Below are 119,465 nucleotides of genomic sequence, written 5' to 3' on the forward strand. Positions count from 1 at the left end.
TAGCCCGCAAAAAGCCACACATTTCGGAAGTGAATAGGGGAAAACGCATGGATTTCGCAAATGAGCATGTGTCTAAGACCCCAAAATTTTGGAACAAGGTTATTTTTTCCGATGAAAGCAAGTTTTGCATTTTCGGCATAAAAGGAAAAAAGCTAGTATGGAGAAAGCGGGGCACAGCATATGAAAAAGAAAATTTGATACCAACTGTAAAACATGGTGGGAGCGGAGTAATGGTTTGGTGATCAATGGCAGCTAACGGTGTTGGGAAACTTACATTTATTGACTCAATAATGGATCAAATGGGCTATATACAGATTTTAAAAGATAATTTACTACAAAGTGCGCAACAATTAGGGCTAAGGGAGGAGTTTTGGTTCCAGCAAGACAACGACCCAAAACATACCGCGCAAAATGTGAAGCTATGGTTGTTGTACAATGTAAGGAATCAGTTGCGAACACCTCCGCAATCACCGGACCATAACCCAATTGAACATTTGTGGGACTTACTCGAGCGCAGGATCCGGAAACATACCATAACCTCAAAAAGTATGCTAAAGGACATAATATCGGAGGAATGGACAAAAATTACAGGAGAAGATACAAAAAAACTCGTCGAGTCGATGCCAAAACGTCTTAGAGAGGTGCTAATGAGAAACGGTTACCCTACTAGTTACTAGGATATCAGCGGGCATCAACATCGTTGTAAAATACAGTTTGTACGCAGACTTTTGCGGATGTCTTTTTATATATGGTTTTAAAAAAAAATGAATTAAAATTATAATTTGTACTAAAAATATCTATAAATATAATAGTAGTTAAGATAAATATACTTTTAAGGAAATAAACAAAGTTCATTTCGATACGTATTTTATTAGATGAGAAATGTGTGATTTAAGTCGTACTTTCCAATTTTTTTGCACTGTACGCAGAAATATGCAGGCAAGTGTATATAAATTTGAAATTTTGGATTTTAGATTTTAAAAAACTTTTATTAAAATTTCAGAATATTTCATAATTTAAATATTGTGAGAAATTCGGTCTTTAAAAAACTGGCCCAACTCGACATAAATTGTTTTGACAAATGCCGACAGATATCTGTGTATACAGATTTCAATAGGTAGGTATAAGATATTTCGCAAATTGGTGCGAATTCAAATAAAGGGCAGTGCGCATATGTATTTGTATAAGTAGTTGACGTGGAACTTTTCTCATAGAACTTCGTTTTTTCTGCTGTCTTGTATATAAAGGAATCTTTATCAGGTAACACGAAAACTGTATGTGGTGTTTTTTTCTTTTGCTTTTCAACATCATAATTATTAATTTTTTTTTTCAAATATTTTTCATGCGATTTCTTCATGCTTAAATAAGCGACAATCGAAAAAGGCATATTGTAAATAAATTTTACAATTATATAACTTTCATTCTACAATGCGCAAATATTTTAAGTATTTTAAATTTAATTTATTCTTATTTGATTTAAATAATTTTAGACTTTATTGTTTCTTCAAAAGTATTGAAAGGCTTTCAATTTCAATTCGCATAAAATTAATGCATCGAAAAATTTATTTAAACTTTTGCTTACGTACGTACATGCATATTTTTAATAAATACATGCGTATTTATTTCATTTATGTTGGTTTACTATTTTAAACAACGAGTCACTACAATTAGCTGAACGATTTGTAACATTTATTTATCGCTTTCATTAAAGTAAATATGTATGTATGTATGTCTTTTAAACGATTAAGTTATTCGTGCTAGCATACCAAAGGATACAATATATCGTGTTTGTATGTATGTATACATTTAATATCTTTTCAGTCACAATTTTCGCCCTATGGTTTATCATATTTTTTATACGTTTCTTCGCTATGATATTGCTAAGTATTTATTTGCAACTACCCGTTTTATTGTAATACATTTTTTTTTTACATAAAGTCGATTTTTTCTTAACGGCAATATATAACTTTCGTACGAAAGCAATAATTAATAATAATGCGTGATGACGCGTGGTTTCGCAACTGCGTTAACACATATTTTTTTATGTGTGTATAAATGTGCAATTGCACTAAAAACTTGTTTTTTTTTGTCATTTTCTCAATCGCAGTTCAACTTAAATTCAAATCATTTTTGACTGCAAAATTTATTACTTTCCCAAGAAGTCCCAGTATGAACATACAGTCAGTCAATAAAGTTTAGGTACAGCGAATATTTTACAATAAAGCCAACTATTTTTTTAATTTTTTTTATTTCCGCTCATTTTCGTATAAAAATATGATTAATTCTGCAACAAAAATAAGAGTTCCAAATCTTTTGCAAAATTAAAAAAAAAATTAGAAAAAAGTTGAGTATGCAGTTTTTTAGCCCATTCAATTATAGTACAATAAAGTGGAAGTATGAGGAAGCTAGGACTTATTATTGATTTTTGGGAAATTTTTTTTGTTGAAAATGTTTTATAGTTTTTTATATGGACAACATGAGAGACACCTTCAACAAAAAAATTGTTAAAAATCAATGGTAAGTCCTAGCTACCTCAAACTTGTACTTTGTTATATTAAAATTTAATGCGCTAAAAAACTGCGTACTCAACTTTTTCTAAACAGTGTGTATAAAAAGTGCAAGGTTCGTTAAAAAGAGGTTTCACTGTATATGTTAATACTATCTTTGCGCTAAATTTCATTGAACGTCGAGCTGTTTATGCGTGGAAGAGTAACAAACATATTTCCACACCCACTCACGAACTTACACACACACAGGACATGGAATATGCTTTGGTAGGATGCTATAGAAATTTGAATTGTCGCAATGATTTTGATCGAACTGTGACTGAGAAACCGACCGGCCGCATTAGTTAAATTTTTATATTATTTTTATGTTGTTTCTTTTCGCATTTCTACTAGCGTCGCAGCTTGAATTTGATTTGCCTAAATATTGGTATAGAAATGGACGGGTTAACCTATGTACATACAAACATATATTTTCAAATAGCTAAGTAAACATTTTAAGTAATAATTTGTAATTTTTTATTAAATCTTACATTTTGCTTAAAACTAATTTCACACAGTGAGAGAGCAAACGGTTGTTTTTTTTATATGTAGTTAAAAGAGGTAGAGTTTTTAAATCAAATTGTTATTTCTAAAAACACATAAAATAAATAAAGTACACAAACTTTAAGTAATTATAGCACATTGATACATATTCCTTAATATTCGATGATGTTTCTAAGGCCTTGCCATTTAAACACCATTTGATTTTCAAATAAAATAAATTTTAAATATAATTAGCTTAAACAAAACAAAATAAAATTATATAAAATAAAATAAAAACTAACTATATTCTTAGAGCTCAGTGTGTAAATATCCCAGCTTACAATTATTGATATTTGAAATGGAACATATAAATTTTAGATTTTTCGTTATGAATAAAATACACTGGAGGAAATTTAAGTATTTTTTCATTTTTCCAGGCGTCAAGATCTTTATGTGGTCGATTTTTACTTTTAGATCATTGCAAAATTGTTGCTTCATCTTTCCATCCTATTTGATCGTTATTTTTGTTAATTTGTTTATCTTAATAATGGATGTTACATTTTTTCAATCATACTTACTTGCCTCATTAAAGTGCGAGGCTCATGAATTAAGTAGACAACTCACCCTCGAGGGTATAACTTCTGACAGGGAGGGTATAGAAGCTCCTGTGACAACTTACTGTCTTTTCCCGGATTTAATTCCCGATTTTAATCGGATCAACGATGCAAAGTTGTAAGGTCCTTTTGGTCGGCCCTTCTGCTGCACCGTAGGCGATAGAAGGAGCTTACTTAGCTGACCAAGCCTAAATTCTAGCTGCTGATAGGAGTCCTGACAGGTCACTGTCCACTAGGAAACTCATTACGGTAGCTGTTTGGAGGTTGACTAAAGAGGTGAATCAAACACTTTCTCCTTAGCAGTCCTGCTTTCGGTAGGCTAAGGTTTAAGCACCTCGGGTCATATTTCATTCTGTCACCCGAGTGTGAACTCTATTATTTCGTTATATAGTTTCACCTTTTGCAAATTTCATGACTAAGTTTTTAGCGCTTATTACTATTCGGAAAGGTGATGTGCATATTAATGCATACATATGTCCAGCAATTATCACCTTTTTCGGTAATCACAGAAGTTTGTCTAATAAGGGAAATATATTTAAATTTAAAATACATAGGTACATATGTATGTGCATGCACATTATTAGACCGTATCATAAAAAATACATATTTGTTCCGCTGCTGTGAGCGTATTTCAAGAGTTAAAATTTTCTTACCGCACCGAGTAAAAACAGTTAAATCATTTTTCCTATAACCTTATTATTTGATATCCGATGTCTATAAGTGGTATACCTTTGTGAAGGTATTAAAAAAGGCAACATACTTCTTCCAATGCTTTACAACAATGTAACTTGGAACACAAGGAACTTTATTTTGTGATACGGTCTAATGAAGATACCTACGTAAATTAATTAGATGTGCAATATTTCAACGTTAGCGGGTTAGATGAAAAAATAAGAATATATCTATCTAGAAAAGGCAAAAAACTTTGTAAATAAATAGTCAGAGATACTGTTTGCAACTTGTGTTTATTATTTAGTTTCAGTAATTGTCATATAAAATATAATTCAATCCATAATAGAAAGCACGTAGATAAACGTTCAAAGAGCTTTTGGAAAATTTTCGAGCATGCAGTTTTGCAGCCTCTACAATTTTATTCCAATAAAGTGCCAGTTTCAAGTCTGTCAAAAAATTTTAGAATTTTGTTGTCGAGGATGTTGAGCATTTTCAAGCGCAAGACCATTGACAAAAAAAAATCTAGCAAATCAAAGGTAATGTCAAGCCATTTGAAACTTGCACTTTTTAGACTAAAATTCAATTTTCTACAAAACTGCGTACCCGAAATTTTGATTAAAAAGTTTGAAAGTTTTTAAAGTTTGATTAATATTTGTGAAATTAAAAATCAATAAATACACAAACGTTGCAAACAATATCATTTTGAAATTTCGTGCCATTATTTTGACCGCAGCTGTCATAGATAATTATTTTTATTGAATTTACTATTATTTTCGATAAGGGTGGTGCAAATAATGCACCTACCTGATGCGTGAAATATATTTATGATTTAACTGCATGCAAATAAATGCCGTAGTTACCTTTAGGATAAAACATATTGGCACATATAATTATTTTACTTCGGAACATACGTATGTACGTAGCATCACTTTTAAGTGGAGAAGGGAATATGTTTTTTGAAGATATAAATTTATATCTTATATTTAATTTAAAATTTAAATTGTTTGTTCTGTAGGCAGTGCAATTATTTGAGGGTTTATTTGATTAGTGGATCTAAATAAACTGAAAATTTTTAAATTTTAGTGGGGACCGCATCTCATGTTCTAAGTAAGTATGTACGAAATCTAAGCAAGACACTCTTGTACTTTTTTAACGATATTCGTGTAAATTTCTCGCAATTAAAATTGCTTAACGTTTAAACTTAAGGTAATGAATGTCACCAAAATTGACAAAAGCAGATTAGTTTTTTTATATATACATACATAGGTAAAAACAGGCTTTTAAATCTGTTTTTCGGATGTTTGTTGTTGATACAATTTTGCATTTTGCATTAACGCCTGAATACCCCTAGTGTTGCTTTAGCAGCATTGCAATACTTTGAAATTGTTGCTAGTACGTGGCAAACCGCCTACTATTCACACAAATATCATAAAGAGNGAAAAACAGGCTTTTAAATCTGTTTTTCGTATGTTTGTTGTTGATACAATTTTGCATTTTGCATTAACGCCTGAATACCCCTAGTGTTGTTATAGCAGCATTGCAATACTTTGAAATTTTTGCTAGTACGTGGCAAACCGCCTACTATTCACACAAATATCATAAAGAGCAATTATAATATAAAAATAAATAAGAAATATGTACTGGAATGATTGCTGTTGTTTTAAAAACACATTTGATCAACAAAAAAAAAAAACAACGTTAATCCATAACGCCAGTAAAACTAATGACTTCGATTAGTTTTATCTACAAACAACTGGTCACATAAATATTACAAATATAATATNGCAATTATAATATAAAAATAAATAAGAAATATGTACTGGAATGATTGCTGTTGTTTTAAAAACACATTTGATCAACAAAAAAAAAAAACAACGTTAATCCATAACGCCAGTAAAACTAATGACTTCGATTAGTTTTATCTACAAACAACTGGTCACATAAATATTACAAATATAATATGTAAGTATGTAAATGCGAAAATAAATAAAAAACCGTAATTATAAATATCACTTTTTTTCGTTTATACCAACGATTATAATAAATTAACTTAATTCATTAAGATGAACTTGCGACTGATTGTAATAATTCAACCACTACTGTAACTACTATGTATTATAGCATACGTATGTATCTACATACATACATATATGTATGTATACTACGCATTTCTATTCTATACCAAACGTATTCGTTTCCTCTACAGCCNCGTAAGTATGTAAATGCGAAAATAAATAAATAACCGTAATTATAAATATCACTTTTTTTCGTTTATACCAACGATTATAATAAATTAACTTAATTCATTAAGATGAACTTGCGACTGATTCTAATAATTCAACCGCTACTGTAACTACTATTATAGCATACGTATGTATGTATCTACATACATACATATATGATACTACGCATTTCTATTCTATACCAAACGTATTCGTTTCCTCTACAGCCAACAGCAGCTTCTCGTAGAGCAACTCGGGCGTTGGATAAGGCGGTAAATCGAGGCGATTGAAACAGGTGTGCGCACGTGGCAACGCATTCGGTTTACCCCACTTTTCGATACAAAAGCGCCGGGGGCCCGTCGAACCGCGCAGTGCCGAGAAACCTTCATATGGTATGCTGGAAGTGCCAGTGACGAATTGCAACATCCGCAAGCGCTGTTCATTTGTGAATTTTTCGATGACTTGCCAAAACCAAATTATCACCTGATGGTTATCGTGGTAGCCGGAACGATATTCGGTGTTCAAACGCCAATCGTTAATATCGATTTCTGCTGTACCCGCAATCACCAACTCCAACTCGCGTGCATCGAAAACGGAAACGAGACGCGCATCGACCACTTCGTAAAATCCACGCACCAACGATTCCGTCTGTTCTTGTACGCCACGTTCCAAACGCCATTTAATCATGCGCTCTAAATATTCTTTTTTGTTCTTCTCATTAACGATAATATTCTTACCACCCGGTTTCAATTCACGCTCCACCACACGTCCCAACAACTCTTCGGTAACACAAAACGTTAAACCCAAATCGATGCCTGTGCCAATGTCATTGTCGCGTATCCACTGCAACGATTGATGAAATTCATTATCGAGCGATTCCAGATCACTGAGTGCAACAGGCAAACGCAGCAATGCCTTGTAAAATGGGCGTGTAAAGAATGCATCCAAAAGGTATTGGTGTACGAGCGCCAAGCCCAATACTCGACCGCCGAACCGGAACCAATCGTGGCAATTGTCCACAAAGGCCGATAACGGTGAAACTTGCACAGTGTATGTGTCGTTTGCTGAATATTCGAATAGACCATAGTAGGGATTGAACAGCTCACGTGAGAGCAAGAAGAAGAACTCTCTGTACGAACAAGAAATCATCAGTATAAATATGAAGTAATATTGAAAGTATATATTTTGTTTGTATAAAATACTTACCTTGAGGGGCCGCCATAATCCAAGCCTTCCTCCGTGTCCCATAAAACAGCGAGACGTCCACGCTGCAAATCTTTCTTATTGGCAGACATTATACGTCGAAAAGCATCCTCCAGCAGATGAGTGCGCCGAATATGTAATCTAAAAGCGAACATATTTAGTATAAATAAGTATAAGCATGAACCTACGTAATTGAAATACGAATAAAGTTATTATTTTGTTACGTCTTCTTACTTCAGTTTGTGTGGACCTTGTCCGTAGCCTTTCGACTCCAGTTTGCGATAGAAGCCTCGCAATTTTGCCTCGAAATCACGCCGAAATGGTGGCGGTGCCCGCTGTGGCATGCGTGAGTTGAGCACTGGCGAACCCTGTGGACTGCGTTCTTCTATAGGAACATAGCTCATAATCTCCTGTTCGAAAAGACTGTAAAGAAAAAAATTTTAAAAAATAAGTTTAAAATCGGCGTAAAACACTTGGGTCACAGTTATGGTTAGAATTAAACTGAATCTTAAAAAATATTTCACAAATTTTCGAAAGCATTCCCCCTTTGTGCATTAATGTGAGACCTAGTGAAAGTGGGCTGGATGATTGTGGAGACAGCGATCAGAAACCGTGGATTCGCATAGTAAATCCTACAAATTCGCTGGTCAAAAGCTATTGAGCTGAGTTACTTACATACGTCAATACATTATTAAAGGGTTTTAGAGGATATTCAAGGATGCCTTTGTTTAAATGATATTTTAAATTTTTTAACGGATATATTTTCTGTGATTTAAACAGGATTATTGTAAACAAAAAATACATATTTTTATTTTTTTTTTATATTCTGTGAACACCTCTGGGACTAATTCAAGCGGCGACTCCACCCCAATCTAATGTTAGCTTACGCAGCTCTGAGCGAAAATCCCTGCCCAACCTCTTTTGCTTTCCACTTTCAGGGCCAGATGTAGCCGTTCTAAGGTCCTTCATATAGCCCCTTTGTAAACGGAATGATTGGAGCACCGCACGAACACCGGAGCTACTAGATAGGTCGCGGTACAGCAGATTCCTTTCCGGGATTCCCTGGATTCGCCTTCTCCGCCACTCTACCTCCATACCTCTAAAAAAAAAAAGGTCCATAGGAACTACAACAACAGCCTCAACTAGAGGTACGGCACCACCGAGCTGTCCTACGAAAGCAAAACGCCCGCAAGAAAGATACCCAGGAGGTACAACCACGTTCACCAACATTAGTGGCAAGTACTCCCTGGTCAAACCTCACCAAGGTGTACCGAGCCGATAAGTTTGCTGTGTTCTCCAGTTATAAGCTCCCCACCGACAGCGAACAGCGTCTGTTGAGCTGGGTGTGGAATAGCTCAGGGCCAGCTTGTCCATACGCGGTAAGGCCAAAATCTTCACCAGAGCACAATCCGTTCGTCGTTTGGTCAACGCCCCGATCATAAAGGCTAAGATCTAAAAGTAGGAAGGTCCTAAAGGCCTTTTTCAAATTTCGTCAACAAATCGTACGAAAAGGTGGAATAATAATATTTTGGCGCCTACACTTTTGCTAAGTGTTTGGCGAAGCTTCTCCAATTTGTGGTGTGCGTCTTGATTTTGTTACACAAACGGAGGTACCTACAGTTTTACGCCGCCAACTGCAACTGGCAACTGGATTTTAAGCTTTTTTTGGCAGAAATTTGCCATTGCCTGCCGAGGGGCGACCACTCTTAGAAACGAAGTCTACCTGGGCATTCGTCTGAAAAATATTGAATCTCGAGGAACCTAACCGAGCAAAATGGTCAAACGGATCGAGCAACAGTGCAGGTATTCTTGCTTCTCAACGGGTTCTTGATGGCGAACCGCCATGGAAAACTGATACGGCATTGGTAGAAGTGGATCAAAAAATACCGATCCGCCATACCTTAGAGGCTGAGGATATTTTGTAGCTTTGGGTTTTATTGAAAATAGGTTCTTTAAATACTGACTAAGACCGGCGCCACACATTTAAAGTAGAAGCACTGTGCCTCATACATAAAAAGTGGGTTTAAGCTCCGACTCGATCAGTCAAAAGTCTTGACCTGGTGCTCACTTGATCAGTACCAAAATTGAGTCACTTTTAATGCATGGGAGCCAATATTTCAAATATTTTCAACCAAAACAGCATAAATAAACTAAAAAATATCACTTAAGAATTTACATTGAAGAATAAAACAATATGCAACTGAGTTGAAATTAAGCTGCAATTAGTTAAAATTTGTTAATGTCCTTCGGGGAAATAAATGTACGTAAATAAGTCTATAGTCTAGTGTAAGTAGTCACCATCGATGACTAATATTAATGCTCAAACCATTTGTTGAGATTAAATCGTAAATTGACAATTTAAAAATGTTATTCAAATGGTAGCAATGAAATCATAAGCTTTATCAGCTACACACCGAGCTTTGGTTGCATAGTTCTTTTATTTCGTGATGCATATTTTTATGGTGTTCATCGCTTTGGAAGTTAATTCGAATAAAAGTAAATATAATCATTACAGATGTGCGATTAATTGATTAAATATTTTTTTTTTAATTCTGTTAATTAGATTCTGAGTAAATACAATTTACCCATAAAAAGCTAATTGAAATCGAAGTAAATTTGTTCATTTCGTACGAGTTTGCTTTCAAAGCAAGTGGTGGAGTAATAAACATTCTGTTGAATACATAATTTTATAATTCACCTCCCTGATCTGTATCAGCACTGATTCGAGCCTGTCACTATGAATTTGATAACGGTCTTACTAGAGAGGTAAAGAGAACTTTAAGTTAAAACTTACAACAATCTCTTAATCAGAAATAAACGCGGCACCACCCTCAGTGTACATCGGTAAGCGTAGTTTACAGAAAGATGTAAAAAAGATATTTAACACGTGCACCGGGTATACTATATATAAAAATACCGGTTTCGCCCAACTTATACCTCTGTACATCTTTTATTTTTAAAAAGCGACTAGTCCACGTTTGCACCATATTACGAGAACCAATGACCATTGCAAACAATTACGAGAACACTGTTAAAAACATGTGTCGACAAAAAGCTCGATCGATATGTTTCAGCAATCCTATTTATGCGAAAAAGTACCGAGAGAATACTCAATTTTTAAAACGAACCATGCGACCCAACTATCGAGCGCTCTTTACACTTGCCTTTATTTTCCGAAGCTTAGTTTTCAGGTACTTAAATTTAATTACGTATACAACTTTGTTGACTGACTGATTCCACCTGCATATTTTTACAGCGTTTTTTAATAGAAAAAATCCCGCATAAAAAACTTGTTTGTTTAAAATTAACCTACGAAGATATTTTTTTTTTAGCACCGACCTGATACCCGGACAAGTGAGTATAAAAAAAAAATTATTTGCATTAATTTCCCTTGAACTAGTATGTACAACACATAATTGAGCAAAGCTGATAGACCAAATTTGGCAACCAACCAATTACTTAAATTTGCAAAAAAAAATTTGTGTACACATTTTAATTTATGCAAATAACAAATTTACATGAAATTATATAGATTACCAACATATGTCTATATGTAGTGTGTACATACATATGTACATATATGCCAAAATAAAAGGAAAACAAATGAAAAGCTTAAATTTCTAACGTGAATGTTTTCATTTCAAATTACACCACCGCATGGTAAGACTGGAAATGCAAACCAACTGTGCCGGTAAACCGTCATCCATTGGTCACGATAAATACTCAGCCATCAAACACGTGCGTGCGTGCATGAGCCATAGGCACCTCAGAATATACAAATGTTTGCATATATTTATACAAAAAAACATCATGTACATACATACATACATATTTATAAACAATATTTACTATATTTTTATATTCACTGTTTATTTACTAGTTGCTTGTTGTGAGGGGGGCCGGGAAGAAGAGTGATGTTCCTAAATATTATGTACTTAGTGTCATCTACGCCCCCCCAAGCGCACACATGGCTCACCACTCCACACTCATGCACGCACATTCACGTCATGGGGAATCGCATCACCCAACCGAAATTATTTATATTAGGGCTATTCGCGATTCGGTGCATAAGAGCTGACAAATTAATGCAATTGCAGAAATATGCCATGGATTGCGAGCGAACTTTATTAAACTGGCATGGTAAAACTTTTTTAATCAGCTGAGAGAAATGTCAACCAGAGTTGCATTGCATAGCATTTTTATGCTATGGATTTTCGGTATTGCAAATTTGTCAAGCCATGACAAGTGCAAATGCGTGTATTTTGTTTGTGTATTGCAAATTATTTGCAAATTTGCAATGCAATGATGCTAGGCCATTTGCACCGGATCGCGAATAGCCCTATTGTATTACTCCATTCATCAATGCAAAAAAGCTCAAATAGCATTGTTTTTGTTATAGTGTTCTGTTAAGTGTCATCATGCACATGACTGTCCATTCGGTCAGTTAATTGTGATCAAAATAAGTCTTAATGAAATAATTGCATTTTAAACTCGGCAACTCTCCGTTGGTGTTGGCGCCCACAATGCGGTGAGGAACTGTCGATGTTTTAACTTCCATTTATTTAAATTTTTTTTTGTTTTTGTTTTGTTATTCGATTCTCAGTTTGGTTTTGCTATGCTACTAGTCATTTTCACATTCATTTTGAGTCAATTAATTGAAAGCAGAAAATACGTGCATATGTATGTATATATGTACATACATGTGTACTTAATTTTTCTTGATAAATTAAGGAAAAAACTGGCGATCTAATATGGACACGCCAAGCAAACGACGGGATGATGATTAGTTTGGTGCAAATACTCATAGAATAGATTTGCCGAAGAGTTATAAATTTGGCACAACTACATGCATACACACAGTCATGTGAAAAATAATAAGAACACTAGACCGTTCGTTTAAAAAAAATTGTTTTTCCGGGCGGAAAAAGATGTCTCTTGGTCTCAAAATAAGCTGTGCAAAATTTTATTATTTATTTTATTATTTTTATTACTTGCGCGTTGCATTTGAAAATTTAGAAAACCATATGCATTCAGGGAAAACAGTTTTTAACAAATTAGTTGAAAATCGTGAATTTTATAGTCATTTGCTATGTAAAATAACTCACAGAATCTGAATATGAGGTCAAAAATAAAAAAGTAGAAAAGGTTTTAGGAATTTGCGAAATTATCGTTTTTTTTCAAATTGAGGAAACAGCATTTTCAATTTTTTTCCAAAAATATCCGGCTCGGATTATCACACCGCACAAAACTCTCCTTCATAGTAAAGGTCTTCGAAATCCCTATGAACTTTCTACACAATGTTTTGCAATCAAATTATCAGTTTAAGAGTTATCTGCAAATTTATCAAATTTATGGGTGAAATATAAATTCATATTAATCGGAAATCGATTCAACATGCAATATTAAGCTCCAAAGACTGTCATTTGTTTAAGTTTTTTCGGAATAAGTGCAGCATTTTTTTTTTTAAATTTTTCTCTAAGTTCCAAATAACGCTGGTTTACAGATAATTATCTTGAAAACGAAGTAGAAACTCATGAAAAGGGGAGAGTTATTATGGAGGACATCCTGTGCTCAAAACGAATTTTTTTATTTTTTTCTAAAGTAGATAACAAAATATGTAAAGTTTTCAAATTTTTAATATTTTCAAACCCTGGTAGCGACCCGTTAAAATTTTGAAACTTTCGTGAGTGTGTTTATTTTGTACGTAGAACGAAATATAGGAGTGACCCATACAAAGATGCTAGCAAGTTTAATGAGCACCCTAATGTACATATGGGCGTTTCCATGAAAATGTAAGCCGAAAANGTTCAAATTTTTAATATTTTCAAACCCTGGTAGCGACCCGTTAAAATTATTTTAAAATTTTGAAACTGTCGTGAGTGTGTTTATTTTGTACGTAGAACGAAATAAAGGAGTGGCCCATACAAAGATGCTAGCAAGTTTAAGGAGCACCCTAATGTACATATGGGCGTTTCCATGAAAATGTAAGCCGAAAATGCAAGTAAATGAGTTCAAACGACTCTATAATTATAAATACCGTATTCAGATGGCGAAAAAAGGTTATGAAAACGCGAAACGGTGGTGAGAACAACTGAAAAAAAATTAAATTAAAATATATGTATTATGATTTATTTAATCCTAAGGTCTTACGAATGTCACGTCCGACATCATGGAAACACCCATATACATACATATACACATTTATTTAATCACAATTGTAGCAAAAAATTCACTAGCACCAGCTTCGTCGATTCACTTGCCACCAACAGAACGAGTAATTGATGCCGCCGCTGACTATTAAGTAGCCATTTAGTGCCAACTTAATTGACTTATGAAACATTTTTGGCAAGCAAAAGTAATAAGCAAATTATTTTGTGTTAAAAGTGGTTCGCCCCTTTGGTGGCTAATTAGAACTGAATCGAAAGTATTTATTATAATTATTTCCGTTTTTTAACTTAAAAGTTTACATTGCTTTTATATATGTTTACATACATACATATATACTTAAGTAAATACATACATATATGTTTATATGTGTAACTACTGTTTTTTGTTCTTTTGCTATACATATGTGGCTAATCGAATGTTCTAAAAATCAAGGTCAAGTAAAAGTTAGTTATTTTTTTAATTTTCAAAATAAACAATTTAGATTAATATAAGCAAGTGCATTTAGGCACGTAGGTAGGTATGTATGTAGTATATACAAGTAAATTTAAAATTATCTACCTGATGCGCAACTCTTCAGGACAGCTATTATTACATTAGAGCGTAGCCTATTGTAGTCCTATTAGATGCAAACTTCACACCAACAATCAATATCCTGTCATCTGAACAAAAATTTTGAGAAAAAAAACGGTTTGAAAGTTAAGTATTGTAAGGGATAACCATTTTCAATTTGGCTCAAAATTTACAAACTTTTGGGGACGAGATGTACCAATCTGATGTTATTTTGGCAGTAAAAATATGCAATTTTTGGTCGGACTCCATAAATAGAGAACACGAAAGAACGTCACAACTCAAAAATTAAATGAATAAAGTTGTTGTTTTTTATAAAAACTGGATTTGAAAATTTTCTGCAGAAAAATCACGAAACCTACGGGAATTTTCATTAGGGTGGTCCAAATAAAAGTAATGTCGGAATTTTAATGCTCTGACCCCCAAGGATTGTTCTATGCCGGAAAAATTTTACCCGTTTTTTTTTTAGTTTCTTTAATCAAGCGTTCAAGGTTTTGCATGTATTTTATATGGGAAAAAAGAATTTTTAATATAATTGGTATAAATATAATACAATTTCTTAACTAACGCAATTGCAATGTTTTTCTGGTATAATTTTTAGATAAAATAAGCTGGGATAATTACATAAAATTTCATATCAGCACTTACACTGCCCACACAATGTATGCGGCTTTCGAGAGGAATCCCATTTTGTGATTGTTGTTTTGTGCTCTATGCAGAATCAGTAAGAGATGGAGATGTAGAAATAAAGATGGCCGCTCCAACGGAAACACCAGATAAGTACCAATATCACTTCAGCAAATTATGGTATGAATCCGAGGCAAAAACACTTGCCATGTACACCGGACATGTTGCCAGAATGCGGTTGATCAATGTAAATACGCGCACGTTAAGAACACACCAACAATCGACGAAGTACACCAGCTTATCGCTACTGGGCGCGCGACTACTACACCCAGCATGTGCGGTTAATATGTATCGCGCCAGACGGTACTTTTGCTTTTGCACATATGATTAACACACTTTTTGTTTTTTGTTTTCATTTGGGTCTTTTTTATCTATGTGGTTCTTTTGTTGCGTAGAAGTGTCTAACTCACTTGTGCCCATTGCTTTTTTTACTTCACCGATAGAGATAAAGTAAAGTTTTTATTTATTAAGTTTTTTTTATAATTGCTTTCTATTAAATTAAAACATGCTTAAGTATATAGTAGGAATGGCAAATAATCCCGGAATTTTCGGGATTTGTAATTTGCACTGCTGGCAATAATATATTGGATATATTTCTTTTTTTATTTAATAATTAATATTTTTTTATAAATGTCTAGCTCATTATACATATAACACCGCGCGATAGTAAAATTGCGTTTTTTAGTTTTTCACTCTGACGTCAGTAATTCAAAAATTATTTAAAAAAAAATCAGAGAAATGTGCTTAGAGAAGAAGTATGGTTATCAAATTAAAGAGGAAATCCTGTAGAATTTAAACAGATTTAAGTTTTTGGTGCAGAAGGACTGGTAAGTATTGAAAATGTCATTTTAGAATCTTATCCTTGAAATTTCGCAATATTTTTTTTTTTTTTATTATATGTTAAGGACTTATATAAACTAGTTAACATCCTCGAATTTCATCCTTGTAACTCTATCAGCTTAAAATATTATCTATTTGTCCTTGTGAATCTAAAAAATTTTAATTTTTTTAAATTCTAAAGAAATTTCCTCTTGAATTTGGTACCCATATTTTTGGAATTAATCATATCTTTAAATTTACAAAGCCCTTTAAAATAAATCCTGACGTCAGAGAGAAACAATAAAAAAATAAAAAAGTAGGTTTCAAACCCATTTATTTATTATTTATTTTATGGTAGGAGAGTTTCCCTAAAGCAATATAGAAGCAAATTTTTCGATTTAAGTTGTTGAAAAGTAATGAATATCTAAATCCCGGGATCCCGGGGTTGTGATAATAACGTCCCGAAAATCCCGGGATCGGGAAAGGCTGAAAAATTAGCATCCCTAGTACATACACACATAAATGGTGAATAATTGTGATTGTAATCATTTATTGTATAAAAAGCATATGCTTACGCATTACGATAGGATTTTTGCCCCGATTTAAATATTTTATTCATTTATTCAAAATATATTCCTATATATATGTAAGTAAGTATATGCGCCAATTATCTATTTAAATACGCAAGGGCAGCGGAGTATAAGGGAAGCGTACGAAATGAATATACGACAAAAGAATAACGTCAAATAAAAAAGATTAAATAAACTAAATTAAATAAAATTAAGCTAAAATAAATAAAATAAAGAGATATAATATGATAAAACAAAATGAAATAAAATAAAAAAATAAAATAAAATTTAACAAAATAAATTAAATAAAAAGGATAAACTTAAATAAAATAAAATAAATTAAATTAAAATAAATAAAAAATTAATAAAATTTAAATAAAAAAATTAAGTAAAAACTAACAAATTAAATATAAAGAAATTAAATTTAAAAAAATATTAAATAAAAAGATAAAGTAAAATAAATTAAAGTAAAATATGCATTATAAAATAAAATAAAGCACATCAAAATAAACCTGAATAAAAACAAGACAAACACACGTTGACTCAAACAAGTGTTAACGTGTTCGATTTTTTTTAATATTCTCAATGTTATTCAAGTTAAGATGTTTTTTGTTATTTTTTTATAAAAATATGTATGTTCATGCTTACAGCTTCCAAGAAAAATCTGAAGACATTTTTTTCATGATTTCTGTTGCTTTAAAAAGTACTTTGCATTTGCTTAAAGTTTCTCGATGAAATAATAAAAACATATACGAGCATTTTTGCCTTGAGAATAGTAAACTGATTCAATAAATTTTTTCGTCATATATTCGGCGTTTACAACCGGTTCTAAAAGTATGATATATCGATATTCTTGTCTCTAGGAAACTTTTTTATTCCAAAATTCAATGATACTTGAGGTCCTTTTTAGTAATTACACACCAGATCTCAGTTATTTTCACCCTAATATCAGTAAATTAGAACTCGAAAAAAATCATTACATTTTTGCTAGGGAAGTATTTCGAATCGAAGGCAACATCAAAGTATTTTTTTTGTCGAACGAAGGGGTCGCCTTTTAAAATTTTTTGTCATATCTTCAGCATTTATAGTCGGATTTCAGAGCATAATACATTGAAGCTTTTGTTTCGAGGGCACAATTTTGAAAAAAAAAACATTTTTTTTTGCGAACGTGTAGTAATCGCCTTTTTACATTTTTCGTCATATCTTCGGCATTTGCAGTCGGATCTTAAAGTGTGATATATCGAAGTTCGTTGACCTCAAGTAGCCACGTATTTTTTTTTTTTTGTGTGCTTGTAGGATTGTACGGTCTAATGAGCATACATACATACATATGTATAAACATCCTTCTTTCACAATTCGTTCTGATGTAAAGCTTTCACAAATTTATGACTGCGCTCCAAAATTACCGATTTTGGATTCACTTATTACATACATATATGTACACTGAGGACGCGAATACGAACTAGATAAGACGCTGGTCGCACTGAAATTGTCAATGATTACTATAATTATAAGTTTCAAAAGCAGCAACATGGGCATAAAATATAAATAGTATGTACGAAAGTATACATATACTTTATCATGCATATATGCTTTATATTCATAAAAATACATACGTATTTATGTACTATATTAGCTAACTGCGTTATTACATGCCTTGGATGACTGATATCACAAGTTCATTTAACTTTTTAGCCTTCAGCTTTGCACAACTTAACCAATCGGAAAGAAAAGCCTTACACATATCTGCCATGTACTTCACAATAACTGATAAGCTATATAAAAAACCGTATCCCGTCCATAACGTATGTGTTGTAATAGTGCAAAACCAACACTAAATATGTACTTACAATCATACGAATTTGTGTACTTATGTATGTCCATATCTACATATAATTATTCGAACTACATATTTGATTATGGGTAAACCGGATATGCGGAACACAAATCATTGGAGCGGTTATACAAATTAATACAAGAATACGGGAGAAAAAACGGTCCGTCATTGAATGCCGGTTTCATAAAAAATTCAAATAAAAAATCCTTTTCCACTTACATGTCTATTCTGCCCTGGTAATAAAAATTTTGTAATTGGTAAATAAAGTTCCTGTTCCTGTTTTTAAACCCTTTTCGCATAAGCTGGTAACAAAGTAGTGCCCCGTGAAATATGCAATGCCAGAATTTTTACAATTCTTCATAGCTGAATTGCTGAATATTTTAACTGCATTACCAACGTACCTAGGATCGCGGTGTGTGGAACTGGTCACATTTTTTGGTAACAACATTTTCCGGTTACAAAATCTTTGGTAACGTACCGAATAGACCTGAACGTCCTACTTCAGAATTCGGTTGAAAAATGCCTTATCTCAGAATTTGGCCGAAGANTACATACATATGTATAAACATCCTTCTTTCACAATTTGTTCTGACGTAAAGCTTTCACAAATTTATGACTGCGCTCCAAAATTACCGATTTTGGATTCACTTATTACATACATATATGTACACTGAGGACGCGAATACGAACTAGATAAGACGCTGGTCGCACTGAAACTGTCAATGATTACTATAATTATAAGTTTCAAAAGCAGCAACATGGGCGTAAATTATAAATAGTATGTACGAAAGTATACATATACTTTATCATGCATATATGCTTTATATTCATAAAAATACATACGTATTTATGTACTATATTAGCTAACTGCGTTATTACATGCCTTGGATGACTGATATCACAAGTTCATTTAACTTTTTAGCCTTCAGCTTTGCACAACTTAACCAATCGGAAAGAAAAGCCTTACACATATCTGCCATGTACTTCACAATAACTGATAAGCTATATAAAAAACCGTATCCCGTCCATAACGTATGTGTTGTAATAGTGCAAAACCAACACTAAATATGTACTTACAATCATACGAATTTGTGTACTTATGTATGTCCATATCTACATATAATTATTCGAACTACATATTTGATTATGGGTAAACCGGATATGCGGAACACAAATCATTGGAGCGGTTATACAAATTAATACAAGAATACGGGAGAAAAAACGGTCCGTCATTGAATGCCGGTTTCATAAAAAATTCAAATAAAAAATCCTTTTCCACTTACATGTCTATTCTGCCCTGGTAATAAAAATTTTGTAATTGGTAAATAAAGTTCCTGTTCCTGTTTTTAAACCCTTTTCGCATAAGCTGGTAACAAAGTAGTGCCCCGTGAAATATGCAATGCCAGAATTTTTACAATTCTTCATAGCTGAATTGCTGAATATTTTAACTGCATTACCAACGTACCTAGGATCGCGGTGTGTGGAACTGGTCACATTTTTTGGTAACAACATTTTCCGGTTACAAAATCTTTGGTAACGTACCGAATAGACCTGAACGTCCTACTTCAGAATTCGGTTGAAAAATGCCTTATCTCAGAATTTGGCCGAAGAACGCCCTATCTCAACTGAAGGTATCTTAAAAATATGTTGAGATAGGGCGTTTTGGAACCGAATTCTGGAATAGGGCGTTCTTCAATCAAATTCTGAAATATGGCGCTCTTTAACCAAATTCTGAAACGGGGCGTTTTTGAAAAATTGTCTGAGATAGACCGTTACCGAACAGGCTGCCGAGATAGGTCGATCTTCCATTCAGCCGTCGATACACTCTAAATGATAATATGCATCCGCAGAGATTGCGAGACAGTGCTCCGAAAACACAGTTGCTGGTGTATAGCTTATNCAATTTTTAAACCCTTTTCGCATAAGCTGGTAACAAAGTAGTGCCCCGTGAAATATGCAATGCCAGAATTTTTACAATTCTTCATAGCTGAATTGCTGAATATTTTAACTGCATTACCAACGTACCTAGGATCGCGGTGTGTGGAACTGGTCACATTTTTTGGTAACAACATTTTCCGGTTACAAAATCTTTGGTAACGTACCGAATAGACCTGAACGTCCTACTTCAGAATTCGGTTGAAAAATGCCTTATCTCAGAATTTGGCCGAAGAACGCCCTATCTCAACTGAAGGTATCTTAAAAATATGTTGAGATAGGGCGTTTTGGAACCGAATTCTGGAATAGGGCGTTCTTCAATCAAATTCTGAAATATGGCGCTCTTTAACCAAATTCTGAAACGGGGCGTTTTTGAAAAATTGTCTGAGATAGACCGTTACCGAACAGGCTGCCGAGATAGGTCGATCTTCCATTCAGCCGTCGATACACTCTAAATGATAATATGCATCCGCAGAGATTGCGAGACAGTGCTCCGAAAACACAGTTGCTGGTGTATAGCTTATTATTAAGGAGGACCCAAATGAATAAATTCGCCTTTGCACGCAGCAAATGGAAAATTTTACGTAAAGATATCAGGCTTTAGAAGCAACTACATCTCTACAATAATTAACAACGTGTAAAAATAATTCCATAACCGAGTGGATGAAGACTACAATCCTTTTTATCAAAGAAAGGGCAATTTAATTCTCCATGCTCCTCACATATAGTTCATTTCTGAATACTATCGGTTTTCAAACAGGAAAAATAGTCTTAATTCCGAATTCAAATGAAAAAATTATGCCATTTAAAAAATGCTATACGGAAACAGGAATTTTTTAATGCCTACACTGAATATAAAATTTCGTAAAAGTGCTACGAAAAACTTTCGTAGTCTTGGATTTTGTACATTGTACGAAACTTTCGTCCAAAACGAAACAAATTTTACGAACCATTCGTAAATACAACGAAAGGACTTTCGTAAGGCATTTTATCAGTACAATTTACGAAATCTTACGGTTTATTTTACGAAACACATTCGTAAATGACTGAACAAACCTCTGTACGAATAATTTTGTGCATTGTACGAAGGCATTCGTAATATTCACGTATGGTTTTATAATTTAAGAAATCTACAATTCCGTATTCGTACAATTTACTTAATACTTTCGTACATAGTACTAGGGCAGAAACATGTTTTTTAATTCGTATGTTATAACATTGTCATCGAAAGTTTTATCATTTAATTCCTAGTGGAAATTCAGCATATGGCTTAGACGGCAAACAAAAGTTTTAAAAATGATAGTCTATTTCTATTAAATTAATTTAAATTAAATTAAATATAATCAATTAATTATATAATATTATAATAAAATAAAATAAAATAAAATAAAATAAAATAAAATAAAATAAAATAAAATAAAATAAAATAAAATAAAATAAAATAAAATAAAATAAAATAAAATAAAACAAAATAAAATAAAATAAAATGAAGTAAAGTGAACCGTTTTTTCCATATTTTTGGCCTATGTGCGCTTTTATTCGAAACCTAAATGTTTCGGTATCGAGTATCGAGAGTATTGGATACTTAAAAATATTTACTCAGCACATCACTACTGCTGTCATCTCGACTGTGTCGTTAGCAAAACAGCTTATTCTGTCAAATTCACTGAGAGCCAATTAGCGGTATTGCCATCGGCGTCACCTTCTGCATTTTCTCCACCGTGGTCCGGCAGAGTGGGTAGTACGCACCTCTAACCCCTCAGCCACAACGGCGGCCGACTAATATGTATGATCGAAAGCTACAGAAGTTAAATTTTAACGGTTAAATTATGATTTTTATCAAGCATCCTTCAAATAATATTTAAAAATAAAAAATAAAAAATTATAAAGAACAACCGAAGGGCGTTATTTAACTTTTTTAATCGTGGTAACAAGTGAGAAGTAAAAGCCCAACGTCAAGTGAGATGAATCAATCACGTTTATTCACTATTTCCGTAATATTTAATTTAAAATAATTTTTTTTTTTGTTTTTAATATTTTTTATTCCATTAATTTTTTACACTTTGTTCAACACTTCTATGTGTCACTCACTTAATGCTTTCAGGCGTCCTTGAAAGATAGTCTCTGCGCGGTAACGCGAATTTTCATTTTTTCCCTTCGCTTGTAAGCAAACATAGCAACACTTTCGATTTTCACAGCATATCGCTAACGCTACGAAATAAAACCTACCGCCTGCGAGACCCCAAGAACTCTAAACGCACTACAGCGACGCGCAGCCAACGTTATCGGGCGAACAGTTGGTTGGGAGTGTGCGCGCGCGAATCCAATTCAAATTTAAAATCACCCGGCAGTAGAACTCTGGCGATCGATATACAATTATACTGTGTATACATATGCATGTATTATCTATGTTTACACAAATGTATATAATATTTATTTATCCATACATACATATGTACAAATGTGTTATTATTATTGCTATGTGTTGCGGTATGGCGTGTGGCATTCGCTGCTGCATACTGGCCCATGCCCGCATTGGATGACTCTACTACGGTTGCCGCCGTTGTAGAATAGCGTACGCGCCCCCCAAAATTTATAAGCCTATAAATACATATATACACACATAGTACACCAGCTAAGCTATACAAATTAACTTAAGTGAATTGGCGCTACTGTTGTACGCTTCTCATTGGTGATAAACGCCAGTTAGAAAGGCTTATTATTTAATTGCTTTAGTGCGGCAAGTAGCCTTTGCTTTCATAGCCGAAATGAGTAAATAAATAAAGTGAAGCGAGAAGCCGTGAATATTCATGTTAATGTTTATACATACATATATATACAAGCCATAAGGCAAACACTTTGCATCTTGGGATAGTCGCATACCGCAATCGATCGTCTAATTGTGCACCTCCCCGTCCGATCTGCAAATCAATTACAATACTGGGTTTCTATTCAGACTTATCAAGTTTGCGAAAGTGTATGAGCAATCCCAAAGGCACTGTTTAGTACACCAAAAATTCTGAGTCACTCCTGCAGTGTTTGGTTTTATACAAATGTACATACATATGTAGATATTTTTTATACATGTATATTAGGGTGGTCCTCAAATGTAGGAAGCAAATTTTTACATCAGATTTTCGAAGCCTCGACTCCTACGTCCATGCTACTACAGTCGAAGATATCGCATATAAATTTTGGTCCCGATAGGAGACGGTTAAGGCGTGTCGCACAGGGGTCAAAGTTCATATTACTCTATGAAGACGTCTTAACCGACTCCAATCGGTACCAAAATTTATATGTCACGTCTTCGATTATGGTAGTATCGATTTAGGGTATTAATTGAAAAACAAATTAATTTTAATTTTTTGAGTCTCTATAGAGGAATCTGTACTTTGCCCCCCTGTGCGACACGCCTTAACCGTCTCTAATTGGGACCAAAATTTATATGTGATATCTGTGACCGTGGTATTACTGAATGAGGGGTGAGACTGAAAAAATCGTTCATTTGATTTTTTTATGAACCACCCTAATGTATGTACATGTGTATGTGCGTATGTTCATATCTAAATAGATATAACATACAAGCATATGCACATAAATTGTTATTGGAGCTTTTGCAGTAGTCATTGATGCAGCAAAACGAATTTAATAGCTATCAGACAGTAATTAGTTGTATTAGATGTTCATATGCATTTACATATGTATGTATGTACATACTTATATACATAACTACATATTTAATTTCAGAGGAATATACTCAAAAAATTAATCATATTCTACCAATAATTTTTTTTAAGTAAATTTTTTTTTTTTTGCAATTATAAAAACAATTAGATGATCCATAATTACATGACATCACTTGGCAATGTAAAAAGTACTGCTATGATTACGGTGACCATACGTCCTGTATTATACGGGACAGTCCGCTTTTTTGACCCATTGTCCTGGTATTTTATTTATTTTATTTATTTTATACGGGACGCCAAATTTTCAGTATATGTATTTCTTTTAATGTCCTGCATTTGTCCCGCATTCGGTGTTCCGACGGGGTAACAGCTCATAAAAATGGCATGGCTATGAACAAATTTCAAGTGATGTTGGTATATAATCGTAATTTTCCTTATAAACAGTAATTTTTTTTAATCTGAATGCCTGTGATTCGAATCGTGGAATACATACAGTAGCCAAAATAGAAATTACGACTCGACATTTTAGTAAGTTTTGGCTATTTTTTTCTTAGCTTATTTAATGTTTATTATTTATTTTATGAAAGTAAAGCTCTTTTCCTAACAAAAACCATAAATACCAAATTTCTAACTTTGTGCAAAAAACTATAAAAATTAATTCTGCAATGTTTCTCCAAAATTTCAAACATTTTAATTAGAATCTTTAGAAAAAAATTTGGTTTGCAGTTTTGTAACTCATTCAAATTGAGTATAATAAAGTGCGAGTGGACTGTGCTCTTTCAAAAAAAAATGGTCGAACATACATACTTTGTATGAAAAAAATGCGTAACACCGTCAACAAAAAAAAAAAAAATGCCAAAAATTAGTGGTAAGCCTTACCGACTTAAAATTGCACTTTATTATACTAAAATTTAACGAATTTTTTTAACAAATTTTACGGGGTAAAAATCTCGAGAAAATTATCCTACAAATTTGTGATGTTACTATAAGGATACTGTTTCAGGGAAAACAGTGTGGAAAAAATTTGCAAAATTTTTTTTTGTCCCGTATTCGGCTCTCATAAATATGGTCACCGTAGCTATGATGGGAGTTCAAAGGGCTAGCTGAATAAAGATAAAAGTGTGTACAAACTTATTTAGCCCGATGCACATCATAGCCCTCTCGCAATGAATGAAAAGTACGCCAGTTGGAAATGCCAAGTGAAGCCAAGTCTTTATCCACCTGGACTTTCCAACGCAGAAGAGGCATTCCTCTTCCTCCTTATGTCCATTCGATAACCTAGCCAGTGGAGCCGCTGAATTTTAATTTGTCGCACTATGTCCATTATCGTTGTAAAGCTCATACAGCTCATCGTTAAATCGTATGCGGTATTCGCCATCGCCAACGCGCAAAGGTCCGTGAATCTTTCTCTCAAAAACTCCAAGAGCCGCTTCATCTAATGTTTTCATTGTCCATGCCTCCGCGCCATACACCAGCACAGGCATGATGAGTGACTTATAACTGAATGGCTCGGAGGGGTCCTTGCCAATTCTAACGGAGCTGGTGGTGTTGCTCAACGTCATTTTACACAGACGTATCAGTTTCGCAGGGGTATCAAATTTAAACATCGCGGCATAAAGAGCACTTCTTTTCGTGCTGTCGAATGCGGCTTTGAAATCGACAAATTGATGGTGTGTGTCGATCCTATTTTCGAGGGTCTTTTCCAAGATTTGGCGTATTGTGAATACCTGGTCTATGGTGGATTTGCCAGGTCTAATAACTGATAAGGCCCAATCAGTTCGTTGACGTTGGGCTTCAGTCTTTCACACAATACACTCGATGAGAGCTTGTAACCTATGCTTAGAAGGCTGATCCCGCGATATTTTAGTTGGCGCTATTGGCGGGGTCGCCTTTCTTGTGGATTGGGCATACTTAAATTTCAGTCGTCGGGAATGCATTCATCTCACCATATTCTGCATAAGAGCTGATGCATGCATCTCATCAGCCGTACTTGAATAGCTCGGCTGTCAGGCTATCAGCTCCAGCGGCTTTGTTGTTTTTCAGCCGCGTAATCGCTATTCATATCTCGTAATAGTCAGGTGGTGGGACATCGACTCCAGCATCGTCGACTGGGGGCTCGGGTTCGTGTTCTCCACTACTTTCAGTGCAGTTGCCATTCAATAGGCTGGAAAAGTCTTCCCTCCATAATTTAAGTACGTTCTGCACATCGCTCACTAGGTCACCATGGTTGTTCTTACAGGAGTTCGCAATGGTCTAGAAAACTTTCGTAAGTCGCCTAACTCTCTGATAAAATTTTCGTGCGTTTTTCCTGTCGGCCAGCATCTCAAGCACTTCGCACTCACGTATTTCGGCCTCTCTCTTCGTATTGCGGCAAATACGTCTCGCTTCCTTCTTCAGTTCCGCAGCGTGGCCAGAGGCGACGTCTTGTAGTACTAGATTCCAGCATAAAAAGATCCATCATGCTATGTGGCTGTCTCCAGATCCTAAAACGTGATACCAAATCCATCATGTTGTGATAGACAAAAGACACACAGTGTTTAAATGTGCGCCCGAAAATGCAAGAAAAGCTCAACGTCGAAAAACCACAGTCACAACAGATGGCCAACATATTCGCTACAAGACTCTCACGCCAACTCAGAGAGAACACTCTTCAACAAACCGACGTATGGGTGTTTCCATGATGTCGGACGTGACATTTGTTGTTTGTTTTCGTCGCGCATTGATGCCAATTATATTTGTGTGGGCCTTAACTGCTGTTAATGCCTATTGGAAATAGGAGTTTAAAACTAGGGAGTAATTACATTAATTACTAGCAAACGAAAGAGAAAAGGCAAAGATTACCGATCACCCCCTGTTAAAGTTCTTGAAACTTGATGTAATGTGGAAACGCCAACAACGAAAATGAGAATTCTTGGAACTTGTTTGAGCTCTTAACTGCAGTTCAGCTTTTGGTGGAAATGGTCTATTATCGATCTGAATATGAGTTAGTTAATCAGACTTAAACGCGAACTGCATTAAAAATGCCTTTAAAAATCACTTTGTTAGAATATGTCGATGCAGCTCTTCAAAACCAATGTAATGTAATTTTTTTTTGCATCCAGGCGACTTTTTGGCGAAAAGAAATTTTTAACAATAGATTTTTTAATGTAAAATTCACGTTTTTTCAAATGGTTAATTGCACTTCAGCTTTTGAATGACTTTAGAAAAGAGGGAATTCGTTCCTCCAAAGTAATTTCTGAATCCGTCTCTATTAATTCTACACCGAGAATTTTGTTGAATTCTTCATAAAATGGATTAGAGCCTTGCTAAGAAATTACCAATGATACCTCATAAGTCTAAATTGGTAAGATTTTGGCTGAGTTATTCAAGTTTTTCTTAAACCAGTCTTCGAAAAAAATTCAAAAACAGCATCAAAAATCTCATTATTATGATTCCGTAGAAAAATTTTTTAAAATATTTGTATGCAAATTTTTTAAGCTTAAACTGTTTAGTCATCTATGGGAATTTTTTCAAAAAGTATTTAAAAAAATTGTTTTTATTAATAAATAAATCTTAATATTTTTTCGAGATATTTTGGTGGAAGTCTTAAAATATAATAGATTTTATAATTCCAGTTGAAAAACAGGACCGTTTTTTTTTGTATGGGAAGTGATGCAGTCTAATATACATACAGTCAGTCAATAAAGTTTAGGTACAGCGAATTTTTTACAATACGGGCAACTATTTTTTAAATATTTTATTTTTGGATAATTTTTTATAAAAATATGATATGATAATTTTTTTATATGGAAAAAATGTGCGACACCTTCAACAAAAAAATTTCCCAAAAATCAATGGTAAGTCCTAGCTTCCTCATACTTGCACTTTATTACACTAAAATTGAATGCTAACTGCATACTCAAATTTTTTCTAGAGAGCGTAAATAAAAAGTGCAATATTTGAATGAAATTTTGCAGAATTTTCTTTAATTTTGCACAAGGTTTGGATCTTTTCTTTTTGGAGTTTTTGTTGTAGAATTAACCATATTTTTATAAAAAATTAGCGAAAAATAAAATATTTAAAAAATAGTTGCCCGTATTGTAAAAAATTCGCTGTACCTAAACTTTCTTGATTGACTGTATGTATGCATGTTAGTAAAATAGTATTTATTGTGTACCTACATGTTCCCGCACTACCTAAAGTATTTACATAAGTACATATGTAAATATTTATATTATACAAAAATTTGCGTAAACACACTTGTGTACGCAATGTTGACACTAAATAATTGCCCAAAAAATTGGCGGATACTTTATCATGAATAGGTAATTATTTAATTTGCCAACTTGTCGAAGAAGTGTGATATGAGATGCAACAAAAAAAAGCAAACAGGCGAAATATAGTGCCCGACATAATGATAAGGTAAACTATGATCATTTTTTTCAATTAATTTTAATTATTATTTTATAAAAATGTTGTTCATCCTATAACAAAAACCAAGCTTCAAACTTTGTACAAAAATTTANAGCAAACAGGCGAAATATATAGTTTTTCAATTAATTTTAATTATTATTTTATAAAAATGTTGTTCATCCTATAACAAAAACCAAGCTTCAAACTTTGTACAAAAATTTAAACAAACAACAAAATTCCATACATTTTGTTCAGAATGTTTTCTTTTTTTTGGCTATGCAGTTTTATAGCCCATTTAATTTTTCTTATCATTATATCCAAGATGTGTTTATTCGGTAAATGAAGGCAAATGCTACAAAAAAAAAAAACCTGAAAAATCAAAGATCATTTTTCGCCATTTGAATCTTGCACTTTATTATACTAGAAATAAATGGGCTACAAGACTGCAGACTCAAAATCTTTCTATGAAATCTATGTAATTAAAAAGCTCGACATTTTTACGGAAGTTTATTGACTCTTTTTAAATATTGCACACTGTTCCATGTATACTTTGATTTACACGGTGGTGCGGCTATAATTTTTTCGACCACTGTATGTAAGTAAATATTTAATGCTTATACGTACCTAATACATACAATGTTCTAAACTAACCATTTTTAGTTCGAACACTTGCAATTTTTTCCTGTATAGTTAGGATAGATTTTTCACCAATGTGCGAAATTTTGTTAAACATTTTTTTTATAAGAGGAGAAGCTCGGCCAAATGCTAACATACATACATATGTCTATCTATTCTAATATTATTATTATTCTATAGCATTACTATTTGTCATTACATTGCTTCATTAGCTTTCTCTAATCTTTAGGACATTGTTTTGAGGAAGCGCATAAACTCTTCTGGAGTAGTATGTAGAGTCACTAGTTTACTGAATTTTTGATTTAACCCTTGTACCGTCTTGTTTGATGAACTTTCGTAAAGACTCGACGGGTTAGGAATCTGGGCTAAAGGGTAGCTAATCAAAAACCTTTATATCCTTTTCACATAGGCAAATCTAGGATAAACTGGGTGTAATGATGAGAATGATGCTGAACATATTTCGAATAGATCTATCAGTTTTGTCTCATTTTTGGATCCTTTGCACAAATAAGGATATTTTTATTTGTTTGAAGGAAACTATAGAAATCGGTTAAACTGGTCGGTCCAAAGTTGTGCGGTAATAAAATAAAATAAGAGGTAAATCCTCCCTCAAACGGTTAACCTGGCCGCACTGGTAGCTAGTATTCGGGTATAACTTTTTAAGTTAGATACTTCGGGTATTATTTGAAAATACATTTGCATGTAAATAAGCAAGAGGTCTATTTTTTTTTTTAGATGTCAAAAGTTTGAAGTCCACAACTATCAACATACGAGTACAAACGTGTATTTTTAATTGCATTTAAGGACATGCGCATATTTACATTATTTACAATACGAACTGCGCATCAGTTTTTAATCTTGTTTTGGATATTTTTTTTATAAAAAAAATAGTATATGTATGGGAACATGTATGAACATATCAGCATATATTTATATGTATACACTTAAACAAATGCATGCATACACTAGGCGACAAATGAAAGTGTGCACATTGTTCTAATATAATATTCACAATTATTTTCATGAAACGTTTTCTACATTTTTTATTTATGAAAATATGGGTAGTTCTATAGTTAATATAACCCATATACATCGGATTTTCACACTTTATATAAAGTTCACACAAAAATTTCATTCAAATTTTCAACTTATTCAGAATTTCTAGAAAATTTCGATTGTGCAGTTGTGAAGTGCAAGTTTCAACCGGCTACAAAATCTCGTTGATTTTTGAGATTTTTTTAAAGACGGACTTTTCCACTTTTTTCCATATAAGCAAGAATTTCTTACGAAATAAAATGCGGAAGCCGGTTAGCAACAAACTTTTAAAAAATAAACGCCAGTTTTTGTTAATTGCACTCGTTATATAAAAAAACAACCGCGAAAGCAGTCTCCAAATAAAACACCTTAAAAATCAACGCGATTTTGTAGGCGGTTGAAACTTGCACTTCATTAGACTAAAATTTATTAAGCTACAAAACTGATACTCGAAAATTTAATTAAATAAAAAGTTGAAAATTTGGATAACATTTTTTTGAATTTTTGTGAACTTTTTATGAAGCGTGAAAATTTCATTTATATGGTTTATATTATAGAATGAACTATATTTTCATAAATACTTAAATAAGGCAAACAATTTTTCATGAAAATAATTGTGAATATTATATTAGAACAAGAATTGCACTTTCATTTGTCGCCTAGTGTATGTGTGGATGCTTTTCTATTTCACACCTGTTCCATTGCGAATTCATTTTGTATTCAAAACACTTATTCGTTAATTTATTGCTAAATTTGATTTACGCGTAACATATGGCACGCGAATTCGCGTGTGCATAATGTTTTTTTTATTAGATTTTTTCAATTAATTGTATATGAAATATGTACGTAGCTTAGATAAATAAAAACAAAGTACATAATACTCGTCTCAAAAAACTTTGCTGATTCTCGTTTTTGGCTTCGAAAAAACGGTCGAGCTCCTACTACTGTTTTTTTGTAAACTGAGTTTATTTAAAAAAAAAAACGCGAGAAATTTTCTATACAGATAGTGAAATTTAATAAATTTTAGAAATTTTTTTTCGCTGCAAAAAACTACTTCAAAACATTTCTACCATTTTTTCAAATTATTGTTGTTTTTCCACAATAAATTTTCATTTAAAAAAATGGCCTCGAGCTCATTATAAAATTGTTGAATATCAAAACAAAAACTAATTTTCATTTTTACTTTTCTTCAGCCGTAAACCGACAAATAACCACCATATACAAAAAAATGGTGTCTTCACTCTCATAACTAGTTTAGGTAGAATTACACAAAATATCAACGAATTCAAAGGCATAATATTTTTTCCTGTCCGTTTGACGTGAAATGCCCCAAAGAAGAAAGCCAATTATCGAAGCTTTTCAAACCCGACACAAAACCGACGAACGGTTGTACAGCCATATAATAATAATAACAATACACTTATNGTAAGTATGTATGTACACTGCCGGGGGAAAAAGTATTGGCACAGATAACTTTACACAATGTNCAAAACAAAAACTAATTTTCATTTTTACTTTTCTTCAGCCGTAAACCGACAAATAACCACCATATACAAAAAAATGGTGTCTTCACTCTCATAACTAGTTTAGGTAGAATTACACAAAATATCAACGAATTCAAAGGCATAATATTTTTTCCTGTCCGTTTGACGTGAAATGCCCCAAAGAAGAAAGCCAATTATCGAAGCTTTTCAAACCCGACACAAAACCGACGAACGGTTGTACAGCCATATAATAATAATAACAATACACTTATGGCCTTATTCATAAAAAATAAAGTAGTCTTATAAAAGGTTTATAAATTGAAAAATGTATGAAAACGTCAATTTATAAAGCTCTTTAAACATACTTTATTTTTTATGAATAAGGCCTTTACACTTTTTGCTAAATGTTTGGCCGAGCTTCTCCTCCAATTTGTGATGTGCGCCTTGATGGTTTTAGACAAATGGAGGAACCTTCAATTTTACACCGCCAAATTGATTTTATGAGAAGCTTCTTCACGACAGAAATACATTCTGAAGTTTGCCATTTCCTGTCGAGGTGCGACCGTTGTTAGAAAAAACTTTTTCTAAGATTTTGCTCGTACCAGGAATCAAACCCAGCTCGTAGGAAGTGGTAGCACGCACCTCTAACCACTCCGCTACAACGGCCACAGGTAGATAAGAAGAAGAATGAAATGAAATGTTTAAGAGATGTATCAACATCGCTCCAACGAACGGAATAGCGTTATAACTCTAATATTCAAAAAAAAAATATTCCACTTACCCTCTAGCTATTAGTAAGCTTAACAAAAGCCTAAACTTATTTCATTAAAATATTCATTTATTNTACATATGCAAATATTTTTATTTTTTTCCGCTAATTTGTTATAAAATTATGGTTTATACTACAACAATTTACTAAAAAAAAANGCCTAAACTTATTTCATTAAAATATTCATTTATTATCTGGCGAATCACTCCGTATATGCATATGTATGTATAAGAATTATTTCATAATTTTAGATAACCATTTTGATATGAGTAAACTATGGATGACTGTCAAGTGATGAATTAGGTACCTTTCGACAACGTAAAGTTAAACTCCAAACATTTGGCTGTGTAAATTTTTAATACAATGCAATGTATTTCATAAGGTATGAGCTTAATTCATTGACCCTGTAGGAAAGTCTGCAAGTTTCGAAATTGTAACTATAATGCCACACATTTAGCAACAAAGAATAACACCTAGGAGTACTAAAGCACTCTACTCTTTCAACTTACAAGGGATGAAATAAGAATTGTTACAGGAATTCTTAATACCCACTACAGAGTTATGAAGCACCAAACCTGGAAGTTATTTGCACCGCTCAGTGCAGGTTGCAATGAAGCCATCTTTCCAAAATTCACACCCAACTGTCACTCTCTGAGGATGCATTGGCACAGTGTACTTTTTTTTAGTGGTGTGAGTGATCAATCGGGTTTTTTGTTTTGTTAAGTAGAAAATTGTTTATCGATAGCCATAACAAAATATTTAATTATGCTCAAATTTAATCTTGAAAATTTAACACAAATTTAAAGAAAAAATATAAAAATAAAAAAAATATTTATATATATACATTAGACTGCATCACCAAAAAAGTTGGGCTTTTTCTGCTGGGATTACAAAATTTATTATATTTTAAGACGTGCACCAAAATATTTCGGAAAAATATTAAGATTTAAGTGGGCTGGACCGGTTTGAAAATACCTCCAAAAATGGAGTTTTTTATGAATAAAAATAGTTTATTAAAAAACTTTTTGAATAAAGTTCCCTCAGATTACAATCTGATTAAGCTTAAAAAAATCTGCATAAAAATATTTAAAAATAATTTCAACGGAATCGTAAGAATGAGATTTTTGATGCTGTTTTTTTTTTTTACTTTTTTCAAAGATTGATTTACGAAAAACTTGAATAACTGGGTCAAACCTATTCTGACTTAGACTTATGGGATCTCAATAGAAAGGTATTTTCCCACTCTTTTTATTTCTGTCCAAAAAAAGTCATTCGTGTACCAATTATTTTTCAAATACCAACACATCTTAATTCAACTTTGAATGACGTTCGTTCATCCTACCTCTCTCTTTCATCGTTTGAATGAGTTTATTAGCAACCAAATAAAAAGGGTGAGAAAATACGTTTCCAATGACATCTCACAAGCCTAAAGCGGAAGAGTTTAGGTTCAGTTATTCAAGTTTTTCTTATACCAATCTCTGAAAAAAGTTAAAAAAAATAGCATCAAAAATCTGATAAAAAATATTTTTATGCAAATTTTATAAGCTTAAACCGTTTTGTCACTTGAAGGAATTTTTTGAACAAAAAATCTTTAAGAAACTATTTGTATTTATGAAAAACTCCATTTTTNATAGCATCAAAAATCTGATAAAAAATATTTTTATGCAAATTTTATAAGCTTAAACCGTTTTGTCATTTGAAGGAATTTTTTAAACAAAAAATCTTTAAGAAACTATTTGTATTTATGAAAAACTCCATTTTTGGAGGTATTTTCAAATCGGCTCACGCAAATCTTAATATTTTTCCGAAATATTTTGGTGGACGTCTTAAAATATAATAGATTTTATAATTCCAATGGAACCATAGTACCGTTTTTTTTGTTATTGGAATATATAGATAATTTATTTTCAGCCAAATATTTTTCACAACGTTTATGCCTACATACGTAGTTTATAATTTACGAATTCAAAGAAACATAAAATTATACTTTTATGTTAAAATTTTCCTGGAGGGTTTATGTGGGATTATGTCCACATTCGCACTAACAGGTAAAAATGTAAACATGTGTATGATTGCTGCAGCAGTTCAATAACCACAAACCAATTACAAACAACAACAATTAAGAACGAATTAGTAAATTTGAAATGTGTATATAAGCTCCAATAAAAATTCATGCATGTGCGACTTCGTATGTGCAAATATTTACATATGTAATGCATGTATGTATGCTAATTAATTTATAACGGCCAAAGGCGTATAAGTCATCAAACAGTTATTGCGTCGGCATCAACAGACTTGCCGCAATTCAATCCTTTAGAAGAAATTTTCAAAAAAAAAAATATTGGAAGTAATAAAGTACATATGTATGTACATAAGTATGTACATGTGTACACTGCCGGGGGAAAAAGTATTGGCACAGATAACTTTACACAATGTACATATGCAAATATTTTTATTTTTTTCCGCTAATTTGTTATAAAATTATGGTTTATACTACAACAATTTACTAAAAAAAATCTAAATTTTGTGCTCAATGCGAAAAATTTAACTTTTAATTTCAGGTAACAAATCAATTGAAGGTTAATTGTTTGGTTGGAAATATAGTTGCACGACGACTATACTCAATTCCGACAGTTGCATTCACGTTCCTGCATCTGGACAACGTTGGCAAGCCACCAGCATCGAAACATTCACAAAGCCGCTTGGGAGTCCTCNCATAGTACCGTTTTTTTTGTTATTGGAATATATAGATAATTTATTTTCAGCCAAATATTTTTCACAACGTTTATGCCTACATANGTTTGAATGAGTTTATTAGCAACGAAATAAAAAAAGGTGAGAAAATACCTTTCCAATGACATCTCACAAGCCTAAAGCGGAAGGGTTTAGGTTCAGTTATTCAAGTTTTTCTTATACCAATCTCTGAAAAAAGTTAAAAAAAATAGCATCAAAAATCTGATAAAAAATATTTTTATGCAAATTTTATAAGCTTAAACCGTTTTGTCACTTGAAGGAATTTTTTGAACAAAAAATCTTTAAGAAACTATTTGTATTTATGAAAAACTCCATTTTTGGAGGTATTTTCAAATCGGCTCACGTAAATCTTAATATTTTTCCGAAATATTTTGGTGGACATCTTAAAATATAATAGATTTTATAATTCCAATGGAATCATAGTACCGTTTTTTTTTTTATTGGAATATATAGATAATTTATTTTCAGCCAAATATTTTTCACAACGTTTATGCCTACATACGTAGTTTATAATTTACGAATTCAAAGAAACATAAAATTATACTTTTATGTTAAAATTTTCCTGGAGGGTTTATGTGGGATTATGTCCACATTCGCACTAACAGGTAAAAATGTAAACATGTGTATGATTGCTGCAGCAGTTCAATAACCACAAACCAATTACAAACAACAACAATTAAGAACGAATTAGTAAATTTGAAATGTGTATATAAGCTCCAATAAAAATTCATGCATGTGCGACTTCGTATGTGCCAATATTTACATATGTAATGCATGTATGTATGCTAATTAATTTATAACGGCCAAAGGCGTATAAGTCATCAAACAGTTATTGCGTCGGCATCAACAGACTTGCCGCAATTCAATCCTTTAGAAGAAATTTTCAAAAAAAAAGTTATTGGAAGTAATAAAGTACATATGTATGTACATAAGTATGTACATGTGTACACTGCCGGGGGAAAAAGTATTGGCACAGATAACTTTACACAATGTACATATGCAAATATTTTTATTTTTTTCCGCTAATTTGTTATAAAATTATGGTTTATACTACAACAATTTACTAAAAAAAAATCTAAATTTTGTGCTCAATTCGAAAAATTTAACTTTTAATTCCAGTTCCAGTCGCAATTCCGACAGTTGCATTCACGTTCCTGCATCTGGACAACGTTGGCAAGCCACCAGCATCGAAACATTCACAAAGCCGCTTGGGAGTCCTCTGATCCAAGGAACCAACCATAAGAGCAGCATTTTCCAGCTTAGAAAAAGAAGCAACAGAAGTTGGTCTAGCGGTGAGCGAAAACCAGACAAAGTACCTCCTGGCAACAAACAAAGAATTGAGAATTGGTACCCATTTCGACAAAAGGTACAAATTCGCCATGAAATCAGCGGCTCCGGTAACATCACCTTGTATAGATTCGCCTTGGGTACACTCGTGCCTGTTGCCAGTTACAATTTTAAAGTCTAGATGCTCACGGACGTAGAGGCAGGATCACAAATGCAGAATAACTTGTCTACAATTCACAAGGGAGAGAGACATAGTTTTTCGATTTCGACCCAAACCGAGTAACGGTTATAATGCCAAATAAGAAAAAAAAATATTGGAAAGTATCAGCCATTTTCGGGAGGCATTTTAATGTAAAATACCCTATAATACTCGGAGGGTTGAGTGCAATAAGGCCCGCGGAAATAACGCCCACGGGCCTTATTTCATAAAAAAGAAATAAAACCCGCGGGCGTTATTGCTTTTTGCCGGTGCGCATTATTTCCCTTTCGATGTGGCAATAACATCCGTGGGGGTTCATTTCCTAAAAAATTAAATAAAGCCCGCTTGGCTTTAATGCCAAGATCTCCATTCCCTTGGCGATTATTCGTCTTTTTCCAAAACCGATTTTCGAGTTATTCGAAAAACTGAAATTTAAAAAAACCGGTTCCGATTTTGAAATTAAGAAAAAACCGGATATACAGGTTTTATTTTACATAGTTTTCATACAGTGCAAAGGCTTCTGCTGATATGAAGTCATGAACAAAAATTACAATAAAACTACTAACAGTAAAGGTAGCTTTTATTTAGAAAAGAGCAAACCAAAATAAGTTCAAATTTTTTTTAAATCAATAAAACAAATAAAGAGTAGTGAATAATTCTGGTTTGGTCTTATTTTAACTATTGCAACGGTTTATTAGATATTCGAAAAATCAAGATTTAAAAAACGTCTTTAGACATAAAAAAAACGGAAGTAACCGCTTTGAAAAAACCGAGTCAATCATCCTAAGAATTATCCTAGCATCTCTCAAGCAGTCAGTTTTTGTGTGGGAGTAATTCTGCTGCGACATCTCCTCGTATGAGAACACGAGATTAAAAGATTAACAACTTTGGGCGAAGACAACGCAGCAAAACTCGACTGCTGAGTGAGCGTTCTTCAACCAAATTCTCAAATAGAGCGTTCTTAAAAAATTGTTTGGGATAGGGCGTTTTCGAACTGGCTGCCGAGATATGTCGATCTTCCACTCAGCAGTCGAACTGCTAAGGGTGCCGAGCCACAAATTCATACGGGGCAACGAAGAGACTGACAGACAAGTAAGAGAAGCAGCAGCATCCCGACCAGCTATAGGACCGGTACGCTTTCTCGCAGAAGGACCTCATACCATCAGGGAAGAGTTAAATGCGGAAGAATATCAGCTCAGAAGAGCACATTGAGAGAACACGCTTGGATTAAGGCAGGAGGAAGAACTTTTGGAAAAATATAGCTCCGAGAGATCTAGGGAACTAATTACGCTTCAAAAGACAAACTTACGATTTATAACAGGTATGCTAACGGGTCATTGGCGGCTGCGGCCGTCGTTACTGGGACATGGCAGCAGAAACCCTATTGCATCTTCTTCTAGAGTGCGAGGCGGTTGCGAGAAGAAGACTAACATACCTGGCAGGCTCTGAGAACACAATAGATCCGAGGTCGCAGTGCACATCCACCATCAAATCTATTTATCTATCTATTGCTGAAATAGATTACTTTGATTGCCAGTGGTTTTAGCGAGTGATTAATTAATGACTTAAGTGCTATTAAGCAACACTTCAAACTTTTGCTGGGTTGATTTCCCGATGTTTAGTTTTAAAAAAAAACACTAAATAGCAACACAAGTCGACAGCTTTTTTGCGCTATTTTCACAATTAAATAAAAAGTATAACTTACGAGTGCATTGACTTTGCCTGTATGTATGTATGTAAAATTCCCCATTGTAATTATACTTTATAATTACTTAATAAGTGTAATAATAATGAAAGGCAATGCAATTGCAAATATATTGAATCATAACGACTAACAATATTTGGCATTTAGTGGAAATTTTCATTTGACCTTGTTCGGCGCGAGTACTCAACCTTGCCACATAAGTTTAGCCATAACACACTTTAAGGCAAAATCATTCAGGCAGGACCAGCATTATACATATTATTGTCGGCTCTTTGGCAGTGCACTTATTTATCTAGTAAATACAAACATATACATATGTATACTTGTAATTATAAATGTTAAGAATAAATTGTGGTTCTAGAATATGTACATACATATGTACGTACTAAATACATATATATACAGGCAGGTCTCTTGCTCTTGAATTGGTGCGGTTATTAACATTAACCGATAGCGAAAATCGCAAAACAGTGTGAATCGTGGCGAACAGGAAGTTCCTATACTTATACATATACATACATACTATGTGTTCTTATGTACGTAGTCAAAGCTTTGAGACTTACTTTGTGGTTATTCCACAATATTGTAATATTTCAGTAGATAACAAATTAATTGAGTGAAAAAAATGTGGGCGTGTAAATACATTGCAACAACGGAATGAAATAAATAAGAACCTATTTGTTAATCTTTAGATTAATTTATTCAGTTGACAAAGAATCGTGGGAAATATTTTTGTAAGTGTTGTAAATAATATTGTTGTAAGTTATTTTGCATAAAGTTTGTGTTTTTATTTTATAATTGCTGTGGTAAATGACCTGCTGGAGGAGCAGCAGGCTAATTTTGATCGCCAAAAATCTCCAAAAGAAGAGCAGACGCCACTAAGAACGCGCAACATCTAACCAGTAAGAAGCCTTTCTGTTAACTAATGCGTTAAATGGGAAAATCTGTCGAGATGGAGCTTTTTCAATAATTNTTTCTAATGCGTTAAATGGGAAAATCTGTCGAGATGGAGCTTTTTCAATAATTTTTTTTTTCTTTTTTCAAAATAGTAGCACAATTTTTCCCCCATAATTTATCACTTGTTAACCTAATTCAAGTACATTATAACCCGTGTAACTAATATTTTTTTAATTGCTACTCTATTTAAACTATATCTTTAAAATTGTTTCCTATTGGCCCGGTGAAGTAAGATTTTCAAGGTTGCAATAATTTGCACAAAGCTGAAAATTGGTACGAATGTTAAGAACTTCATTATAAATGAAATGTGAAAAGTCCTCATCGATCCCAGAACTGTAAAAAAATTATTGAAGGTCAAAGGTCACATAAATTGATTTTTAGCATTTTTCAGCTAAGCGGTAAGGTTTATCTTAAAAATAGGTTAGACAAAAGTGTAGATCATGCAATTATCTCTAAAAATCGTTATGACACTTTTCTTCCTAAGAATCACCATTTCTGTAGCTCGTTTCTATAACAATTCTCTACCAAGGCGAATTAAGATATGAATTCGCCGCCCTGTTCTCTACTGCTAATGAGTAGTAGAGAGTGACGTACATTCTCTACCAGTAGAGAAATAATCGGTAGAGAAAAGTTACAGAAACTGGCTACTGGGATATAACGACTAGATCGACATCCATTTTGTAATAATTCATTTAAATTATAAAATACTTTGAATTGAAGTTAATTTTTTAACAGGTAGGTGGTATGAAAAATTCAGTCTGTATGGGAGGTGCCATGGGGCCTTTTCCAAGAACCCACATTTTTTCCATGAGTATAGTATTGATTTCATATACCTCCATGCCAAGTTCCACTACTCTACCACAAATACTTCCAGAGGTACGCAGTATGAAAAATTCCATTTGGATGGTAGGTGCCACGCCTCTTTGGCTAATTGAGATAAAAGCTATCCTATAATTTATGTTGAACTAAATGACACTAGTGTGCAAAATTTCATCAGATCGCTCATGAAGTTATACCTTAATGAAAAGTAGATTTTGTGATTTCCCCATTTTTTTCGATTCTATCAAATAAATTCGTCATTTAAACCGTGAATTCGTTATGAATAACTGTTTACTGGTATTTACACATACATATAAGTAGTATTAACGAAGGTATAGAAATCGCACTTGGCAGTACAGCTGCTTTGTGGCGGCAACAATAAGCCAGTACGCAAAATGTCACCATCTCAAAAGATTTTCCCCCACATACGCTTAGTAATACAAAACGTTTATGTGCGAATTCAAAAACTATTCATCATTTTACATAGGGCTCCTGAAGAAATCTAACGCATAATCGTTTTACATGCGAGCAGTTTTCTCTTTCTTTTTTCGACCACGAAAATAAGTTCACGCGTCTTTCTTCGCCGTCAACTAAGTTAAGAGTCTTTCTTCGCTGAAGTTTTTTTTTGTGTGTCTATTCGCGGTCAACTTTTGAGCTCGCGCCCTTATTCGTGTCTTGTGACGGTATAAACTCGAACAGGGACTTGCTGGAGGCGAAACCTTTACCTCGGCACCACAGAGGACATATCTGCGAACTAAAGGACGAGGTCCAGGAAGATACATACGCAACAATCACTGGCCCCGCCACTGTATAGACAGGCAATAAATAGCATTCACTAGAGTACAATACCCCCTGTAGAAGGAAGTGAGCTTCAACTGCCCAGAGAGACCGCAGTAACTCTTGCTCAAATGGCGTTCTGAATATAGTAGTAATTTAAACTCCTATTTGTCCAAAGTAAACCCCGGCATACCCAGCCTATGTCCGGCATGTCAAGCTTCTAATCATGACACCAACCACCTCTTCACATTCACACTCAACCCAACTTAACTAAGATCCCTCTCCATCTGATCCGACCCAGTCGAAACAGTATTGTTCCGGGAACTACCGTTAGTTGAGATTGACGACAACGATTGAAGGACTATCCGATGTTAGGCAGGGCTAAATATTCACTACAGCCACAATAATTGCAAGCGATCGTTTGCTGGAGCAAATAGCATGTCTTTCTAGAACTCTCTCAGCATTTGGTTTCGCGCTGTTCGTGGAACCCGCCTCATATACATAAAAAAGAAAATGTGCTGAACTAGAGATAGGATTTACGGGTTTTCACCTGGAATAACCATATCCTCTATAGGGAAGATGCATCTATCCCACTGCTGGATTCTTCAGAAGCAATAAAGAGCGTGGGTCAGGCTGCGCGATTAATGTTTGACATCAAACAGTTGCAATAAGGGCAGATATTTCTTATTCGGGTATACGTGATACCGTCAGGTAAGGAGAAAGGAAAGACATATGTTTAAAAAGAAAAAAATATAGTTACAAAAAGTCTCGAGTTTAAAGAGCTTGAGAAACTGAGGGTCGAATGCGAATCGGAAAATTTTAAACGCCCGGGGTACACTTTAGATTCTGAGGGCACAGTTGTCAACGCTTTTCAAAAATGAGAAGACTAAGAATTTGTGGGAGAACTATTCTACGAAAGACTTAGGGCTGTTCGCGTGGGGTATTGAAAAAGATCGAATAACGAACCCATTACAGTCGGGTCTACACAACCGGAACGACACAGAATTACAACTAGCCATCACTCAATTATTTTATTTTGATATATAGATAACAGCTTTGCTGGTACATCAACAAATTAGTACGAGGTACTTATGATGTTTTATGTGTAAACAGCTGTATCTCGAACTAGTCTTGAACTATACCCGATCTAGTCCCGAAAAAGTTCTGAACTATTCCCGAAAGTCCCGAACTGGTCTCGAACCAAACGTGACAAAATCCTGAACTAGTTACGAAGTGTTCGCGCAAAACTCCTGAATTAGTCCCGAAATGATCCCGAACTAGCCCGAATTCACTTTGGATTATGCGGGATGGTTTATGCAAATTTTCCTCATACCGGGATCTACATTAAAAAAAAAACCCCAAGTAAAATTTTCGGCCTTCCCATTTTATCATTACACTACTGTGATGTACATCCCTAAAACTATGCAATGAAAAGTTGTGGACGGTTATAAAATTCGCGTTGTGGAATTCTCTTAGGGCCAGTTTTTCAGTGTCAGTTTAAACTGAGATTAAGTAAACTGCGTTTAAATTGAACAGCTGACTGACATTTGATTGGCTGATCTTAGTTTCAATCAGCCAGATCGGGCGTTTAAACTTAGTTTAAACCACGGCCGTGCACTGAAAAACTGGCCCTTAATGATGCAATAATACAAGGTGTTATCGGTTGGCAGCTTCTCGCTATAATTCCGCCATACTGACTGCCTTAGGTGAAACAGTGTTACTTCTTTAACAATTCTTTGCCTAATAATATATTTGAATGTTTTTTATGTTTTCTCAGTATACACATTTTGTTTTCTTAAAAAGGTATTTTATCTTATTTTATTTAATTTCATTACGAATATACTTTAAAAAAACAAATTTTGTTTAGAAGAAAATATGAAATTTTATATTTTCCCCCCAAATGGGGATTAATTTCTTCCCGTTTTTCTTCTTATTCTACTGAGCTAAGGCAGTGTCAAATCGAGCTGTCACACAACTTATACCACCTTGTATTATTGCGTCATGAGCAAATACTACAACAACGCCAACAATTCTCGATAAATACAAATTCTAAAATCTCCAACGATTCGAAAAATGGAAAAACTAAAATTGCTAACAATGGGTGTCTCTCTTACGAATTCGAATTCGCCTATCTATCGCCGCGAAGTATCGTCTCCATAGTTCTATCGTACCTTGGTTCTATCCCAACAATCATTTAGATTTGCACTCAACTTGAGGTTCAGTTGAGAACTAAGCGATTTCATAAATCTGCCACGTTTTTTCTCAACAGAAGCTCAAGTGGAAAATCACGGCGTTCTCAAAAATAAGGGCTTTTTTTGTATGAAAATAAGACGTGTTTCTCAAGTTGACAAACTTTTAACAGAAATTGTTGAACATTCGCATTCGCAAAACATTAAAATGATGAGAATCCCTTGCATGAGCGAATGCGAATTTTTTCTAGCTAGCCGACCGACATTTGGCATAATTTCAGGCGGATGTTAAATGTAGGAATGCAGTGTGGCAATACAAAGGCAACGCATGCACAGGGTGGCCACGATGATTTTACCATTCCGTCATTCGAAAAATTTTTTTTTGATGATACATTTCCTAACGTTATTTTTTGTAGTCTGCTTTTAATCAGATTTTAAAATTTGTAGTTTTTCAAATAAATTCGAATTTTTTGCGTAAATTTAAGTATAATTTACCCCCTATTCTAACAAAGTCACAAAACTAAGCACATCACTATTTTGATTTCTACTGCGCTTCAAAGTACGCTTATACGGCAAATATACCGCCACAAAAAGAACATAATAATAACAATTTTGTGTGCATTTCCTTAGCACTTAAAATCGAATTTTTGTGGCATATTGTCAGGCGCAGTAAAAACACACGATAGTGTTGCGCTGAGTTTTGTAGCTTTGTTAGAATAGGGGGTTAGTGACTGTATCAAAGTAGCTAAAGAACACCGTTGATTACTTATAAACAGATAAGGGCAAAAATTGCATGAACTTTGGATTTAAATAAATCGACCTATCGCTTCCATTTTTAGTAGGAAGCAGTTACAAATTGTCTGCTGGGTTAACCCATATTTTAGCCATATGGAGAGGAAAGGTCAACAAAAGGTAGATCAACAACGAGAGCCACTAACCTCAGTAGGATGGTCAGCTGCAAATCGTGACCTAATCTCTCCAAAGCTGGCACACCTTCCACCCGTAGAATATTGATCTTCTCGCGCAATGAACGCGAAACTGTATTCTGTCCATGTCGTTCACGCAAGATTTCCAAAATGTTGGGTTGACGCAAAAACGCTATAACCTGCAAAATAATATAAAATCAGCGTATGATAAACTGCAAAGTTTAGTAGTAAATATTTACCTTTTCATTGTATGCAACAGGTACCTCGTTGTACTGCTCGTAATTACCAACACCGCCAGCAGCACCACCACTGGCGCCACCTATTGCCCCATTTGGACCACGCATGCTGCTTACCGGTCTTGGGGGTGGCAGTGGTGGGACACCAGAGGAAGACATGCAATTGCCATCGAAAACGTCGTAATGAGAATTTTGTTGGTGCTGGTACTGTTGACGTTGATGTGAGTGTGGCTGATGCGCATGTGAAAGATGAGCCGGTAATTGTGGTGACTGATGAGAAGGATGTTGATGCCGTTGGCGTATTATACGTGCACTTTCTATTGGCAAGCGTGGATCCATGAATGATGTTTTACGATTATTATGATCGATGAAGAATTGTTTTCCGGATTGATCGAGTTTGGTCTCCCAGCATGAAGGTAAGTCTCGATTAAGCTGTGCGAATGTATTTACTAATGCGACTAAATCCTTGTTGTATTGGTAACGTTGAAAACATTGCGGATCACGGCGTATACGTATAATCATATGTTTAAGTGCAGGATTGCGATTATAAATTGATAAAGCATCTTCGTTAGTGTGCAGCATAGAGTAGAAGTCTGGACGACAGAGCATTATAACAGCTGGATGTACCGAAATATTGAGCATTTGTAGATGGCCTAAATTATTATTACTAGAGGTATTTTGATTGTTGTGCATTGTGTTTGCAAGTTGATTGGCAGTGTTATTACAAACGGAACTATCGTTCGCACTATAGCCAGAAGCATTCGAGAGCCGATTTTCGCTGGTAATGGTACGTCGAATGGACTGATAACGTCGGTCCAATTGTTGTCGATGATGGTGTTCACGTCCTAGAAATGTGAATAATGGAAAACCAATATTAAATATTGACGTATTTTGGTTTTGGTTTTGCTTTGGCGGCATAATTATATAAATTCGCCTTGATTATCATATATAATTTTAAAGTCAAAAATGCAGACATAATTTTATCGGTAAAAATGATCGAAAAAATAAAAATCCAAAATTTTACGATTGTTATTGATTTAAGAAATAATGATATAAAAATATTGATATTTAATAGTTATTTTCGGTCTCTGATTAAAAAATTCTAATATCTGGATAACAAAATGAACGGAAATTATTTAACCGGATATCCGGATTTTCGATACCAATTATTTGCGTAATAATGAAGTGTACTATAATTTATTTTGCAACACAGTAGAGAACAATTTTACTAATCAATTCAAAACTTTTAGAATATACGGATATAAACAGAATATACGGGTGTACGAATATCCGAACGGATATGCGAATATATGGATAGCCTAGTATATGTATATGTATGTATGTACACACATGTAGATGTATACATGCATCAAGAATAGTATGCATGTAGGATTATATCATGTCATGTTTGGCTTTAAATAAATAACAATCAAACTCGCAGTGAAGGCGTTTGTAGTACATATAGCCACCATTTATGTGAATATAGTTTACTTAAATATACCGCTCTCACATCCCCTTTTACGTTCCTGCCATTAAGACTAACTACTCATCTTTTGCGCCTATTTTTCGAGGCCTTGTGGAATTTAACAATATCTCAAAGAGCTTAGATATTGACTTTTCGTTTCCAAGAAGTCTTTTAAAATCATCTCTTGAAACCTATTTTCGTAATTGTCACCGTTAATACTTTTTAGCCTACTTCTAGTCTGTAAGATTGTAAATCATAGACTGAATAAAGATGAATATGAAGATGTATGGTTTACATGCATGCAAATGTATATCTTGCTCGACTTACCGGCACCGTTTAGGTTTGCACCACCATTCGTGCCAGGCCGTTGCCATGAAGTGGTTCGTGTTGTATGGTCAATATAGAAAATACGTCCATGACTATCCATTCGTGCTTCCCAAGCAGGCGGCAAAGGCTCTGTAGCGTTTTCAGCTTCAGCAAAAATACCACTACCTCGAAGGAAACCAGCAGCGGCACCACGCTCGGGAATTGATGGCAAACGTGTGCTGCAGGCTTCATTTGTTGCACCGATTACATCGCCCGATTCCCCTAAGCCTGAGTCAAAAGTGTTGTTTTCTGTCGCTGTGACATTGATTTGGCTACCACCTACACCAGCACCAAAGGAATGAGGTGGCGAGGTCGCCAAGTTATACTCGCCCTTACTCGCGTTGTTAGGTGACCCATATGGTGTCACTGTACCAGAATGCATTTGATCAGTTTGTGCTAAAAATGCAGAAGCGTTGGACTGCAAGCGTTGATGACGGCGAGCATGATGGGTGGGTGTCGGTGGGCATACCAGATTTGATCCTGTTGGATATTAAAAATTATAGAAGTAGTCTTTGCCTATGCTAGATTTTTGCTTACCGATACCACCACCAACCCGTTTCAGCAGCCTCTGTTGTGGGCGAATATGGTTGGCCGGGGAGGATGGTACTCCTCCACCACCACCAGCAGTGACACCAAATTTGAACTGAGTTTGTGGTGTAGGAGAAGAAATTCTTTCCGGACTTAAGTTCACATCCAAGGGAGATGCACTGCGTGTCGAACAACCAGAGGGTGGGCTGCGTTGTCGTTTTGGTGAAAGCAATAAACGAGGCGAATTCATTGCACCACATGCTAAATCGTCGTAATTGATGGCATTACATGGTGCAGCTCCTTTCCCATTTGACAAGGCGCGCATTAGCGGCCGATGCTGTCGGATGTATGGAAATTGACTTGCAGGTGACGAGTTTCCTAATGCCGCAGATGTATCATCTTTTACGGGGAAGGTTGGGAAGTCATAAGTTTCCGAAGCAGGCACCTTTTTGGTTGTAATTGTGTTTATATAACTATCAGGACCAATTTTTTTCTTAATTAAAGGTTTAAACTTAACCGGAGTCTGCGTTATACCGCCTGAAGGCAATTCATATTGTGGGCTTGTGGATGAAGGAGCTGTGTTGTTTAAAAGTAGTAAAGGAGAATTATTCGTACTACTTGTAGCGCTACTATAGCCATCTGTGGAGCTGCAGACTTGTCTACCATACCCATCGATGCGTTCATCTGTATCGAGTATATCAAATTTGAAAACATCACCTTGCAAATTTAAATCTTTGTCAAGAGCTCTGGGAGGCCATGCCCGTTCCAAGGGCCTATGTTGAGGCTGTCGCAAATGTTTTTGCCGACGTTGTACTGCTTTATTGACTGTGCTAGGCTGAAAAGCAGCTGCTGCACCTAGTAAACTTTCAACCGCTGCCTCTTCATCATCTAAAGTTACAACATCATCATCAACTTCATAAACCGTTTCTGCAGGAACCGTTTCATAACATTCACGAGCAACCCATAAGTTAAGATTTTCTGTACCAGTTGTTGAGGATACTGGAGCTGTTGGAGATTTTATATTTGTAGATTTAATTTTTTTCTTGGCACCGCTTTGTGGTGTGGAGTCACCACTTTGAGGCGAAAGTGTCCAAGATTTACGGCGAGCACCACCACCTATACTACCACTGTCACTGTGAGAATTAGTTGGTGAGAGTGATGAAGGTGCAGGAGTTTCACAAGATTTAGTTGTAAGTAATGTCTGCTGACGTTGTTTCTGAAATTGGTCGTCAGACATTATTGTTTGGTTTATTTTGTTTAGATCTTTCAAATCTGAAAAGAAATTTAAATTTATTTAATCATAAAATCGATATACATACATACATATGGAAACCACTCACTCTTGTTTCGCTTAGGACGCTCTGCGTCACTTTTGTCCTCAATATTTGGCCCTTTACTTGCTAAGTCTTCCCTCATCTGGACATCTAAAAAAGTGCAACTGGTGTCGCTGTTGGCGCTGTTGGCGGCGCGAATAACAATTGATGTATCAGCATTCAAAGCCGAAGCAGTTTCAGTGTCAATAACATCCGTCACATGTGGTAAACAACGTGCACCCTCAACCTCTTCTGCATCTTCCTCCTCATCCGGTGCACTCGTAAGTATTTTGTTTACGGACGTGACGTCATTCGTTATTTTAAGAGCGTCTAAGCAAAGATCCGGTTCACTGACTGCCTCATAAAACGTGTTACTCTCTTCTTCATCCACCCCATCGTCGTCGTCCCCCAGTACACGACCATCACTACGACTTTTGCCGTTATTGACACCCTCTCCGTTGGCTTTATAACCCATGTCTTCGGCTAGCATGTGCTAAAAAATCTAATCTAATGTATAAATCCTTTTTTGCCAAGCCGGTATTGTGTATTAAAAAACTTTTTGAGCATGTCGCTTATAAATTACTGCTCCAAAGCTCCAAAGGCACGTTTTTTTCGCCATTTGTTTTGCTCGCAGTATTCTTCTCACGGTCTCAGATTTGTTCTTCTCTTTTTAAACCCGTTCTGTTCCGCACATAATTTCCCCTTGCCCACTTCACTCCCTTCACAAAGAAACACCACAATGTAAATTTATAGATTTTTCTAGTTGGACTAATTAGATTTGATTTGAACACTATTCGAAAACAGGAATGATATTTATTTTAAAACGGCAGATAGTGTTGCAGAATCCGATTTTGCTTCTCTTTGTTTAGCCACAGCAGCGATTTTCACTTTTTAAGTCGCACTTTCTATAGCCACTTCCGCAACTAAACTTGCTGAAACTTTTATTACAGGTTTTCATCTTCCCTTCATAGTAATGTGCAAATTTAGCCAAAAAATTTAACGCGACGGTACAGCAAATGTTTATTCGAATTTATATGTATAATTTATTCGTTGAACTCCACATTTCGGTGCACTATTTTCAATTTTTCACACAAGCACTGGAAAAACTTTCTTTATAAACGTTAAATTAGCAAAGTTGCAGGATAACCTGTTTTATAATGAAGTAAAACACAAGGGGAACAATATTATCAATTTTTAAAACAAAGAGCGTAAATCGGAAAATTAGAATACCGTAGAAGGGAAATATTTGTGCGTTTTTAAATAAACTAAAAGAACTGAACGAGTTTTTAAATTTTAATTAGTCTTTCCGCTCGAATCAAATTTGTTATTGTTATCAATAGTATTTACAAAATAGAATAAATAATTGTAGAGTTTTAAAAAGATATTTATTGTTGTTAACAATTCGAGAAAAGTTTGAATAATAAAAATTTTCTATTTGATTGACGAACCACAAAAATCACATAAATCTAAAATTTCCAAAATTACAAAGTTGAAATGAACACAGTACAATAAAAGGTAATAACACAAATACAGACCCTACAATAATATCAAAACTCTCACGTTTACACCCTTTTCATCATACCAATTTAGCACAAAAGAGGCAACATTGCTCCGCCGCGAACCTTGACGTTTCTCTAGCACACAGGTTTGTTGTATTTCCATTGAGGATTTGGCTATTTTTGGATTTATCTTCTTAAAAAAGTGATTCTAGTGTTTATAGAAAAATGTCCGAGGTAACCGGTGAGCTATCAAAGAAGTAAGTACCAAAGAGCATCATTTTTCCTGGAGGTTTAATAAAATCATTGCCTCGGTGGCTTCAATAGGGACCCTCAAATGTGTGGTTATGTTGAAACACATGCAATATTCAAGTTGCAATTACCCACGAAAAAGTGAATTAATGAGAAAAATTATAATTTTTAATAAATATTAGGGTTTAAAATAATGGATATAATAGTACACTCAATCTCCATATGTTTACTATGAAATAAAGTGTTGTAGTTAAGGGTTTTTTATCAATAACTATTGGAATGTATTCAATAATTAATAACTTTGCCAAATTGCGTCAGGTGCATGTGGCATTTCGAGATATTGCTCTAAAGTCTCAGGAGCGACCACTAAAAATTTGGTTCCAGAATGTGATTTGTATAAGGAGAAATATCAATTCCACAGGACAACTTGAAGCACCAAGTAAACGTACAAAGCTGTAAGATAATTCATAAATTTGATCCTCGATTTCGCTTAACTTTATTGAACTACATACATACTATGTACATATGTGCATATGTACCATGAACGAAAGGCATGGTTCATGCGCATGTACTTATCCCTCTTTTATTAAAAGACTGCCCCAACAAAGAAAGAGATTTTCCAGAAATCCAAAACTATTAACTAAATAAATACGTACTTATCAAGTTGAGCGCTAATAAAATAATTATTTATTTTTAGTGAGCTTAAAAGACGCCTTAAAGCCGAACAGAAAGCTAAGGAGAAAGCAGAAAAAGAAGCACAAAAAGCAGCGACGGCCAGTTCTAATAATGAAAGCAATGCTAACAAAAAGAAGGTAGCTGCACTAGAGGAGGAAATCTCACCTAATGAATACTTCAAACTCCGTTCAGCTGCAGTGGTCGAGCTGAAAAAATCACCAGCAACGCATCCATATCCTCATAAATTCCACGTTAGTATCTCATTGGAGGATTTCATTAAAAAATACGAGAACCTTAAAGAAGGAGAAATGCTCGAAGACGTTTCACTGAGGTGAGCCAAACTTAAAATATGTACATAGTATATGCATACATAAAAGATAAGATATAAGCATTATTATTTTTTTTCACTCAGTGTTGCTGGGCGTGTACATGCGATACGAGAATCTGGCGTAAAATTAATATTCTATGATTTGCGTGGGGAAGGCGTTAAGCTGCAAGTAATGGCAAATGCTAAGTTGTATCATAGCGAAAATGCTTTTGAGCCGGACACGACCAAGATTAGACGCGGAGATATAATCGGTATCCAGGGTTACCCTGGAAAAACCAAGAAGGGCGAACTTTCTGTGGTACCAAAAGAGGTTTGTATAAACTTCTGTAACAATTATGGTTTTTCCTTATTTATTTTGCCTACAGATAAAATTGCTTTCACCATGTCTGCATATGTTACCTCATTTGCATTATGGTCTCAAAGATAAAGAGACACGTTATAGGCAAAGGTACCTAGATTTGATTATGAACCCGAAAGTGCGTGAAACCTTCCAAATTCGCGCTAATGTAAATATTCTCAAAAATATAGTTTCTTTACATTTTGTTAAACCAAGTTCATTATATAGATTGTCTCATATGTCCGACAATTTTTGGATCGCATGGGTTTCCTCGAAGTTGAAACACCTATGATGAATATGATTGCTGGTGGTGCAACTGCAAAGCCTTTTATTACACATCATAATGATTTAAATATGGATCTGTATATGCGAGTTGCACCTGAATTATATCATAAAATGCTGGTTGTTGGCGGCTTGGACCGAGTATACGAAATTGGTCGTCAATTTCGTAACGAGGGCATCGATTTAACGCATAACCCAGAATTTACAACATGTGAATTCTATATGGCGTATGCTGATTTCAATGATCTCATCGAGATAACTGAGAAAATGATTTCAGGAATGGTAAAGGCCATTCATGGCACATATAAAATTAAATACCATCCCGAGGGCCCCGAAGGACCAGAGGAAGAAATCGATTTTACACCGCCATTTAGACGGGTTTCGATGATAAAAAGATTGGAAGACAAATTAAGCGTCAAATTTCCATCAGCTACAGAATTTAGTAGTAGGAACACGACTGATTTCCTTTCTCAACTCTGCGCAAAACATCAAATCGAATGTCCTCCACCGCGTACAACGGCGCGTTTACTCGATAAACTAGTTGGTGAATTCATTGAAGAAACTTGCATAAACCCTACTTTTATCTGCGAACATCCTCAAATAATGTCGCCACTAGCCAAATATCACCGTAGTGAGCCGGGATTGACAGAACGTTTTGAATTATTCGTCATGAAGAAGGAAGTGTGCAATGCCTACACTGAGCTGAACGATCCGATGGTACAACGTGAAAGATTTGCGCAACAGGCTAGCGATAAAGCTGCAGGCGACGATGAAGCGCAACTTATCGATGAGAATTTCTGTACAGCTTTAGAGTATGGTCTGCCACCAACTGGCGGCTGGGGTCTGGGTATTGACCGCCTGACTATGTTCCTTACTGATACCAATAATATTAAAGTATGATTTTTTGCATAAAATTTTAAATGTTTTTTAACGACTGATTTCTATTTATAGGAGGTACTATTCTTCCCCGCCATGAAGCCAGAGGAGGCTAATCGCGCGCAACCTCCCAGTGAAGGCAACAATACTTCCGATGGAAAAAGTGACCATTAGTTTGCAGCAACTAATTAACAGAAAAGGCAATTTTTGTGAAGTAATGTATGGTAAAGTTGGTTAAAGTTAATGGAAGTTTGACATAGTAAATTCTCAACAAAAGAAAATAAAAAGTATTTATGTGCTTTTTTTTAATTCTGCGTCATTTACTCAATCGGTAGTCTATAGTAAATCTACATATCGCCGTTTACGCGTAGCATTCATGCTTAACCGCGTAACTGACATTTGCTTCCAAAAATTGGATTTGCTCACACAAGCCCTTAGCTTAATCCTTATTCATTCGTCCTGAAATATTTTTTTTATCTGATCATTTTTGACCATTTTGAAATATGAGTGTTCTCTCAGGAAAATAATTTATGCAACATCACATACGCGGTTTTACATTTTGCTGTACATACATACATATCGCTCATTGTTCGGGCGTCGACTGTCACTCCAGCATCACTAAATAAAAACTCTTTCGGAAATTTGCTGTTACAACAAAAACAACAAAGTGTTTTTATGCAACATTAACTTAAAGTGTGTAATTGGTTACGCCTCGCATCTCATCTCTTTTACCTATATTGCATGAATAAATTAATTTTATGTTTGGAATAAAAAAATGTTCACATATTGAGCACGATTTCCATTATTCCACTTTTATTAACTCTTTTGCATATAAAGTTGCTGCTTATTTCAGCAACGTTTACATAATATTACTTTTTTTTGTGAAAACTAATTTTAACATAACCATATTTCCGTATTCTCTATAAATACATCTCAATTCTCAAGCTGTAAAAGGGAATACAAACATATTGGTTTACAACTAAAAAAATACTAACTATTAAAATTATATTAAAATTTTTAAATATTCCGAATTCAACCATTATGCCATTAATATGTATTTTAAACTGGTGAGATACGAAGTAAAATTAATGCATTTATTAGAACTTTTTCAATTAGTAGCGTAATCCCGTTAAAATGCGTTTCGAAATCATGCTGCCAGAAATAAAAAAAAATCGACCAGCAGCGACGCCACTTAATGGCGCAAGTAACCGCTGAAATAAGAACTATGCAAATATTTAAAGAGTAAATGGGATATCCTTAAATTCCGGATCATTGGCGGGTCGCACATAAGAGCCGCCATATTTTGCCATATATTTTTTTATGAACTCCCGAGACTTATTTTTAACAGATTCAGTGACGACAAGTATTTGGCCAACTGATTCACAATACTTCAACTCCTTCACCATCACGAAATGTGTCAGCTGTAAAATTGAAAATTTAACAAACAGTAAATAAACGTGATAAAAAATTGGAAAAACCCATGTCCAACACTAACTTTTCGTGCTAGGTGGTTAAAATCTTCGTTGCTCTGTATACGACCCATAGAACATGACTCCTTACGATATGGTTTTAAATGTTGCACAATAATCCCGGCTATTTCGCAACGGAACTTTTCTTTATTTCGACGATACTTAGAGTCTGAGTCCTTGCTCTTTTTGCTAAACGAAAATTAAATGAATACAGATCGTTAGTATATATATGTATATGTATATAAGTGCAAATAGCATAAACTGCCAACAACAAACCTCTTCTCCTTTTTATCCGATTTTCGGCGTTTATGCTCACTACTACCACCAGCAGCACCAACACTACTAATAACACTACTACTAACGGCAGCATTACTCGGCCCTGGCTGTGCGCTGAGGTCACGATGTGGAGGCAAAGGACGCTTGAGCGCACGTTTTGTGGTAAGTGCATCCAATTCGTCGACAATTTTGTCGCCTTGTACAATTTTGTCCAATAGTGGACTGTTATCGCATTCTGCCTTCATTATTTCCTCTTCATCGGATGACAACAAATAGTCTTGTATTGGTATCGCGCCATCTGGATCATCAGAATTATTGCCATTTTTGATTTTTGTAGCAATGCTATCGGCGGTTGGATTTTCTCCAATGTCACTTGGATTTATTCCGCCACTGGCAGCTGCCTTCAGAGCTTCAGCGCGCTTGCGCCGAATTTCTTCTTTACGTTTTCGTATTTTCTCCTTGTTTTCTTTGTATTTGCGCATCTCCATTTGATTATAAATGCGATCCTCTTCTTTGCGAGGCTGCAAATATAGGTTAATTTCATTAGGTGGCATAGAGTTTAAACTGTCGCAATGAGTGTTGGTCCGTTGTAGTGATAGTAAATCACGGTTATATGTATCGTAGTGGTTCTTATTCATTAAATGACTTAAATACTTACACTAATAGGACGCTCATCGACCAAACGGTTGTAGCGCTTGTTTCGACGATGTTCCACTTTCTTATCAATAAAAGCCTTCAACTGGGCTTCATCCATTCCTTAAAAAATAAAAANGATAAAAAATTGGAAAAACCCATGTCCAACACTAACTTTTCGTGCTAGGTGGTTAAAATCTTCGTTGCTCTGTATACGACCCATAGAACATGACTCCTTACGATATGGTTTTAAATGTTGCACAATAATCCCGGCTATTTCGCAACGGAACTTTTCTTTATTTCGACGATACTTAGAGTCTGAGTCCTTGCTCTTTTTGCTAAACGAAAATTAAATGAATACAGATCGTTAGTATATATATGTATATGTATAAGTGCAAATAGCATAAACTGCCAACAACAAACCTCTTCTCCTTTTTATCCGATTTTCGGCGTTTATGCTCACTACTACCACCAGCAGCACCAACACTACTAATAACACTACTACTAACGGCAGCATTACTCGGCCCTGGCTGTGCGCTGAGGTCACGATGTGGAGGCAAAGGACGCTTGAGCGCACGTTTTGTGGTAAGTGCATCCAATTCGTCGACAATTTTGTCGCCTTGTACAATTTTGTCCAATAGTGGACTGTTATCGCATTCTGCCTTCATTATTTCCTCTTCATCGGATGACAACAAATAGTCTTGTATTGGTATCGCGCCATCTGGATCATCAGAATTATTGCCATTTTTGATTTTTGTAGCAATGCTATCGGCGGTTGGATTTTCTCCAATGTCACTTGGATTTATTCCGCCACTGGCAGCTGCCTTCAGAGCTTCAGCGCGCTTGCGCCGAATTTCTTCTTTACGTTTTCGTATTTTCTCCTTGTTTTCTTTGTATTTGCGCATCTCCATTTGATTATAAATGCGATCCTCTTCTTTGCGAGGCTGCAAATATAGGTTAATTTCATAAGGTGGCATAGAGGTCAATAAGGCTACTGTTATTTTTAAACTGTCGCAATGAGTGTTGGTCCGTTGTAGTGATAGTAAATCACGGTTATATGTATCGTAGTGGTTCTTATTCATTAAATGACTTCAATACTTACACTAATAGGACGCTCATCGACCAAACGGTTGTAGCGCTTGTTTCGACGATGTTCCACTTTCTTATCAATAAAAGCCTTCAACTGGGCTTCATCCATTCCTTAAAAAATAAAAAAATAAAACAAAGAAGCATATTTTGTGCAAAAATTACAAAAAAAAAAGATTTTTTTTAACTGTTACCCATCAGAACTTCATCCTCTTCGCTGCTTTCGTTCACCAATTTGGCTTCCTCGCAGGACTCGCTGTCCGAACTATCTGCCCCTTCGGCATCAGCACGCAATTGCTCCGGTGTTGGCGGATGCCATTGTGGAATTCGTTGCTTAGCGTGATAGTAATATATTTGGCCTAGTGCGGTGATCGCATATTTCCATTGGTGCGGCAAGCTCGAAACAACCGTAGGTAGCTTGTAGTCAGCTGGATCTGTAGACTTGGGTTTTGGGTGCACCTGTACGTGTGCATAGCATGGTGGGGTCGGTATCGGTTGTCTAGCNTAAAACAAAGAAGCATATTTTGTGCAAAAATGACAAAAAAAATGATTTTTTTTTAACTATTACCCATCAGAACTTCATCCTCTTCGCTGCTTTCGTTCACCAATTTTGCTTCCTCGCAGGACTCACTGTCCGAACTCTCTGCCCCTTCGGCATCAGCACGCAATTGCTCCGGTGTTGGTGGATGCCATTGTGGAATTCGTTGCTTAGCGTGATAGTAATATATTTGGCCTAGTGCGGTGATCGCATATTTCCACTGGTGCGGCAAGCTCGAAACAACCGTAGGTAGCTTGTAGTCAGCTGGATCTGTAGACTTGGGTTTTGGATGCACCTGTACGTGTGCATAGCATGGTGGGGTCGGTATCGGTTGTCTAGCTACGGAATACCACTGACCTGTTGATGGGTCTACACAGAAGGGAACATCCTGTGGACGCGTCTTTTTGGGGTCTAATCCAAAGAAACGACACTTTGTTTCAAACTCTCTACGCTCCTCAGCCATACGTTTCTCGGCCTCATCGCGAGCCACCTACAAATTGGGTGGAGGAAAAAAATGCATTTTTCTTTGCAGATCTTACTTCAACTCTTTCTTACCTTAGCTGCAAACATTTCACGCCGTTGCTCTTTCGACAAGTGCTTCATGTTGTCGTTGCTTACGTTATTGCTATCTGCTGTAGTACGTCGCCGTGGATCGTTCACCGACATTGAGCCAACCGTGGATATGTTACCGTTTCGGTTATCTTTGCTAAAACTTGGTTTCGTGTAACGAGAAGTAGTCGGACCACGTCCAAATCGATCACGCTGATAACGATCGCCTAGCACAGATCGACTGTTGTCGACAGATGCTTCAGCAAATTGTCGATCCGCCTCCCGCTCATGCTCTTTCATTTGCTCGATGCGTTCACGTTTGGGTANATTTCTTTGCAGATCTTCACTTCAACTCTTTCTTACCTTAGCTGCAAACATTTCACGCCGCTGCTCTTTCGACAAGTGCTTCATGTTGTCGTTGCTTACGTTATTGCTATCTGCTGTAGTACGTCGCCGTGGATCGTTCACCGACATTGAGCCAACCGTGGATATGTTACCGTTTCGGTTATCTTTGCTAAAACTTGGTTTCGTGTAACGGGAAGTAGTCGGACCACGTCCAAATCGATCACGCTGATAACGATCGCCTAGCACAGATCGACTGTTGTCGACAGATGCTTCAGCAAATTGTCGATCCGCCTCCCGCTCATGCTCTTTCATTTGCTCGATGCGTTCACGTTTGGGTATGCGGAAGATTTCTGGCAAACTATTCCACACAGTGGTTAATTTAATAGCCAATTTTTGTAGTTCTGAAGGTACTTCCTGACCACTGACAATTTCTGGTTGCGAGTTGCTACTTGAGCTTTCCTTAGATGACTCGTCGCTTGGAGACGAGGTATTGCCAGCCGTGCCGCTATTGTCTGGCACCGAATTGCCGCACCAATTTCGTACACTCTGATAAACTTTACTATCAGTGAGTACAGTCTTATTCGCTATGGGCAAACTCTCCAATGCCTCTAGGAGCGACAGACGTATAGCCATATCACCACCGTCTTCGCACATCCAACCATGCAGCAATCGAAGGCCATGGTAGTCCAAAAATAGCCGGCGGCAAGGCACTTCGGCGTTGCGCAGGATTTTCAGCAGATTGAGACGTGTCTGTGGCAATTTAGCGCGTACAACCAAACGCGAAAACCGCAATGTATCTGACTGGTTTCGTAGCCCACCACGACTAAGGAACTTGACTTCGTCTTCGATGTCTGGATCTTCCAAATAGCGGGATGTTTTACTTGGTTTGCCTGAAACTGCTTTGCGCAGCCTCTTCTCTTTCTTTTCTTTATTTTGTTTCTTTTTGCGGGACGCCTTATCCATGGACTTGCCAGACAATTTTTTCAACTTAATCTTCGTATCATCATCCTCTTCTTTGTATTCATCCTCACCCAATTTTTTCTTCTTTTCTTTTCCCGAGCCATCCAGTTTCTCTTCCAACTTTAATTTGTCATCTTCACCACCAAATGCTGATTTGTTTGCAGTTCCATCGACGTCTAATTTCTTATGTGCATCTTCGCCATCACCAATGCTATCATCGCTCTCGTCTTCGTCGCTGCCATCTGCCAAATTATCGGCGTCACTGTCATCGTCGATTTGTTCACCCTCGTCCGAGTTGGGCTCTTCACCTATCCAGCCGCGGCAGTTTGCCGATTCACAATAACAGCGTTGGGCCTCTCTTCCATAACGTTGGTACTGATAGTCGAACGTTATTTCCTCACCTGGCATAATGGACTTCCGGCTAAAGAAACCTATACGCAGTTCACCGTTTACAGTCCATTTTTGGGTCTCCGCGTTTGGGTCGCAAGAATGATTAATAAAGCGAGAGATGTTACCTTTTATTGTAGCATCTATTATAGCATCGCTACGCAATGCCATAAAATAATAGTGACGGTTCTTATCCTGTGAATAGACAATACGTCGCCGTTCAAACTCATCGCCATTGATCACCTCACCGACGTATTCCATAATAAATTCCCCCGGTAATATTTCAATGTCAGCCATTATGCCGAATCCTTTCTTTTCGGTTCGAAAAACACGACACGGCGAACATAAAAGTTTCTGAAAGCGTTTATTTGTACAACGATCTTTTACATTGCAATCAGGACCGCACTCTATCATAAGCAGACGATTCAAACAATCGTCGCCACATCCCAATTCGCCGCGCACTTCCTCCTCGGATGTTAAAAAACAATCGCACACCATTTTACGTGCTTCTCTACTTATCACACGCTCGCACTTGTACTCATTCTCTTTAATAACGTGAAAATTGCTCAAGCGCTCCTCCATTTCTTTTAGGAATTTTGCATTCTTTGCCTCTACTTGCGCCAAATCCGTAAGGTGATCATCCAGACTATAATGTGTCTTCATTTCTACATCGTCTTTTATGGAAAAACGTTCCTTCTCGCGCACCAAGCCGCGACCCACAAGTGCTTTTGGTGTCTTAGTTATTAGTTTAATGCGATGTGAACGTCGCACACCAGATATTTCATCAAATGATGAATCATACGAAGGACTCTTTGGTGGTGGCGTTGTTGTTGGTGTAGAAACTGGGGTATCAGCTGGCGTTTCATAATAAATATTTGGACTCTGGGCAGAATGTGGTTCTTCAAAAGATTTATCAGGCGGTGTTACCTCGCCAGATATGCTTTCATTGGGTGTTATCATACCCTCCACAACGGGAGAATTTGAAGCGCCTGTTGCTTCTTCTACTTGCTTTGTTATTTCAGAATTGAAATCATCTTGTTTTGTAATGGTCTTCGGACAAATAACTTCATCGACACTGTCATCTTCGATCTTATAACCGCGCTTAAGCAGGTTTACACCATCTTCGATAAACTTCTCAATATCTTTTAATGGATCCGGTTCCTCCTCTGGCTCGTTAGCAATAATTGGTTCAGGTGGTTGATTCTCAATAGTTTCCGTAGTTGAAACTTGTTGGTCTGCTGCAACAGCAGTTGCAGCAGGCGGCGACTGCTCTACCCGATCTTCCGTAATCGATGGAACGTCAATTGCTGCAGCGTTGACACTGCTTTGAGGGGAATCGGTATGATCTTCAGATTTAAGTAAAGCATCTTTTAGAGCAGCCTCAAATGCTTCCTTGAGTTTCTTTTGTCTCTTTTTCTTCGCATTTTTGTCTTCCATTTTCTGGCCCGATTCGTTGCTTGCAGATTCTTCAGTAGCTAAAGATTTCTTCTTTTCCGATTTTTTCGAAGCCGACAAAGGTTTGTCTTTATCTTTGATTTCGGGCTTCGTTGTATCCGATTTCTCTGCGCTATCGCTTAATAGATCCAATTTTGGTTTTCTTTTGCTGCTTGACTTCGCTTTATCCTCTGGTGTTTTTTCTAACGACTTTTGGTGTTTAAACCGTTTGGCTAAGGGTGTAGATGTTGCTGAGCGGCTCTCCTCTTCCACGGATGATTCCTGTTGGCTCTCAAAACTCGTACGTTTTTTATCATCAGACGCTTGCGTGCCCTTATTCGTTTTTTTATGCGATGATTCGTTTGTCTTGCCGGTTTCAGTTACAGATTTCTTTGCAGATGGCGATTTCGTTTCAACGTCAGCCGCACTGGTAGTTGCCAACTCAGAACTGACAGAATAACAAGCAGACGCAGACTTTTCTTCAAGTTGCATTTGCATTTTCAAAAGGCGTTTTTTGGGAGGGGCTTTCGCTAAAATTTCTTCTTTTCTTTCCGTTTCAACAGCTACGCTCTCCGAAACCGCATCACCATCACTAGTGTTACCCTTCTTAATTGGTTCCTGTGCGGTTTTTCCTTTTCGTGGTTTTCGCGTTTTTCCCACTACATCTCCTGCTTCGTTGTTTTTTCCTTTACTCTCTAGAATTTTGGTCTCTTCAGTGGAGGAGTTGAGATCTTTTATGTCGCCTAGTTTATCGTCGGAATATTGTTTTGTGTTCTTTCGTTTCTTCTCCTTTTTCGGCTTAGCAAGCGGGGTTTCGGATTGTGAGCGCTGTTCCACCATTTGATTGTCCGCTTTCTGTGCTTTTCCTTCGCAATTGTCAGCACATATTTTAATATCGGCCGATTGGTCCTCCTTTGTCGATGTTGTAGCAGCCTTGTCCTCCTTGGTCGCAGCAGTTGGCTCAATTCTTGTTTCATTTTGCAATGCATTTTCTGTAGCGTTTTTAGGTGAGTCTTCTGAGGACGTCAAAGATTTCGGCAGCTCCTCCATCTGCCTCTCCAATTTAGAATTTTTAGCTTGATGAGCTTCACTGCTGCTGGAATTTGTTTCTTTTTTGTGCTTACGAGATTTTATTTTTTCTTTCCGTTCCTTTGTACCTTTGGGAGACACTTCACCTGATGTAACAGTAGAGATGCTTGCAGAAGCATTAGCGTCTTGGCTCTCCTGATTCTCTGGTATTTCAAACTCCGTTGTTTCCACTGTGATTTCAGCCATTTCAGCCTGGTCATCCTGAATATCTGCTATGATCGCAGTTTCCAAAACGATTTCGGTCTCAGCTGCATTTGCAAATTCTTCCTCCAATGGAATACTTTCCGGCGGTTCTACGATTTGCGTTACACTTTCCGGCCTCAAATTATGTTCCGTTATTTTCAATACATTGCCTTCTGGCGCGGAGGACGCCATATTGATAAGCTTCTGCTTACTAGCCGTATGTGAATCTGGTGCTGGTATCAAAAGAGATTTACACTCTAAAGCGAGATTTGTAATTGTATCACTCGGTCCTTCTATGGGCACTTCTTTAGTCGCTTCTATGCTTGGAGAAGACTTATTAATATCTTTATCGTTTTTATTTCTCTGCCTGCCTCGCCGACGTGATGGAGATGAATGATTTGAATTACTGTCACCGTCATCTAGCACTGACAGCAGTTTGGAAAAACTGCAATCCGCTTTGGAGTTAATTTCTGGGGATGTAACTTTTGCTGTAGCTTCCTCAATATTTTGTGCTGAAGTTGTTAGAACCTTATTATCCTCTAATTTAGGGGATGAGTTAGATTGTGTTGAAGTTGTTGTGAGAACCTTATCATCCTCTAATTTAGGGGACGGAGTTCGATTCGCCTCGATAGTCATAGTTAAAGTTGCATTATCAGTGGTCTTACATTTATTTACATCCACCACATTGGCAGGAATATCAGAAGAACTACTTTTTTCTGCACTTTTTTCCAGTTCAACAGCATTGCTCAGGGTGGCGGTTATCATTGCGCTACTTTCTTTCGGAACTTCTACTTTTTTAGCTTTCAAATCTAAAACTGCTTTGCTACTTTCTGCAGCTATTTCAGCAAATGTTTCTTCCAGCGTTTTATGAGCAGATACATCGCCCCGTTGTGAACGTCTCTCATATCGTCGGGTCGGTTTTTTTGAATAACATCCTATGGAATTTTCCGAAGGTGTTGGAGACGGTGTCTTCTTGGTGGCAACTTTTGTCTGTTCATCGCCTGATGGCTGTGAATCCGTTGTTGGTGATACTCCTCCCATGCTACTCTCATCCAATACTTGACCAGTTGCAGCCTCATTCGTTATAGACTGCGACTCCAAGTTATCAGTGAGATTTAAAACATTGCAAACCTTTGTAGAGCTTTTCGATGCACGTGAACCTTCTTGAGAAAAATCCGACAAAATGGTTTCGTTGTCGGCGGTATGCGATTTTAATTTTTCAGCTGATGAATTGTCTGGAATGGCTTCTGTCGCAGTTGAACCTTCCGGCGATTGCGCGGCTGGAGACGCACGTTCCGCCAACACTTCCGATATTGCATCCTTCAAAGAATCAAATTTCACTACAGCGAGCTGCCTCTGATCTGTGAGGCTTTCAACTGGAAGGATTTCAAGTGTTGCTTCAAACTTTTCGTCTGTTCGCACTTTCCTATCTGGCGACATTTCCTGTATCCTGGAACTTGTTATATCCACATTTGTGTCACTAGGATGCTCACTTGCAATCAACGTCTTGGTGTCGATCAACATTTCTTTACTTGTATGTGTTTCATTCGCTGCGCAATTCGTTTCAATTTTTTCTTCCTTATTAACCAATGTTTTTAATTGCATTTGCTGGCATGCTGTTGGAATCTCCACCTGAGCTTCTTTTTGTAATGTACCTTCGGTCGTTCCCATTGTCAAATCATTCTGTTTGACAGTCTTTAGTATATCCAATAACGTGCTTGTTTCGACATTAGCCGCTACATTATGAACTGCTTCTTCGTACATTTTGAATTTACTCGCTTGTTTCTTTATTGGCAAAGTAATTCGTTCTTTCTTGGTTTCATTCGAAGTAGAAGGAACAACCACCTGTGATAATGCGCACGTGCCACTGACTTGTTTTTCATACTCCTTGCGCCCATCTTCGACTCGTTCTACGAGATCTTTAACGTTGATGATACAAGCAAGGGAGGTCTCCTTTACTTGAACAGCGGACACCTCAACAATGGAATTTTGTGCTGCCCCTTTCGCCAATTGCCTTTCTTCAACTTGTACCGCATCAACAATATTTTCAATTGCTTTAACTGTAACGTTGTTTTCATCTACGGTTGATAGCTCGAAGTCAATGTCCGTTTTACCGTCATTCTTTAGCACACTCAACTCAACTGGCAGTCCACCTTTTTTCTCCGTTTCTTTTTCAGTAATTTTCATCTGAATTTTTGTATCAAAGCTTTCATTTGAAGAAATTTTTGAATCTGAATCAGATTCGCTGCTTTTGGATTTATTAGCGGTACTTCTTCTAGGTATACGATGAGATCGTCTTGTGGGGAGGGCCTTACTTGTTGCTACGGTATTTGATTCGGTTGTAGCACCGTTATTCTCGCCACTATTGTTGTTGCGGCTGTTATTGGCGCTACTGCCTACTACGATATCACTGCAGCTGTTAGACGCTGAGGACAGTGATATGGTTGAAACGCACTCATCTTGCGGCATTGTTAGACGCTTCACCGAAATGCGCAGTTTATCGCCTTTTTTATAGCTTTTATTACTGCGGTCGGAGCCACTTTCCGATTCTGAACCGCTCGATTTGCGACTGCCATATGATTCTCTATATGTCACTTCTGAGAATGAATTTGATGCAATTTCTGTTTCTTTACTAATATCCATATTCAAGTTGATATTTATAGTATTCTGTTCATCTCCTACTACTACTACATTTGCTACGTCTTGTGCACTTGTAGTAATGTCTCCGGGTTCTAAAGATATGGACTTGGCCGATTGAGAATTTTCAGTTGTTATTTCTTCAACAGCGGCAACAATAAATTCATCTGCATCAGTGACTTCGCACACACTTGGACTTTCTTGTAAAATACATACAGATGCGAAATTTCGCGGCGGTGATTCTTGTGCATTAGTCGTTGAACTCGTTGTCTCTTGCTGAATTTCATGATCAGATGCAGATGAAGTTGACGATATCTCTAAAATTACATCTTCATTCTGAAATGTGGGTTTTTTCTCCTGTTGAAGCGGTTTTTGCACTCTACTCGCCATGATTTGGCTAGCCTTCGCTGAATTACTGACACGGTTTAAGGTGGCTTTATACTCTTTCCAATTTGTAGCATTACTAAGATTTGCTCTCCTAACAGCATCGTTCTTTTCCAACTCTTTGGTTACATCTTCTAGCGATTTATACTTCTGCTGATCTAGATTTTTGCCAACAACAGTTATTTTGTTTTTAGTTTGTGCCAAGGGTGCTTTATTTTTCGGCGGGCGTCCGCGACGCTTTTGTACGCCAGTTTCTGGTGTGCTACTCTGTACGTCCACATTTTGCACAGACGCAGACAAAGAGTTGGGAATGCTTTTGCGTTTGGTAGATACATCTATTAAATACATAAAATATTTGTTTTAACATATTAGTACAATTATATTTTGCTGTTTATAAGTGAATATAGAATAAGCAATTTAATAAAAATCGAGTGAATAACATAATAAACAGAAACAACCTCCAGAGCAGCGTTTATCAAACCGTTCCAAAATACTTGTCTCCAAAAATCCATCTATTGGGTTTACTAAGAAATTGAATCCTTCGATAAGACTGCTCCATTCAATTTTACTATAATAATGGGAAAGTTTGAAGTGGTTTAAAATCGCGTTGATTTCTAATATTTATTTTTTTTTTTTTCGTCGGTTATACGCATTTTTTTCCAGGTAAAGTATACTCGAGAATTTTTTATAGAAAAAATCATGCTAAATTGCATTGATCCAGAATAACAAATTTTTCTAGACATGATTATCATGGATGTTTGGAATGCCCTAAATCGATCTGTTTACGTACGAAACACGCAGCACTCAACAAATAATGGGTTGATAAAGGTTAGATTTCGATGGTGGGGCTGCCTTAGCATGAGATATACACACTTTTTTAAGTCAATTCCAAATAGCGATTAAAAGGAATAGAAAATAATGGAAAAACGCACACTAATGGAATAATTGAAGTTTGTTTTTGTTAAATCTCTTATAGCGGTTTTTAGCGATATTAATACTAGACTACTCTAACTTTGCTTGCCCAAGGTGTTGTAGTTGGTTGTTGTGTGCATTTACACACCATAACAAACGGTACAAGCATCAATTGTTTTTTATGCTCAAGATATATTCAATATGTAAAATAGATGCAAAATTTTTGAATGAACGAAATACAATGAACATCCATCGAAAAAGCTTTGAATAAAAATTGTTTGTGTGTTGGATATATAGCAATGGTAAATTTTTTAGAAAAAATATGCTATTAGTATACTTCTACTGTTGCCAAAAAAAAAAAAAAACTGTTCATGCTCTAACCCCTAAAGTCGAATCTCATTTCGAAAGCGTATTATTTCTTTGCGTCTTTGAGTACACAAGGGTAAAATAAATCTTTTTAGTGTCCCACCAGTCACATTAATTCAAATGATAGTTACGTAAAACTAAGAAATCGTTTGGTATTTATGTTAAAGCAATTTCTCTACATTAGTTCTAGTTCTATTTTAAAAAATATATTTCGCTGTTGTATAAGTTCCGACGACATAGTTATAATTCACAATTGATCACATTCTGGAGTAAAATGTCCCAACAGTCACAATGGAATGGCCCCATTATTATTTTTTTCTTTTTTTAACCAAAAATGACTAGCTCACATGTTTTTAAATTTTACAGTAGAAAAACCCAGGAACGAAAAATACTCATTATTATTTTATTTTAATTTAACCAAAAGAATTACAACTCACATAGATATTTGTTTTCATACGTCCTACTGTACTCTACAATGATTTTTATTTTTCCGGTTTAACCAATAAAAATTAAAAATAATAATTAATATTTGCTTTGTTTTTCGCTCAAAAGAAATTCCTTGATTTTTCACTCAAAAATAGTGATTACTTTATGATTTTTATTATCAAAGGTAACACCGGCACACAAAAAAAGTAACCAACTGAAAAATAATTAACATCCTGTGCGAAAAAAATATAAATTCATAAGATAATCATTATTTGTGATCGAAAAATACAAATCAATAACAATTTTTATTTTTAAGCGAAAAAATAAAAATCATAGAATATTGATTAATTGCTGATTTAAATTATTTTACTCATAATGATTACCGTCCCTGTTTTTTGCGCTAATCGAATTTCCTGTGCCTCTTTTGAACTTAGCAAATTTACTTTCCAATGTTCCAAATTTAAACTATGTATAACCATATATACATTATACATACATATATAAAAAAAAAATATTCGATCTCATTTAAATGTAATAATTTGATCTAGGTAAATGAGATCTGCTACTACATATCGTACCCATTCCGCGTTAACCAAGTATCTGCAATAATCAGTCGAGATAATGGAAGAATGAATGTCTTATTTCTTCCACTAGAATACAGGAAACCCATTTTTTTTCATTTAATATCTCTGGTTCTACGATATTATCCATTTGCTTACGTTCAGATATATGATTTCGTTGGATCGTAAACGAAATTTTCGTGATAACAATTCCTACTAGGTATGTACATAATTACATATGCACATACATACACACTAATGTATACATATGTATGAATGTAGATGCATATGATCTTGTGAAATGTATACATTGGCGTACACAAATATATTTATAAACGTAGATTATGGTATAGTTACAGCAGTGCTAGCACATATAATCTGTTGTGAGGGCTACTGTACATATCGATGGTACTCTGCAATAACGAAACTACTCAAAATTGAAATAAACCGTAAGGGGTTTGCTGCTAAGTGGATCATGTCTTTGAAGTTTTCTTTTTTTTAATTTTGAGTTGTATCTTTATTTCAGAAATCATCAATATTTATGTATGACTCTCATTATTAGTGCACATATCGCTCATTTACTTTAATAGTGTCATAAGTCAAAAAAAAGAAAAACAAGCTCGAGAACAACAGCTTTAAAGTTTTGAATTTACATTCCTCTTATAGTTAAAATGTATACATATTTTTTTCTACTGGTAATCGATGCATCTATGAAATTTTTGTACAACATAAACTCAATACCTATTTGTATTTTTGGATTATGACACTATTGAAGTAAATGAGCGAATGAGTGGAGTAGTTGATTTTAACTCACTTGTGGCCTTTCTCTGCTGGGGAGGTGTGGACACCTTTTGGCTTATCAAACCACTGCTCGAACTACAACTACTGCTCTCTATTTGTGCGACAATGAGACTGGAATTTTGCTTCGATTTCATTAGACTGGCATTGAATATTTCCTGTGTGCGACTAAGTCGGCGTGCCTGTGCTATTTTTGCCGGATCCATCGCGGACAAGACGTCAGCATTACTTTTTCTGTTAATTGTGCCCAGCATACTCATTTTCGGTACTGCTGACAGGGGTGGGGGTAGTGGAGGTGCATTTAGCTGATTTTGTTTTTCCGATATTGATATGCGGCGAAATATTGCTGATTTTTCCATAAATGCCTTTTGTTTACTACTCAAATCAGAGTTGGATGCAGGGACTGAAGTTCCACTAGCACTACCACTTCCCATTGAACCCGGTGCAGTGGATTTTGGCGTTTGTGGTGCATTTGAATCGATACGCGCTTCTATTTGAATTTTATGTGGCTTTCGATGTTTATTCAATAAATCTCTAACATCAAACTTTATGATTTTTTTACGCGAACTTCGACGACACTCGCCACTAGTAGTTGGAGCAGCAGGCACACGGGAATTACATGCATCGGTTGTGTCTTTTACCAGTGGCGGCGATATTGCCAGAGCAGCGCCATCAACTACAAGTATATCGTCGACATCTTTTTTACTCATAGCAGTTTCTGAAGTACTTGGAGATTCCTCCTCAACTGACCCTTCGCTATTTGACTGCCTGGACTGTGTGGGTTTAGGTGGTCTGCCAACACGCTTGCGTTGTGATATCACCTCCGGCCCCGAAGGTGCAGTGTTCATGGTTAAAAATTAATTAACTAAGTAGCCAAAGATAAATATTTTAATCATATGCGGGTATTTTCCTGTTAATTTTTTACTGAATCCTCTTATAGACAATATCGATTTCGACCGCTGATAAAATTGAGTGTGGCATTAATGAAGTAAGTACGCCCGACGCCCGCATATGTATGCCAGAAAAATGCTATCGTATAAGAACTTCCGAACAATTACGAGCACTTAAGGCATCAATCCGTCTAGTATATTTTCCCAATTCTATTTCCGTAAAATGATTTATATGCTCCACCAAATTGCTTTTAATAACTCCTCCATAAAGGTATATCAAAATTATGCACCATTTACATAAACAATCACTATCCTCCCTCCCACCGAGACTACGTTCATGACACTTTTCAACTGCTGCAAAGAATCATCATAAAAGTAGTAATGAATTTAACATAGAATTTAATACAAATTTGAGCGAATAAATATTTACCAGGTTGTATATGTATATTGCGGTATGCTGTTTTCTTTATTTTCAACATGCAAATGAAAGAATCTATTAAATATACATGCGGCCGCAGCGAAAAATACCGAAATTACTTACGAAATGGAAGGAAAAAACCAAGAATGATAGAATACATCGTGGGAAAAAACAAATGCAATCAGAGTTGCCACAACGCATTTTCTAAAAATTTCATTGCGAATATGTGCATAAAGCATAGATGGAAAACTTCCACTGGAATGCACTACAGGACGTCACCGGAATGCACTACCGGAAGTATAGGTTGATAATCACTGGTTTCACCCTGTTGCATTTGGTCCAAACCGATATTTGGTCCGGTCCCATATAATTGCGTTTTTTTTTACTAATTTCCAGTAACCCCAGTAAAAGTTTTTACGAATTTTCATGTTTTGGCGTTTTCGTTCGTACGCAAAAACTTGCAAAGTAGGGGAAATTGAGAGAGCGAAAGTTGTAATTACTGGATTTTACGGATAAATTTTTACTTGTAAGAATTTGCCAGTACGAAAAACAGCTGATCGCATGTTGCTGGATGAAATTTAAACTAATAAGGAAACTGTTTGTGGCTTTTCATTGTGGAAATTCACAAAATAAACATATTTAAATATAAAATATATCGTTTTATTAGGAATATGCTGCGAATAAACAAACAATTTATCAGCTGTTCGAAACTTGCAAATTATTACTGGAAAAGCGTTCACGTACTTTTTTTGTAAATTTTTTCTATGAGAGCGAATTCTTAGAAATAAAGTTACTGGAGAGTTGTTGGCAAGTTACTGGATAATTTGTAAAAAAACACAACTAATATCCCATTCCTTGTAACAGTAATTCCCATTTCCAATTAATTAATTAAACGAAAAAGCAAGCAAGTACCTTTTGCACATATTTACATTACAATCGTTCTTTAAATCGTAAATTAAATCGTTCTTTAGTGATTCGTCTGAATCGTGAATCGTTCTGGAGAACTCGTTCGAGATTTTTGTAAACAAAAGTGTGATTATATTACGTAATTACGTGAACTTTATAGCTTTATAAAAATGAGCCGTGAGCGAAAGTGCCGTGTAAAAAACTGCATTAACGAAAATAGCGAGAGGCGGCTTTTTTCGTTCCCCAAGGACGCAAGTGAGGTGGCCAAATGGAGGGAGAATCTACGCATAAAGGATAATCCGCCTTTGTGTGTGTGGACATTTTGAGTTGTCCGACGTTGGTTGGATGTTTCTAAAACCAGGTGCCCTCCCAACACTTAAACAAGAACGATAGAATGCGCATTTCCGCAGAATGACATTTGTGGCAACGGGTAAACAAAGAATATGGCGAAGAACAATGAGTTGACAGTTGTGAATTTGCTTTGCAGTGAGAAATGCAATTGACAGCATTGTTCCAAACCACGCCTTGGAGCAGAGTTGCATTAAGCTAGTTTTCAGTACGATTACCCCGCCAGATAGAAATTCTCTTCTGCATCACAGCGATGCTTTTGACTGACATCTAAGTTGACTCTGTGATTTTGAATAGAAGACTCTACATTGGCATCGCATGCTTTACGGCATTAATAAATTGATAAAAATTGCCCTACTCTCAGCTTTTGCCGCACACATATCGGCAAAACAACAACAAAAATGTATGCAACGAATTCAAACCAGCTGATTTTTGACCAATCAAATTGAGCCATTTTGTTTGCGACAACGTTTTCATTGTACCGTCTTGTTGTTGTTGTTTTAAGAGCATACAAATGCCCCAAAGAGTTAACTTTTTTCTCAAACCAAAGGTGATATCGATAGAAGCTGTGTTTTTCGTTCATGGATAGAAGCTATGCTTCTTCCAAGGCGAATTAATATAAGGTGATAGCAGGAGTACAAAAACAAAAATTTACATGTATTTTGTTTTTGCTTTGGCGGCATAAACTGTCAAAATCTGTAAGAGAATAGGTTCATTCCTTATCTTTTTGGACTAAAATCTGAAAAATGTCAAAATGCCAGAGCGTAAGCAAAATGCGCTCACTAAAAGAGAATAACAGGAAAAGTAAAGGAACGCATAAAATCAAATTTTTAGTCCAAAGAATGGCAACAACAAAGCTAACGTCAAATAAGAATGGAAATGTATGTACAAAACACATTCCCACAAGCACAAGCACAATAAACACTTACTATATCAATTATTTTTTGCCTCCTTCCAATTTCAATTCACTTTTTTTACTTTTTAGATTATTCTCACTTTTTGCATATTCTTAGTTTCCGTTAATTTAAATTTAGTTGAGTTTGACACTTTTCACGATTTTGCCAGAAAAAATTCTTCTGACTAAATCTGACTACTTCGGACTGATGAGAGTCACTCTCACTGGGTGTTGCTCTCTCATTTTAGCTGTCATTTCCGAGTTAAGGAACGCTTTTTGGACTAAATCTGACTACTTCGGACTTTTTCTGACTATTTCTGGGAGATAAGGAACGCTCCTTATGTGTAGAAATTCAAACAAAATTTGTCAATTTGATAACGGAAGCCGTGCGGCGAAACACATACACAAAATCAGCTGAGCTAGTAACACCACCTTATATAAATTCGCCTTGGCACGCTTGTGTCAAATTATCGTCTGTTTTGCTTTGTTTACATATTCGCGTATACATACACATATACGTAAATATATACCCTGCAAACAAATGCTACCGAAATCTTTAAGAGTATCGGAAATTTGTTACGATTATTTTAGGAATCTTTAAAAACATATGAAGCGGTTGACAAGAACTAGTACAGAAATTTCTGTACGATTTCTTGGAGAAAATTCTTTAAAAAAATTGTGAAACCTTTCAGAGTTCTATGAAATCTTGTATTGCAGGGTATACATATACATACCAATACGAATACATAAACCCGAAATCTCGACGCCATCTTTGCTGTAAGAAGTAAACAACGAAGAGAACGGAGAAAACCGCGAAATTGTTGAACGCATGAAAAATCATTTTTATTATGCAAATTCTTCTAAAAATCATGCCGTTGTGTTAAATTATTCTTTATCTTATGTGTACACACGTTGTCACAAGCGAAAATGAAGAAAATTGCAGTAAAAAGCCACCACCAAATTGTAAACAACGAAGAAATGTAAATAAACGGCTAATGTCAAAATCGTTCAACTTTTTTCCTTAATGCGATTCTAACGGGCTACTCTCCTGCCCGCGTGATCTTGTCTTTTTGGTTCATGTGTTTCGAAGGTTGCAAGTTTTTGCAAATTTTGCGTTCTCGTACTTTTGTTGATATTTCGTCTCTTTGAGAGCGAATGCTGCTAACTTCTCAGAACTTTTGCTGCAGGAGAATTTTGTCCTCTCAATACGAGTACACACCTTATATCCATGAACCAACGACTACAGATCACCTAATCAGCCATCGTTGTATTTGTAATCGATTTTCAGAAAAAAGTTTTCGTAGCGTTTTTGACGTTTTTCGGTTTTGTTTACACCGTCTTCTACCTCTTCGTAGTGATTTTTGAGCGATTGAATGTGTTTTCTGCAGCGATTTTAATTATAAATTTTGGTTTATTACATATTTATGATATAAAATAAAGTGCTGTGTGATCGGAACAAGTTTGTGCGTATGTTTGGTTTGCCAAAAGGCGTAAATTTGCGTGAAAAGTGGGTGCACGTTTGTGGCCAGAACGTTGGCATTGAAAAATCTACCCGTGGTAATGATATGCGATTGTAAAACACTTTCAATCATTAAAACCATATTTTATGAACTTTTTTTGCTAATTGTCATCAAATTTCACTTTGTATATTTTATAATAAATACCAATTTAATCGCACTCAATCACCGCGCCTTTTTCGTTTTCTTTGTTTGTTTTCATTCTTAGGCAGATGTCAAAAACACTCAGAAATATACTTTTTTCTTGCTTCTTTGATTAGGTGATCTTGTATTTTTGGTTCATGCCTTATATCTGTCACTATAGTGACCAGAAGGCTGCACAAACTGCGGTGAAGTTCAGGTAGCCATCGGGAACGCGAAAGCCTCCATAGCCATAGGTTCCAACGGAACTTGCATGCTGAGGCTAAAAAAATTTGGTCCTGCGGGAGTAGATTATTTAACTAAGGTCCTCAGTTGTGTATGGCCACCCTCATCATTCCTGACATCTGGAAAACGGGGAGGGCGCTTCCACTTCTTAAACCGGGGAAACCAGCCAACAAAGGAGTCTTATCGCCTGATAACCCTCCTTTTTCCCGTAGCGAAGACACATGCGGCATAGCATGGGTTCCGTAAAGTGCACAGCACAACAACAGCACTTAACGTCATAAACACCCAGATAACTCGTGGTCATAACCGAGAGCGCACTTGTGAGAGAAGTGTTCTAGTAGCGTTGGATCTGTCAAAGGAGTTTGTCACCGTCAGCCACTCTACGCTACTAGAACACATTGAGGCTTCCTCCCTCACACAGGGACTCAAAAGGTGATAATTATCTGAGGTTCGATATTCGTCAGTCATTTTCAGAGTCAAAACCAACAAATCGATGATAGGGCAGGGTGGTGTCCTCTCCCTGTTGTTGTTTAATTTTACACATCGAAGCTCTCTCGACCACCAGAGCGAACCTCGATCGTCTCTTGACACTGCTGACAACTGCTCGATAATGACGTTTGGGAATGGAATCTGATGACTTCTGCTCGAAAGTAAACGGTTGCCTCTCTGAGCTTTCTCGCTTCTTCACTGCAAGGAGCCTAACCTTCTCCCCTATGAAATTCCCTTTTTACCACCTGGACGAAGGAGCTCAGACTGCAGCTGAGTATTCACGTCGACGACGAACCGATTCCGACGGTGAATAACCCAAAAATCCTTGGAGTTACCTTCGACAGTCTGCTCTTCTTCTCGACCTTAGCTAAGCCGGACGACAACTTGATGGACAAGACGACGCGAGCCGGACTTAGTAGCCGCTACAACAACAACAACAACCGATGAACAATAGGGGTATTCGCTGAATCTTGCAAAGCCCTTGCGAGGTGCACAACTTGCACGGTAAAATCCGGTTTTCGTATGGAACAGCTTTGCAATCCGTGCACCGTACAAGGGATTTGCAAGACTCAGAGAATACCCCTAATAATCTAAAAACAGTTAACAAACAAGATGTGAATACCTACTACGTTATACTTTCCAGTTTCAAGAACTTTTCGAGTGTAATGCTAGATTTCCACTAGGCATTAAATGGCAAAAATGACAAATGACAAAGTCGGGCATTTAAAAAAAATCGTGTCATTACATAAAAAAATGTTCATAAATTCATTTCCACGTGGCATTATTTTAAATGGTATACATTTTTTGTCATTTCAATGCCTAGTGGAAATTCGGCATAAGGGAGTCGAGTCCGATGAATATTTTTTTGTTTATTTTTATTGTTGTGAAAACTGTTTTCTCTTCAGAATATATGTATGTACCAAGGTACATTGAACAGGTAGTATCAGTAGAGCAGCTGATTTGATTTATTTTCAAATTATTTGGTCTCGAAAATGTCAAATATTTTTAATTTTTTCTCACGAAAATTATAAGTTGTTAAAATCCATTTGCTTGTGAAACCTTTTTCCATACAAAACAAGCGATTGAATAGCAGCTTTTGGAACGTTCGCCCAACTCGGCAGCACGACCGCTGATTACAGGCCTTGCAAAGGATGGATCAATGCTTCCAGAAGCAAACAAATTTACTAGGAAAGAAAGTTGCATCAATTTTTATTTTTTCCAATTTCAATTTTTTATTTTTTATAATTTTTGGTATTTCACATGGCACGCTTTGATTTAGAAGAAAAAATTCAGAACAGTTGTTGACACTTTCGATACCAGAAGCAACAGCAAAATACACGCAAATGTTGTTTTTGCTCTACTGATACTACCTGTTTAATGTGCCTTGGTATGTACATATGTATATATGTATGTATGTAAATACAGAAATCATGTTTGGAGCAATATTCATTTTGAAAGCTATCAGCAAACAGCCTATTTCCATCGCATTTATTAACGTTCAACAAACACATGCACTTATGGGTAAGCACATCCTCATTCCAATTATTTATTCAAATTTTTAACAAACAAAATTATAAAAACTATTTAATCTTTTTTATGCATAATTGTACATATGTATGGATGTAGGTTTTGAAGCTCGAAAATCTACAATAAATACATACATACATATTTATGTAATGTATAAAGCCTCAACCTACGTTTAGACAATTTGTTTGCGAAAAAGAGTCGCATTGCCGTTTCTAGGCAGACAGATACGTGTCTTCAATTTATTAAACTACTTTGAGCGAATCCGAATTTTGAGTCGACAAAATACAATACACTTGTTTTTTTTTCTTTTTGTTACTAGGGTGGCAAGTGTTCTACAATCTGTTACTTAATGACAATTATGTATAAGCAAATGATAAGTATAAACCATATAACTCATATTTCGCAATAAATTTCAAGGAAAAATGTACAAACAAAAATGCTTTAAACTACATAACTTGTGTTAGATGCTATAAGACATTTATGCGACAGACTGTCTTTGATATAAGGGCCGTCTTAATCAACTATTCCGTTTTATACACTACTCCACTTACTACAAACTTAAAAGCTAATTTTTTTGTCATTCTAATTTTTCGACATACATTTGTATGTATGTATGTATGTATGTACATATCGCTCATTTACTTCAAAAATGTCCAAACTCAACAAAAGCGAAATTTACATATCGCTAGCTTGGAGTAAAAAGTTGCTAAGTCCACTCTTTATGAAGACTCATATTTTAATACAAGAAGCTAGCGATATGTATACTCCCATAGTAAAAATGAACCTATATTTTGTTCAAGTGAGATACTGCTAATCGATACAGCTGTGAAATTTTTATACAGCTTCGAAGTAGACGAAGCGGTAATTTCTGCATACTCAACTGATAATTTATATTTTCTGGATTATGACACTATTGTAGTAAATGAGCAATATGTAGAGTTTACTCTAAATTATAACTGAGTCACTTTGTTCTTATTTTAATTTGCTCCATTTTCCAGACAAAGCCGGTATTATTTTAATTTCTTTTTTACAGTGAAAACATAATAGGGGAATTTTCGCAGTCTTGCAAAGCCCTTGCACGGTGCACGGATTACCTACAAGACTGCCAGGCTGTCCTATAGGAAAACCGGTTTTTACCGCGCAATCCGTGCAAGACTCCGATAATACTGCTATTATCAAAAGGATACTTTGCTGGTTTCTTTATTTTTCATTCTTTACAGCTTATTAGCTCTTATTTATACTTTTATTACCTTCTGCTGTGCATCTGTGTACGTTTAGAATCTAAATACACACACATACACGACTTTGATTTAGTTCGTTTTCCTTATGATATTTCAATTTGCTTAATTTTAGATTGTGTTGATCATTTAAAATAGATTCTGTTGCGCTGCCGTTAAATGCTAAATTATAACATACATAAGTTTTTCATTTTGATCATCAAATAACGTTCAACAAAAGCAAAAAGTTCATATTAATACGTTCATTAATTTTTTTTCTTTTTATGAAAAAACACTGTATGTATACGTATACTTAAACTAATTGAATATTTTATTATTTCTACTAATAAATAATATTTAAATCAAAAACACATACACATATTTATCATAATTTACATACATCAGATTGAAAAATCCTTTAGAAAATTAAGTATGTATATATAATGTACAAATTATATTAAATAAGTTCTCCACGGATTTGTAGAATTAGCAAGTTCATTTAAATTACGCTTAAAATGCGTATATGGAAAACCGGCGTGGGGTGGAAGCTATCTCTCCTTGATAGGATTAAAAAGATGTCAAAAATATTTTTGTATGTCAAAAATTATGTTTTTGTATTTGCCTTCCTTTTGATTTATTTATAGTGCTTATCATATAAAACAAACTAAAAATTCGTTTAAGCGTCACAGCACCAAATTTTTAATCTGTAAAACTGTAAATAAACGGGATTTTTAGCAAAATATGTACTCTGTTTTCATATGTAAATGAAAATGTATGTATGAATGCCATATATCGTAAGGAAATTTAATTACCTTATGAAGTTGTGAAATTTTGGGGCTTATGAATAAAATCTAAGCATTGCTTTTTCTATAAATTTCAGACCTTTACTTAAACGTCTTTGAATAAATAGAGTTAAAGGTCTGAAATTTTAAGAAAAAGCAGTTGCTTAGTTTTTATTCATAAATGTAAATCCATAATAATAATAGTTTGACGTTAACAGAGAAGGACCTGCAGACTCAAAACAGAAATACACTAGGAGGTTTGCCATTGCCTTCCGAGGAGCGACCGCTGTTAGAAACACTTTTTTTGTTCTAGATGTAGCTCGGATCAGAGATCGAACCCAGGTCCTAAAGGATTGGTAGTACGCAGCGCTAACCACTCAGCCTCAGCTGCCGTCTTCTATACCATTATATCAAATTGAAATACCAATTTTCGAAATCTAAAAACTCCTCGAAAAGTTTGCCGATTTTCATGATTTTTTTTTTTAACCTAACTTAATTCGTAACTGAGTTCCTTTTTTTTTTTGCTTTTAGTTATTTTATTATCATTAAAATAGCATGATATTATGAAAATAATAAAATTTCTAGCGAATTTCCGACTTTTTCAATGGCTACAGTCAACTGAAAACAGTTGTGAACGGCAATAGCAATAAATAGTTGAGAGGTCTCAGATACAACTCAACTAAGTTAGATGTAGAGTAGAGGGTCCTGGTATGCTACACCCCAAGCAACTTTAAATAAAAACCTGTATATTGCATTTATCAAATTATCAAAACGCGAGTGCTTTTCATTTAATATCAAACGCGGAGGAAAGCCAACGCGTTGTTAGGTTATAACAATGTTAGTTTTGAGTTCGATTGCTGCCCATTTACACATATTTCTCATCTCTAGTGGCCTACGAGCGTGAATGTTTGACGTGTTGTCAAATGCTCCCTCTATACAAACATAGAGCCCTATTTCACCTCATTCAAAAGCAACTTTGATTTCTATTTATCTACTATTGAGCCTCGATACTAGTCTAGAGCAGTAGTTTACCTCAGAATTTTCGAACACCGAAAAATGCAGTATGACTTCCCACCAGACCATTTTGTTAGGTGCTCCTAATGTTATTCATGCCAGCGTATATCCTTTTGTTAGTTTGAATAGACATGGAAGTTTTTATGCTTCACAGATGAAAAGTGAGGTGGAAAGTATTAAAAACTTGCACGGTCTACTGGGTTCGCTCTGAAACACACGCATAGAAAAATATCTTTCCAACACAACTCTACATCGTATATTTACGTAAATAAATAACCGGTCTGAAAAGGACTAGGGTATTTTTGCGTGTTAGTCTGCTTAGAGCGTCTGAAAAGTCAAGGATGGCGCATTCAGACATACATATGTCATATGTATTAAGATTAGGGTGGCCCAAAAAGTAAAGTCGGAATTTTATTGGTCTCTCCCTCTGGGATTGTTCTATGCCGCAAAAAAATATACCCCAATTTTTTATTTTAAAAACAAAAGATTGTCGTAAGCGCAATTTTGACGATTTTTAGTTCTAGATGCAGTTATATGTTTTGAAATAAGGTCTTTCGATTGGTGTTATCAGCTTTTAGATATCTCCTTTAGTTTCCGAGATATTGACTACAATTTTTTTAATAATTTAGTAAAAATTTAGTTAGTGACAGTCATATTACACTAATCAATATCTTAAAAATGGCGTTCTCCATTTTTGGATATCTCGTTTAATTTCCGAGATATTGAGTAAAAAGTGTCGTTAATTTTGTGGACAATGTGTGGACAAATGACGACGCTTACTACAAAATTTTACTAAAGAAGATTCTTCATAAACTCAAAATTAATAAAAAATAAACGTTAAAAATTAAATAATTTAAGAATTTGTGAACTAGTAACATTTTCAGAGACTTTGGAGAAAATCTATCTTCGCGTTTTTGAAAAATTGCATTCCAAACTTCAATCGCGATTTCCCACAACCTGCCGAAATTAACTTACGACAATCTTTTACCCAGGCGACGATTTGCACCCGATGAATTTTCAGGAATTTTTGCCCGTCGTTGCTATGAAAAAATGGTTAACAAAACAATTAGTTATTATTATAATAATAATTATCTATTGGGAGTCTTCTGAAGAGAAACAGAGTTTTTCGATTGAAAAATATTGATTTTCAAGAATTATATACCATTTCTACGAAGACAACTTTGAGCGCTTTGGTCGACCTCTAAAATATTTTTTGATTTCAAAATAACAAAATTGTGGTATATTTTTTCGGTATAGTACAATCCTAGAGGCTGAGAGCTTTAAAATTACGACCTTACTTTTCCACATGCATTTTTGGACCGCCCTAATGTACATACATATTGCTCACTAACTAAAATGCTGTCATTAACTCAAAAAACCTATTTTATTTTTTGTTTTATATTGTGTAGAAGTATTGTGTTAAGATCTTTTGTAGTAAGAACAAAATAATCATTCATTTCTTTTTTCTGTACATTGTGAGCAATTTGAAAGCTTTGAGCGCGTCTCCTTAAAACTACTGGTATTTTTTTGAGTTATGACAGTCTTGTAGTATCTAAATGAGCGATATGTACTTTTTTATCTAATTTTATTTAGTTTTGAACCCACCTGCTACCATAAACGATGCAAATGTAAATTTCTTGACAAAACCGAACGCACGTCCTTTGTAAACCTCAAGGCATCCAACATTGGAAGTAGTGATAGCAACGCAACATCCATTGGGTCAGAGAACCAACTCTTGATTGGTATCGCGTTGTTGGGAAAACAACGGTATGCACCAGGGGAGTTGTCAATTATGAAAATCTAAGTAAACAAAAATAACTGATAAGTAAATACATGTACATACATATATGTACACATGTATGTACATATATGCCAGAAAGTTTTCTATTATTTACTCTATTCAAATCACTGCAGATAGCAGATAAATCTTTGGTGTAAGAGCTAAAGTCAGGCGTACAATGCTGACGGTAATAGCGGCGACGCAAAATGTTGCGTCCGTTGTCCAGTTTATCAGCAACCGCTGCTCCATATATTTCCATACTGGCTGTAAATATAACTAAGTCATACCATTGTGAAACCTAGAGAGAACAATATAAAGATGAAATGAAAATATTCAAATATAATTCAGGTTATTTAAAATAGTATTTACCACATCCAAAAAATAATCCACATGCGGGCGTTTATGAACGAAGAAACGTACCGGATGGTGATCAATTATTACTTTGACCGTGAAGTCATGTGGTGTGCCCGGCTTGACGGTATTTCTCGACATAGCGCTATGATGAGAGTGAATAAGTGTTTCATCTAAATCCAGTACAAGTGTTTTCCGTTGTACAATTCCAAGCCGATGCCTTGACACCGGCGACAGTGGAAATAGTTCATATTTGACTGGCTGATATTGTACAATCTAAGGAAAATGCATTTAACCGTATTACATTTTAGTTGATGAACACATATAACAGTAAAGTTGGCTTCCGACATGGGGAATGTGAAAACTACAAATGAAATTAATATGAAACCCCTTTGAATCTTATAGAATCAAATGTTTGGAAAATACTATGCAGCACTTCGATAGTCCATTATCCACAACAGAGATTGACATGGAAAGCCAATTTTTGACCAAACCCATACTTATGTACGTGGAAAGTTACACCTGGCGCTCATTCGACAAAATTGTTGACTAATCCCCGGGCGGAACTAGTTTATCATCTCATTGCGAGTTGGTTATTTTTTGGAAAAAAATTGAATGTTAAAATCTCGTTATTTAAAATAGTAGGTCATATAAAATCCCTTACAAATATACAAAAATTCACACCTATTAAAATGCACTGGCCTAATGATGCGCTTCTCAACACCCCTAAAAGGAATCGTTGCGATTACATGTTCTGTCTGAGACAAGTGAATGAGCCGGCTTTATAATACCTGTGTAGTTATTTTTATGAACCTCCCATGTATCTATATATGTAGTTATAATGAATTAAATTTAAAAATAATTATACATATACCTAATTAGGAACTTTGTGTAAAACTAATAGCCTGTAAAAATATGTATTGATGTATTTCTGAAGACTTAGTAATTACCTAAATTAATATATTTTTAAGTTAATTTAAAATCCTTAAAAAATTAACTTACCGAGCGAACTTGTCTGTTGAACATAAAACAGATGCATGTCCACACTCTTGACAGAAGTACCGATAGAGCGCTGAAGTTCATTTGTACGAAAGAAAACATTGGCACACGACGTCGAGGGCGTCTTACCAATTAATAACATACGCTTACAAAAAGTTAATAGTAGCTGCAATGAAGATGGTAGTGCGAGTTTTCTCAATTGATTGTAATTCATTCATTTTATTTTTCGCTTATATAGTAAGAAGGAATATTTCGTATAGGTGTCCATTATAAAAACTTAATCGGAAAAGCGCGGCAATGATGCCTCCAGACGAGCAACAACAAAATCAATAAACGACTGCACCAATTTTCTTGCGACGAATTCTGAGTGAAGTATTAAATAAGACGGTGATTTTTACCTCAATAATGCAATTGATGCTACCTTAAAATTAAATAACAAAACGGATTTAAATTTGCTTTTCACCAGTGTTTGTATAAATTTATATTTTTCCGCTTTGTTTTCCCCAATCTCTTTCAGATACTTCCCAATTTCCGAATTTTATATGTATGTAAGTAGACGCGCAAGCCCGAACTATGGTCGACCGACGTGAACAGAATTTAAACAAATACGTATATCTCACAATCCTAGATTTTTTAAGTAAAAAATTTAGTTAAATTAATTATAAAATACTAATATACCTTTACTTACTAACAAAGTTTTTCGCGAACGTCATAATTATGTAAATAAAAGTAAAAAGCATGAAAAGAAAATGCGCTCTTGGCTTTTGGCCAAAATAGTAACGATCAGCGCAAATTTGATCATGTGAACAGCTCAACTTGTATGTATGTTGAAAAAACTGCACCAAGCATAAAATTCAAACTTCAAAACACTTTTTAATTCTGGATATTCTTGGGCCTGTAGTTAATAAAAGTTTTGAGCAAACAAATATAACCATCAAAACATTGGCAACCCTAAATATTTGCACATTCCCAATTTGCGGTACGCCACTCGCTTTACAACAATCCGCTCGTTTCAACTCTTTCTTTCGCTTTATCTATCTGCCGTTGTTTTTTTTTTTGCTCGTTTCTATTTTCCTATTTCTTTGTTGCCTTCTTCGATTTTCCGATTTTATCACAGCGATTTACCTATTTTACATCCAGTTACACCACCAGCTTTCCACTTATTTAGTTAGATTTAGACAAGCTTTTGTTAACATTTAGAATAAATTGTCTGTTGCACGTAAATTTTAGAAAAAAACCCAACTCGATTTTCCATCAACCGCTTCAGCCTCGACTACCTTTACGCTCTAGAGATGTCGAAAAAACATCGATGCATCGAAAATATCGATGTTTTGCTTCGATGCATCGGAAACTTCCCACAAGGTGTAACACAAGGCGAATTCATATTACAACAAACATCATTTTGAGCCATGATTCAATAACATGGTACAATAAACACAGGTAGAAGCCAAATTGGCATCAATACAAAAGTCAAAGTTTTCGGGAGAGTAAAAATAAAAATGAGCATGTGTAAGGAAAAATAAAAAATTACATTTCGCCGGTTGACGTTTTTGAGTAAATTTGAAGTTTTGTTTTTATTTTTTTTCTTTAGTTAAAATTTGTTAATTTGTATGTTGTTTTCTGTTTTTAATTTATGAGTTGGAGGGACTTTCCGACATAAGGGCCATAGGAACAGCACTTGGTATCAAAAGTGCCTTTCCTGTACGGTGCATTTATGAAATCTGCTGCTTTAAAATGTTTAACGCACAGCAAGGCATTTCGCTGCAGTTCTGCCCCAAAGCTGTTTTCGCAACGCTCTTTACGCGAAGGACATTGAGGCACGTTAAAAACAATTAGTTGTATCTGCTTCATATTTAAAACCACATAAAAAACAACGCTTCAGGTGTTGCATTTTTAACACATACACTTCTACCTGTATTAATGTGCCTTGATTCAATTATTGAATCATGATTTTGAGCAAAGCGAAACTATACAACAAGGCGAATTTATACAAGGTGGTGTCAAGGCGTATTTAACAAGGTGGTGTTGGCCGTATATAAGTAAAAAATTACACTAACAAATTATACGCTGATGTCCATACTGTCATTGGTATGAGTTACAACAAACACATCATTTTGACGTAATGGCCTCCACGGCGAAAAACTCAGCTGTCGCCCCAACACCACCTTGTTTAATACACCTTGGGTGGTGTTGTAAAATCAGTTGATTTCTTCGCTTTACATGTATTTTGTTTTTGCTTTTGAGGTGTGCGAGGGTGTGCTGTCAAATCAGTAAAAGCAAACAACAACACATGTAAAGCGAAGAAATCAGCTGATTTTACGACACCACCTTGTATAAAATCGCCTTGAAAACCACATTGCATAAATTTGCTTTGGTTATTGTTGTCTTGTCTCAAATTAGCCCGGTGCTAATTTTACTGGTTTTTACTGGATGGCGTTTTCGTACGCAAAAACTTGCAAGAAACTAGCAAAAGAGAGGAAATTGAGAGAGCAGAAATGATAACTGAACTTGTAAGTTTCCCAGGATTTTTACCGGATAAATTTTTACTAGGAACTATTCGCTAGTGAGAAAAACAGCGGGTGGCAGATGCTTAGTGTAATTCACATTGCCTAAAGAATTGTTTGTGGTGCTTTTAAAGTTGCAATTGACAAAATAAAAGTATTTACATGTATAATAAGATGGGAAATACTATTTTTCTTAGAAAACTGCTACGGAAAATAACAAATTAATCAGCTGTTCATGTTTTGCGTTTTAGTACTTTCTTGCATATTTCTCTCATTGAGAGTAAATATTGGCTTACTCTCCGAAATTTGGTTACTGGCAAAGAACGTAGATAACCAAGAATGATAGAATACAAGATTGCGCCCATCAGAGGAGATTTTTGAAAATACTTTTGTGTGATGTCACACTGGTGCAATTGCGAGAGAGAAATGCCAAAACGTGCGCAAGAATGGAAGAAGAAAAAATGTTGCAAGGAAAACGTAAATAAGTTGCACAAGTGTGACGTAATACAAACAACGATTCTGTCAAATTCACTTAGAGAGGAATAGCGGTACCGTGATGGTTCTTTGGTTACTGGCAAGTTACTGGATGTTTTTTTGCTGGAAAATACGAAAACACAACTGTTGTCTTATGTAAACACAGCGTCATTAAATACGCCTTGAATGCACCTCTGTAACGCCCGGCGAATTCAGCTAGCAGGCAACGTCAACTGAGATTTTAGTTTTCTCAAGCGTCATTTTGGTTGCGAAAAATGTGGATTTAATTTTTTTACACGATGTTTCATTTTAGAGCCGTTTCAAATAATTATATAAATGTATACAAGTGTTAATTTTGTGAAAGTAGTTTCTTAAACTGAGTTATACCAAGTGACTAAAACTTAACCGATATCGGCTGGTATTGGAAAAGTCGGAGTAGCGATCCAAGTATATGTAGAGCAAAATAATTACTTAAAACACACAAGGCCGATAAAGTTCTGACTGTGAAAAAATTGTCTGCAAGAAACGCAATTTACCTTCGGCTATAAAAGCCGAAACCTTAAATTTTTTTCCTCCCCGTTAATTAAAAACCGCTAAAATTGTGGAAAAACAGGAGAAAACTCCCAAGCGGAAGAAGAAGGCTGCAGCCAGTAAAATGTCTGCAGTTTATTCGCCGCAACCACCGCAGCAGACGGCGCCCCCGGGCGGCGTGCTGCAACCGCCGCAGCCGCAAACGCCAACGTCGATGCAGCAGCAACAACAACCAGGTGTTGGTCCCGGTGTAGGGGGAGTCGGAGGCGTTGGCATGGGCGGGCCATCCGGGGTACCAATGGGATCAGGGGGCCCAATGCAGCGAGGACCTTCCATGGTTGGAGGTGGCGGTGGACCAGTTGGACCACCCTCTGTGACAAGTGGAGGCATGATGGGCGGTGTTGCCCCTCCGCCATCGTCACAACGAGGTGGAATGCCACCATCGCCTAGTCCAGCACAAATTCAAAAAATACTTGATGACAATTGTGGTCTTATTCAGACAATTCAAGATTTCCAAACTATGGGCAAGGCGCAGGAGTGCATGACATATCACATGGCATTACATAGAAATCTCGTTTATTTGGCGCAACTTGCTGATCCGACAATGAACATTGCCCAAATATTGCCGGTAAGTTTTACTTCCAAATACATAGGCATATTTATATTGTTCCAACTTTTCTATATGTGAATCGTTGGAACATCTGTAGCATCCACACGTACTTCAACAACAGGCCGCTCAACACCAAGGCCCACATAGCATGATGGGTGGGCCTCAGCCCCCACAACAGGGTGGACCTCCAACTGGAGGAAATCAACCACAAATAGGAGGTATGCCACCAATGACACACGGCGATGGAAATGTGCAGTCTCCGTCTGGAACACAAATGCCCTACGGCAATCAACCTCCGCAATCGCATCCTGGGATGCCACCTAATTCGCAACAACCCCAGCAAGGTCCACCTCAAGGTATTAATTCTCCACAAACTGGACAGCAGCAATCTCAACAACAGGCCGGGGCATATCGTGGCACTTCGACACCTCAATCTACCAATCAGCAACCCCCACCTGTCTCAGGTGCAGGATCAAGTAAGCGTAAAGTCTGTAACAACAAAACCAATAAGTTTCTTAACTTGAATAATATTTTTAGATCAACAACGGTCAAATATTCAACCTGGGCAGCAGCCTGGCCAAGGACCACAACAACAGCAACAACCTCCAACACCCCAGCAGCAACAACAAGGTCCACCACCACAGTCACAATATCGTGGCGGTTATCAACAACAACAACACGGTCATTACCCTGGATATCCTCCACAAAGCCAACCATCGTACCAACCACAAAGCGGCTATGCCTACGGACCACCCACTCAAGGTTATGGACCGCCACCGCCAAATGCACAGGGCGGCTATCATCATGCAGGTATGCCTCCGACATCTTCAACAGTTGCCGGTCCCCCCGGTCAACACGGTTATGCCAATGCTGGCGGTCAGCAAGGTCCACCAGGTGCCTATCCTCCGCCTCCGCCCAATCAACAAGTTCCACCAGGCCAGCAACCACCGCCTTCGCAAATGTATGGCCCACCAACTGGCGGACAAGGGCCACCACCACCGCCGAACCAATATGGTCCACCTCAAGGAGGGGGTAACGCCCCTCCACCAATGGCCTATAGTGGTTATGGTGCTCCTCCGCCTAGTAGTTATGGCCAAACGTCAAACGCTTTGCCTGGTGGTTATGGACCGCCTCCACAAAGCCCTGCTCAATCTCCATATCCACCACAGTCGCCATATCAGCAGAGTGGTGCACCAGGTGGATATCCAGGTCAGACGTCACAACAGCCTCAGACACCACAGGGAACGAGCGGCGGCTACAGTACTTCACCAAGTCCCGGCCAAACACCTCCATCACCATCAAATCAACAAGCACAAAACGCAGGCAATCCGAATGGACCAAATGCACCACCTGTAAGTGTGCAATCCACGTCTCCTTCGACATCGTCTGGGAATATTGGTGTCAATAGTGGTCCGCCCAATCAACAAGCACCATCTACTCAACAGCAACAGCAGCAACAACAACAGCAGCAATACGCTACGCAACAACCATCAGTTTCAGGCGGTCCGCCACAGCCACATGGCTCTACAGCCCAACAACAACAACAACCTGTTTACTCTGCAGGAACGCCTTCCGCAGGTCCATCGCCATACGGAGCACCAACACAACAACAGCCGCCTGGGCCAAGTGGACCCCCTACGGGACCACCAAATACCACAGCACCGCCAAATGGTACGCCACCAATGCCCAATCAACAATATCAACCGCCACCAACTGCACAACCTTATGGTGCGCCGCCACCACAAGCATACGGGCCACCACCACCTGGCGGAGGATACCCTGGTCACGGCTATCATCAGCCGCAAAGCGGATACGGTGCTATACCTCAGGGACAATATCCACCTTCGCAGAGTTATCAAGGATATCGACCCACCGGTGGACAAATGCCGCCGCCAGGTGCACCACAAGGCCCGCCAACTAACGCATATTCATACTACGGCAATCAGCCACCACAGTAATGTATGTACATACATAAAGTAAAAGAAATGTACGACTACAGAACTACGACTAACTACAGAATTCATTCAATGACTACATAAATAAATAATCATGCTAATATTACAGCGCAATGAGTTGGTAAGCTCAATTGGGATCAAACACATTGACTTTATATACTCAATGCCAAAAGCCATTAGCGCAGAGAGAAGGAATATACATAATTGGTGCAAGTTAAAAATGGTTCGAATATAAAAGAACGGCTATGGTGAAATGATTAGAATATTTGGTAAATCGGGAGAAATTCAAGTTCAATTTATCCATGTGGATANCCATGCTAATATTACAGCGCAATGAGTTGGTATCAAACACATTGACTTTATACTCAATGCCAAAAGCCATTAGCGCAGAGAGAAGGAATATACATAATTGGTGCAAGTTAAAAATGGTTCGAATATAAAAGAACGGCTATGGTGAAATGATTAGAATATTTGGTAAATCGGGAGAAATTCAAGTTCAATTTATCCATGTGGATATAAAGGTTCCAAAACAATTTTTAAACTTGTGGCAAATGACTAAGCTACGAAATTGAAAAATGCTCATTTCCCGAACTTAAAAGATCGCGCCCTTTGCAGCGAATTAATTTTAATTTTATTAGTAGGACAACGTTTTGAATATACCCTTTTTATTAAGTTTCGGCACACTAGTCTTTTTTCACACGGTCTAAGCAGACTAATGCCGAATTTCCGCTGGGCATTGAAATGACAAAAAATTTATGAAACCGGTTATGTACTTGTGTACATATATGGTATATATGTAGTTGTGTAANTTTTTGAATATACCCTCTTATTAAGTTTCGGCACACTAGTCGTCTTTTCACACGGTCTAAGCAGACTAATGCCGAATTTCCGCTGGGCATTGAAATGACAAAAAATTCATTAAACCGGTTATGTACTTGTGTACATATATGGTATATATGTAGTTGTGTAAGATTTTTCTATCTGTGTTCATACCGCATATATCGGCGGCTGAAATTTCTGAGGTAAAATACTACTCCCTTCCATTTTACACACATGGAAAGTCGGTTTCAGACGGTGTGAAAAGATTAGTGTGTTGAGGCTCATTGACTATTTTATGCCTGTATATCGAGCCCTTACCGCGATTTTGATGTTGATCAGTGTTTTGAAAAAAAAAAGATTTCGATAAGGCCTAAAGGAGTTAAACCAACTGGATTTAGAACCCGCTAAAAATGCTAATGAAAATAATATCTATTTATTAATAAATATATATATGTACATATCGTTACCCTAATTCATAAAGGCCCTCCTAACCAACACTTTTTTCGAAAATGATTTTTTCAAGGATTTTGTTATGATGTGTTGAAAAACACCTTCAATAAAAATTTTAATGTGTTAGTACCCTTGCTGTTTATGATGCTCTTTTTATGTTTTTGCTTCTCCTGTAAAATAAAAATAAAAAAAAAAAATGTTGGTTAGGGCTTTTGTGAATTATGGTAACGAAATATAAATAATGTTTTCATTTTAAGGGAAGACTTGGCGAAATTTTTGTCTAACTGTAATTTTTTTATTTTGTTAGTTACATCAAAATTGCGGTAAGGACTTTATATCCGCTAAATTATGAAATGTTAAAACGAAAACTAATGTTTATTGTTTCGCGCGTCAAACATAAAAAAAAAGAAATTCCTAATACTATAATATCTTTAATAAAATTAAGTGTAAAGATTTTACAACAAACGTAAGTCGAAATACAATGANCATCGAGCCCTTACCGCGATTTTGATGTTGATCAGTGTTTTGAAAAAAAGATTTCGATAAGGCCTAAAGGAGTTAAACCAACTGGATTTAGAACCCGCTAAAAATGCTAATGAAAATAATATCTATTTATTTATAAATATATATATGTACATATCGTTACCCTAATTTATAAAGGCCCTCCTAACCAACACTTTTTTCGAAAATGATTTTTTCAAAGATTTTGTTATGATGTGTTGAAATACACCTTCAATAAAAATTTCAATGTGTTAGTACCCTTGCTGTTTATGATGCTCTTTTTATGTTTTTGCTTCTCCTGTAAAATAAAAATAAAAAAATTGTTGGTTAGGGCTTTTGTGAATTATGGTAACGAAATATAAATAATGTTTTCATTTTAAGGGCCTTGGGACTTGGCGAAATTTTTATCTAACTGTAATTTTTTTATTTTGTTAGTTACATCAAAATTGCGGTAAGGACTTTATATCCGCTAAATTATGAAATGTTAAAACGAAAAATAATGTTTATTGTTTCGCGCGTCAAACATAAAAAAAAAAGAAATTCCTAATACTATAATATCTTTAATAAAATTAAGTGTAAAGATTTTACAACAAACGTAAGTCGAAATACAATGAAAAGCATGTAATAATGTTTTAATCAAACGTATCTTAATCTAAACAAATAAAATTATGCATCCTCATCTAATATTGACTACGGAAAATTGTATCCATTTATTAAAACAGTTAAATATGAACCTGTCTTAATAGATATCAGATATTGTAGTTTACATTTGGTTGACAAGCCGCCGGGCAAACAATTTTTGTTTTTTTTTATAACATTTAATATCACCACTATCTTAATAAAACCGTTTATGTGTATTCGTCACATTTATACAAAATCAAAAAGAGTTTTTCTTGCTTACATTATTTAAGTATTTTATAGGTCTTAAGCAGGGATAACACGATTGGTACATTTGGCAGTCACAGAGTGGTATTGTCTAGGAATTGTTAACGATAATGCGTTCAGGGCAATAACATCTTTCCAAACAACACCACTTTGTAACAGTTAAAATGGACAAATCTGTNTATACAAAATCAAAAAGAGTTTTTCTTGCTTACATTATTTAAGTATTTTATAGGTCTTAAGCAGGGATAACACGATTGGTACATTTGGCAGTCACAGAGTGGTATTGTCTAGGAATTGTTAACGATAATGCGTTCAGGGCAATAACNAATATTGTAGTTTACATTTGGTTGACAAGCCGCCGGGCAAACAATTTTTTTTTTTTTATAACATGTAATATCACCACTATCTTAATAAAACCGTTTATGTGTATTCGTCACATTTATACAAAATCAAAAAGAGTTTTTCTTGCTTACATTATTTAAGTATTTTATAGGTCTTAAGCAGGGATAACACGATTTGTACATTTGGCAGCAGTCACAGAGTTGTATTGTCTAGGAATTGTTACCGATAATGCGTTCAGCGCAATACCATCTTTCCAAACAACACCACTTTGTAACAGTTAAAATGGACAAATCTGTACACATCGTGTGATCCCTGCTTAAGTGTTTGGCTGAGCTTCTCCGATTTATGGCGTGCGCCTTATGGGAGGGACCTACAGTTTTACGCTGACTCCGAGAGGAGATTGTGGGCCTGTTCGAAACACGTAATAAAAGGGGCATTACTGCTGCACTGTTGTAACTGCTCAACTTACAATACGATGCCAGAAAGTCACACCGAAGGTGATTCTTTAATAATTCGCGCAACACTGCGGTTGTGATTGCAACTCGAACAATACTTCTCATGTTTTATGGCAGAATACACTCGGAGGTTTGTCATTGTTTGCCGAGCGGCGACCGCATTAGAACTTTTTTTGGATTCGAACCCAAGCAATGATGGATGGTAGCACCCACTTCTAACCACCACAGCGGCCGCCCAGTTTTATTAAACCAACTTAAAATATTGGGTATCATTACCCCTTTCAAAATGAGATATTTGTTATTTTGTTAAAAGGCTTTTTATAAGAACCATCATTATTTCACCGCTCCGATAGTTTAGTTTTGTAAGATAAGCCAAAACCCAGACGATATCACCAACGTCATGACGTGGGCCACNGGGCGACCGCATTAGAACTTTTTTTTATTTTTTGTGGTGTCGGAAACTGGACTCTAAGCCAGACACCGATGGATGGTAGTGCCCACTTCTAACCCCTACACCACAGCGGCCGCCCTGTTTGGTTTTAATAAACCAACTTAAAATATTGGGTATCATTATCCGTTTAAAATGAGATATTTGTTATTTTGTTAAAAGGCTCTTTAGAAGAACCATCATTATAGTTTAGTTTTGAAAGATAAGCCAAAACCCAGACGATATCACCAACGTCATGACGTGGGCCACCTAGCGGATTAATTCGTATTTCATGTTGCATCGTGTTCGGGTTCTGAGCTACGTTTGAAATTGCAAATCTTATGGGGAAGTTGGTTGGAAATTGATTGCAAGATTTGACCCAAACCAATACTTACATACATACATACAAAGCAAGTAAAAATACTTATTAGTTAATACAAATAAATATGCACCCCTTTATTACTAAATGATTGATTAACTAAATTATGGTGTTTGGATGTTTACATAGATACTAAATAGTTTTATATCCTCATAGGCTATGTAAGCATTTTTTGCTGGTATATCGCCATTCATTCAAATTTTTGATGCAATATTTGAGCATTCGAGTGTCCAAATAGCATCTCATCGTGTTCTTCTATTTGTGAAGTGCCGTTGTCCGTTTCCTTTTGCTTCCGTTTGAATAACTTCTGCCATACTTTGCCTATCAGTGACTGTGGTGGCGCATCTTTATGCTCCACAACTATACGCTTTGTAGCAACGCTATGGATTGGCCCAAAAGCCAAAGCAACAACTGTACAAGCTAGACAAATGACGTTGTATGGCATACTAAAATCGGGTGTCGGTAATGATAATATAAGCGATTCTGTGCGAATTTCCAGAAAATATGACGGTCGCGATGCATTGAATGAGTCAGCAAAAAGGTATTTATCCACAGGAATGGTGGAGTAGTTGCGACCAATCGGTAGCTGAGTAGTGATTATTGCCGATCCTAGGTAGTGTCCATGATTCGCATCGGGTGGATATTCAAGCCATTTTAGGAAAATATAATCAAAATCAAAAGAAACTTGCACTGTACTCCTTGGTGGTATTTCAAAAACCAATTCCAAGTGATAGGGACGCACTCGCTGTACACCAGGTATGTAGTGCATTACAAGTGGTCGTATTCTGTAGTCCGCACCGTTTTCCTTTTGAACAACTAGATTAAGCGTGTGCATATAGGATGGTACAAACCATGGTATGTTTTCTTGCAGCACGATAGGCAGCTTAGAATAGTGCTTATTTGTTACTTGCGTCACTATTTGGCCTCTCTCCTGACCATGTCCAAGTATGTAACGATGTGCGTATATCGGAGGTGAAGGAGTTATGAGAATAGCTGGATTGCTTTTGCGACTTATCCAGGCTATGTTAAATAGTTTATCTGCATCTAGACGTTGAATATCATAAACTCCATAAGAAGTAGTGGTACCCCCACGCTTCGATGTCAAATTATGCATTGGGGTTGGTGTTAAATCGTAAGGTTGATCATCCAGATTTACATAAATTTTACTACTTTTAGACAGTGAACAGTACCCATTCAAACCCTGGCCAAAGAGACGTCGTAGCGAAAAATCTCCATTCGTGCCTAATAGTTTCGGGTCGTATACCAGATTGGCTGTTTCTGTGAATTCTAAAATACAGTTTTTATTATACGATTCACATATCGTTCTCATTTTAATGCCCAAGGAGTGATAATTTGTATTGTGCACGTAACCGGAATTGAGTAAAGAGGCGAAACCCTGTTTACTATTACAAGGTAATAATTTTTTCCACGGTGTTAAATTCTCGGTACAAACGATTTCTCGCGGCAAACTTGCATATCGTATATATTGTGGTACATTTACCTTACTGCCGATAACGAATTGAGGGCGGAAACTAAACTTTGGCTCTACACTATTNGATTCTCGGTACAAACGATTTCTCGCGGCAAACTTGCATATCGTATATATTGTGGTATATTTACCTTTCTGCCGATAACGAATTGAGGGCGGAAACTAAACTTTGGCTCTACACTATTGGTTTTGTCAATGAAATTCAGAGAAGCGCACAGAATACCGGAAAACGTGCTGGCCAGCTTTGTCCACTGATCATCCACTTCGCTTGTTGTCAAATTTTCTCCCGCAAACCATGCCCACATTTCTGCACCTGGTGCAGCGTCCACCACAGGAAAACCAAAAGTTTCATACCTCCAAAGTCCCTGAGTTAGACCGATATGCAGTTCCTTAACATCGTAAAGCAGCAATGTTTCAGCGATCGGGCGAGGTATAAGCTGTGTGTTGTGTACTAAAAGAAAAAAATTAGCTTCAAATTGTAGATAGGTGTAAGATGTACCTACAATTTTCCCTATCTCCATAATGCCAACGAGTGGTGAACTGAAAAAATGTGTTTACATATCCATTTGCCATAGGTCGTACATAGAGCTCCTCATGAAATTCACTAGACTCTTTCACGGCTCCAATAGGCGAAGCAAGTAGAGGGATAAGGTAAATAATACTGAAACGTCGCAACATCTCGACGAGATTTTTAACATATGCGCTACACGTAAAATTAAACAAGAATATCCATCCTTGAAAATATAAAACAATTGGAATGCCGGCTGATTAGGAATGCTAACGATACATCGATGTACCGGCAAAAAACATCGATGTTTTTAACGATTAATTACCGATGTATCGATGTTATTTTTGTCGAAATCGAAACGTAAGGAAATATTTTGGGGGCTTTAGATTGGTAACCCCAGAGTACAGCATTAAGGAAAATATGGCAGGTAGAGGGAGGTCTAACAGTTCCCTGTATGAAGTTTCAAAGCGCACACCCTTATACTTTTTAAGGAATTTGTTATAAAAGTTTGTAATTTTAACCAACTTGTATGGCACTATTTTACAATATATAATGCACTTTCCACTAAATTTACAGGTTATTTACATTCAATATATGCGCAGTTAGAGTGTGCACGTTCAAACAAATACTTTTAGTATATTACAGCTTTTTTATCAAAAATTGATTGTTGTTTAATTTTATGACAGTACATCACGGTACAGCGAACAAAGGTGGCGCCGTCAGTAGTACCGCTACTTTGGTTTTGCCGATTTTGACAGTTGTGGTAACTTGTAAATAAACCTTTGTTTACAAATCAGCGAAAGAGAAATTTGAATTATGAGTGAAAAATGAATTTAAATTGTGTTAATTTGCAATTTTTGAGTTGAAGACTGCGTTAAAACTAATAAAATGTAGTGCTGTGTGTTAAATTGCGACAGCCATCAAGATACAAGATGCGTACATAGGGCACGGCAAAGCCGTTCCCGAAATGTTTCTTTATTATTACATTAACAACATTTCCTCACAATGATTTTGCTTCTGCTCCAAGCAGCCTCCATTAGCAAGTTAACTAATCAATCCCGCTGTGATGCTGCCGCAGTTTTCTGCAGCAGCTTTAATTGCAAAGCAATGGAGTGCACTAAAACGTTACCTTTTCTCTAATAGATTAGGTGAAAAATGCAATATTTTCGCATTTAGCAAAATTAAATCACGTTTTTCGCTGTAAAGTGAACTCCTTTGGCAGTTTCAACTCGTTCTTCTTTTCGCTCTATTCTTTGTTTACTTGTGGACCAATGTCAACGCCCAGGATGGCGCAATCTTGTATTCTATCATTCTTGTATCAGGATCATATCATTGTTATTGAATTTGCGTGCAAAATTGTAATGCGGATCCCGATTATTGCCCAAGAAAACATGGCTAGTGTTGCGACAGAGTTGCATTGGCTTCAGTTTATTCAGTGAAATCGCTGGCGAAATTTATCAGAAATTAGTAAACTAGTTTCCATACAAATTTTGACAGTTCATTTATAAGGTTTACACAATTATAAGTTTATACGGTTTACAATGCATTTATAACGTTTGATGAATACCCTTAGTATTATATTCACAAATTGTGGAAAAAGTCTATGCATTTAAAATAATAACAATCAAATTTTTATTGACTATCGTAAATATTTTTATATTCACTTACTACTTACACTCTTTGACTTTGAGTAAATTTTTCCAGTAGATACCAGTTACGGGTTAAAGTTGTTTTGCTTGTGAGCTGTATTAATAAAAAAGGCAAAGGCCTCCATGTGACAATGATTCTCCCACTTTTTTTTAAGAACATTTTTATTTTAAAGTTTTACTGTTTGTGTAATTTACACTGGCGTTACGTGACGGACGTATGACAAAATGTAAAAAAATTAAAAAAGTGAAAATTTTAAAGTTTTTCTAGATTTTCACAGCAATTAAATGTCCCCTTATTCAATAAAACTTACAACTATTGGTAGTAGCGATTTCAAGATATTAGTAAACATACGCGCTAGCGTGACGTTACGAAAAACAGAAGTGGATTTTGACTTGGGTTACAAAATTTCAAAACTTTGCGAATTGAGCAATACTCTTCATATATAAGTTTATGTAGTAATATTGGAAATTTTTAAGGTTAATTTTCCAGGTCTTTAAATGTAGAAATCTTGAATGTAAAAGTGTGTTTGCCTTGTTCAACTTTGCGTTCAACATTTGCGTTCAACTCAGCGCAGGGTTGCACGAAAAAAAAGTTGAATGGCTAAAAATATCAAAATATGAAAAAATATCAAAATATTCGCCATAAAAAGGTGTTTGCATTGTTCAACTTTGCATTCAACTTTTGGTTGAATGGCCTTTCAACTAATCGCTTTCAACAAAGTTGGTCGCCAGCCAACATTTAGCCATTCAACTTTTTTTGCGTGCAACCCTGCGTTGAGTTGAACGCAAAGTTGAATAATGCAAACACAATGCAAATTTCCATTGAAAAAGTTTTGTTAATATTGTTGCCCCACCGAACGAGACCATTTTTTGGCAAATATGTTTCTGCTTACATAACCAGTATATATTATAAATAGTAGCTAAATCGGCCTATAAATAAGTTAGATAGAGGACTTTTAATTTTTTTTTTACGCGGTAGACTGGAATCACCCATATGCGAAAAAAACCAAGCCCTGAATTATTCTCATATTTAATTATAGTTTTATTGGTAACAGTAGCCACACACGACAAACAAGTGCGCGCGCATGCTTGGCTTGCGGTGCATGTTCGTGCATGCTTGCCAAAAATCAAAAAATAATAGGGGTCTCCGTCAAAAATGATGAACTGTTGATAAACTTGATAAAATTATAAATTTTTCATTTTGATAAATGAACTGTCAAACTTTAGCTTTTGATTTTCAGTGAGCACGCTCGTCGTTTGTGGCGTGGTCTGCGAACATTGCATTCGAAACAAAAAGAACAACCTCATTTTGTGTTGATGCTTACAGTGTGCACATCGCGGATAAATGCATCCAAGCCATGCATGAAGAATATTACAACTTTTGTTCGTTGTGTTTGATCAAAACATTCTCCATAAATTTCTCTAGAAATGCACATACATGTTTTCGTCACAGTGGCTCTATTGGAGAATGTTATAGAAAATACACACTTTGACAGCGCTCTCACGAGAAAAAGAGTTTCATATGACTGCGTTTATACACGGAAACTTTTGTCATTTCATTTACACACGACGATTTTTGTGTATGCAATTGTTGTTGTCACCTGTGAACCGCTAACTCAATTTACACAGACGAACGAGAGCACAAAGCGTGTTGCCCGAGCACGAGCTCGAGATTTCAAAACTTTCGGCGGGCGCTGTAGTGTAGGGGTAAGCAGTGCGCGCTTACACTCCGCAGGGCCTGGGTTAAATCCCTGGTCAAAGCAACATCGCAAAAATAAAGAAAAAAAGGTTTTTTCTTAACAGTGGTTGCTCCTCGGCAGGCAATGGCAAACCTCCTAGTGTATTTTGGCCATTTTGTTTACATATATTTTAACATAGTTATATTTATATTTCGTCGTGGTAAGTTTCGTTTTATTGTTTTATTCATCACGAAAATGGTAGCAACGATTCTTTGATTTTTTTTTACTAAAAATCGAATGCCACTCAAAAGGTAACGTTTTTGGTCACCATCTAACCTCAACTTTTTGTTTTTACACATAAACAACGGGTTTATACCGACTCTTGCTTAACAAAGTAAAGAAATCGAAGGCTGGTGCAGGCGTGCAACAACAGCCATGGTGAAATTATAAACAGGTGAAATAATAAAACAGCTTTCTGACTTTATTTCCTCTATTTTCTTGGCATTCGGCTATTTTATAAAAAATTTCAAATAGGATAGTGTCATATATCCCTCTTCTCGCTCATTACTACACTCCACCATGACAACAGCACAACAATATTAAAAAATCTTAACAAAATAGTGGGTATTTAACGACAAGGTGGCTTCTGGGAAAAACAAAAAAAAATCTAAATTGAGAATTGTTTTTTTTTTCAAGGACACTTTTATCAAGTTTAAAAATTAAATTTGCGTTCATTCAATTACACAAGGGAACAAAAGTGGGAAAATATGTGTCTCGTGTTATTTACATGCACATTTATGATTGCCTCTTTAGCCAGCTATCATAGCATAAGGAAAGTTTTATGAACAGCAACTGCCAAGTAAATAACACAGCTTCAAACTGTTATTTGTGTGAAAATTTCTCCTTCAATTCCAAATAAATTTACGTAGCTTTAACTGAAAAATAAAATCCGCTTTATTAAAATCACTTACGTTTATAACCACATACAATAAAGTGAATACATACAAATATAAAACTTAATTGAGTAGGGAGACTAAATCCAGATGTCTTCATAGTAGAAGTAGCCTTCTTGGTGCAAGATATATCCATTACAAAACCAACGTCGGTCGGATGCTCATCTTCTCGTCGTCGCAGGATCTGTAATTTTTTTGAATAATCAAAGGAGGGTGTGCATTAAAGGTTTTTTTTTTTTAATAAGGTTCGTAAGTTTTTGTTTGGTGCCAGTTTTAAGATTAGGAAGAGGATTTCCATGCATTAATCTAAAACTGAAAATACGGAGCTATAGTTTTTTTTTATTTATTGAAAGCACGAACAACAATAACAATAAAATACATAAATATGTATACTAAATGACCCAAACTTTAAAAAATTGACAGTAATACTTATATTTCTTATGCAGTTTTCCGAAACTTTACATAGATGCAGCTTTGTAGCCCATTAAATTTTAGTATAATAAATTGCAAGCTTTAATTGGGCAAGATTCGCGTTGACTTTTGAGACTTTTTTGTTGTGGGTGTTTCGCCTTATTTTCCTTTAAACACATGCTCAGTTTTTTTATATGGAAGAAAATGAGCCATGCCGCCAGCGATTGTTTTTTTTTAATCAACCCAATCACTGTAATGTATGCATAAATGTTCGTTTTACTGAAAGCGTGCGTAAGTATTCAATTTATTTTAAATATGCAAAAATGTGTACAATCAAATGGATGTCACGTTAAAGAAAATTTTTGAATTCACAAAGATATTCTGCCTTATCCTGAGTTTCGCCTGAAAAAAAAATTCACCCGAAAATTTGTCATCCGCCCAAAATAAAACCATGGAAACCGAGAGTGAAAAGTGAACCGGTTCGGGGAAAATGAAACTCATGATAAGGCTGATTTTATTTATTTTGTTTACCAGATGTTGAAAAAACATGAATTTGAATGGAAATCCGCTTGATACATATCACTTCAATTGAAGAGATTTCTTAAAATCGAAAGATTTTTCAATAAATCAAAATAAATTTGGCAACACATACTTTACAACCTTATACATTATGACCTCACGTGTGCAAAAGCAATACTGTGAGCGGCTATTTGTGAGATAGTTTGCCATAAAAATATAATATGCCTCTTTGTATAAATAAAAACCAAAAAATTGTTCTTCAGCATTTGTTTTAATTTTGCTTCATTTCAATTTTTCATTTCCTCGTTATTTTATCTTTGAATTCAAGTTTTTAATCAATAAATAAAATTTGTTTGAAATTCAATGCAAAAAAATTACCTTGCTTCGACACTCGTCATATTCTACTTTTGCATGGACTGTGAACAGTTTAACTGATTTTTTAAGCTTATGGATATTTCAATTTAATTACGGTAGCAGCTCTTACAATCAATGACTAATGATTTTACCTTATCCTGTTTCCGAGAAATTTGCCTACCATTACGCTGAGTTCGGATGTGAATCGTTGTGGATTTGTATACATACATATACAAAAGCGCACATGTCATATGTATTCCCCAGTACTTATTTTTATTAATAAAATACGGGCAATGAAGTGCCCTTTTACTGTTTTACAGGATCAGAATGGCAGAAAATTCATTAGTGCTTTTAACATTAACATATATTAACCCCTACTAAATCATGGTAAGATCCATACATTTTAAGGAAAAATGCTGTATAGCACGTGATGTAATTAAAATCACATTTCCTAATGATTTTCTTTTCGTTTCTGGCGGCTGTTGCTCTCAGCTGTTTTGCCAAAAGTCATTAATCGGCTGTCAACATCCGTATTAAGTCAAAAATAGCAGAGTTGCGTTTTACTACATGAAAACTTCAGTAAGTGTTGCCAAGGCAAAACGTTACAATTGATAGACGCAAAGTTCAGTTCAGGTAGTTTTTCTTCAAACGACAATAGTTGGCAGTACTATTTTACTATAATAGATAAAAATATCATGTTTCTTTTACCACAAAAATTAGCTAATTTCAATATCTGCTTTTATCCCTACCAATCGAATAGATTTGCTTTTAATAGCGTACATACAAGTTCTGCCGTTTAATCACTTTCAGTGTTGCCATTGTAGTTGGATGTCAATAGTGACAGCTAGCAGCAGACGACCGCTCCATTTTTCGGCTACGCTACGCGACAGAATCGAAACGAACGACAGAACGAATATGAATCGCCTGCCTGGTTAGCTGAGTTGTAGCATAGTACAAAATGGCCACAACACTCCGGCGATGGCTGTGTCGTTCGTCGTTCGTTGCTCGTTGTGTGTCGTACGTGCGCTCGCTCGCTCATCGCTCTAATTAAAATTTAACATTATATTTTAATTAATTGAACAAAAAACTCTAGTTCTAATAAAAAAAGAAAGTGTTAAAAGCACGTTCATTCTAAAACGCCAGCCGATATTACAACAACAAGAACAACACAGCAAATGCTTAATCGGAGTTACAAATATACTTTTATGTAAATACTTTTCGCTTTCATTTATAATTATTATGCGTTTCCAACGAGAATACGATTTTCAGATTTTCACCAAAGTAAGCACACTACACCAAACTGCGAAAAAATAGGGCAGTTGAACCATTTTTTCCTAAATTACGTATAAAATATATGAATATACATATATGTATACTTATATGACTAATCAAAGTGAGATTTAGTTCCACAGTTTTTTTTTCAACATTTTATTGCATATCAATAATTAAACACAAAGCCATTTTCCGCAATATCGCACCAAATGTTAAAATAGTGTATTTTTAAGTTTTGAGCAAAATTGAACTTGGTTCTTATGAAAACAATATAGGCACAGCACGTTACAAAAAATTAAAGAAAATTCACGGAAGACGGTGAAGGCAAGAAAATTTTCTACTCGTAAGACGGAAGGTCTACGCAGTGAAACGACGACGGTTTCTCGTGCTCGTCGCTGAGCCAAAAATCAACTGTTCCTCAAGTCGCGTTCGAATTGTTCGCTCTGCGAGACGCGGCGCGGCACGAACTGCACTCAGTGCAAAGCGTTAACCGCCACAAAGGTGTGCAAAAGCCACCACAATACATCAGAATCAAAAGATTCAATAATGCGGCGCTGCAAACGAGACCGCAGCAGTTGCGTTCCGGAGAGTTAGACTACTCTCTGGAATGGAATTAATAGTGCGCGCGCGAGAGAAAATTTAATGTGCGCGTGTATGAGTTAATGTGCTGAAAATTAATACTTGTAAAAGAAGAAGCACCACGCTCGTTGTTGACGCTGACATAGCGACATCGGGTTAAATAATATATTACTTTCGCGTATATAAATCGCAATTTTTTTCTAAATTACTGTTATTTTTTTATCGTTTAGAGTGGTGATAATTTATATATTTGTAACGAATTTTCCAAGATTTTGGGAAATTGAAAACACAAAAAGTTGCAAAACTGTGTTTATCGTCGTAGTCTGGCACTCGAAAGCATCAATAAACCCCACACCCATCGTTTCAATGAACAATAGCTGCGGCAACTACTACGGGGAAAGCTGAAAACGATGACCAAGAAAATCCATACAACTTTATCATAATTTGGTTAAATAAATGAAATAAAGAGGTGAAGTGATTCTCATTTTCTTTAATCAAATATTTTGAATCCAAATAAATATCTTTTCGTAAATTGTTATATACATACATATACATGTAAATTAAAAACGTATATGTGTGTAGTTTTGAGTTTAATTATTTATTGCCTTTGTATAATCTAGTGCATAAGTTGATTGCTCGATGATTCATTGCAGATAATCGGAAAAGTTGATGAATAAAATTTTTCGTTGCATTTTGCTTCTTACAGCAAAAAAAAGCAGAAAAATAAATGTAAAATGCATTCTTTTATTTAATATTTTCGCTAAGGCTGAATTTGCTTTGAAAGAGCGGAAATGGGACAAAAGTTTTTATCATCATGATATTTAGAGAAAATAATACGCAAATAAACGTAATTGAAAATGCACAAAAAAGGAAGAAATTGTTTTGCTTCTCGTCGTTTCGGACGAATGAGTCTCATTCACAGACGGAATGAAAATGAAATCGTTATTTCTGTCGCTTTCTGTCCACTGGAGTCGAAGTATGATTGACCAAAGAGCAATTTGCATACATATATTATTGTCAATTTTTACTGACTCGCCGTTGTACCTGCAATCTCTAGTTACTCTCCCTGCGCGAGTAGTTTGTCGCTTGTCGGATGAGTTGTTGCTTTGTCGCTTTCGCTAACTGTTTATTAGCGTGCATACTTTTGAGAAAATGAGCTTGAATGCAAGAGAGTCCTATATACACATATCCATATATATGCATGTTTATTGAGGGAAAAATTAGTACGCCGATACATTTTTTACTACAAAAATGAGAGGAGTTCGTGGTCTAGGTTTGACCATCGATTTCGTCATACATTTATATGTATGACTGAATAATAGAAAACGATATTGAGATATTTAAGTGAATCCTCTACAGACTTATGGCGTTTTATTTTCTACAAAAAAATGTAGCCTTTTCATTGCCCTTTCCTTAGTATTTGTGCGAAGAGGGCACTGAGAACTCGACATTTTTTCGGTAGAAAAGAAACGCCATTAGTCAATTGACAAGAAGTAAAGTTATGCTTGAAATAGACGTCTCTATTCACTTGTGACGTAATTCCTAATAAATTTAATGAACCATGTATAAAACACCCATACATTCTTTTCAAATCTTATAAGCGCGCATCCAGCTTGTTAGCATAGATTTTGTATATTTAAAAAAGCTATATTGTATTTTGAGCTTCAAAACTCTTGTAATGTCACTGATTGGCATCGTCACCGTATATACATATGTACATACCTACCCTCCCGATTTTTTCTAAATTTAACTGCATACATAAGTAAAGTTCCTTAGTTCGCAATTGCAATGCCTTCTTGCTTCATTCTCATGTGCTGCATACAATCAGTATGGTGTATGCGCTTTGTAAATATACACACCAAAAATACCGAGTTCAAGTTGTATGACAAAAAAATCTTGAACGAATAACAGAAAGAACATTCGCACACATTCGTAATCAAAGCGACGTGAGGCTACAGTTGTTGCTAACGGTGGAAGGAGAGGTAGCATTTTTACGTCAACCACACCGTTTTAGTGCCACCAATAAGCGCAATATATCCCCTCCAACGAATTTGGCGCTCTGTTCGCAGCGTGTACACACGCCGCAGACGACTGAACTCATCGTTCAAATAGAAACGCAGCCATGAGTGTGGATCGGTACTAGCCAACTGTTTCGTGCCGGCAACAACGAACGCGACAACAATAGAATTTATTTCAGGTTTATCGTTTAGAAAGCCAGCAAGACTTGATGAGAGGGATTTTTTTCGAGAGAAAATGTCTGTGACGAGAAACGAGCGTACGAGCGATTNGTGAGAGCGATTTTTTTTCGAGAGAAAATGTCTGTGACGAGAAACGAGCGTACGAGCGATTGGGAGATTTAAATATGTATACTGAATTACATGAGCATAGGTAAAGTAGCTAGTGGATTAATCTTCATATTTGTATATACATAAATATGTACATACATTTTTATGTCTTGACGTTCATGTGTAGTAGGTATACATATTTATATTCTTACGACCGTCTAAAATATGTATGCCAATTTTTCTTTTCTTTGCTTTTTGCAATGCCCTTCTTTTTTGGCGTAGTGCCTTTACTTCACTTGACCCTTTGCGATAAAATAGAAAAAAAAAAAACTAAAATAGCCGATTAATAATTATGTCCCTGATTCAGCTTAGACGTAAATAACAAAAATAGTTCAGCGGAAAATAAAAGAAAAATCGCAGCATTTTCACATTGAATTGAATCACAATCTCATCAGCTCTCTTTATTCACCATTATAGTGTAGCCTGCTCTCTTTTACATTGAACTTAGTGATGTAATTATCTACAAAAGGAAGTGGCTCACATACCGATTATATGTATATGTGGGCGTGAACATTTATTGCAAAAATATATATGGACGGAATAAGAAATAAATAATTAATGTATTCGAACAAGAAGTTAACCATTAAGTTTAATTTAAATTATTCAGCAAAATACGAAAAGTGCATTAAGTCGTTCAGTTACATGCCAATGTATACATATACAAATATAAAGCTTCATTTGAAATATATGTATGTACATTATGGTGGTCCAAAAAGGCATGTGAAAAAGTGAAGTCGAAATTTGTATGCTCTCTCCCCCTAGGATTGTACTATATCGAAAAAATATACCCCAATTTTTTTTTTTTGAAATCAGAAAATATTTAGAGGTCGCTCAAAGTTTTCCATGTATGGGGAAGAAAAACATTTTTCGTAGAAATGGTATAGAATTAATAATACTCAATTAATTATTTAACCACTTTTTCATAGTGACTATATTTTATAGGTCCACCAAAACCACCATAAAATGCAATGGGGGATAAATAAAAAATCTTTAGTACTAAAAAATTTTTAATAAACAATTGAGTATTGTTATTGGAAGCCTCCTGAAGAGAATTGATTTTCAAGAATTCTAAACCATTTCTACGAAAAGTTGCTTTCCCCATATAAAATACATGGAAAATTTTGCTGGTGGGAGAATTAAATTTCCGACTTTACTTATTTTGAACCACTCTAATGTACATATGTATATACAATCTATAATCCACATTTCCGCGCTTATGAGTATTTAATTTTGAGCGTCAAATTTTCCTCAACAAATGACTAAAATTTATTGTTTTTGACAGGGGAGAGATCATTAAATTTCCGACTTTACTTATTTTGAACCACTCTAATGTACATATGTGTATACAAATTATTATCCACATTACCGCGCATATGAGTATTTAATTTTGAGCGAAAAATTTTCCTCCACAAACCCCAAATCAAAAACAGTCACAACTCAAAATATCCTAAACGTGTAGAAGAGGCAAAAAACTAATAGGGGTCTTCATCATAAGTGATAAGCTGTTGATAAACTTGATAAAATGATAAATTTATCATTTTGATAAATAATTGTCAAACTTTGTATGGAAATCTATTTAACCAAAGTTTATCACTTTATCAAATGACTTTGGTGGATAAATGTATAAATTTCAGCAAAGTTCAACACTGCCAGATTGCCAGGTGGTCGCTTTTGCTACGTACACATAAACAGCAAATGAACACAATGGACGGGGTAAAAATCAAACACAACTTTCCATATAAGTCAAATAATAAATAATTTTATGCAACTATTTACCAAGGTGCGTTCAAGAAAGAATGCGGATAATCTGATAAATTTAAGCAATTTATCCCTTTCTCACTTTAGATGAAGACCCCTAATGCTGCGCAAGTATGTACATCCTCATGCATACGTACTTGCATAAGTATGACGTCTGTCTAACATGTGAATATACTCATACATATGTACATACGTAGTAAAAACACGTGGACACAAAACGCACGTGCCGCTACATTTTTTTTTTAGAAAATATTTTAAATATTGAATCTGGATGACTTAGGCTGTTTAGAGTTTGCAGTAGTAGCCAAGTTATTTCTAGGCTATATGTATGCATATGAGCAAGGAGATCATACCAAGAAACATAAATATGTAGTAGCAGTAATTAGAAGAAACTGAAGAGAAGCAAACCAAATTAACGGGAAACTAAGCATGTTTTTCTAGTAAACTGAAAAACTTAAGTTTTTTACATAAATACATACTTCCTCTTACGGATTTTTTTTGATACTCTCAAATGATTTTGACCGCTGATTGGTATAATAACTTTGTTCGCATAAAGGTTGTTTCTAATAAATGAATCGAGGTAGATATAGGAGGGCGTGTGTTAATCGGTAACACAGTTCTATGGGGAAAGCTGGTGAATAATATTTTTACTATGGTGAGACAGCTTTGCCAATTTGCTGAGTGCAATGAAGTCTTTTTTGACAGCAGTAAATTTCGAATTAACTCAAAATTGATGTTTGGAATAATTCCTTACCAATACGATTATAAATTTTTGGAAAATTAACGTGACGCCGTCCACTTATGACTACATACGTATAAGTATCTCGGTAAACGTTTTATCAACTTCTGCCAAATTCGGCATAATTATTTTACTTGACACAAAAAATAAGATGGCCAAAATTTTTAAAATCTGACTAAATTTTAAAATTTAAGAAAGCTGCTCAACTATGCGTTCGCAGTCATTCGCAATTTGTCTGTTGGAAAATGGCTCTTCGTTAGTGAATTTAAATGCATTTCATTTATTGAAATTTATTGAATTGACGGCTGCTGTGGTGTAGTGGTTCAAGCCCTGGTCAAACTAGGGAGCCAAATTCCTTTAAAAAAAGGGCTAAAAAAGAGCTAAAAAAAGTCGTTGTGACTAAAAATGGTAGCTAAAATTGTTTACTTACATATATACATATGAACTCTGGAAAGAAAGCTAATATTTTATCCAACCAAAAACCTTTTTGTATAAAAGGGGAAATATACGACACCAGCTTTCTGGCTCGATAAAGTGATTGTACCATCAGGCTCGAAGCATATAACTTACCAGCATGCTGGTACAATTATTTCCTTACAAATGAGGCCGAGGAAAGATCGAAATGAAACCTGCATACCAAATTTCGTTGAGATATCTGTTTTTACTCGAGTTATCGTGTACACGGACGGACGGACAGACAGACATGGTTTAATCGACTTCTCTATTCATTCTGAGCATTTACATATACATTTGTCTATATCTATTTCGATTCGTTTTGGCTGTTACAAACAACCGTTATGTGAACAAAGTTAATATACCCTTGTGCATAAGTGCGCTCGGGTTTAAAAAAGTGTGAATTAAGGTAACGTTATGCTCTATTGAAAGTGCCAAAAATCCAAATAAAACAATCTTTTAATATTTTTCTGGGGATTTGTTGCGACATATCCCAAAATCGGAGAAAAACTTGAAATGTTTTCCAATAAATGCATTTTTTTTTTCAAACGGGGAAATATTGAATTCTCAACTTTTTAGCTTAGCAAAGAAAAATACGGTTGATTTTAAAAACTACATAGTTACTTACAGTTCGTTTTGAAATAGTTACATACAGAATTTTTGTCTTCTTATTTTACAAAAAATTACTTTGTTAACTGTATGTAGCTATTTCAAAACAAACTGCAAGTAACTAATTTTTAAAATCAACCATATTTTTCTTTGCTAAGCTAAAAAGTTGAGAATTCAATAATTCTCCATTTGGAAATAAAGGAAAATTCCGCAATCAACGGGTATTTGATGTGCACTTGAGGCATAACGTTTAAGATTTCAGAAAAGAGCTGCTTCTTAAATGCATCTCAAAACGAGATTTAACAAAAATTTGTATAGAGAATGTACGGTTTATAGTTGTGTTGGTAAGGGATTTTTCTGTTTCGTTATACCGCATTTTTCGACGTCTGAAATTGGTGAGCTAAACTAATATTCTCTTCCTCTTTTTGCATATGAAAAACCGGTTTCAGACGCGTCGGAAAGACTATAGAGTGTCAAGGCTTAATGCGTGCGCCGGGTATTTAATGTTCCGCTTCATCCGAACTTACCCCGCCTTTTTTACTTGTTTCTTTTCAGCATTTTGTCGCTGAAAGTAGGTGTTGTTTTTTTTTGCCAATGAATGCTAATTAGTTAATATTATCTAACGTGTGATTTATAAAATACTTAATCGGTATTTCCTACAAATACATTAATTCCTTCAGCCTTGATTGTCATGAAATCAAGAACTATGTAAATGTTGAGTAAAATCACATGCCCTTATCGCGACTTTGTGTTAATTCGAGTAATATTTTTCCTTTTCTCAATAGTTAATGGAAGAGTTTGAAAATCGAAGTACTATGTATACATAATTATTATTTTCAATTTTATCAAAATAAATTAGCAAGACAATACTGAATAAACAACAAGTCAAAACTGAGTGCGATCAGTAGCAACTTAACTTTTTCACATTAGAGCTTTGTGTACATAAAATTGTAGGGATATATATATGTGTATGTACGTACTGCTGGCCGCCCGATAATATACCACAAAAGACGTCACACTAATCGGTCATTCATTGTGCCGATCTTTCCGAGTTGTATTTGCTTGCACACGACTTTGTACGACATAGCCCGAACTAAAATTCATAACACACCAGCATATTTTTGTGTTCGCATTTGTATGTGCATGTTCAGATGCCTCCTCAGTGTGCTCATTTTGCGGTTGCAGTAGCAGAAAGGCACAAAAACAGCTGTTTGGGGCAGGTGTTAATTTATTCTCTTACAAGCATTGAATTTTCTACCCTCTTCGTCTGTTCTAAAACTATTTTCATTTCTTAAAGTAAACCAAAGAATATAGTGGTTGAACTCGCAAAATTTATGTGAGATGCTTATTCACTACATATGTATGTTATCGTTATATACATACATAATTTCCAACATTATGTATATCCAAATAAATATAAAAATATCAAGTGATATTCGTAAAATGCTTTTAAACCTCTTAAAGAGTTTGGAGCACAAAAGCGTTGTAATCACAGCCACCAGTTTTTTATTTAACCCACAAATTTCTAGCTCCACCGTCATTCAAACTCTAGATTTAAGTCCTTTTTTGAACCTAAATGCAATAGGACATTTGGGATTTGGGTAGTGATTTTTACATGCTGACTTCGAAAATACATATGTATTATCATATGATTCACATGCACATTAAGCAATTTCTTAGCTGGTTATAAGCAAACCCGTTATAAGTTGGCGCACATAACGGTTTACTTGATATACACAAACATACCAATGAAATTATTGCCCAAAAAATCCACGATAAAGAATAAACGATAAAGGAAAGAATAAGCATATACTTATGTAGATGTGTTAAGTTTGAAGAGCGTAAAAATGGCCAGCAAGCCGTGGACGCGTGTATGTAGTTTATAAAAATAAGTCTTACTAGGTATGTATAAAAAGAAAACAAAGACCATACCCACCAGGTAGCGGTCGACTTTGTGATGAGTGAATGAAGGTCCAACGTTAAAAAGAAATGCGAAGATAAGGTGAAAACAAGCATAAAGAAGACTTGAAAGTAAAAGTTTACGCTTTATTGCACAATACACACTTACGCATTTACATACATACATACGTATGGGTATGTAAATATGTCAATTGACAAAGCCGGACTCATTTTGTGCATCTCTCTCAATGAATGAAAATCTTTCAAAAAATGTTATCCTATGAAACAATTTGTGTAATTCACATAAAGTGATTACCTAATATCGAATATCAGGTTTACTTCAATTCTTGATTTGGATTTCATACCTAAATGAAGGAACTATATATATTAAACGCTTAAATTGAAAATGCTCTTATCATCTAAGCTTGCATATTTATACATAAGTTTTCAGTTACATAAAAAACTATGTACTATACTATAACTATATATTTACCCCTTTCACGCCATATGCAGCCTATACAACATTTCCGAGTTGAATTTTTTGCAATTATTCTTAAATTGTGTAAAGACCAGTTATTGCTACCCCACAGTGAATGGTGATCGCTAGAATTTTGTTCAGAAAATTAAAAATTTCTGTTCCAACCTGAAAAAAAGAAACGCAAAATTATAACAAAATTTCATGTTTCTTAAATAGATTCGACAGCATAATGTGTTCCTTATTAGTAAAAAATTGCACTTTCATAATTTTATACTACCTTTCTAAAGCAAGCAGTTTTAATAAAAACTGAATACAGTACTATCTCTTTATTCCGGACACATATATATCCGGAGTACTGGCCAGAATATTGAAAGCTGGGTAGTTAATGAAACAATTTTACATATATAAAATTCATATTAGAGCCTTATTCATTCAATGGTTTTATAAAATGTTCAGCTGCACATCTTATTGATTTCCCTGAAACAAGAAAGTCTAAAATTTAAAATTTTCCGGGAATATTTATCTTTTTATTTTACTTTGTCGCTGGCATTATATATTTTTTTAGTTTGATTATGAAGAATATTATCAATCGTAACCGCAACTTACCTAATTAAACAACGCGAATGAACTGAATGGGCTTTTCTATGCGAAAAATTTAATTTACAATGGAATGCAAATGACTTTCAAGTTGGATGATTTTCGACAAGCTATAGGGTGTGAAAAAAAATGCGAAGGCAAAATCGATTGTCTAACTTCAGCGTTACGTGTTCCCGTGGCCAATGATCGGGCTCCGGATAAAAATTTTGCACGAAAATGCAACAACGATGTCATCCTGATGGAACTCTGGTTCCATTTATGATCCGTTCTGTTGTTTTGTTTCACTGATAATTTGGCAGCCCACAGATATGACGCCTTTGTTTATTTTAATTTAATTTATGAGAAGCTTCTAAAATATTGTAAAAATGCGATTTTGCTCATGGAAACTTATAATTACGGACTCATAATCAGCACAAAACAGTCTATTGAAAGCAGTTTTAGCATTTGCCGCACCAATTTTTTCCCAATTTTTATTGGCCTGTTCACAAAACTGGAAAAATTTTAATCAAAGCTTCAAAATTTTTATTCAGTATTTCTAGAAAACTTTGGAGTATTCAGTTTTGTAGGCCGTTAAATTTTAGTAAACAAACAAATTGCAAGTTTCAAGTCGCTAGAAATTACCGTTGATTTTTTAGAATTTTTTTTTTGTGTGGGTGTGTTGCGCATTGTCTTTTTCCCACGACGCTCGAATAAATTCCGATTTAGCATTGTTGATTAATCATAAAGTAAACTAATTAAATATTTTAGTTTTTGGTTAATCAAAAGCTTGATTACTCGAGTAACTGAACTTTCTAACTTCTAATTAATCGAGTAATTGATTTATTTACTTTAATATTAATAGAAATTTTTAATAATCAACTACTCGCACAGCCTTTTACATAATATCGTCCCCTCAATATAACAATAGCGTATGTGCTCATACGCCATTATTTTTTTATTGCATATTTAGAATCTCCATCATTGATTCTATGTCTGGTCAAAATTTCGTCAAATTCTACTTCCACAAAGTGGGTCAAAATGTCATTGGAAAAAATGGTGTATAATTTCTTGTTCAAAAATTTCCTTCAAACAAAAAAAAAACAAAAACTTTAAAGTCGATTTTCTCAAAACCCAAAAAAAATTATACTCTATTGTTATATTGAGGGGACGATATGTGCATAATGTATATAGCAGTTGTATAGGAACGGAATTACTACATACAAAATAATATATACAAATTTTTTTAGTTATTTTCTCCGTATTAATAAGACCTACAAAAGTCTGGCATAATTCATTGCCCCTGGATTGCTTGAGTTCATTTACACTTTTCAAGGTCGTTCACTACGATATTCCTCGTACTCAGCTCTTGATATTCAGTTGATGCTTGCAAACTCATCTATTCTACCTACATATGTACATACAGTGATGAATAAAAGTTTGGGCACAGAGAATTGCAATGTGTATATGCAAACATTTTCAATTTTATTTCTTTTCGATAATTTTTTATAAAAGTATAGTAGTTCATGTTTCACCAAAAAAAAAAAAAAACGAAAAATAAAATCTTTAAACTTTGTGCAATACTCAGGAAAAATCAATAAATGTGCATACTGTTTGCATCTTTCTATTCAGATTTTTTAGAAAAGTTCTAAGCATGCAGTTTTATAGCCCATTCAATTTTAGTGTAACAAACTTGCTTTTTGGCAACTTTTTCATGCAAGTTCTTCCATACAAAGTATGTTCGACAATTTTTTTTTTGTACGGAAACGAACTCGAAAAATCAGCGCGATTTTCTAGCAACTTCAAACTTGCACTTTGTTGAACTATAATTGAATGGGATATAAAACTGAATACTGAGAATTTTTCTAAAAGATTTGAATAGAAAGTTGCAAATAGGTATGCAAATTGATTGAATTTCCCAGAGTTTTGCAAAAAGTTAAGAAATATAATTTTTATGTTTTTTGTTGGAGTAGGAACAATATTTTTATACAAAATTAGCAAAAAAAAATAGAATGAAAACTTTTGCATACATATACTCAGACAGGTTCTGCAATTCACTTCCGAGTGAAGTTCAACCCCTTTCAATATGAATTTACAGTGACTTTTGTTGAAATTCACTCGCGAAAAATTCTCTTTGCCAAAACTTTTGTTCGTCACTGTATGCATTTTCATAGCACCGTATGTACATACATATGCATGTACATTATTAGTGTGTCTACTTGTAGGAATATATTTATGCACAAGTATACATTTTAGGGTTTTCTGTTATATATTTATGACTGTGCATCGGTTAACTCACTACATATTCACGGCAATTTTGGGTGATGAAAGATATTTAGTCATACAGGATGTTTGTACATACATATGTACATATGTATGTATGTATATGTGTTATAACCTCATCTCTACTCTCTTGGAGCAGATCCTGTGAGGACAGCACGATCGTATTCATGTTTGCATGCTGTAGATACTTACATATACATACATACACATACATATATGTTTACGAAGTCCCTCGCTGACTCATGCAAGTTGCACTATATAAAATATGTAAGGATATACATACATATATATAGGCACTATACTTATGTTTGTATCTACATATGTGAATATGGTCTAGTAAATTTGTGAGCATAATATACATATGTATGTACATACTCTACGTACGCATCGTAAATATAAATTCTGGGATTCTTTGTTACAGCGATATGTGCTGGCTGGGACAACAAAGGTAGCATTGACATCTGTCCACAGTTCTCTCCACACGCGCATACGTCTTATGCACATACATAAGTATTTAATTATGTATGTATTTGTATATAAATTTGTGTCGGAATGCACCATACGTGGATAACAAGTTCAACGACTTCGTTATTTCGCAACCAATTTTTAATTTTTAGGTCATACACCTTTTGACAGATACATACTTGCTGGTAGAAAATTTGTCTTCGCATGATTTCTTCATGATTAGACATTATAAATTTGGAATCCTTAAAATGTAAAAGTAGGCTCTAACTGAGTTAGCGCATGGTGTTAGTGTTCGCTTAGCATAGACTCTTAAAGTTAGAGTGACGAAAAGCTGTTACTAAGGGCCAGTTTTTCAGTGCACGGCTGTGGTTTAAACTAAGATTAGCCAATCAAATGTCAGCCAGCTGTTCAATTTAAACGCAGGTTACGCAATCTAAGCTTAAACTGGCACTGAAAAACCGACCCTAAGGCTAGCACTAAATCTGTCAAGCGTAATGCTACTTCATTTGTCGTGTTTATAAAATCTGAGGACCCAATTTTCTTTTGTAAAGGCATCTGCTGATTGCGATTAACGCCATAACTCCAGATAGGGCTTTGTTCAGCTATAAATTTGCAGTGTTGAGCAGAACTTTTATACTTACATAAAAAAACAAATACAAAAGACCGTAAACAAAATAAAAATATTAAAAATCCACCCGGACTCTTATTCGCTTCAAACGTGCACTAAAAGTTCTTTCCAAGTTGCTTCTTTAATTTTATCTCACTAGAACAAAGTATGTAATCGGGAGTATATGAGCAAACCTCAGGAGTCGATACATTTTTTTTTTGTATAAAGAACAAGATTCCATCGCGAAATTGTACTTAAATGAAAACTTAAAAACATATGCTAAAAAAGAAAAAAAAATAACCACTCATTCTCATATAGGTACCCCTATACGCAAACATCTAACACGTTTACTCACACGCACGAACCTCTATCCTAATCTCAGTCATTATACTGGTTACAAACGGGCTCACTTATCTGCATAAACAGCCTTTATTCGCATTAACTTATGCATTTTCTTCTTTCAAAACCGCATAAGCAGCCGAACAAATCCACGAAATTTTTGGGAATTAACTCGGATCAGGGGAACTTTCGATGCCAACACTGGTAAAAACAGCCAGCTGTTGTCTTTACAATTTTTCAATTCCTTAGAAGTAATATCAAAATAATTTTTTTATTTTTAAATTACATTACAATTCGAAGTAATTACGTGGTAGTAATGTAATTTTTTCCAGTTCCTTTGAAAGGAATTGAGATTGTGATACATTGTTTTCAATTCAGTTGAAAGGAATTGAAAAATAAGATTTTTGAAAAAAAAAGTATTAAATAACACTGGTTTACAGCAAAAAATGTTCTATGGATGCCACTATCCAATTCCTATGTAGAATTGCTCGGTGATTCCGAAAATCGAGATAATTTTTTTTTCTATGGATAACTTTTCGAGATATTTGCAATTTACCGTCATTCAAATTAAAAAAAGAGTGGTTTCACTTAATCACGTATATTTTATGAAACCAATTGAATAATCGTAATACGAGAAACGGTAAATGAAATCTAATAAAAATCTCAATAAATCATGGTATATACATCACTTTTCGATAGCTCTAATAGTTTCTCAGAATTGAATTAATCATTTATGGCACCCCTTGTTTCGATGCAAACACTCTACCTACTCACGTGTACGTGGCGTATGAGTAACTCCCTCTTTTCTTTTCATATTTCATACAAAAAATCCTTGCGCATTTTCATTTGACCAATCGTTACTTTCTTATTTATCAATCAAAGTGCAAAACATTTACACAGAAGCTGTTATTTTTGAATTTATTCCCTGTTAAAATTTATTTATTTTTTTTTTCTCAGAAAATATCAGGGCTATCGAAAATTGATGTAATTACGGTTTATGGTGAATTTTATTTGCTTTTATTTGCCGTATCTCGTATTGCCGTATCACGATTGTTTATTAGGAAAAATTGAAAAAGCAACAAAGTCTAAGCGGTAGAAGTTATAGCAGCTATTTCGGAGATCACCACATCTCCTCATCAGACTTCTTCTACGTTTATTACATTCTGTGTGGGAACGAAGTTAGGACGAATTAAATTCCACCGTTAAACAATTTTCAAATATTTAAGCAAAAGGCACATTTAAATTCTCTAATATCAATATGAAGAAATTTTGCTTTTTCACTTGAATTGATTTCTAAAATGTTAGGTATACACGTTGCTTATAAATACATATCGTCGTTTAAAGTACAAAACTGCGTATCAAGATAATTTCAAAACCTCGTATGGGAGGCAAAAAATGTCCTACTTCACAATGGTTCTCTCTTTTAACTCTAATTATCTCTACTTTATATGTCTAAATATCGATATTTTTATATGAATGGATAAGGCTTGATGCCAGGAGCCTCCGGTGAGCAAAAGTAATTTTTGGCACAAATGTCAGTTACGAGGTTTTTCAGAACCACAATACGCGTTTTTTATACTTTAAACGACGATATGTAGCTATCTACATATTAACTTGTTTATAATATTGAACAACTCAACTTAGTACGATAAGAGAAAATATGAAATGTTAATGAACTCTTCCGAAAAAATGTGAGCACTGTGTACAACAAAAAAATAACCTCTCGCAAAACTCATAATTTTCGTTAAGTATTTGTATTTCGAACTCTATTGTGCTAATGGCAGCAGCACTTGTATTGGTGCAGACGCATATATGCAAATTGCTAGAAACATTTTTTATTGTATGTAGAGTCGGTGTCAAATGTTCTAATACAATATTCACAATTATTTTAATTTTTTTATTAATTATTTATGAAAACATAGTTCATTCTATAACATAAACCACATAAATGAAAGTTTCACACTTCATATAAAGTTCACAAAAATTCAAACAATTTTCATGAAAATTTCAAAATTTTGGAGTATGCAGTTTTATTAAAATAAAGTGCAAGTTTCAAGTCGCTATAAATTACCGTTGATTTTTTATACTATTTTTTTTTTTTTTTGGTGGAGGGAGTTGCGCATTTTCTTCCATAAAAATAGATTCTGATCACACGTTATATGGAAGAAAACGCGCAACATCTGCCACAAAAAAATTCTAAAAAATCGACCTAATTTCTAGTAACTTGAAACTTGCACTTTGTTTTACGAAAAGTTAACGTNTTCTGCCACAAAAAAATTCTAAAAAATCTACGGTAATTTCTAGTAACTTGAAACTTGCACTTTGTTTTACGAAAAGTTAACGTGCTACGAAGCTGTATACTCAAAAATTCTCTAGAAATTCTGAGTAAAAAATTTTTAATTTTGATGAAAACTTTGAATTTTTGTCAACTTTATATACAGCGTGTAAAATAATAACAGTCACACTTATGTAATTTTTTGAAATACGATGTGGTTAGCTTTATTTCGATTAATTAATGATTCATTCATAAAAATATAAACTACTAACCGACATATTTTAAGAATTAATTTCAATTTTCGTACTCTTGATTTGCAGTACTTGCTTTAAACATTTGAGAAAATTTTCGCAGGCGGTCGACCGTGTTAGTTTGATATTTCGTCCCATATTTTTGTTAAATCCTTTTTGAAATCATCCAAAGTCATGTTATTTATGTTACCTAGTGTGCTTGAAACACGGACCCAACTTCTAATCCAATGGGTTTAAGCATAAAGAAGATTGGGGTAAATTTTCCGCTGAGAAAAAAACCAGGGAAAAAATTTATTTTCACCAACTTTTCGAATTCCTCGCTTTACTTGTTGGGAAAAAATCCTGTTGAAAATAAAATGTTCCATTTCCAGACATTTGTACTGCATTAGGATCAGGTGGCCTATAAATACAGTCTTAAGATAATATTCGAAATTCCTTGGCCCTTTTATCGAAAAATTTAATTTGATGCTTGACATTTTGCGAATCGCGACTAACCCCATCGCGGGAGAAACTTTTTGGAACTATTTAAGAGTTTTCTTCTTACTATCAATTTAAATCTAAAATAAATAATTCCCTAATGTTTCCAATTAGTGGACGAAGTAACCCTTTGATGTATATGCTTTGTTACAGAATGAATATTAAATTAGAACAAGGTGTAATATTTAGTCTACTGGCTTGCGTATGATACAGATGTTTGATATTTTTATTCGCCTTTATATTGTTCAATGTAGACCTTACCCAGCTGATTAAATATTATTAAATATGTAAAAGCTCAGCATTATAATCTTTTGGGCTTTTAACCTTGAACTTGAATTGTATTATAGGTAAAAAAATTAATTTTTATTTGAATCTTTATGTGATGTGATGTTATTTGATACAAAATTCTAATGAAAAATTACTTCAGAATATTGCTGTTTTCTAACAGCGGAAATAGACGATGCTGAATTTAAAAAAATAAAAGGTAAAGCAAACATCTTGCGATTGTAGACAAAAATTGATTCTTTTCTTCATGAAAAGTTGAATAACTCAGTCAGATTTCAACCGATTTCTTAAAGCAATTTTACTCATTATTAAACGTAAATTTTGACTCAATTCAGGAGTAGTATAGTTGCTTTATAAAATAGTGCGTAAAAACATTGCCAAAGTGGAAAAGAGAAGAAACATGTGAACAAAAATTTTGTTTGCTGGGCAAACACAAACAGATTTCTTAAGTTTTCTAAAAGTTTACATATATCATTCGAAAGGTCTAAACTCGGTTGATTATCAACCAAGTTACTAGCTTATAAGTGCGGTATTCAGCTATGAAGATTTGTGGAAATTCGGGCATTTCAATTTTCAAAGATTTTTACCTGCTTATTTACCGGTTACACAATTTTTGTTACCAGCGCAGAATTGACCTGTTAATCAGCAGAATTCTCCTTTCTGTGTTGCCGAGCAAAAGGGGCGGGCCACTCATCTGTTGTAGAGGGCATATAACATTTCTTGGCCATATGAATATTCAATATGTATGTGTGAATATCTAAATGAAGAAAATAATGAAAACATAGATCAGGACTAAGGAAAAGATAAAGATGAAAATGAAGATGAATATGCAGATAAACATAAACATAAAAAACGGTAGAGACAAACATAGAGAAGAAGTGATAGGGATAAAAAAGGAGATAGATCTGAAGAATTGCGATATCATGTTATGCTATGAAATATTATGTTATGCGAAGTATTAAGATTAACTCCCCTGCACTTAGCCCATTCCAACTAATGTTATTTCCCCTCAACTCAACTCACATGTACCGTGCTTAATTTTAGCGGTTGGATTTCAACCGCTGGGCGAACACTAGTTTTTTTTAAATTTGGAAATTTTTAATAAAGCATAGACTCTTGAATATAAGTGGGTACAAAACTTTTTTGATTCGGGTCACGCGTTTGGACGCCGTACCCAACCGTACTCAACATTTCAGATAATTTTTATGCGGTTACAATGTTGGCATCGGTAATTGAACGAAAATTCTACAGAAAAATTTACGTGGATAACCAAATTGTAAAATACCCGTCCTTCCTTTTATCTCTAAACATCTTGGGTACGGTTTAGTAAGTGGCCCACCTATTTCGGGGTATTGCGTCCAAAGGGGTGACCCGATCCAAAAAAAAATTGCACACACTTGTAGCCAAGGGTCTACCCATTACTTTAACATCCACTATTGTAATTTTTGGTCACTAATTAATTTACAAATTGGGTTTGAAATATGCCCTTTTTTGTAAAATTCGGAAAATAGCTCACATTTATCACTCCTATTTTCCTTAAAGCAGCCACTTCACTAATGCATTTTTATATTCCCCTTCACTTTAAACTTTATTCGACTTGTTACAACTTTCTTTATTACTTTAATTTTAATCTATCAATCACAATTTATTAAATAAAAACATCTTCAAAACCACGCGTTTGCCTTTGGTTGCATATGCACATTAAATGGTGGCGTTTAGCTGTCAAACTGCTAAATATACAAGAAGGATGAGAGACAAAAGAAAATATGATATAACCCAGTCAGCATTAAAAATATAAACCTTTCCATGGAAAATATGTATTTACTGTCCCTGTGGCTCCTTTCGCTGAGGGTTATAATCCCTAAGTGCGGCCGAAGGCCGCCTACGCAGAAAGGTGTTCTATGCAAAAGGTGTTCGGCCCCTTTTCTTTGGCACCACAGAAAGGAGAATTCTACTGCCTGAGGGTTATAATCCCTAAGTGCGGCCGAAGGCCGCCTACGCAGAAAGGTGTTCTCTGCAAAAGGTGTTCAACCCCCTTTCTTTGGCAACACAGAAGAGAATTCTACGTAGTGAGGGTTATAATCCCTAAGTGCGGCCGAACATTTCTATCTGTCGCTTTTTTCTTAATTTCACAATATTGTTAGTTAATTTTTTTCCCCATCATTTTTTTTTTTCAAATCGCCTGATAACCAACTTGGGATAATTTCTTTTATTTAAAAATCCCACGTTTTTCGTTAGTTGGGTTATATTCCACTTGAAACTGCTGTTTGCCTCGGAAAATTACGTTTTTACCCCATTTTCAAACGGTTCCCTAGGGGTCTGTGGGCGGTCCCCAATGGGGGGGTGGGGCTTTTCGTAAAGTGGCGACTGTCCCCTTTCGAATGAGGGGGGTTTGGGGGGGGCCCCGCCCGCTCCCCCTCCACCCCCCACCCCAAAAACGGTGGGCCAATAACTAAACATTTCCCAACATCTTAACTAATGGTGGTTAAGGAAAACTTTAAATACATATTTCATAATTGTAACAGCCGTATTATTGAAATAGATTCTATGCAGCAAAATACGTAGCTACAAAAATGTAGGGATTTGTTAAAACGTATCCCGATTTACTTACAGCCTATCTTTAGAATATTTCCTACAGTTAAAAGTTGTTTCACTATGCAGATTCAAATTTTAGATCTTGGTTATTTTAGCAACCAACAAAATAAAAATTTAAACTGCGATTGCATATCGTACAAATGTATCTGCTCAAAGCTTTAGTCGATAAATTAAAATGGCACAGAAAAATATATCGATAAACATTGATGTGTGTATGATGTTTGAAAGCATGTTCACATCATACATGAATAACATAATTAATGCATGGAGCCGAACACGTCGATAATGACGTCGACGCCCCCACCAGGATTGTGGGCAGCTGCAGCAGCTCGCCAGACCTAACAATTGCTAGCGCTGGTCTGATAAATAGCATATTATGGCGACCTATGCTATCGTTAGCATCAGACCATCTGCCCATAATCATCTCGATCAATAAGCCCACCAACTTTGCTCCCGCGGATCACCGAACCTACACCAACTTCAAAAAAGCTGATTGGAACGGCTTCGCGGAAGTTACCGAGAGCAGCTTCGCCGCCCTCCCCACACCCACAGACGTACATGCTGGCGAACGCCAGTTCCGCAGGGTAGTCACTGCCGCAGCAGCTCGCTTCATACCGTCCGGACGTATCGCGGAAGTCCGCCCAAATTTCCCGGCTGAAGCAGCTGT

General features: G+C 35.4%; 7 protein-coding genes and 1 long non-coding RNA gene across 26 annotated transcripts in view; 3 read left to right on the forward strand and 5 right to left on the reverse strand.

Moving 5' to 3' along the window:
* Positions 1-6,116: 6,116 nt before the first annotated feature.
* Hecw (Hecw ubiquitin protein ligase) lies at positions 6,117-49,471 on the reverse strand. 9 transcript variants are annotated; one of them, XM_017610478.1, is made up of 9 exons: positions 47,873-49,105; positions 46,542-47,804; positions 45,966-46,484; positions 44,177-45,018; positions 43,950-44,116; positions 7,975-8,163; positions 7,744-7,881; positions 6,741-7,666; positions 6,117-6,497 (listed from the first exon to the last, which is right to left on the reverse strand). In XM_017610478.1, the coding sequence occupies exons 1-9, from the start codon at positions 48,333-48,335 to the stop codon at positions 6,487-6,489; spliced, it is 4,518 nt and encodes a 1,505-aa protein (XP_017465967.1). In that variant the 5' UTR covers positions 48,336-49,105; the 3' UTR covers positions 6,117-6,486. The 9 variants fall into 9 exon arrangements, with proteins under 9 accessions (XP_017465967.1, XP_017465966.1, XP_017465965.1 ...); XM_017610477.1 differs by lacking the exon at positions 6,117-6,497 and adding an exon at positions 49,406-49,471 and having other exon boundaries at positions 6,532-7,666; positions 47,873-48,992; XM_017610476.1 differs by lacking the exon at positions 6,117-6,497 and having other exon boundaries at positions 6,532-7,666.
* On the forward strand, positions 49,437-52,397 carry LysRS (Lysyl-tRNA synthetase). Of its 2 annotated transcripts, none has more exons than XM_017610487.1 (6): positions 49,437-49,601; positions 50,291-50,599; positions 50,681-50,906; positions 50,962-51,102; positions 51,162-52,109; positions 52,167-52,397. In XM_017610487.1, exons 1-6 carry the CDS (start codon positions 49,570-49,572, stop codon positions 52,263-52,265), a joined length of 1,755 nt encoding a protein of 584 aa, XP_017465976.1. In that variant the 5' UTR covers positions 49,437-49,569; the 3' UTR covers positions 52,266-52,397. The 2 variants fall into 2 exon arrangements, with proteins under 2 accessions (XP_017465976.1, XP_017465975.1); XM_017610486.1 differs by lacking the exon at positions 49,437-49,601 and adding an exon at positions 49,702-50,048.
* A 478-nt stretch (positions 52,398-52,875) lies between these two features.
* On the reverse strand, positions 52,876-68,583 carry LOC108358948 (SET domain containing 2). Of its 3 annotated transcripts, XM_017610488.1 has the most exons (10): positions 68,444-68,583; positions 67,140-68,367; positions 57,300-64,396; positions 56,649-56,942; positions 56,434-56,583; positions 55,750-56,059; positions 55,572-55,669; positions 54,893-55,413; positions 54,645-54,807; positions 52,876-53,512 (listed from the first exon to the last, which is right to left on the reverse strand). In XM_017610488.1, the coding sequence occupies exons 2-10, from the start codon at positions 67,969-67,971 to the stop codon at positions 53,327-53,329; spliced, it is 9,651 nt and encodes a 3,216-aa protein (XP_017465977.1). In that variant the 5' UTR covers positions 67,972-68,367; positions 68,444-68,583; the 3' UTR covers positions 52,876-53,326. The 3 variants fall into 3 exon arrangements, with proteins under 3 accessions (XP_017465977.1, XP_017465978.1, XP_017465980.1); XM_017610489.1 differs by lacking the exon at positions 55,750-56,059 and having other exon boundaries at positions 56,124-56,583; XM_017610491.1 differs by lacking the exons at positions 55,750-56,059; positions 56,649-56,942 and having other exon boundaries at positions 56,124-56,583; positions 57,006-64,396.
* A 6,642-nt stretch (positions 68,584-75,225) lies between these two features.
* Dd (CTD nuclear envelope phosphatase 1-like protein dullard) lies at positions 75,226-81,928 on the reverse strand. Of its 3 annotated transcripts, none has more exons than XM_017610492.1 (6): positions 81,748-81,928; positions 80,626-80,788; positions 79,642-79,899; positions 79,388-79,570; positions 79,098-79,292; positions 75,226-76,408 (listed from the first exon to the last, which is right to left on the reverse strand). In XM_017610492.1, exons 2-5 carry the CDS (start codon positions 80,722-80,724, stop codon positions 79,101-79,103), a joined length of 732 nt encoding a protein of 243 aa, XP_017465981.1. In that variant the 5' UTR covers positions 80,725-80,788; positions 81,748-81,928; the 3' UTR covers positions 75,226-76,408; positions 79,098-79,100. The 3 variants fall into 3 exon arrangements, with proteins under 3 accessions (XP_017465981.1, XP_017465982.1, XP_017465983.1); XM_017610493.1 differs by lacking the exon at positions 81,748-81,928 and adding an exon at positions 81,311-81,513; XM_017610494.1 differs by lacking the exon at positions 80,626-80,788.
* A 1,878-nt stretch (positions 81,929-83,806) lies between these two features.
* LOC108358950 (basic salivary proline-rich protein 2) lies at positions 83,807-86,717 on the forward strand. 2 transcript variants are annotated; one of them, XM_017610496.1, is made up of 3 exons: positions 83,807-84,759; positions 84,863-85,217; positions 85,279-86,717. In XM_017610496.1, exons 1-3 carry the CDS (start codon positions 84,256-84,258, stop codon positions 86,697-86,699), a joined length of 2,280 nt encoding a protein of 759 aa, XP_017465985.1. In that variant the 5' UTR covers positions 83,807-84,255; the 3' UTR covers positions 86,700-86,717. The 2 variants fall into 2 exon arrangements, with proteins under 2 accessions (XP_017465985.1, XP_017465984.1); XM_017610495.1 differs by having other exon boundaries at positions 84,256-84,759; positions 84,839-85,217.
* A 4,204-nt stretch (positions 86,718-90,921) lies between these two features.
* On the reverse strand, positions 90,922-93,346 carry PIG-T (phosphatidylinositol glycan anchor biosynthesis class T). 2 transcript variants are annotated; one of them, XM_017610498.1, is made up of 3 exons: positions 92,947-93,346; positions 92,611-92,894; positions 90,922-92,491 (listed from the first exon to the last, which is right to left on the reverse strand). In XM_017610498.1, exons 1-3 carry the CDS (start codon positions 93,119-93,121, stop codon positions 91,145-91,147), a joined length of 1,806 nt encoding a protein of 601 aa, XP_017465987.1. In that variant the 5' UTR covers positions 93,122-93,346; the 3' UTR covers positions 90,922-91,144. The 2 variants fall into 2 exon arrangements, with proteins under 2 accessions (XP_017465987.1, XP_017465986.1); XM_017610497.1 differs by having other exon boundaries at positions 90,922-92,391; positions 92,511-92,894.
* Positions 93,347-96,459: 3,113 nt separating this feature from the next.
* LOC108358953 (uncharacterized) lies at positions 96,460-98,628 on the reverse strand. The gene is made up of 3 exons (XR_001846858.1): positions 98,541-98,628; positions 97,285-97,544; positions 96,460-97,214 (listed from the first exon to the last, which is right to left on the reverse strand). It is a non-coding gene; the product is annotated as an uncharacterized LOC108358953 (long non-coding RNA).
* Positions 98,629-99,642: 1,014 nt separating this feature from the next.
* Positions 99,643-119,465, forward strand: part of LOC108358952 (putative uncharacterized protein DDB_G0282129) — a 48,633-nt gene continuing 28,810 nt past the window's right edge. For 2 of the 4 annotated variants that reach the window (XM_017610500.1, XM_017610501.1), the window contains exon 1: positions 100,757-100,836. The gene's annotated coding sequence lies outside the window, so the exon portion shown is untranslated. Of the gene's footprint in view, positions 99,798-100,756; positions 100,837-119,465 lie in introns of those variants that run through there. The other 2 variants (XM_017610503.1, XM_017610502.1) reach the window with 2 other exon arrangements.

The sequence above is a fragment of the Rhagoletis zephyria genome, unplaced genomic scaffold, assembly GCF_001687245.7.
Source record: "Rhagoletis zephyria isolate East Lansing unplaced genomic scaffold, Rhagoletis_zephyria_1.1 Rzeph_scaffold_00317, whole genome shotgun sequence".
NCBI lineage: Eukaryota > Metazoa > Arthropoda > Insecta > Diptera > Tephritidae > Rhagoletis > Rhagoletis zephyria.

Bases quoted from the DNA above. Each gene is read 5' to 3' on its own strand.
- Hecw (XM_017610478.1), bottom strand. From the start codon at position 48,335: ATGCTAGCCGAAGACATGGGTTATAAAGCCAACGGAGAGGGTGTCAAT. The intron at 46,485-46,541 runs GTAAGCAAAAAT...AATATCCAACAG, and splicing joins ACGGGTTGGTGGTGGTATCG to GATCAAATCTGGTATGCCCA. The intron at 7,667-7,743 runs GTAAGTATTTTA...TTGTTCGTACAG, and splicing joins GATTATGGCGGCCCCTCAAG to AGAGTTCTTCTTCTTGCTCT.
- Dd (XM_017610492.1), bottom strand. From the start codon at position 80,724: ATGTTTTCTTTCGTACAAATGAACTTCAGCGCTCTATCGGTACTTCTG. The intron at 79,900-80,625 runs GTAAGTTAATTT...CATTTTCCTTAG, and splicing joins TCAACAGACAAGTTCGCTCG to ATTGTACAATATCAGCCAGT. The intron at 79,571-79,641 runs GTAAATACTATT...TGTTCTCTCTAG, and splicing joins TGGATTATTTTTTGGATGTG to GTTTCACAATGGTATGACTT.
- LOC108358950 (XM_017610495.1), top strand. From the start codon at position 84,256: ATGTCTGCAGTTTATTCGCCGCAACCACCGCAGCAGACGGCGCCCCCG. The intron at 84,760-84,838 runs GTAAGTTTTACT...GAACATCTGTAG, and splicing joins ACATTGCCCAAATATTGCCG to CATCCACACGTACTTCAACA. The intron at 85,218-85,278 runs GTAAGCGTAAAG...TAATATTTTTAG, and splicing joins TGTCTCAGGTGCAGGATCAA to ATCAACAACGGTCAAATATT.
- LOC108358948 (XM_017610488.1), bottom strand. From the start codon at position 67,971: ATGAACACTGCACCTTCGGGGCCGGAGGTGATATCACAACGCAAGCGT. The intron at 56,943-57,299 runs ATGAAAGAGCAT...CGCATCGAGCAA, and splicing joins AACGTGAACGCATCGAGCAA to ATGAAAGAGCATGAGCGGGA. The intron at 55,670-55,749 runs GTAACAGTTAAA...TTATTTTTTAAG, and splicing joins AGAGGATGAAGTTCTGATGG to GAATGGATGAAGCCCAGTTG.
- PIG-T (XM_017610498.1), bottom strand. From the start codon at position 93,121: ATGTTGCGACGTTTCAGTATTATTTACCTTATCCCTCTACTTGCTTCG. The intron at 92,895-92,946 runs GTAGGTACATCT...TTTTTCTTTTAG, and splicing joins TTATGGAGATAGGGAAAATT to TACACAACACACAGCTTATA. The intron at 92,492-92,610 runs TTTAGTTTCCGC...GTAGAGCCAAAG, and splicing joins CCAATAGTGTAGAGCCAAAG to TTTAGTTTCCGCCCTCAATT.
- LysRS (XM_017610486.1), top strand. From the start codon at position 49,873: ATGTATTCAATAATTAATAACTTTGCCAAATTGCGTCAGGTGCATGTG. The intron at 50,907-50,961 runs GTTTGTATAAAC...TTTTGCCTACAG, and splicing joins TTTCTGTGGTACCAAAAGAG to ATAAAATTGCTTTCACCATG. The intron at 51,103-51,161 runs GTAAATATTCTC...TTCATTATATAG, and splicing joins CCTTCCAAATTCGCGCTAAT to ATTGTCTCATATGTCCGACA.